General features: G+C 41.6%; 3 protein-coding genes across 3 annotated transcripts; 1 reads left to right on the top strand and 2 right to left on the bottom strand.

The window, feature by feature from the left end:
* The first annotated feature begins 18,407 nt into the window (after nucleotides 1–18,407).
* On the top strand, nucleotides 18,408–25,866 carry LOC106600521 (zinc finger protein 239-like). Its single transcript, XM_045713469.1, has 3 exons — nucleotides 18,408–18,500; nucleotides 24,649–25,032; nucleotides 25,201–25,866. Exons 1-3 carry the CDS (start codon nucleotides 18,408–18,410, stop codon nucleotides 25,825–25,827), a joined length of 1,104 nt encoding a protein of 367 aa, XP_045569425.1. The 3' UTR covers nucleotides 25,828–25,866.
* A 22,185-nt stretch (nucleotides 25,867–48,051) lies between these two features.
* Nucleotides 48,052–112,555, bottom strand: LOC106591754 (oocyte zinc finger protein XlCOF26-like). The gene is made up of 2 exons (XM_045713468.1): nucleotides 112,525–112,555; nucleotides 48,052–49,558 (listed from the first exon to the last, which is right to left on the bottom strand). The coding sequence occupies exons 1-2, from the start codon at nucleotides 112,553–112,555 to the stop codon at nucleotides 48,507–48,509; spliced, it is 1,083 nt and encodes a 360-aa protein (XP_045569424.1). The 3' UTR covers nucleotides 48,052–48,506.
* Nucleotides 112,556–113,231: 676 nt separating this feature from the next.
* On the bottom strand, nucleotides 113,232–139,753 carry LOC123738615 (zinc finger protein 180-like; the record flags this gene model as incomplete). The annotated part of the gene is made up of 2 exons (XM_045713467.1): nucleotides 139,722–139,753; nucleotides 113,232–114,054 (listed from the first exon to the last, which is right to left on the bottom strand). Coding segments are annotated over exons 1-2 (855 nt in total), but the record flags the coding sequence as incomplete, so codon positions are not given.
* Nucleotides 139,754–144,179: the final 4,426 nt, after the last annotated feature.

The raw sequence follows: 144,179 nt of genomic DNA, 5'->3' as shown, positions 1-144,179 counted from the left end.
GGTAACTTATTAGATACTTTGTAGTCATGTTGGGCGAGTTGGAACCGGTGTATTTTCTGATTCAAACGTGCCAAATAAATTGACATTTTGGGGATATAAAGAAGGAATTTATCAAACAAAAGGACCATTTGTGATGTTTCTGGTACATTTTGGAGTGGCAACAGAAGAAGATCTTCAAAGGTAAGGCATGAATTATATCGTTATTTCTGAGTGTTGTGTCACACCTGGCTGGTTGAAATATGATTTTCATGTGTTTGTATGCGGGGTGCTGTCCTCAGATAATCGCATGGTCTGTTTTCACCGTAAAGCCTTTTTGAAATCGGACACTGGCTTGGTTAACATGAAGTTAAGCTTTATTTTGATGTAGTATACATGTATGTTTTGTGAATTTGAATTATGAGTTTTTCTGTTTTTGAATTTGGCACGCTGCAGTTTCACTGGATGTTGTCAAATCAATCCCGTCACCGGGATCTGAGCGGATCACTAAGAAGTTATCAGATGTCAATTGTTGTAGAACTTCATGGGTATGCTCTGGGCATCACCTTTTACCTCAAATATACAGTGGATTTCTGATGTTTTGGGTTAACCATCTGTCTGACTTTGTTGTTCACACAGGAGAGAGACAGGAATATCGTGGATCCTCTGGGGAGCCTCAACAACATCATGATGCTGACGAGGCAAAGAAGAGTCTCTCCATATCAGAACTCCTCAAGAAACACCAGCAGAGACCCACAGGGAAGAAATCTAACTGCTGCTCTGACTGTGGGATACGTTGCAAATATTCATCAGACCTTAAAATACACCAGAGAATACACACAGGAGAGAAATCTTATAGCTGTGATCAATGTGGGAAGAGTTTTACTACATCTAGCCAGCTGATATTACACCAGAGAACACACACAGGAGATAAATCTTATAGCTGTGATCAGTGTGGGAAGAGTTTTACTCCGCTACAAACCCTGAAATCACACCAGAGAATACACACGGGAGAGAAACCTTATAGCTGTAATCAATGTGGGAAGAGTTTTACTCAGCGAAACGGCCTGATAGTACACCAGAGAACACACACAGGAGAGAAACCTTGTAGCTGTAATCAATGTGGGAAAAGTTTTACTCACCTAACCAACCTGATAGTACATCAGCGGACACACACAGGAGAGAAACCTTATAGCTGTGATCAGTGTGGGAAGAGTTTTGGTACGTTTAGCAAGCTGATTTTACACCAGAGAACACACACAGGAGAGAAATCTTATAGCTGTGATCAGTGTGGGAAGAGTTTTACTTGGCTAAACAGCCTGGTATCACACCAGAGAACACACACAGGAGAGAAATCTTATAGCTGTGATCAATGTGGGAAGAGATACTCTGATTAAACATCAGAAAATACATGAACGAGTTTCATGATATCAATGAAATAATGTCACAATGTAGAATGTTTTTAATATTGTGGAAGTTTTTAACCTCTCTGGGACATGTGGGACGCTAGCTATACTATTATATCCCATTTTAAAGATAATCTTCTCATTAATCCAACCACATTGTCCGATTTCAAAAAGGATTTACGGCAAAAGCATAACATTAGACTATGTTAGGACAGCGCCTAAACAAGAAAAACCACACAGCCATTTTCCAAGCAAGGAGAGGCGTCACAAAAACCAGAAATACAGCTCAAATTAATCACTAACCTTTGACGATCTTCATCAGATGACACTCCCAGGACTCAATGTTACACAATACATGTATGTTTTGTTCGATAAAGTTCATATTTATATCCAAAAACCCCATTTTACATTGGCGTGTGATGTTCAGAAAATGTATTGCCTCCAAAACTCCCGGTGAATCAGCACATCAATTTACAAAAATACTCATCATAAACATTGATAAAATTTACAACAGTTATTGAAAGAATTATAGATACACTTCTCCTTAAAACCTGTTATGGACAGGAGTTCCGATAGCGGGACCCCTAGCCAACAGCCAATGGAAAAGCAGGGCGTGAAATTCAAAACAACAAAAATATCATAATTCAATTTTCTCAAACAATCAACTATTTTACACCATTTTAAAGGTAAGCTTCTCGTTAATCCAACCACATTGTCCGATTTCAAAAAGGCTTTACGGCGAAAGCAAAACATTAGATTATGTTAGGACATCAACTTGACAAGAAAACCACACAGCCATTTTCCAAGCAAGGAGAGGCATCACAAAAACCAGAAATACAGCTCAAATTAATCACTAACCTTTGACGATCTTCATCAGATGACACTACCAGGACTCAATGTTACACAATACATGTATGTTTTGTTCAATAAAGTTTATATCCAAAAACTCCATTTTACATTGGCGCGTGATGTTCAGAAAATGTATTGCCTCCCAAAACTTCCGGTGAATGAGCACATAAATTTACAGAAATACTCATCATAAACGTTGATAAACTTTACAACAGTTAATGAAAGAATTATAGATACACTTCTCCTTAGTGCAACCGCTGTGTCAGATTTCAAAATAGCTTTACGGCGAAGCACATATTTCAATATTCTGAGTACAGAGCTCAGCCATCAAAGCAAGCTATACAGTTACCCGCCAAGTTCTGGAGTCAACAAAACTCAGAAAAAGTATTATAAATCTTCACTTACCTTTGCTGATCTTCGTCAGAATGCACTCCCAGGACTCCCACTTCCACAAGAAATGTTATTTTTGTTCGATATTTATGTCCAAATACCTCCTTTTGTTCGCGCGTTCAAATCACTATCCAAAGGCAAAATGCGCGAGCGCAAAACCAGAGACGAAAAGTCAAAATGTTCCATTACCATTCGTAGACACACGTCAAACGATGTTTACAATCAACCTTAGGGTCTTTTTAACATAAATATTCGATAATATTCAAACCGGACAATAGCGTATTCATTACAGAGGAAAAAGAAGGAGCGGCAGGCCTGCGTGCCTGCGCAGTAAACAACTCCTTGGTCTCAGGCAGTCCGCTGATTGACTGGGCTCTTATTCTCTGCCCAGTAACAGTAGAAGCATGAAACAAGGTTCTAAAGACTGTTGACATCTAGTGGAAGCCTTAGGAAGTGCAATATGACCCCACAGACACTGTAGATTGAATAGGGATTAGAAAGAGAAACTACAACCCTCAGATTTCCCACTTCCTGGTTGGATTTTTTTCAGTTTTTTGCCTGCCATATGAGTTCTGTTATACTCACAGACATCATACAAACAGTTTCAGAAACTTCAGAGTGTTTTCTATCCAAATCTACTAATAATATGCAAATATTTGACTCTGGGCCCGAGTAGCAGGCAGTTTACTCTGGGCACGCTTTTCATCCGAACGTGAAAATACTGCCTCCTATCCAGAACAGGTTATGGGGGAAGGTGTTACAGGCTTTGGTTTTTCCATATGTGTTTTGAGGTTGGACTTTAGCACGTATAGCTCGTTAGCACGTATAGCTCGTTAGCACGTCTAGCTCGTTAGCATGTAGGACGCACTGATTGGTGTCACCTCGTTAGTCAGTATGTGTTACACCTCTGCTGGCTTGTCTATCTCGTTAGTGGGAAGGTGTTTCACCTGAGCTGATCCAGGTTCTATTTAAGAGTGTCTGGCCCAGTGCTCCAGTTGTCTTGATAGATGTGAAGAGTCAACACCTTTAGTTGCGCCACCTTTTTGGTTTGCTTCGCTTCCTGTCTTTAAGTTTGGTGTGGGTATTTCTTTTGTTTGCCTCTTCTTGAGCAGATTTAGTGGGTCTCATGGTGGGTGTCTTTTAGGTCCCAGTTGTTGTTACTAGTCAACTTTCAGTAGACACCCCCATAGTGTCTTTCAGAGCCCCTCCTAAAACCCCACCTGTTTAGTTGTGGTTGTTGTCAGTGACTCTTTGTTTGTTCCCCTCTTCTATTTTAGGGATATTTGCTGGGGAACTTAGCAACAAACAATGGATTAAAACAAGCTTATATTTTGGGTTGGATATTGCATCCAATTCTTAGTATTTTAATCAATGTCTTTTCATCAGAATGCTCATTAGTCTTTCAGTTATTATTCTGTTTGTTTTGTTGTGTACTAAATATTTGTTTATTTGTTTTTTTCCTGTGAAACCATTGTGTTGCATCCATGTCTGAAATGTGTTGTATAAGTAAAGCTTGATTTGATTTGAACATATTGTAAAACAAATGAACCCAATGACTGACCAATCAACAGTCTCTTGCTAAACCAATGAACAAATATGTGCAAAAGCAACACATATATTGGTCCATCTTAGTATAAATTCAGTATATCTTCCACTGCCAAAATAGTGCATGGTATGTACATTTAGTATCACTTTTCAACCAACACAGTGCATTTGTTGAAATCAACAATACGTCAAAGGATTCAACTACTGAAAACTGAAACAAACAAACGGATCAACCAGATCAATCCCACTTTTCCAGCCTGTTGAAGGCGTGGTGGAGTTGTAAACACCACCCCCGGCTCTACCAGGGGCTTGAGGTGGTCTCCCACAGCTCTGCTTATGTCATGTTCTGTGGCCTTGCTGTTCCATTTCTTGACTGCCCCTGCAACACAAAGAAACGCATTAAGTCATATTATATAAAACACTCAAAGTAATGGATATGGAGCATCTATGGCCTCAGTTACACCTGGCACTTAAATGTGACTTCTGTCATCTGATCACTCCAAGCTGCATTAGGTTCAGATCTACCAGGATGGGCCTTTAACATAGTCTGGACGCAGTCAGGCCACTGAATAAAAATTACCAACGTAAAGAGATGGGGTGAATGAGTGGGGAAAGTACATTTTACACATGACTTTCATAATAAATGAAATCAAATGTTATTTGTCACATACGGGTGTTGAGCAGATATTATTGCGGGTGTGGTGAAATGCTTGTGTTCCTAGCTCCAGCAGTCCAGTAATATCTAACAATTTCACAGCAAATACCTAATACACACAAATCTAAGTAATGGAATAAGAATATATAAATATATGGACGAGCAATGTCAGAGTGGCATAGACAGATACAGTAGATAGTATAGAATACAGTATATTCATATGAGATGAGTAATACATAGACTAAGATACAGTAGAGTAGGATAGAATACAGTATATACATATGAGATGAGTAATACATAGACAGATATAGTAGAAAAGGATAGAATACAGTATATACATATGAGATGAGTAATACATAGACAGATACTGTAGAATAGGATAGAATACAGTATATACATATGAGATGAGTAATGCAAAATATGTAAACATTATTAAAGTGACTAGTGTTCCATTTTTAAAGTGGCCAGTGATTCCAAGTCTATGTATATAGGGCAGCAACCTCTAATGTGCTGGTGATGGCTATTTAACAGTATTTAACAGTCTAATGGCCTTGAGATAGAAGCTGTTTTTCAGTCTCTCTGTCCCAGCTTTGATGTACCTGTACTGACCTTGCCTTCTGGATGATAACGGGGTGAACAGGCAGTGGCTCAGGTGGTTGTTGTCCTTGAGGATCTTTTTGGCCTTCCTGTGACTTTGGGTGCTGTAGGTCCTGGAGGGCAGGTAGTTTGCTCCCGGTGATGTCTTGGGCAGACTGCATCACTGGGTTGCAGTTGTGGGCGTTGCAGTTGCTGTACCAGGCGATGATACAGCCTGACAGGATGCTCTCAATTGTGCACCTGTAAAAGTTTGTGAGGGTTTTAGATGCCAAGACACATTTTTTCAGCCTCCTGAGGTTGAAGAGTCGCTGTTGCGCCTTCTACATCACCACGCTGTCTGTGTGGGTGTACCATTTCAATTTGTCGGTGATGTGTACGCCGAGGAACCTGAAGTTTTCCACCTTCTCCACTGCGGTCCCATCGATGTGGATGGGGGGGGGGTGCTCCCTCTGCAGTTTCCTTGAAGTCCACGATCATCTCCTTTGTTTTGTTGACGTTGGGCGAGAGGTTATTTTCCTGGCACCACACTCCCAGGGTCCTCACTTCCACCCTGTAGGCTGTCTCATCATTGCTGGTAATCAGGCCTACTACTGTTGTCGTCTGCAAACTTGATGATTGAGGCGTGCGTGGCCACGCAGTCATGGGTGAACAGGAAGTACAGGAGGGGGCTGAGCACCCATGCTTGTGGGTATCAGTGAAGTGGAGGTGTTTTCTCCTATCTTCACCACCTGGGGGCGGCTCGTCAGGAAGTCCAGGACCCAGTTACACGGGGCGGGGTTCAGACCCAGGGCCTCAAGCTTAATGAAGAGCTTGTAGGGTACTATGGTGTTGAATGCTGAGCTATAGTCAATGAACAGCATTCTTACATAGGTATTCCTCTTGCCCAGATGGGATAGGGCAGTGTGCAGTGTGATTGCGTTATCTGTGGATCTATTGAGGCGGTAAGCAAATTGAAGTGGGTCTAGAGTATCAGGTAAGGTAGAGGTGATGTGATCCTTGACTAGTCTCTCAAAGCACTTCATGATGACGGAAGTGAGTGCTACGGGGCGATAGTCATTTAGTTCAGTTACCTTTGCTTTCTGGGCTCCCGAGTGGCGCAAAGGTTTAAGGCACTGCATCTCAGTGCAAGATTCATCACTACAGTCCCTGGTTTGAATCCAGGCTGAATCACATCCGGCTATGATTGGGAGTCACTGCGTTGTCCGGGTTTGGCCTGGGTAGGCCATCATTGTAAATAAAGAATTTGTTCTTAACTGACTAGTGCCTAGTTAAATAAAATATATATATATATTGGGTACAGGAACAATGGTGGACATCTTGAAGCATGTGGGGACAGCAGACTGGGATAGGGAGAGATTGAATATGTCTGTAATATGTCTCATAGCAAAGGGTCGGAATACTTATGTAAATAAGGTATTTCTGTTTTGAATTTGTAATAAATTTCCGATAATTTCTAAAAACTTGCTTTTGCTTTGTCATTATGGGGTATTGTGATGTCATTATGGGGTATTGTGATGTCATTGTGGGGTATTGTGATGTCATTATGGGGTATTGTGATGTCATTATGGGGTATTGTGTGTAGACTGATGAGGAACATTTTCTATTAAATCCATTTTAGAATAAAGCGTAAAAAAAAATGGAAAAAGTAAAGGGTCTGAATACTTTCCGAATGCGCTATAAACTAAAGTTTAAAAAACTGAATTAAATCCATTTAAAATTAACTTTGTCTGAAAATAAAATCTGATCCTCAACTGCGTTTCCCTCCAGTCAGCAGACGGCGATGTGCGTCTTTCAGGCGATGCTGCCAGCGTGACGTATAATCTAGTGGACGGTTCTTCATAAACAGCTCGTCAACCACCTCGGTAGCTTGCTAGCCAACATAGCCGAAAGATTCAAGCTATTTATACACTTTCGGTCTATATTAGCTACTGTGTTTTAGACACACTTCTGTCGTATCTACTTGTTAACCTATTTAATTTAATATAACGTTATTTTTTATTAGTCAGCTATAGTAGCTGGCTGGTTATATTAGCACTAGCCTAGTCGCTAATGATAGCTAGCTAGCTAACATCCCCGAACATGAGCTCCCTAAAACTACTACCCTCCTGTTAAAGAAGTGGAGGTCTGCTGGACGGAGAAAGAAGCTCTGGGACTTAACATTGTCGTGAAAGAGGAGAAGGAAGAGGCGGATGTTACAGTAAAACAAGAAGTAGAGGGTGAGGCTGTTACAGTGAAAGAAGAAGAGAAAGACGTTTCAGTGAAAGAAGAGGAAGACACGTTCAGAGTGAAATAGGAGGAGGATGTAGTTTTTGGAGTGAAGAAGGAAGGGGAGATTACTGTCACATTGAAAGATGAAGAGGAGGAGATAGGAGATCTGAGTAACACCAGTAAGTACCGCCTTCAATTTGTTTTGAGTTGGCTCGTCAATACCTCTTCAACAGAGGGCCCTAGGATGATGACTGTTAAGAAAAAAATCAAATCACATTTATTTGTGGTTAGCAGGTGTTAATGCAAGTGTAGCGAAATGCTTGTGCTTCTAGTTCCGACCATGCAGTAATATCTAACAAGTAATATAACCTAACAATTTCACAACAACTACCATTCGAGACGTGTGGTCCACTTGTCAGTCCAATCTCCTTTGCATTAGCGTAGCCTCTTCTGTAGCTTGTCTACTATGTGTCTGTCTATCCCTGTTCTCTCCCCTCTGCACAGGCCATACAAACGCTCCACACCGCGTGGCCGCTGCCACTCTAACCTGGTGGTCCCAGCGCGCACGACCCACGTGGAGTTCCAGGTCTCCGGCAGCCTCTGGAACTGCCGGTCTGTGGCCAACAAGGCTGAGTTCATCTCAGCCTATGCTACCCTCCAGTCCCTAGACTTCCTGGCGCTGACGGAAACATGGATTACCACAGATAACACTGCTACTCCTACTGCTCTCTCCTCGTCTGACTACGTGTTCTCGCATACCCCTAGAGCATCGAGCCAGCGGGGTGGTGGCACTGGAATCCTCATCTCTCCCAAGTGGACATTCTCTCTTTCTCCCCTGACCCATCTGTCTATCTCCTCATTTGAATTCCATGCTGTCACAGTTACCAGCCCTTTCAAGCTTAACATCCTTATCATTTATCGCCCTCCAGGTTCCCTTGGAGAGTTCATCAATGAGCTTGACGCCTTGATAAGTTCCTTTCCTGAGGATGGCTCACCTCTCACAGTTCTGGGTGACTTTAACCTCCCCACGTCTACCTTTGACTCATTCCTCTCTGCCTCCTTCTTTCCACTCCTCTCCTCTTTTGACCTCACCCTCTCACCTTCCCCCCCTACTCACAAGGCAGGCAATACGCTTGACCTCATCTTTACTAGATGCTGTTCTTCCACTAATCTCATTGCAACTCCCCTCCAAGTCTCCGACCACTACCTTGTATCCTTTTCCCTCTCGCTCTCATCCAACACTTCTCACTCTGCCCCTACTCGGATGGTATTGCGCCGTCCCAACCTTCGCTCTCTCTCTCCCGCTACTCTCTCCTCTTCCATCCTATCATCTCTTCCCTCTGCTCAAACCTTCTCCAACCTATCTCCTGATTCTGCCTCCTCAACCCTCCTCTCCTCCCTTTCTGCATCCTTTGATTTCCTCTGTCCCCTATCCTCCAGGCCTGCTCGGTCCTCCCCTCCTGCTCCGTGGCTCGACGACTCACTGCGAGCTCACAGAACAGGGCTCCGGGCAGCCGAGCGGAAATGGAGGAAAACTCGCCTCCCCTGCGGACCTGGCATCCTTTCACTCCCTCCTCTCTACATTTTCCTCTTCTGTCTCTGCTGCTAAAGCCACTTTCTACCACTCTAAACTCCAAGCATCTGCCTCTAACCCTAGGAAGCTCTTTGCTACCTTCTCCTCCCTCCTGAATCCTCCTCCCCCTCCCCCCCTCCTCCCTCTCTGCGGATGACTTCATCAACCATTTTGAAAAGAAGGTTGACAACATCCGATCCTCGTTTGCTAAGTCAAACGACACCGCTGGTCCTGCTCACACTGCCCTACCCTGTGCTTTGACCTCTTTCTCCCCTCTCTCTCCAGATGAAATCTCGCGTCTTGTGACGGCCAGCCGCCCAACAACCTGCCCACTTGACCCTATCCCCTCCTCTCTTCTCCAGACCATTTCCGGAGACCTTCTCCCCTACCTCACCTCGCTCATCAACTCATCCTTGACCGCTGGCTACGTCCCTTCCGTCTTCAAGAGAGCGAGAGTTGCTCCCCTTCTGAAAAAACCTACACTCGATCCCTCCGATGTCAACAACTACAGACCAGTATCCCTTCTTTCCTTTCTCTCCAAAACTCTTGAACGTGCCGTCCTTGGCCAGCTCTCTTGCTATCTCTCTCAGAATGACCTTCTTGATCCTAATCAGTCAGGTTTCAAGACTGGGCATTCAACTGAGACTGCTCTTCTCTGTGTCACGGAGGCTCTCCGCACTGCTAAAGCTAACTCTCTCTCCTCTGCTCTCATCCTTCTAGACCTATCTGCTGCCTTTGATACCGTGAACCATCAGATCCTCCTCTCCACCCTCTCCGAGCTGGGCATCTCCGGCGCGGCCCACGCTTGGATTGCGTCCTACCTGACAGGTCGCTCCTACCAGGTGGCGTGGCGAGAATCTGTCTCCGCACCACGTGCTCTCACATATCAGTGTGGATGACGGATCACCACCTCAAGCTGAACCTCGGCAAGACGGAGCTGCTCTTCCTCCCGGGGAAGGACTGCCCGTTCCATGATCTCGCCATCACGGTTGACAACTCCCTTGTGTCCTCCTCCCAGAGTGCTAAGAGCCTCGGCGTGACCCTGGACAACACCCTGTCGTTCTCCACTAACATCAAGGCGGTGACCCGATCCTGTAGGTTCATGCTCTACAACATTCGCAGAGTACGACCCTGCCTCACACAGGAAGCGGCGCAGGTCCTAATCCAGGCACTTGTCATCTCCCGTCTGGATTACTGCAACTCGTTGTTGGCTGGGCTCCCTGCTTGTGCCATTAAACCCCTACAACTCATCCAGAACACCGCAGCCCGTCTGGTGTTCAACCTTCCCAAGTTCTCTCACGTCACCCCGCTCCTCCGCTCTCTCCACTGGCTTCCAGTCAAAGCTCGCATCCGCTACAAGACCATGGTGCTTGCCTACGGAGCTGTGAGGGGAACGGCACCTCCGTACCTTCAGGCTCTGATCAGGCCCTACACTCAAACAAGGGCACTGCGTTCATCCACCTCTGGCCTGCTCGCCTCCCTACCTCTGAGGAAGCACAGTTCCCGCTCAGCCCAGTCAAAACTGTTCGCTGCTCTGGCACCCCAATGGTGGAACAAGCTCCCTCACGACGCCAGGACAGCGGAGTCAATCACCACCTTCCGGAGACACCTGAAACCCCACCTCTTTAAGGAATACCTAGGATAGGATAAAGTAATCCTTCTAACCCCCCCCGCCCCCTTAAAAGATTTAGATGCACTATTGTAAAGTGGTTGTTCCACTGGATATTATAAGGTGAATGCACCAATTTGTAAGTCGCTCTGGATAAGAGCGTCTGCTAAATGACTTAAATGTAAATGTAAATGTTATACACACAAGTGTAAAGGAATGAATACAAATATGTACATACAAATATATATGTGAGTGATGGCTGAGCGGCATAGGCAAGATGCAGTAGATGGTATAGAGTACATTATATACATATGAGATGAGTAATGTAGGGTATGAAAACATATAAAGCAGCATTGTTTAAAGTGGCTAGTGATACATTTAATTACATCAAGATGGCAAGATGCAGTAGATGGTATAGTGTACAGTATATACATATGACATGAGTAATTTAGGGTAAGTAAACATTATAATATAAAGTGGCTAGTGATAAATTAATTACATACATTTTTCCATTATTAAAGTGGCTGGAGTTGAGTCAGTATGTTGGCAGCAGCCACTCAATGTTAGTGATGGCTGTTTAACAGTCTGATGGCCTTGAGATAGAAGCTGTTTTTCAGTCTCTCGGTCCCAGCTTTGATGCACCTGTACTGACCTCACCTTCTGGATGATAACGGGGTGAACAGGCAGTGGCTCGGGTGGTTATATTGTCCTTGATGATCTTTTTAGCCTTCCTGTGACATCGGGTGGTGTACATTTTACATTTTACATTTTTTTAGGTGTAGGTGTCCTGGAGGGCAGGTAGTTTGCACCCGGTGATGCGTTGTGCAGACCTCACTACCCTCTGGAGAGCCTTCCGGTTATGGGCGGAGCAGCTGCCGTACCAGGCGGTGATACAGCCCGACAGGATGCTCTCGATTGTGCATCTGTAAAAGTTTGAGTGTTTTTGGTGACAAGCCAAATTTCTTCAGCCTCCTGAGGTTGAAGAGGCGCTGCTGCACCTTCTTCACCACGCTGCCTGTGTGGGTGGACCATTTCAGTTTGTCCGTGATGTGTATGCCGAGGAACTTAAAACTCTCCACCCTCTCCACTACTGTCCCGTCAATGTAGATAGGGGGCTGCTCCCTCAGCTGTTTCCTGAAGTCCACGATCATCTCCTTAGTTTTGTTGACATTGAGTGTGAGGTTATTTTCCTGACACCACACTCCGAGGGCCCTCGCCTCCTCCCTGTAGGCCGTCTCGTCGTTGTTGGTAATCAAGCCTACCACTGTAGTGTCGTCTGCAAACTTGATGATTGAGTTGGAGGCGTGCATGGCCACGCAGTTGTGAGTGAACAGGGAGTACAGGAGAGGGCTGAGAACGCACCCTTGTGGGGACCCAGTGTTGAGGATCAACGGGGTGGAGATGTTGTTACTTGAGGTCGACCGATTATGATTTTTCAACACCGATACCGATTATTGGTGGGTCAAAAAAAATCCGCTGCCGATTAATTGGCCGATTTTATTTATTTATTATTTATTTGTAATAATGACAATTACAACAATACTGAATGAACACTTATTTTAACTTAATATAATACATAAATAAAATCAATTTAGGCTCAAATAAATAATGAAACATGTTCATTTTGGTTTAAATAATGCAAAAACAAAGTGTTGGAGAAGAAAGTAAAAGTGCAATATGTGCCATGTAAGAAAGCTAACGTTTAAGTTCCTTGCTCAGAACATGAGAAAGCTGGTGGTTCCTTTTAACATGAGTCTTCAATATTCCCAGGTAAGAAGTTTTAGGTTGTAGTTATTATAGGAATTATAGGACTATTTCTCTCTATACGATTTGTATTTCATATACCTTTGACTATTGGATGTTCTTATAGGCACTTTAGTATTGCCAGTGTAACAGTGTAGCTTCCGTCCCTCTCCTCGCTCCTTCCTGGGCTCGAACCAGGAACACACCGACAACAGCCAGCCTCGAAGCAGCCACCCTCGAAGCACCGACAACAGCCACCCTCGAAGCAATTTCACCTGGTTAATATTGCCTGCTAACCTGGATTTCTTTTAGCTAAATATGCAGGTTTAAAAATATATACTTCTGTGTATTTATTTTCAGAAAGGCATTGATGTTTATGGTTAGCAACGATTGTGCTTTTTTCCCGCAAATGCGCTTTTGTAAAACATCCCCCGTTTGGCGAAGTCGGCTCTCTTTGTTAGGAAGAAATAGTTTTCACAGTTCGCAACGAGCCAGGCTGCCCAACTGCTGCATATACCCCGACTCTGTTTGCAAGAGAAGTGACACATTTTCCCTAGTTAAAATAAATTCATGTTAGCAGGCAATATTAACTAAATATGCAGGTTTAAAAATATATACTTGTGTATTGATTTTAAGAAAGACATTGATGTTTATGCTTATGTTCACGTCGGAGCAAAGACGGTCCTTTTTCGCGAATGCGCACCACATCGATTATATGCAACGCAGGACAGGCTAGATAAACTAGTAATCATCAACCATGTGTAGTTAACTAGTTATTATGATTGATTGATTGTTTTTTATAAGATAAGTTTAATGCTAGCTAGCAACTTAACTTGGCTTCTTACTGCATTCGCGTAACAGGCAGGCTCCTCATGGAGTGCAACGTAAAGCAGGTGGTTAGAGCGTTGGACTAGTTAACGTAAGGTTGCATCCCCAAGCTGACAAGGTAAAAATCTGTCGTTCTGCCCCTGAACAAGGCAGTTAACCCACCGTTCCTAGGCCGTCATTGAAAATAAGAATGTGTTCTTAACTTCTTACATCTAGGCGTTCTGCTAGCGGAACCCCGTTCCGCCAGCGGAACCCCTTGCCAACAGCCAATGGGATCGCATGGCGCGAACTACAAAAACAACTAAAATACCACAATTCAATTTTCTCAAACAATCAACTATTTTACACCATTTTAAAGAGAAGACTCTCGTTAATCTAACCACATTGTCCGATTTCAAAAAGGCTTTACAGCAAAAGCAAAACATTAGATTATGTTAGGAGAGTACATAGACACAAATAATCACACAGCCATTTTCCAAGCAAGGGTATATGTCACAGAAACCGAAAACGCAGCTAAATTATGCACTAACCTTTGACGATCTTCATCAGATGACACTCCTAGGACATTATGTTATACAATACATGTATGTTTTGTTCGATAAAGTTCATATTTATATCCAAAAACAGCATTTTACATTGGCGCTTGATGTTCAGAAAATGTATTTCCCACCAAAAACTGCCGGTGAATTTACAAAAATACTCATCATAAACGTTGACAAAATACATAACAATTATTTTAAGAATTATAGATAGACTACTCCTTTATGCAACCGCTGTTTCAGATTTTAAAATAGCTTTACGGAGAAAGCACATTTTTCAATATTCTGAGTACATAGCTCGCCATCACGGCGAAACCCGCCAACTTCAATAGAATTATTGTATTACCTTTGCTGATCTTCATCAGAATGCACTCCCAGGACTGCTACTTCCACAAGAAATGTGGTTTTTGTTCGAAATAATCAATTTTTATGTCTAAATACCTCCGTTTTGTTCATGCGTTCAGGTCACTATCCAAAGGCTAACGCACGAGCGCAATTCGAGACACAAAAAGTCAAAATGTTCCATTACCATACTTAGAAGCATGTCAAACGCTCTTTAAAATCAATCTTTATGGCATTTTTAAGGTAGAAATGCGATAATATTCAAACCGGACAATAGCGTATTCATTCAAGGAGGAAAAAGAAGGAACAGCGTGCTCTCGTGACCGCGCATATCCAATCCCTTTGTCCACAGGCAGGCCACTCAGTAACTGAGCTCCTATAATCTGCCCAGTGACAGGAGAAGGCTCAATCCACTTTCTGAAGGCTTTAGACAGCCAATGGTAGCCTTAGAAATTGCAACATAACACCACAGATACTGTAGTTTCGAAAGGGACTAGAAAGAAAAACTACAATTCTCAGAGCCTCCACTTCCTGGTTGACTTTTTCTCAGGTTTTTGCCTGCCATATGAGTTCTGTTATATTCACAGACACCATTCAAACAGTTTTAGAAACTTCAGAGTGTTTTCTATCCAAATCTACTAATAATTTGCAAATATTTGACTCTGGGCCCGAGAAGTAGGCCGTTTAATTTGGGTATGTTTTTCATCTGGCCGTGAAAATACTGCCCCCTATAGCGAAGAGTTTGCCTAGTTAACTTGCCTAGTTGAATAAAGGTGTAAAAAGAAAATATTTAAAAAATATTTTTCAAAAACGGCAAATCGGTGGCCAAAAATACAGATTACCGATTGTTATGAAAACTTGAAATCGGCCCTAATTAATCGGCCATTCCGATTAATCAGTCGACCTCTAGTTGTTACCTACCCTCACCACCCAGTTGCACAGGGCGGGGTCGAGACCCAGGGTCTCGAGCTTAATGACGAGTTTGGAGGGTACTATTGTGTTAAATGCTGAGCTGTAATCGATGAACAGCATTCTTACATAGGTATTCCTCTTGTCCAGATGGGTTAGGGCAGTGTGCAGTGTGATGGTGATTGCGTCGACTGTGGACCTATTGGGTCGGTAAGCAAATTGGTGTGGGTCTAGGGTGTCAGGTAGGGTGGAGGTGATATGGTCCTTGACTAGTCTCTCAAAACACTTCATGATGACGGAAGTGAGTGCTACAGTAGTCATTTAGCTCAGTTACCTTAGCTTTCCTGGGAACAGGAACAATGGTGGCCCTCTTGAAGCATGTGGGGACAGCAGACTGGGAAAGGGAGAGATTGAATACGTCCATAAACACACCAGCCAGCTGGTCTGCGCATGCCCTGAGGAGTGGCCGGGAATTTCGTCTGGGCCTGCAGCCTTGCGAGGGTTAACACGTTTAAATGTTTTACTCACGTTGGCTACGGTGAAGGAGAGCCCGCAGGTTTTGGTTGCAAGCCGTGTCAGTGACACTGTATTGTCCTCAAAGTGAGCAAAAAAATTGTTTAGTCTGTCTGGGAGCAAGGCATCTTGATCCGCGACGGGGCTGGTTTTCCTTTTGTAGTCCATGATTGACTGTAGACCCTGCCACATACCTCTCGTGTCTGAGCCGTTGAATTGCTACTCCACTTTGTCTCTATATTGACGCTTAGCTTGTTTGATTGCCTTGCGGAGGGAATAGCTACACTGTTTGTATTCGGTCATTTTCCGGTCACCTTGCCCAGATTAGAAGCAGTGGTTCGCACTTTCAGTTTTGCGCGAATGCTGCCATCAATCCACGGTTTCTGGTTTGGGAATGTTTGATAGACGCTGTGGGTACGACATCGCCGATGCACTTCTTAATGAACTCGCACACCGAATCAGCGTATTCGTCATTGTTGTTGTTTCGCAGCAATGCGGAACATATCCCCAGTCCACGTGAACGAAGCAGTCTTGAAGCGTGGAATCCGATTGGTTGGACCAGCGTTGAACAGACCTGAGGGCGGAAGCTTCCTGTTTTAGTTTCTGTCTATAGGCTGGAAGCAACAAAATGGAGTCGTGGTAAGCTTTTCCGAAGGGAGGGCGGGGGAGGGCCTTATATGCGTCGCGGAAGTTAGAATAACAGTGGTCTAGGGTTTTACCTGCCCTGGTAGCACAGTCGATATGCTGATAGAATTTGGGGAGCCTTGTTTTCAGATTAGCCTTGTTAACCCGTTGGGGATAGGGGTCAGTATTTGCACGGCCGGATAAAAAAACGTACCCGATTTAATCTGGTTACTACTCCTGCCCAGTAACTAGAATATGCATATAATTGTTTGATTTGGATAGAAAACACCCTAAGGTTTCTAAAACTGTTTGAATGGTGTCTGTGAGTATAACAGAACTCATTTGGCAGGCCAAAACCTGAGAAGATTCCAAACAGGAAGCGCTCTCTCTGACTATTTCTTGGCCTTCTTGATCATCTCTAACCAAAACAGGGGATCTCTGGCATAACGTGACATTTTATAACGCTCCCATAGGCTCTCAGAAGGCGCCAGAACGATGAATGGTGACTTTGCAGGCCATGGCTGAAAAACAGTAGCGCATTTGGATAGTGGTCGATCTGAGAACAATGAGACTGAGGCGCGTGCACGAGCCGACGCCATGTTTTTATTTTTTGGTCTTTGAACGAAAACAGGGTTTCCCGGTCGGAATATTATCGCTTTTTTACGAGAAAAATCGCATAAAAATTGATTTTAAACAGCGTTTGACATGCTTCGAAGTACGGTAATGGAATACTTTGATTTTTTTTGTCACGAAACTCATCGGGCGCGTCACCCTTCTTTACCCTTCGGATAGTGTCTTGAACGCACGAACAAAACGCCGCTATTTGGATATAACTATGGATTATTTGGAACGAAACCAACATTTGTTATTGAAGTAGAAGTCCTGGGAGTGCATTCTGACGAAGAACAGCAAAGGTAATCCAATTTTTCTAATAGTAAATCTGAGTTTGGTGAGGGCTAAACTTGGTGGGTGTCAAAATAGCTAGCCTGTGATGGCCGGGCTATCTACTCAGAATATTGCAGAATGTGCTTTCACCGAAAAGCTATTTTAAAATCGGACATAGCGATTGCATAAAGGAGTTCTGTATCTATAATTCTTAAAATAATTGTTATATTTTTTGTGAACGTTTATCGTGAGTAATTTAGTAAATTCACCAGAAGTGTTCGGTGGGAATGCTAGTCACATGCTAGTCACATGCTAATGTAAAAAGCTGGTTTTTGATATAAATATGAACTTGATTGAACAAAACATGCATGTATTGTATAACATAATGTCCTAGGAGTGTCATCTGATGAAGATCATCAAAGGTTAGTGCTGCATTTAGCTGTGGTTTTGGGTTTTGTGACATTATATGCTAGCTTGAAAAATGGGTGTCTGATTATTTCTGGCTGGGTACTCTGCTGACATAATCTAATGTTTTGCTTTCGTTGTAAAGCCTTTATGAAATCGGACAGTGTGGTTAGATTAACGAGAGTCTTGTCTTTAAAATGGTGTAGTCATATGTTTGAGAAATTGATGTAATAGCATTTCTAAGGTATTTGAATATCGCGCCACGGGATTCCACTGGCTGTTGAGTAGGAGCGTCCCACCTAGCCCATAGAGGTTAAAATCCCCGGCTACAATAATTGCAGCCTCAGGATATGTGGTTTACAGTTTACATAGAGTCCAATGAAGTTCTTTCAGGGTCGTCGATGTGTCGGCTTGGGGGGGGGATATACATGGCTGTGATTATGATCGAAGAGAATTCTCTTGGTAGATAATGCGGTCGGCATTTGATTGTGAGGAATTCTAAATCAGGTCAACAAAAGGATTTGAGTTCCTGTGTGTTGTTATGATCACACCCCGTCTCATTAATCATAAGGAATACACCCCCGCACTTCTTCTTACCAGAGAGATGCTTGTTTCTATCATCAGGATGCGTGGAGAAACCAGGTGGCTGTACCGACTCAGATAGCGTGTTTCGAGTGAGCCATGTTTCCGTGAAGCAGAGAACGTTACAGTCTCGGATGTCTCTCTGGAATGCTACCCTTGCTCGGATTTCGTCTACCTTGTTATCAAGAGACTGGACATTGGCGAGTAGTATGCTCGGGAGCAGTGAGCGATGTGCCCGTCCTCGGAGTCTGACCAGAAGACCGCTCCGTCTGCCTCTTCTTCTACAACGTCGTTGTTTTGGTTCGCCGGCTGGGATCCTAGAGTCAGACGACGTAGAGAGCAAGCTACCCCTTGTTTTCTCCGTGCCGTTTCCAAAAAGTGACTTAACATATATATTTGAGAAGGGTCTATATGCTGACCGCAGACTGGGGGGCACGGCATGTAGTGATTTTAATGTAGTGATGTTTTACTACACACCATGCCCCCCAATAGTGCCATGTGAGAGTTGGGTTAGCTACACCAAAGATTATGGATATACTGACAAGATGTCTCTCTGCCCTAACAAGGGGAATCTGTCCACAAAGCGGCACTGTGTGTTGTCTCGCTCCCGCCTATCCTTTCTTTGGATTGGTGGATTCATGTTATTATTGTAATCTATTGTTTATATTCTATGAGAGTTGTTATCGTCAACCGCCTGTATTCAATGGAGAGAGATGCTAAGCTACTAGCTTGAATATGCATAGCGATCTGGAGACAACTCCTATAGTGTTTTTATCAAAGTTGTCGGCATGTCACGTGTCCAAATAACAACTTAATCATTACGAAACTTCTGTTGGATCAAGTAAACCTCACGTAGCAAATAAGCCATTCATTTTGTTGTTGACCAAATTCAACACTCTCCACATTGGGTTGATAATTTATCCACTTGTATACAACCTACTGTAGCCTACTGACATGACCTAGAGAGATACAACCTACTGTAACCTACTGGCATGACCTAGAGAGTTACAACCTACTGTAGCCTCCTTGCATGACCTAGAGAGTTACAACCTACTGTAGCCTCCTGGCATGACCTAGAGAGATACAACCTACTGTAGCCTACTGGCATGACCTAGAGAGTTACAACCTACTGTAGCCTCCTGGCATGACCTAGAGAGTTACAACCTACTGTAGCCTCCTGGCATGACCTAGAGAGATACAACCTACTGTAGCCTACTGGCATGACCTACAGCGATACAACCACTGGTATGCAAGCATTTCTAACCTTTTTTTCTCACTTCTATGGGGTATTAAGATGACATTATGAGGTATTGTCTGAAGATTGATAATTTAAAAAAAATGTAAACCATTTTAGAATAAGGCTGTAATGAAACAAAATGTGTAAAAAGGGAAGGGGTCTGAATGCATGTATGTTGTATGTCCCAGATAAAAAAAATAGTATTTTCTTTCTACCAATTGATTGGTTGAAATGTTATGACGTGTATATATTTACAACGAAAGCAAAACATTAGATTATGTCAGCAGAGTACCAAGCCAGAAATAATCAGACACCCATTTTTCAAGCCAGCATATAATGTCACCAAAACCCAGAAGATAGCTAAATGCAGCACTCACCTTTGATGATCTTCATCAGATGACAACCCTAGGACATTATGTTATACAATACATGCATGTTTTGTTCAATCAAGTTCATATTTATATCAAAAACCAGCTTTTTACATTAGCATGTGACGTTCAGAACTAGCATACCCCCCGCAAACTTCCGGGGAATTCGCTAACATTTTACTAAATTACTCACGATAAACGTTCACAAAAAGCATAACAATTATTTTAAGAATTATAGATACAGACCTCCTCTATGCACTCGATATGTCCGATTTTAAAATAGCTTTTGGTGAAAGCACATTTGGCAATATTCTAAGTACATAGCCCAGGCATCACGGGCTCGCTATTTAGACACCCGGCAAGTTTAGCACTCACCATAATCATATTTACTATTATAAAAGTTTGATTACCTTTTGTTGTCTTCGTCAGAATGCACACCCAGGACTGCTACTTCAATAACAAATGTTGGTTTGGTCCAAAATAATCCATCGTTATATCCGAATAGCGGCATTTTGTTCGTATGCGTTCCAGACACTATCCGAAATAGTAAAGAAGTGTCGCGCGCATGGCGCAATTCGTGACAATAAAATTCTAAGTATTCCATTACCGTACTTCGAAGCATGTCAACCGCTGTTTAAAATCAATTTTTACGACATTTTTCTCGTAGAAAAGCGATAATATTCCGACAGGGAATCTCCTTTTCGGCAAACAGAGGAAAAAAATCCCAAAGGCGGGGCGGTCGGGGTCACGCGCATAAGCCAGTGTCCCTTGATCGGCCACTTGAGAAAGGCGATAATGTGTTTCAGCCTGGGGCTGGAATGACGACATTCTGTTTTTTCCCGGGCTCTGAGCGCCTATGGACGACGTGGGAAGTGTCACGTTAGAGCAGAGATCCTTAGTAAATGATAGAGATGGAAAAGAAGTTCAAGAAATGGTCAGACAGGCCACTTCCTGTAAAGGAATCTCTCAGGTTTTGACCTGCCATTTGAGTTCTGTTATACTCACAGACACCATTCAAACAGTTTTAGAAAATTTAGGGTGTTTTCTATCCATATGTAATAAGTATATGCATATTCTAGTTACTGGGTAGGAGTGGTAACCAGATTAAATCGGGTATGTTTTTTATCCAGCCGTGTCAATACTGCCCCCTATCCTAAACAGGTTAATAAAATCAACTGTATGTGCAGAACTTGAATTGAACTGATACTTCAAGCGTTTGATTAAATAATTAACACACACAAATGACTTGAGGAAGCCAGAGATCAATATAACCAGAAGAAAATAACCAATTCCCGACCTGCTGCTGGCCTTCGTAAATTCTGACATTATGCAGCTGAAGTTTCTGGTAAAATTGGCAAACTTTTTCAATTTCCATTTAGAGTGCCAATTTATCTTGCCATTTCTACTGATCTGCATGCCAGTTATGAACGAGTTACAACACCTGTTTGGCCCCGCCACTTCCTGGGTCGGTGAAGAGCGGTATTAAATTTAAGGAATAAATCTGAGTCTCACGCTCATCACCTGTGGAAGGCGGGGCTTCCAGCGAGGCGTATCTAGTTTCCCTCCTTCAGGGAACAGTAATTATAGTCATAATGTGTGGATTTAATAGTATGTTGTGCCTAGTTTCCCTCCTCCAGGGAACAGTAGTTATAGTCATAACGTTAACCTCTCTAGGGTCGGCGGGACGAAATCGTCCCACCTACTCAACAGCCAGTTGAATCCCGTGGCGCGTTATTCAAATACCTTAGAAATGCTATTACTTCAATTTCTCAAACATATGACTATTTTACACCATTTTAAAGACAAGACTCTCGTTAATCTAACCACACTGTCCGATTTCAAAAAGGCTTTACAACGAAAGCAAAACATTAGATTATGTCAGCAGAGTACCCAGCCAGAAATAATCAGACACCCATTTTTCAAGCTAGCATATAATGTCACATAAACCCAAACCACAGCTAAATGCAGCACTAACCTTTGATCTTCATCAGATGACAACCCTAGGACATTATGTTATACAATACATGCATGTTTTGTTCAATCAAGTTCATATTTATATCAAAAACCAGCTTTTTACATTTGCATGTGACGTTAAGAACTAGCATACCCCCCGCAAACTTCCGGTGAATTTACTAAATTACTCACGATAAACGTTCACAAAAAACATAATTATTTTAAGAATTATAGATACAGAACTCCTCTATGCACTCGCTATGTCCGATTTTAAAATAGCTTTTCGGTGAAAGCACATTTTGCAATATTCTCAGTAGATAGCCCGGCATCACAGGGCTAGCTATTTAGACACCCACCAAGTTTAGCACTCACCAAAATCATATTTACTATAAGAAAAATGTTATTACCTTTGCTGTCTTCGTCAGAATGCACTCCCAGGACTTCTACTTCAATAACAAATATTGGTTTGGTTCAAAATAATCCATAGTTATGTTCAAATATCCTCTGTTTTGTTCGTGCGTTCAAGACACTATCCGAATGGTAAAGAAGGGTGACGCGCACTACGCATTTCGTGACAAAAAAATTCTAAATATTCCAATACCGTACTTCGAAGCATGTCAACCGCTGTTTAAAATCAATTTTTATGCCATTTTTCTCGTAAAAAAGCGATAATATTCCGACCTGGAATCTGTGTTTAGGTTCAAAGACGAAAGAAAATAAAAACTTGGGGTCGACTCGTGCACGCGCCTCAGCCCATTGTCCTCTGATAGAGCACTTGCCAAAAGCGCTAATGTGTTTTAGCCTGGGGCGCGAATTACATCATTCAGCTTTTTCCCACCTTCTGAGAGCCTATGGGAGCCGTAGGAAGTGTCACGTTACAGCAAAGATCCTCAGTCTTCAATAAACAGAGTCAAGAAGCTCAAGGAATGGTCAGAGAGGGCACTTCCTGTACAGAATCTTCTCAGGTTTTTGCCTGCCATATGAGTTCTGTTACACTCACAGACACCATTCAAACAGTTTTAGAAACTTTAGGGTGTTTTCTATCCAAAGCCAATAATTATATGCATATTCTAGTTTCTGGGCAGTAGTAATAACCAGATTAAATCGGGTACGTTTTTTTATCCAGCTGTGTAAATACTGCCCCCTACCCCCAACAGGTTAAGCTTGTCATATGATGAACTTCAACTTAAATACTGGATCTTGCTGTGGGACAGTTTTTTTGTATTCTGAAATGCACTCGAACTACGTAACATTTAGTGTCTCCTTTTGTTATGCGGGGAAAACAGTTTTCATGGGCACAGAAATCCTAAATCATTTCAGAGTTTGCTAAATCCAATGGTTCTGAGTCACCTTAAGTTAATTGACAACACCCAAATAAATACTATCATTAACGCGGTTCTTCAATAATTACACATAATTCTTAATACTGTAGCAATTTAGTTACAGTCACATGTTCAACTATCATCAGCTGATCCAGGAAATCATTTTCTGAATGACAGTCACATGACAAACATCACGACATGCAACAAAAACCAAAGTGCTTCTTCATTCATTACTCTGGTAAAGACAGTTATGCCGTGCTCCACGTTGGATCCAACATCCCTAACAAATTGATGTTTATAAAGTGTTATTGTCTGGTTGATTTCCAGTAGGGTCTCGTTAGTCTGTTTGGACACAGAGATACTTAGCTCATAATGTGTAGAGAACTGTTCCTTGATGGATAGGCTATTGTACAACACACAGAGCTATTTTCCTTTATTCAGGACATTTAGAATGGCAACACATTACAGAGTAGCCTAGTGGGATTATTGACAAAATTATCTGGTGATCAGGTTATGAAATGTCATGACAAAGACATTTTAGTTTCCATGTTTCACCCAAAAAATGAAATTATATATAATCCTAGGTCTATGTTGTTGTTAGGTGAAGTTATGGGTCCTACAGTAGGTCTATGTTATGGTTTGGTGAAGTTATGGGCCAATTTGTTAAACACTTAGTGTACAAACCCTCATTGTCAGGCTGATGGAAAAGCTAGCCAAGGAGCATTTTACTGGTTGAAGTGTTTTTTAAAGTATAAAGCAGTTGATTTGCGTCAATAACACAAACATATTAACCAGGACATTCAAGCGAGCCTTACAATTATAATCCAAAAGTAGTGTGAAATGCACTCATATGCAACCTGGAAATGGAGGCTATTTTTGCTGTCAGCCTATGAGAACTCCCCTGAGTTTTCCCCCACGGTGGTGAATTAGTGAATAGACACAGAGCTTAATGTGAGTTTCCTTGAGTAGCACTCCTGATCTTGCGCTGTAATATTCAAAATACATTGTGAAAAACTAAACATTTTGCCCACCATTTTTGCTCCAGGCAGATATACTACATCCATAACTAGTGGTTTCCTCATTACCAGATATACTACATCCATAAATAGTGGTTTCCTCATTACCAGATATACTACATCCATAACTAGTGGTTTCCTCATTAGTAGGGAGGTGTTTCTGCAACCAAATTGTGTGTGCTTTGCCCTCGTGCCGCAATTTTAGCAAACACAGAAAGGGGCCCATATTGGAGACCAAAAGTCGTCTTGCACACTGCTTAGGATTTCAACAACTTTAATAACTTATTTCTAGTTACCGCTAATGTGAAAACAAGACAAAATATGATTGTTACTAACTTGACTGTCTTAATGGTCAAATAATTGTTGTACAACTTCATGGGTATGATCTGGGCATCACCTTTTACATCAAATAAACTGTGAATTTCTGCTGTTGTGGGCCTTTAACCATCTGTCTGACATTGTTGTTCACACAGGAGAGAGACGGGACTATCTTGGATCCTCTGGGGAGCCTCAACAACATCATGAAAAGGCAGAGAGTCTCTTCAGATCAGAACACCTCAAGAAACACCAGCAGAGACCCACAGGGAAGAAATCTTACTGCAAATCTTCATCGGAACTTAAAATACACCAGCGAGTACACACAGGAGAGAAAGCTCACCACTGTTTTGATTGTGGGAAGAGTTACTCAAGATCAGATGCACTTAAAGTACACCTGAGAATTCACACGGGAGAGAAACCTTTTGGCTGTGATCAATGTGGGAAGAGTTTCACTCAACCAAACAGCCTGATAGTACACCAGCGCACACACACAGGAGAGAAACCTTATGGCTGTGATCAATGTGGGAAGAAATTTACTGTGTCAAACTCCTTGATAGTGCACCAGAGAATACACACAGGAGAGAAATCTTATAGCTGTAGCCAATGTGGGAAAAGTTTTTCTCAACCAAACAGCCTGAAAGTACACCAGCTGACACACACAGGAAAGAAACCTTGTGGCTGTGATCAATGTGGTAAGAAATTTACTGTGTATAACTCCTTGATAGTGCACCAGAGAATACACACCGGAAAGAATCTTCAGCATTGTTCAGATTGTGGGAAAAGCTTTTCAACATCATGGTCATTGAAGGTGCACCATAGAACACACACAGGAGAGAAACCTTATGGCTGTGATCAATGTGGGAAGAAATTTACTATGTCAAACTCCTTGATCGTGCACCAGAGAATACACACAGGAGAGAAATCTTATAGCTGTAGTCAATGTGGGAAGAGTTTTACTCAACCAGACAGCCTGATAGTACACCAGTGGACACACACAGGAGAGAAATCTTATGGCTGTGATAAATGTGGGAGGAAGTTTACTGTGTCAAGCTCCTTGATAGTGCACCAGAGAATACACACAGGAGAGAAACCTTTTAGCTGTTATCAATGTGGGAAGAGTTGTACTACATCTAGCCATCTAATTGTACACCAGAGAACACACACAGGAGAGAAACCTTATAGCTGTGATCAATGTGGGAAGAGTTTTGGTACATCTGGCTGTCTGAAGACACACCATCGAACACACACAGGAGAGAAAACTTATAGCTGTAGTAAATGTGGGAAGAGTTTTACTCACTTCAGCAGCCTGATAGTACACCAGCGGACACACACAGGAGAGAAATCTTTTAGCTGTAATCAATGTGGGAAGAGTTTTAGTACATCTGGCTATCTGACTATACACCAGAGAACACAAACAGGTGGACAAACTTTGTAGCTATGATCAATGTGACAAGAGATTCTCCTATAAAAGACATCTGATCAAACATCAGGAAATACATACATGAAGGAATTGTTTCATGATATCAATGAAATATCCCACCTAGCAAAATGTAATTGAAAATATGTTGAAAATAAGACCAATATACATTCGGTTGAAAGTTGAGATGTTTTTCTGGTCGTATTTTTTTTAAATGACTTGAAAACAACTTAATTTCAACGTACTTGCAGCCTATACACATGGACACAGTATAATAAATTGGTCTATAATCAATTTTATTAACAATCCTACATCACTCCAGCATTTTTTTTACAACATCCAAGTGTTAATTGTCTTTATTCCACTACTGAAGAAGCAGGTCTCAAATCACCTCATATTTCAAACATTCAGCCTGACAAAATATACATGTTTTATTATTCCATGCCTCACCATTAAGTTAATTATTGCCAATACATATTAACAAAGGGGTGTACATTTGGTTTTGATATTTCATGTTTACAATTCATGTAACATTTAGTAATCAATGATTTATGCAACCAACTGACAATTTTTGGGTACAATTAAATTGACATTGTCGCCCTGCTTTTAGAAAATCAGAGTTCATTCTCAGATGTGCCAACCCAAATGTACTAGAGCATGACATTGGGGACTGGGCCCCGATCCAACAACATGCCTCTCGAGTGAACCCTGAAAAGAGAGAGAAACTCCGCGGTGAGGTGGAAAGTTACTATGGATATTGCAGGAGTTTCCTCTTGAAATCAGACATGTCTGTGGTAAGGACAACTTGGTTTCTGATTGTCTCAAAGGTGGGCAGTCAAAAAGTTTTGCGTTTAGCCAGTGAGTTGCCATGGATCACAATTTATTTAGACTGCACTTTCTTCCGTATTGGAGATGAGTTTTGTTTGAGCTCGTTCCAAGGGGACGAGAGTTCTAGAAGCTAGTGAGTTTTATGAAGATATAAAAAAATATTGTTTTTAATTGTTGACAGCCAGTAGACACCATGTTTATATTGGTGAAGGTGAAGCATTGTAGTTGATTATAATGTGAAATGGAAGTTATTTTCTGTTGGTGGTAAGCATTCTCTTAAGGTGTTACAGTCTTTGGTTTTTCCATTTATGTTTTGAGGTTTGGATTTTAGCACGTATTGCTCGTTAGCACGTCTAGCTCGTTAGCACGTAGGGCGCACTGATTGGTGTCACCTCTTTAGTCAGTATGTGTTACACCTGTGCTGGCTTGTCCATCTCGTTAGTGGGAAGGTGTTTCACCTGAGCTGGTCCAGGTTCTATTTAAGAGTGTCTGGCCCAGTGCTCCAGTTATCTTGATACATGTGGAGAGTCAACACCTTTAGTTGCTCCACCTTTTTGGTTTGTGTCCTGTCTTTAAGTTTGGTGTGGGTTTTTCTTTTGTTTGCCTCTTCTTGGGCAGATTTAGTGGGTCTCATGGTGGGTGTCTTTTAGGTCCCAGTTGTTGTTACTAGTCAACTTTCAGTGGACACTGAGAGCAAAATTGCAAGATTATGTTATAATACTTTTATTGCATCAAATGGTTGTTTTATGCAACAGAATAGAGGGTTCTTAGAACTATTATGTCTGTGTTCTACTGAGGATGGGCCTCTGGGAGAAAACACTGACAGGAGATTTACAATGACTTTTGGGTGATAAAACCTAAAGAGACCGCATTCCAGAGCATGAGTTAATGTTTCTGTTCTATATGGTACCAGGGAGAGATGAACCCAGGGCCAGACCCTGGTCTCTACACAGAGTACTGTTTTTACAGCAGATACTGTAGGCTGAGAATTATAAGTATCTTTCACACAAATCTTAACCTTGTGACCCGTTCTATACATCTGTTTGTCATGTAGGTTAAAAGGGGTTTATCTTGGCTGTAAAAGACCTTTGTACTTTTGTGTCTGGGCTCTCAACGTATCATCTGGGGGTGATTCGTCGACCAGCCATCATTATCGTAGAGCACTCAATTGATTCACTCTATAGTTGTGCGTTGTATTGACCTGCTCCCTTATGTGAATAAAGATTTATTTTAAGAATAACTCTGACTTGTGTGATAAGTTTGTCTCATTTGATATTAAAGAAACTAACAACATTTGGCGATGGGAATATGAATCTTGACTTGGTGACCGCTCCTGTCGACCTGGGTAAATTGAGCACGAGGGATCCCTCAATCTTGGGAGACGACACTTCGGGAACAACGCAGATGGCCCCACCTTTGATCTGAGTGGATACCACATCTTGAACGTAGTTTTAAGAGGCTCTGAGGCTGAGTCAGCTATCTGTGTGAACTGGATGAAAACTAGTATCTGTGTTTACTAGTTAAGACAATTTATGATATAGTATAAGATACTAAGGTGCACCTGTAATTGTTTTAAACCTGTACCCCATTTTAGAAGTATTGAAATATGTAAATGTATGAGTTGCATTATCATAGGAACTAACCATGAGATGGAAATATTCCTGCAAGTTAAAATATTGTTGAAAAACAACTAATTGATTAGGTATGTTTGGGAAAAGCATTGTGTGACTGTGATATGAGAGTTGTGTGACTGAGTCTTAATCTGATGTTTGGATAGTAACACGGAGATCTATAGTTCCTCCTAGAGATCTGTAGTTCCTCACAGAGATCTGTAGTTCCTCACAGAGATCTGTAGTTCCTCACAGAGATCTGTAGTTCCTCACAGAGATCTGTAGTTCCTCACAGAGATCTATAGTTCCTCTCAGAGATCTGTAGTTCCTCACAGAGATCTATAGTTCCTCTCAGAGATCTGTAGTTCCTCACAGAGATCTATAGTTCCTCACAGAGATCTGGACTGCCAAAATAGCAGGATAATGTCCTCACCCCTCGCCTCTCTACATATGCTAGTCCTTATTCTCTTTTTGTCTATATCCATTCCATGGACTTGATTAATTTCTGAGAAGATAATTTGCACACATTTGTATGCTAATAGATTTCAGTTTGTATTAACTGCTATGTAGGTTAAATGTACACTTCAAATGCAGCTGTCCTACAACATATCTGTACCTTCTTCTTGATCCCAATTGCATTGTCCATGTTCTGTCCTATAAGAATTTCAAAGGAAGAGAAAATGTGTCAAATAACAGTCTTACAAGCATTAAACATATATATATATATATATTGAAAGATAAATGGCATCAACATACAATTGAATGTAAAATAGAAGAACATATTGGAGAAAGCACTAGCCAATACAGTACTGCCATACAGTAACAGTACTGCCATACAGGCCTAATATGACGTTTCAAGATATCTTTGTAGACAAATTGTTCAATATTTTATCAGGCTGACTTGAAAGATTATACACAACATTTTGCTGCGTGGCAATACTGTGTTGGGATTCTGAAGGGCATTTATACAAAAGAGGTAGTCTAGACACTGTATTAATACCATTATGCATTTGAATCCCTACAGCTACCATCTAAGATATTAATTTGCCTCCACAAGGGGGCGTACATGTAACGATTCCAAAATGGGATAGTATTGTACATGTAACGTTTCCAAAATGGGATAGTATTGTACATGTAACGTTTCCAAAATAGGATAGTATTGTACATGTAACGTTTCCAAAATGAGATAGTATTGTCCATGTAACGTTTCCAAAATGGGATAGTATTGTATCAAATCAAATCAAATGTATTTATATAGCCCTTCTTACATCAGCTGATATCTCAAAGTGCTGTACAGAAACCCAGCCTAAAACCCCAAACAGCAAGCAATGCAGTTGTAGAAGCACGGTGGCTAGAAAAAACTCCCTAGAAAGGCCAAAACCTAGGAAGAAACCTAGAGAGGAACCAGGCTATGAGGGGTGGCCAGTCCTCTTCTGGCTGTGCCGGGTGGAGATTATAACAGCACATGGCCTAGATGTTCAAATGTTCATAAATGACCAGCATGGTCAAATAATAATAATCATAGTAGTTGTCGAGGGTGCAACAAGTCAGTAACACAAGAGTAAGTGTCAGTTGGCTTTTTCATAGCCGATCTTTGAGAGTATCTCTACCGCTCCTGCTGTCTCTAGAGAGTTGAAAACAGCAGGTCTGGGACAGGTAGCACGTCCGGTGAATAGGTCAGGGTTCCAGCAGGTCTGGGACAGCAGGTCTGGGACAGGTAGCACGTCCGGTGAACAGGTCAGGGTTCCATAGCTGCAGGCAGAACAGTTGGAACTGGAGCAGCCGCACGGCCAGGTGAACTGGGGACAGCAAGGAGTCATCAAGCCAGGTAGTCCTGAGGCATGGTCCTAGGGCTCAGGTCCTCCGAGAGAGAGAAAGAAAGAAAGAGAAAGAGAGAATTAGAGAGAGCATATTTAAATTCACACAGGACACCAGAAAAGACAAGAGAAATACTCCAGATGTGACAGACTGATCCTAGCCCCCCGACACATAAACTACTGCAGCATAAATACTGGAGGCTGAGACAGGAGGGGTCAGGAGACACTGTGGCCCCATCCGATGAAACCCCCGGACAGGGCCAAACAGGTAGGATATAACCCCATCCACTTTGCCAAAGCACAGCCTCCACACCACTGGAGGGATATCACCAACCACCAACATACCATCCCGGGACAAGGCCGAGTATAGCCCACAAAGATCTCCGCCACGGCACAGCCCAAGAGGGGGTGCCAACCCAGACAGGAAGACCACGTCAGTGACTCAACCCACTCAAGTGACGCACCCCTCCCAGAGACGGCATGGAAGAACACCAGTAAGCCAGTGACTCAGCCCCCGTAATAGAGGTAGAGGCAGAGAATCCCAGTGGATAGTATTGTACATGTAATGTTTCCAAAAATGGGATAGTATTGTACATGTAACGTTTCCAAAATGGGATAGTACTGTACATGTAACATTTCCAAAATGGGATAGTATTGTACATGTAACGTTTCCAAAATGGGATAGTATTGTACATGTAACGTTATGCCCCCTTGTGCGTTAATAGTATTGCATGCTGTAGCAGGCTATATAAAGAGGAAGACCTCCATTGACGATCAGTTCGTTGTAACATCTCGTCTGGACAGGTCACCGTCCTTAGTTAGTTAGTTAACGAAGCTAACGTTAGCTAGTTCATTATCACGAAAGTGAGAACTGCTCTAGATTGGAAACTTACATTAATGAGAGTGTAAAGCCATATTGGCTTTATGGAAACGATATACAATATATGGGAAAGAATATAGTTGAGGAAATAATCCAAACCTAGTTGTGCCTAGTTAGGACATAACGTTAGCTAGTTAGCTAACGGTACTGTACTATAGCTCATACAACGCCGACGGTCAAACCCGGCTTTCTAATGTTTACGTTAATTAACTATAGTAACGTTATGGAAGATATTCACAGAAAACCATCATTGTCTTCGTTATTCATCATTAGTATGTTATATTATATAAATTATTTCGATACATATTCAGAGCCAAACATAAACCCAACTTAACCTTTTTAACTGTTGTCGCATCCAATCTTGTCACCATCATTTTCAGTTGTAATTGCGAAGTTCCCGGAAGAAGTCCAGCAACAACGGAGGTTCCTCGATGAACCCACCTTCTAACAAGTTCTTTGAAGAACCTTTTGGGGCTGTTTTTCATTGACCAAGAACCCTACGGTTCTTAGGGGATCTGAGAACAACTCCAGTTGAACCCTTCATTTTTAGAGTGTAGTCGGCTCTATTTACTCTCAAATTCAAACATGATGATTAGCATCAACGATCAAGTCAGCTGCTCCAATACAGTATGAGGTGAGACGGTGAACTGACGTTGAACTGGTCAGTCAGCTGCTGCTGCTCCAATACAGTATGAGGTGAGACGGTGAACTGATGTTGAACTGGGCAGTCAGCTGCTGCTGCTCCAATACAGTATGAGGTGAGACGGTGAACTGATGTTGAACTGGGCAGTCAGCTGCTGCTGCTCCAATACAGTATGAGGTGAGACGGTGAACTGATGTTGAACTGGGCAGTCAGCTGCTACTGCTCCAATACAGTATGAGGTGAGACGGTGAACTGATGTTGAACTGGGCAGTCAGTCATTCATTCTGTACTATGAGTCTATCAAATAAAATAAAATGTTATCTTACTGTGAAATGCTTATTTACAAGCCCCTAACCAACAATGCAGTTTAAAAAAAGTACAAATAAGAATAAGAAATAAAAGGAACAAGTAATTAAAGAGCAGAAGTTAAATAACAATAGCTAGACTATATACAGGGGGTACCGGTACAGTGTCAATGTGCGGGGGCACTGGTTAGTCGAGGTAATTGAGGTAATATGTACATGTAGGTAGAGTTATTAAAGTGACTATGCATAGATGATAACAGAGAGCGGGGGGGGCTTCCTCTGACACTGCCTGGTATAGAGGTCCTGGATGGCAGGAAGCTTGGCCCAAGTGATGTACTGGGCTGTACGCACTACCCTCTGTAGTGCCTTGCGGTCGGAGGCAGAGCAGTTGCCATACCAGGCAGGGATGCAACCAGTCAGGATGCTCTCGATGGTGAAGCTGTAGAACCTTTTGAGGATCTGAGGACCCATGCTAAATCTTTTCAGTCTCCTGAGGGGGAATAGGTTTTGTCATGCCCTCTTCACGACTGTCTTGGTGTGCTTGGACCATGAAAGTTTGTTGGTGATGTGGACACTAAGGACCTTGAAGCTCTCAACCTGCTCCACTACAGCCCCATCGATGAGAATGGGGGCGTGCTCGGTCTTCCTTTTCCTGAAGTCCACAATCATCTCCTTTGTCTTGATCACTTTGAGGGAGAGGTTGTTTTCCTGGCACGACACGGCCAGGTCTCTGACCTCCTCCCTATAGGCTGTCTCCTCGTTGTTGGTGATCAGGCTTACCACTGTTGTGGCATCGGCAAACTTAATGATGGTGTTGGAGTCGTGCCTGGCCGTGCAGTCATGAGTGGTGTGTCATAATGATAAAGTTAATTCAAAGGAATTAGTGAAACTGTAAAAAAAAATATATGACATTAAATATATTACTCTATTGTTATCATATAGAAACATCATGGAATATTGTACATCATATTAAATATATTACTCTATTGTTATCATATAGAAACATCATGGAATATTGTACATCATATTAAATATATTACTGTATTGTTATCATATAGAAACATCATGGAATATTGTACATTATATGAGCATCAACATACATTATTGTTTCATTCAATTTCACATAATGAGGATATTTAATATTTATTTAACATTTAATATTTTCAAGAAGTCATAACCCATCACCTGCTATGTAAAAGAGACAGAAGAATGCACAATGGTCAATGCTATCTGGGATCCTTGGGACATCCCTACCCTAAACCCTGACCTTAACTCCTACCTTAACCATTTTAAATGTCAACTTCAATGGGCTAGGGACGTCTCAAGGATGTATCTCTACCTGAAAATGTATGATCTAAGTGATTGATAGTTGGTATTCAGCAGTCATAAAGCCTTATTTACTTTAATGAACTACTAAAATAGTGTTTTTGTCAGACAGCATAGACAACAGCTCTACACTTTATTGACTGACTGATCCATTCATCCTTCCATCCGTCCTCAGCCTTCCTCTCCTCTGAAGACCCAGTGGGGGTGGAGCTCAGTCAGAGAGCTGTTGAGGGATTGGTTAGGAAGAACACTTCTACAGCCAGAGAGGTGAGAGGTCACACATGGTTTAGATGGTAAATATTTATGTCCCCTTAGCGGTTCATCACGTCAGCAAAAGGGAATATCTTCCATCATCTATGTTTATTTACATTAGTGCAAATTGTCCACTGATATTGGTGTAATTTCTCAACCGTTTTGGCTGTATAAAAGTTCATTTCCCCTCAGGCACACACATTTGTTCTTTGATATTATGAAGGTCATTTGTGAAGAATGTATACTGCTCAAAAAAATAAAGGGACCATCCGCCACCTCATCAGGAGCATGCCCAGGCGTTGTAGGGAGGTCATACAGGCACGTGGAGGCCACACACACTACTGAGCCTCATTTTGACCTTTTTTAAGGACATTACATCAAAGTTGGATCAGCCTGTAGTGTGGTTTTCCGCTTTATTTTTGAGTGTGACTCCAAGTCCAGACCTCCATGGGTTGATAAATTGGATTTCCATTGATTATTTTTGTGTGATTTTGTTGTCAGCACATTCAACTATGTAAAGAAAAAAGTATTTAATAAGATTATTTCATTCATTCAGATCTAGGATGTGTTATTTTAGTGTTCCCTTTATTTTTTTGAGCAGTGTACTTTTCCTCACTCATTCACCCCATCTCTTTACATTGCTTATGGATATTCGGTGGCCTGATTGCATCCCGACTATACCAAAGGCCCATCCTGGTAGACCTGAACCTAATGCAGCTTGGAGTGATCAGATGACAGAAGTCACATTTAGGTGCCAGGTGTAATTGAGGCCATAGATGCTCCATATACATTACCTTGAGTGTTTTATATAATATGACTAAATGTGTTTCTGTGTTGCAGGGGCAGTCAAGAAATGGAACGGCAAGGCCACAGAACATGACATAATCAGAGCTGTGGGAGACCACCTCAAGCCCCTGGTAGAGCCGGGGGTGGTGTTTACCACTCCACCATGCCTTCAGCAGACTGGAAACGTGGGATTGATCCATTTGTTTGTTTCAGTAGTTGAATCCTTTGATATATTGTTGATTTCAACATTTTTAATTTTCAACAAATGAACTGGGTTGGTTGAAAAGTGATACTAAACTTACATACCATGCACTATTTTGACATAGTGGAAGATATACTGTTTTTCATACTTAGATGGACCAAGATATGTTTTGCGTTTGCATCTATTTGTTCATTGGTTTGACAAGAGTCTTGGTCAGTCATTGGGTTCATTTGTTTTACAATATGTTGAAATCAAATCAAGCTTTATTTATACAGCACATTTCAGACATGGATGCAACACAATGGCTTCACAGGAAAAAACAAATAAACAATGAAAATAAACAAATATTTACCACAACAAACATAAGAGGATAAAAAACAGATTAACAACTGAAAGACTAATGTGCATCCTAAGGAAATTCCATTGATTAAAATATGAACAATTGGATGCAACATCCAACCCAAAATAAGCTTGTTTTACTACATTGTTTGTTGTTACATTCCCCAGCAAGAAAACCAGAAATGTCACATAAACAGAAGAGGAACTAACAAAGAGTCACTGACAACAACCACAAAAAAACAAGTGGGGTTTTAGGAGGGTCTCTGAAAGACACTATGGGGGTGTCCACTGAAAGTTAATTAGTAACAACAACTGGGACCTAAAAGACACCCACCATGAGACCCACTAAATCTGCCCAAGAAGAGGCAAACAAAAGAAAAACCCACACCAAACTTAAAGACAGGAAGCAAACCAAAAAGGTGGAGCAACTAAAGGTGTTGACTCTCCACATGTTGACTCTCCACATGAACCTGGACCAGCTCAGGTGAAACACCTTCCCACTAACGAGACGGACAAGCCAGCACAGGTGTAACACATACTGACTAACGAGGTGACACCAATCAGTGCATCTCTTAAATAATTATGAATAGATCCACAAAAACAACACTTGTTACAGAATATTTTACGTGCTAACGAGCTATACGTGCTAACGAGCTATACGTGCAGAAGTCCAGGCTCAAAACATAAATGCAAAAACCAAAGCCCGTAACACCTTCCCCCTTAAGACAACAAATAAACTCAGCAAAAAAATAAACATCCTCTCACTGTCAACTGTGTGTATTTTCAGCAAACTTAACATGTGTATGAACATAACAAGATTCAACAACTGAGAGACAAACTGAACAAGTTCCACAGACATGTGATTAACAGAAATTGAATAATGTGTCCCTGAACAAAGGAGGGGTCAAAATCAAGTCACAGTCAGTATCTGGTGTGGCCACCAGCTGCATTAAGTACTGCAGTGCATATCCTCTTAATGGACTTCACCAGATTTGCCAGTTCTTGCTGTGAGATGTTACTGTTACTGATGTAAGCTGTTAGTGTCTTAAGGACCGTTCCACAGGTGCAAGTTCATTAATTGTTTATGGTTCATTGAACAGTGTTTAAACCCTTTACAATGAAGATCTCAAATCAATTGAACAAACATGTAGGGTTCCACATTGTGACATAATTAAAATACTCCTACAACAATGTTAAAAACATGCCATATTGTGACATTACATTAATATCATGAATCAACCTTCATCTATGTATTTTCTGATGTTTAATCAGATATCTTTTATCTGAGAATCTCTTGTCACATTGATTACAGCTATGAGATTTCTCTTCTTGTGTGTTCTCTGGTGTGATACCATGCTGTTTAGCCAATTAAAACTCTTCCCACATTGACTACAGCTATAAGGCTTCTCTCCTGTGTGTGTTCTCTGGTGTGTCATCAGACAGCCAGATGTAACAAAACTCTTCCCACATTGAGTACAGCTATATGGTTTCTCTCCTGTGTGTGATCTCTGGTGTACCACAAGGCTGCTTGACTGATTAAAACTCTTCCCACATTGATTACAGCTATATGATTTCTCTCCTGTGTGTGTTCTCTGGTGTTTAGATTGCTAGATGTAAAAAAACACTTCCCACATTGATTACAGCTATAAGGTCGCTCTCCTGTGTGCATTCTCTGGTGCACCTTCAAGGTGTGTGATGTTGAAAAGCTTTTCCCACAAACTGAACAATGGTGAAGCTTCTCTCCCGTGTGTGTTCTCTGGTGCACTATCAAGGAGCTTGACACAGTAAAACTCTTCCCACATTGATCACAGCCATAAGATTTCTCTCCTGTGTGTGTTCTCTGGTGTGATTTCAGGGTTTTTAGCTGAGATAAACTCTTCAAACATTGATCACAGCCAAAAGATTTCTCTCCTGTGTGAATTCTATGATGTATTTTAAGGTCTATTGTAGAGTTGAATCTTCTCCCACAGTCAGAGCACCAGTGAGATTTCCCTCCAGTGTGAATTCTCAGGTGTACTTTTAGTGAATTTGATCTTGAGAAACATTTCCCACAGTCAGAGCAGCAGTAAGGTTTCTCTCCTGTGGGTCTCTCAAAGATGGCGGACAGAAATACTAGGAGAGAGGGGTACCCCTACACAGAACTGAACTGGATCAAAGATGGAGGACAGAAATACTAGGAGAGAGGGGTACCCCTACACAGAACTGAACTGGATCAAAGATAGCAGATAGAAATACTAGGATGGAAGCAAATGTAAGGGATGATAACGTCATAATGAATCATGCAAAAACATGTACAGTTGACAGGAATGTTAGTTAATGTAGAGACAAACGATTATGCTTTTTTTAATCGTAAAGTTCATTTACGAAAATTGCAATTTAGCCAGCTAGCTGACTAGCTAACATTAACCAGCTAGCTGGGCTAGCTTTATGGTTGTTGTGACATGAGTATGAAATTGTACTTCTGGTTGTTTTAGGGAATCCAGAAACAACCAGCAAACCAGGCTGTCGTTTTGTGAAACAGTGGATGTATAGAATCTAGCTAGCTGAAGAATTTACTGCAAATTAAATGTACAATTGTGTAAGCTTGCCTTGCTGATATTTGCCATGCAGATAGATTAAATAACCTAGCTAGCTATGTTCTTGCTTATTGTGCAGTGGATGATTAAAATAATAACAATTTTAAAAACAGTACATTAAGACTAAGTCGTATATACATGTAGTTATTACCATGCATGAGATTCCCACATTGTAGCCTGTACATTTAATATATTCACTGATCGTGTACTCTACCTTGCCAAATAAAGGTGCAGTTTAGGTATGAATGTATTTGACATTATTTTTCAGTCATATCCAATACCAGGAGTATCAAATTCCAGTCTTTGAATGACACTGTGTCTGCATGTATGTATTACAATTATACACTTCAACAGTGTTTACCAATCTTGGTCCTGGGACATCAATGGTTACACATTGTAACTAATAGACTAGAAACAGGATTTAACTAGTTAATTCATATATACAGAAATATAATGTTAAAAAACAGAACAGTACACTTCCTATGCATCATGTAAATACTCTAACACTGGTTCATCTCAACATCTAATGTCCTTCATCTGCAATGATCTGATAAACACAGGATAGGTGGAGTATTTCATCACATTACACTTCATTTCAACCAGTAGAGAATGTGAAACGCTTTATTGAAAAGCTCATTATCCAAGTGTTATAAATACAAGTTCAATCTGTACTTCAATGCATATCTGTTGTGCATTATAAAAACAGAGGAAGAAAGAGGAGGTGGTGAGAGAGGTGTAAAAGAAGTAAGAACATAGGAGCAGGGAAGGCATCCTCTCTCACATCAAAACATACCTGCAGACGAGAGACAGATGGAGAGAGAGAACATGTTTAAGCCTTGTGTTTTTAGTTTTTATTCTGACATTGTTAGTCATCAATCAGGAGGTGAAATGCAAAACTGACCTTGGATCAATAACTCTGGGACTACTGCATCTCTATCTGTATTTCAATGTAAAACATCTCTTTAATAATACTTCCTGTTGACCTGACCAAGTGACCTCTCACCTCTGATTATGCTGTGCCCTCTATGTAGCCAGTTCAGATGCAGGAGGGGTTCACCGACACAGCTGATATAACCTAGAGGATTTAGGGAGAAGGGGAGAGAGGGATGAAGTGAAGGAGAGAGACTGTTATTGAGAAAATAAGGTAGTTAAAGCGAAAGTGTTCAACAGGAATCTGTGTGTGGCCTCACCTGGTGTCCACACCACACTAAGTGGCTGCAGAGTACTTTATGCTGAAAAACATGGACGGACACATGGGGACAAACAATATAACGTAGTTATAGAAATAATGAAGTGTCTTACTATTCTCCATGGTTCTCTTGCCTATTCTTTGAAGGTGGAAGGAGCCACAGTTATACACCTGAACCTGCACAACACAATCCATCAATGAGATTGATTCATGAGTGTGTAGGTGTGGGTTATAGGGTGTCTAATTGTTCTACATTTTTTCAATATGGGTGATTTAAAATAGCCTGTTTTGTTTTTGTACAGACATCACACCCTTACCTAAACAGCACCCTCACCTGAGAAGTAGAAATCAAAGGGAGAAAAACTGTGAATTGAATAACTGCAGTTGACATAGCTCAGTAAATGGAAGAATACTCTTATTGCAATGTGAATGGCTCTTAAAAGAGCCTTTGGTTGTGCATAGTGTAGTCTATGGTGTTGCCAGGTAACAGCACCCTCTTAGAAGAAGTAGGAGGTGAAGATCTCCTGCAGACGGATTGCCTCTCTTGCTGCGTTGTTGGACCCCATCCTTGAAACATCCTGCAGAGCAGCACACTCCTCCTCTGGCACACGGCGGCGAGCTGCAGATCCCCTCCTGGTCCTCGTGTCCATCCTCATTAAGTTACACAGGACACAGGTAGCCTTCACACACCTGAATTCCTCCAGGAGGCAGTCCCAGATGACCCTGGTCACCCAACCCTGCAGTGCCCTACACGGTAACTGTAGGCAATCGTTTTGAAGGAATCTCCAGTTACAAGGTATCTGTAGGAATATGGAAGACAATGTAATTATTAGACTGTTACATCACCAGGTCATTGTGGATTACTAAAGTATAATATCCCTGATAACAAATCATGACAACATTGGATTGATAAATGCATGGGCACACATATGTACATGTGTAGCATGTGACAATAACAGGATCATATCAAGGATGGCATCACAAATGAATACATAAATACCACTTGAAGCTTGATGATGAGTTTGTATCAGCTGTGCAGTGCTAAGGAAAAAACAAAAATGTGCCCCTCTTTGAGTCCCCAGGACTGAGAACCACTGCTCTTCATTGGGACCTCTTCATATGTAGACTGGCTTTCATAGCGCTCTTTATCTGAGGACAGAAAACCTCACAAAAAACAGACTTCATTATAGTCAAATTACACCACACTGAATATTATGTTACTATTATCTCCATCCTCACTTCTAGGGACAGGAACAACACAAAAGTAACTGCCCTATCCAGAATAGCCTCCTCTCTCACTGACAGTTGGGGCTGCTAACCTTTCACCCTCCTCCATGGCTGTTAGCTAGCAAGCTACCTAGAAATGCATTTGGAGTTTGTTTTTTACAGTGATAAATACATCAAGATAGATAGCTAATATGAAGTTAGGTAGCTGCTGATATTTAATTCACTTAGCTAGCTATCTATACAGAATGTGAAGTTGGTTAGATAGCTATCTCATTTAGCAGCTCATTTGAGTTAGCCTTCAATGTAGCTAGTTAGCTAATAATACATCGTTTTTTTTAAATTTTCAAAATCTATTTACTTACTTACTTACTTGAATAGGTTCTCCCAGTGTCAAGGGGTGGCTCAAGGAAGCAGGAGAGGCAGAGTCAAGTGCAGGAGACAGAAAATCCAATCAGAATATCATCGATGTACACCACTACACCCTGACCGAGCAGGTCCCGGAGAATCTCGTACACAAAGGATTGGAAGACTGCGGGAGCATTCCTTAACCCATACGGCATGACGAGGTACTCATAATGGCCAGATGTGGTACTAAATGCAGTTTTCCCACTCGTCCCCTCCTCGGATACGCACCAAATTATACGCACTCCTGAGATCCAATTTCGTGAAGAAGCGCGCCCCGTGAAATGACTCCACCGCCGTGGCGATGAGAGGTAGTGGGTAACTGAAACCCACTGTGATAGAATATAGACCTCTATAGTCAATGCACGGGCGCACACCTCCCTCCTTCTTCTTCACAAAAAAGAAGCTCGAGGAGACGGGTGAGTTGGATGGCCGAATGTATCCCTGCCTCAAAGACTCAGTGACATATGTTTCCATAGACACTGTCTCCTCCTGAGACAGGGGATACACGTGACTACGGGGAAGTGCAGCGCCCACCTGGAGGTTTATCGCACAGTCTCGTCGTCGATGAGGTGGTAATTGGGTCGCCTTCACTTTACTGAAGGCGATAGCCAAATCGGCATACTCTGAGTGAATGTGCACGGTAGAGACTTGGTCTGGACTCTCCACCGTAGTCGCACCGACGGAAACTCCTATGCATCTGCCCGAGCACTCCTTTAACCACCCCTTAAGAGCCCTCTGTCTCCACAAAATCTGAGGGTTGTGAGTGGCTAGCCAGGGGATTCCTAGAACCACTGGAAACGCCGGGGAATCAATGAGGAAGAGACTGATACTCTCCTCATGACCCCCCCGCATTAAAATGACCAGTGGCACAGTGACCTCCCTGACCCTAGTGGTCGACTGTCTAAGGCGTGCACGGGGAAGGGCTGGTCCAACTGGACCAGGGGAATCCCTAACTTAGCAGCGACCCCACGGTCCATAATAACTCCCTGCCGCGCCTGAATCGACTAGCGCCTTAACCTGGGAGTGAGGAGAAAAACAAGGAAAGGACACTAACGCATACATGTGACTGACAGGCGGCTCTGGGTGAGGCTGGTGCAGACTCAGCTGAGATGTCAAAGGAGTGCTCTGCCTGCCTTCTGGACTCCCGGGTGAGCTTCTCCAGCACCGGTCCACAGTGTGCCCTCTGCGACCACAGGAGGTGCAGGAGCGGGCGGCCAGCAGATTGTCCAGTCGGATGGACAGGTCAATCAGCTGGTCCAGGGTGATGGTTGTGTCCCGACAGGCTAACTCCCTGCGGATGTCCTCCCTCAGACTACACCAGTAGTGATCTATAAGGGCCCTCTCATTCCACCCCGCTCCCGTGGCCAGGGTCCGGAACTCTAGAGCAAAGTCCTGCGCGCTCCTCGTCTCCTGTCTCAGGTGAAATAGCCGCTCACCTGCCGCTTTGCCCTCCGGGGGGATGATTGAACACTGCCCGGAAACGGCGGGTGAACTCCGGGTAGTTGTCCCTGGCTGAGTCCGAACTGTCCCACACGGCGTTGGCCCATACCAGGGCTCTACCCGTGAGAAACGAGACGAGGACACTGACACTCTCCTCCCCTGAGGGAGGGGGACGAACGGTCGCCAGGTATAACTCCAACTGGAGGAGGAAGCCCTTACACCCAGCGGCCGTCCCATTGTACTCCCTGGGGGGGGGGGGGGAGTTTCACCCCACTGGTACTGGGTGCTGGTTGGGGCGCAGGCTGTTGAACTGCCGCGTTAGTGGGGCCGAGAGCGCTTCGGTCCCAACTCTCCATGCGCGCCAACACCTGGTCTATGGCGGTGCCCAGACAGTGGAGCAGGGTGGAGTGTTGGGCAACTCTTTCCTCCATGGGCAGGGCTGGCGCTGAAGCTCCTGCTGACTCCATGTGATGGGTGCGTAATTCTGTCAAGGGGTGGCTCAAGGAAGCAGGAGAGGCAGAGTCAAGCACAGGAGACAGAAAATCCGTGAACACACTTTTAATAAGTATTCACAAAGTCCAAACACGCTAGGGCAGGGCGCAATAAAAACACACGCTCCAAAACCCCCAGCTGAATACTAAGCGGGGACGTAGCCCACAAAACCTCTGCGGTAAACAAAACACAAGCAGAGGTAAAACACTCGCTCCTCTAACTACCACAGTCCTAACATAGAACAATTACGCACAAAACACAACCCTACCTAGCTAGACTAAATACCCCCCCTCCCCACTAATAACTAAAACAAACAGGTGCGTGCCTAACCTAGACCTAACCAACAGAAAGTGAAACAGAGGATCGATGGCAGCTAGTAGGCCGGCGACGACGACCACCGAGCGTCGCCCGGGCGAGGAGGGGCGCCACCATTCGTCAAAGTCATGACACCCAGCCATGTGGACAACTGGAAACAGGGCAGCAAAGTTTGTCACCAGAGCGTTTTAGAGGATATTACTATTGAACTATGTACCCATTTAATAACCAGACCTTCATACAAACTTGCTCTGCTGAATTCTTGACGGAGTCACAATGGGCGGCCTAAGCGGCATCTAGTCCATCTGCTGACTGGACGCAGTTCAGTAAAATGTACATTTTATTTTCAGACAACAAGTTAAAGTGTAGGAAGCATGAGTTTTTACTCACCAGTGTAACAATACAGTGTGGTTAAAGACGTAGTAACTGAGTTGTAGCCATGATCTGGTTACCTATGAGTACAAACAGTTGTTTTTGTTTTAAATTTACAAAATTAAAATTACATTTTAAATGTTTTCTTCACTCAAGTATGACAATTGGGTACTTTTTCCACCACTGTATTTTTCTAACGATCCCTTGCGTCATGCAGCCGTTCCTCTGGTTAACCCCACTGTCTGAAACGCTCATCCAGGCAGTAGGCTTGTTTGTCATAGTCACTCTGTGTACTACAAATCTTGTGTATGCGACTTTATTGGCTGATGGGGAGGATCTCTTTTAGGGGTGTAGGGTGGAAGCTGACTCCCCGTAAGAGAGAATTCCTGTCAGTCGGCTTCCTGTATAGGTCTGTGCTTAAGCCACCCTTCCCCTCTTAATCAAAATGTCCAGATAACTTGCTTCATGTGCATCAAAGGTGAGGGTGAATTTCAGATGTTTACTGCTTGTATTGATGAAGGAGTGGAATCGATGATGTTCCTCTGCTGTCCTCTGGAATAGAAGGAACACGTCATCAATGAAGACTTTTCAGAGCCTGATGAGGTGCTAGAATGAATTGTTAGGGCTGACAATCACATTCTTCTCTAACAACCCCACGTACAGATTGGCATAATTAGATGCTATTTTTTAAACTGTAATGACCATAATGCACTGCGTGTCTACTTGTCTTGTCTGTTTCTTTTACACCTGCTATGTAAAAGAGACAGAATAATGCACAATGGTCAATGCTACTTGGGACCCTAAATCATATTCAGCAGTCATAAAGCCTTATTTACTTTAATGAACTACTAAAATTGTGATTTTTGTCAGAGAGCAGCTCTACGCTTTATGGACTGACTGATCCATTTATCCTTCCATCCCTCCTCAGCCTTCCTCTCGTCTGAAGACCCAGTGAGGGTGGAACTCAGTCAGAGAGCTGTTGAGGGACTGGTTAGGAAGAACACTTCTACAGCGAGAGAGGTGAGAGGTCACACATGGTGTAGATGGTAAATATTTATGTCTAGAAAAAAGAAACGCACACCTTTAAAGGCGAGGTGCTGGCTAGCGGAGTAGAACACTAGAAAATAAAGGAAAGCCGCACACTCTAAGAGCTCAGATGCAAAAATTTAATAACCAACGTTTCGACAGCAAAGCTGTCTTCATCAGGGTATCATCAAACACTGCGAGATGAGTCATTTATATAGTGTCAAGAGACACACAGGTGTTTGTAATCATGGCCAAGTATGGCCTAATATCATTGGTTAACTCAAATATTTAAAAAAAATGGCATACAAAGAACATACAAAAAGACAAACAAATGGATAGCATACGATCATAGCATTTGTAGTCTAAAATGTATCTAACAAACAATTACAATGGCAAAATCACAATAATCACAAGAATGGCTTCAGATCAAAGTCTACGTTGAGACCGAAGGAGCAAATGTCTTTTTTTTTTGGAAGCAAACCATCCGATTTCGTCTCTGCGTTATATTGGCATAGAACATGTCACCCTCCCGAGGAGAGGGGGTGACCTTGATAATTTATTGTTGAAACGAGAGGCTGCCTGGATCTTTAACTTAAAGACCCTTGCTCCCTTCGGTCTCAACATAGACTTTGATCTGAAGCCATTCTTGTGATTATTGTGATTTTGCCATTGTAATTGTTTGTTAGATACATTTTAGACTACAAATACTATGATCGTATGCTATCCATTTGTTTGTCTTTTTGTATGTTCTTTGTATGCCATTTTTTTTTAAATATTTGAGTTAACCAATGATATTAGGCCATACTTGGCCATGATTACAAACACCTGTGTGTCTCTTGACACTATATAAATGACTCATCTCGCAGTGTTTGATGATACCCTGATGAAGACAGCTTCGCTGTCGAAACGTTGGTTATTAAATTTTTGAATCTGAGCTCTTAGAGTGTGCGGCTTTCCTTTATTTTCAAATATTTATGTCCCCTTAGTGGTTCATCACGTCAGCAAAAGGGAATATGTTCCATCATCTATGTTTATTTACATTAGTGCAAATTGTCCACTGATATTGGTGTAATTTCTCACCCCTTTTGGCTGTATGAAAGTTAATTTCCCCTCAGACACACACATTTGTTCTTTGTTATTATGAAGGTCATTTGTGTCAAATGTATTTTCCCCCACATCTCTTTACATTGCTTATGCATATTCGGTGGCCTGACTCAAATTCCGAAGACAATGCCCATCCTGGCAGATATAAACCTAATGCAGCACATTGTGACTTTTGTGCATCCAGACCTAATGCAGCTTGGAGTGATCAGATGACAGAAGTCACATTTAGGTGCCAGGTGTAACTGAGGCCATACATGCTTCACATCCATTACTTTTAGTGTTTTAAATAATATAACTAAATGTGTTTAAGTGTTGCAGGGGCAGTCAAGAAATGGAACAGCAAGGCCACAGAACATGACATAAGCAGAGCTGTGGGAGACCAGGTAGAGACGGGGGTGGTGTTTACCACTCCACCACACCTTCAACAGGCTTGAAAAGTGGGATTGATCTGTTTGATCCATTTGTTTGTTTCAGTAGTTGAATCCTTTGACATGGGATTGATACTGATTTTCACACTAAGAGGGACCAAGAGTCTTTCGATTGGTCGGCCATTGGGTTCATATATATATCTACCTCACTATCTTTAAGCATCAGCTGTCAGAGCAGCTTACCGATCATTGCACCTGTACACAGCCCATCTGTAAATAGCCACACCCAACTACCTCATCCCCGTATTGTTATTTATTTTTGCTCCTTTGCATCCCAGTATCTCTACTTGCACATTCATCTTTTGCACATCTATCACTCCAGTGTTTAATTGCTAAATTGTAATTATTTAACCACTATGGCCTTACCTCCTTACTCCATTTGCACACACTGTATATAGATTTCTGTTGTGTTATTGACTGTACTTTTGCTTATCCCATGTGTTGTTTGTGTCGCACTGCTTTATCTTTACCTTGGCCAGATAAATTATAACTTGTTCTCAACTGGCCTACCTGGTTAAATAAGAAAAACATTTTGTTGTTGAAATCAAATCAAGCTTTATTTATACAGCACATTTCAGACATGAATGCAACACAATGGCTTCACAGGAAAAAAACAAATAAAAGACAATGAAAATAAACATATATTTAGTACACAATAAAGAGAAGACTAACAACTGAAAGACTAAAGAGCACCCTAAGGAAATTCCATTGATTAAAATATTAAATCGGATGCAATATCCAACCCAAAATATAACCTTGATTTTTAGGAGGGGCTCTGAAAGACACTGGGGGTGTCCACTGAAAGTTGACTAGTAACAACAACAAAGACACCCACCATGAGACCCTCTAAATCTGCCCAAGAAGAGACAAACAAAAGAAATACCCACACCAAATTTAAAGACAGGAAGTAAACCAAAAAGGTGGAGCAACTAAAGGTGTTGACTCTCCACATCTATCAAGACAACAGGAGCACTGGGCCAGACACTCTTAAATAGAACCTGGACCAGCTCAGGTGAAACACCTTCCCACTAACGAGATGGACAAGCCAGCACAGGTGTAACACATACTGACTAACGAGGTGACACCAATCAGTGCGTCCTACGTGCTAACGAGCTAGACGTGCTAACGAGCTATATGTGCTAAAATCCAAACCTCAAAACATAAATGGAAAAACCAAAGACTGTAACACAACAAATATATCCTATATTTTTGTTGGACGAGTTTGCTCACCACCAACAGAAAACAACTTCCATTTCACATTATAATCAACTACAATGCTTCACCTTCTACAATATAAACATGGTTTAATGGCTGTCAACAAGAAAAAACAAGAAAAAACATTTCTAAATATATATATATTTTCTACAATCTTATTTTTTGAAGAACTCACTAGCTTCTAGAACTCTCGTCCCCTTGGAACGAGCCCAAACAAAACTAATCTCCAATACGGAAAATCGTGCAGTCAAAATAAATTGCGATCCATGGCAACGCACTGGCTAAAACCAAAACACAAATCTTTTTGACTGCCCACCCTTGAGACAATCAGCAACCAAGTTGTCCTTACCACAGACATGTCTGATTTCAAGAGGAAACTCCTGCAATATCCGTAGTAACTTTCCACCTCACTGTGGAGCTTCTCTCTCTTTTCAGGGTTCACTAGATAGGCATGTTGTTGGATCGGGCCCAGTCCCCAATGTCATGCTCTAGTACATTTGGGTTGGAACATCTGAGAATGAACCCTGATATTCTAAAAGCAGGGCAACAATGTCAATATAATTGTACCCAACAATTGTCAGTTGGTTACATCAATAATTATCATTACTAAATGTTACATGAAATGTAAATATGAAATATTTGGTTGCATAGTCTTATTTTCAACGTCTTTTCAATTACATTTTGCTAGGTGGGATAGCCCCAATGTCAAAACACAGTTTTAACATGTCCAAATCAATAACCAATATGCAGATGTGATATATTGATATATATGTGATATATTGATATATATGTGATATATTGATATATATGTGATATATTGAAAACCTAAACATAAAATGTGCTAAGTACACAAACATCTGCCACAATAATCATATTATTGTATTTTTTTAAACAAGCAGCTTATAAACTGCACAAGCACCAGAAACGCTGTTGCTTTGATAAGTAGCAATAAATCACTGATATCGATTAGGGGGGAAATCAGGTTGTACGTGATGTTGAAACTAACAACAAAAAAAAACACATGGAAATGGGAGATATATTTTACCTCACTGATTAGAGGACAACCTGCAGAAGACAGTCAGCTACATTTTGGAGTGATGCATTTAAATGAAGGGGTTGCTGAACAAAGGAACACTTATTTGTCATAACTCATCGATATCATGTTGAAATCATTTGTGCGAGAGGCGGGAGAGAGGAGAGAGATGAGGTTGCACATCCTGTTAAAACTAACAGCTAACAAACCACACGGAATCTGGGAATAATGTGTACATCCCTGCTTAGAGGACAATTTGTAGAAAACAGCTAGCTACATTTTGAAGTGTTGCATTGTGATTCCAGTGCGTCACCAACGTGGTAAGTATAACACAACTCTTTTTTTGTTAGTCACTTTTTGTAAAATCACATAAATAGTAACTCTTCCAATTCAGAGCCTGGATTTTCCCCCTGAGGCTAATATCCATATCATGTTGAAATCAATAGAACAGGGGACAAACGTTTAGGGTTCTACATTGTGACATCATTAAAATACTCCTTCTACAATGTTAAAACATTCTACATTGTGACATTAATTCATTGATATCATGAAAAAACTCCTTCATGTATCAGATTCCTACGAGTGTTCTCTTGTGTACAGTCAGCTGCACAGATCGACCAAAACTCTTCCCACATTGATCACAGCTATAAGATTTCTCTCCTGTGTGTGTTCTCTTGTGTAAAACTCATCCCACATTGAGTACAGCTATAGGGTTTCTCTCCTGTGTGTATTATCTGGTGTCGAGTCAGAATGTTACATGTAATGACTGATTAAAACTCTTCCCACATTGATCACAGCTATACGGTTTCTCTCCTGTGTGTATTCTATTGTGCACTGTCAGACCACTAGATTGACCAAAACTCATCCCACATTGAGCACAGCAAGGATTATCTCGTGTGTGTTCTCTGGTGTATAGTCAGATAGCTAGCTCTAGTAAAACTCTTCCCACATTGATCACAGCTAGGAGATTTCTCTCCTGTGTGTGTTCTCTGGTGTGATACTAGGCTGTTTAGCCAAGCAAATCTTGTCCCACATTGACTACAACTATATTGTTTCTCTCCTGTGTGTGTTCTCTGGTGTATAGTGAGATAGCTAGAAGTAGAAAAACTCTTCCCACATTGAGTACAGCTAAAAGGTTTCTCTCCTGTGTGTGTTCTCTGATGTGATATCAGGCTTCTTGACTGGGTAAAACTCTTCCCACATTGGGTACAGCTATATGGTTTCTCTCCTGTGTGTGTTCTCTGGTGTCTCTTCAGACCACTAGAACGAACAAAACTCTTCCCACATTGAGTACAGCTAAAAGGTTTCTCTCCTGTGTGTGTTCTCTGATGTGATATCAGGCTAGCTGACAGGGTAAAACTCCTTCCACATTGATTACAGCTAAAAGGTTTCTCTCCTGTGTGTGTTCTCTGATGTGATATCAGGCTTCTTGACTGGGTAAAACGCTTCCCACATTGGGTACAGCTATACGGTTTCTCTCCTGTGTGTGTTCTATGGTGTGCCTTCAGACGGCTAGAACGAACAAAACCCTTCCCACATTGAGTACAGCTATATGGTTTCTCTTGTTTCTCTCCTGTGTGTGTTCTCTGATGTGATATCAGGCTTCTTAACTGGGTAAAACTCTTCCCACATGGGGTACAGCTATACGGTTTCTCTCCTGTGTGTGTTCTCTGGTGTCTCTTCAGACCGCTAGAACAAACAAAACTCTTCCCACATTGAGTACAGCCAAAAGGTTTCTCTTCAGTGTGAATTCTTTGATGTATTTTAAGTTTTACTGAGGAGTTTAATATTTTCCCACAATCAGAGCAGCAGTGAGATTTCTTCCCTGTCGGTCTCTGCAGGTGTTTCTTGAGGAGTTCTGATCTGGAGAAACTATTCTCTGCCTCGTCAGCATCATGATATTGTTGAAGCTCCCCAGAGGATCCACGATAGTCCCGTCTCTCTCCTGTGTGAACAACAAAGTCATACAGATGGTTAAATGTCCACAACAGCAGAAATCCACTGTTTATTTGAGGTAAAAAGGGGTGACCAAATCAAATCAAATTTATTTGTCACATACACATGGTCAGCAGATGTTAACCTGTTGTGGTATAAGGGGCAGTATTTTCACAGCCGGATGAAAAATTTTTCCCGATTTAAACTGGTTACTACTCTTGGCCAAAAACGAGAATATGCATATTATTAGTAGATTTGAATAGAAAACACTCTGAAGTTTCTAAAGCTGTTTGAATGGTGTCTGTGAGTATAACAGAACTCATATGGCAGGCAAAAACCTGAGAAAATTCCAAGCAGGAAGTGGCCTGTCTGAGAACTGTAGTTCTACTTTTGAATCCCTAGAGAAACTACAAATACTTATGAGTTATGTTGCACTTCCTAAGGCTTCCATTGGCTCTCTAAAGCCTTCAGAAAGCGGATTGAGGCGTCTCATGTCTCTGGGCAGAGTATAGTAGGTCAGATTGTCAGTGGACTGCCTGGTGACTAAGAGATTGGATATGCGCGTTCACGTGAGAACGCTGTTTTTTATTTTCCTCTTTGAATGAATACACTATTGTCCGGTTGGAATATTATCGCTACTTTACGAGAAAAATACCATAAAAATGGCTTCTAAGTACGGTAATGGAACATTTTGAATTTTTTTGTCTCGAAATGCGCTCCCGCGTTACCCTTTGGATAGTGATCTGAACGCACAAACAAAACGGAGGTTTTTGGACATAACTATGGATTATTTGGAACAAAAACAACATTTCTTGTGGAAGTAGTAGTCCTGGGAGTGCATTCTGACAAAGATCAGCAAAGGTAATACAATTTTTCTAATACTAATTCTGAGTTTAGTGTGCCCGAAGTTGCCGGGTGTCTGAATAGCTAGCCGTGATGGCTGAGCTATGTACTCAGAATATTGCAAAATGTGCTTTCCCCGAAAAGCTATTTTAAAATCTGACATAGCGATTGCATAAAGAAGTTGTGTATCTATAATTCTTAAAATAATTGTTATGTATTTTGTCAACGTTTATGAAGAGTATTTTTGTAAATTCACCGGAAGTTTGTGGTGGAAAATACATTTTCTGAACATCACGCGCCAATGTAAAAAGCTGTTTTTGGATATAAATATTAACTTGATTGAAGAAAACATACATGTATTGTATAACATAATGTCCTAGGAGTGTCATCTGATGAAGACCGTCAAAGGTTAGTGCATCATTTAGCTGTGTTTACGGTTTCTGTTACATATATGCTTGGAAAATGGCTGTGTGATTATTTGTGTCTATGTACTCTCCTAGCCTAATCTAATATGTGGTTAGATTAACGAGAGTCTTATCTTTAAAATGGAGTAAAATAGTTTATTGTTTGAGAAAATTGAATTGTGGTATTTTAGTAGTTTTGGGATTTCGCGCAATGCAATCCCATTGGCTGTTGGCTAGGTGTCCCGCTGGCGGAAAGGGGTTCCGCTAGCGGAACGTCTAGATGTAACAGGTTAATGCGAGTGCAGCGAAATGCTTGTGCTTCTACTTCCAACCATGCAGTAATATCTAACAAGCAATATAACCTAACAATTTCACAACAACTACCTTATACACACAATTGTAAAGGAATTAATACAAATATGTACATAAAAATATATGAATGAGTGATGCCCGAAACGGTATAGGCAAGATGCAGCAGATGGTATAGAGTACAGTATATACATATGAGATGAGTAATGTAGGGTATGAAAACATTATATAAAGTGGCATTGTTTAAAGTGGCTAATGATACATTTAATTACATCAAGATGGCAAGAAGCAGTAGATGGTATAGCGTACAGTATATACATATGAGATGAGTAATGTAGGGTATGTAAGCAATAGATGAAGTGGCTAGTGATAAATTCATTACATCAATTTTTCCATTATTAAAGTGGCTGGAGTTGAGTCAGTATGTTGGCAGCAGCCACTCAATGTTAGTGATGGCTGTTAAACAATCTGATGGCCTTGAGATAGAAGCTGTTTTTCAGTCTCTTGGTCACCGCTTTGATGCACCTGTACTGACCTCGCCTTCTGGATGATAGCAGGGTGAACAGGCAATGGCTCGGGTGGTTGTTGTCCTTGATGATCTTTTTGGCCTTCCTGTGACATCGGGTGGTGTAGGTGTCCTGGAGGGCAGGTAGTTTGCACCCGGTGATGTGTTGTGCAGACCTCACTACCCTCTGGAGAGCCTTCCGGTTATGGGCGGAGCAGCTGCCGTACCAGGCGGTGATACAGCCCGACAGGATGCTCTCGATTGTGCATCTGTAAAAGTTTGTGAGTGTTTTTAGTGACACGCCAAAATTCTTCAGCCTCCTGAGGTTGAAGAGGCACTGCTGTGCCTTCTTCACCACGCTGTCTGTGTGGGTGGACCATTTCAGTTTGTCCGTGATGTTTACTCCGAGGAACTTAAAAAAACTTTCCACCCCCTCCACTACTGTCCCGTCAATGTAGATAGGGGGCTGCTCCCTCAAGTCCACGATTATCTCCTTTGTTTGTTGACATTGAGTGTGAGGTTATTTTCCTGACACCACACTCCGAGGGCCCTCACCTCCTCCCTGTAGGCCGTCTCGTCGTTGTTGGTAATCAAGCCTACCACTGTAGTGTCGTCTGCAAACTTCATGATTGAGTTGGATGCGTGCATGGCCACTCAGTCGTGGGTGAACAGGGAGTGGAGTACAGGAGAGGGCTGAGAACGCACCCTTGTGGGAACCCAGTGTTGAGGATCAGCGGGGTGGAGACGTTGTTACCTACCCTCACCACCTGGGGGCGGCCCGTCAGGAAGTCCAGGACCCAGTTGCACAGGGCGGGGTCGAGACCCAGGGTCTCGCGCTTAACTTCTTACATCTAGATGTTCTGCTAGCGGAACGCCGCTCCAATATCCAATGATAGGGCGTGGCGCGAATTACAAACTCCTCAAAAATCCCAAAACTTCCAATTTTTCAAACATATGACTATTTTACACCATTTTAAAGACAAGACTCTCCTTTATCTAACCACATTGTCCGATTTCAAAAAGGCTTTACAACAAAAGCAAAACATTAGATTATGTCAGGAGAGTACCCTGCCAGAAATAATCACACACCCATTTTTCAAGCTAGCATATAATGTCACAAAAACCAAAACCACAGCTAAATGCAGCACTAACCTTTGATGATCTTCATCAGATGACACTCCTAGGACATTATGTTATACAATACATGCATGTTTTGTTCAATCAAGTTCATATTTATATCAAAAACCAGCTTTTTACATTTGCATGTGACGTTAAGAACTAGCATACCCCCCGCAAACTTCCGGTGAATTTACTAAATTACTCACGATAAACGTTCACAAAAAACATAATTATTTTAGGAATTATAGATACAGAACTCCTTTATGCAATCGCGGTGTCCGATTTTAAAATAGCTTTTCGGTGAAAGCACATTTTGCAATATTCTGAGTAGATAGCCCGGCCACCATGGCTAGCTATTTTGACACCCACCAAGTTTGGCACTCACCAAACTCAGATTTACTATAAGAAAAATTGGATTACCTTTGCTGTTTTTCGTCAGAATGCACTCCCAGGACTTCTACTTCAACACCCAATGTTGTTTTGGTTCCAAATAATCCATAGTTATATCCAAATAGCTGCGTTCTGTTCTTGCGTTCAAGACACTATCCGAAGGGTGACGCGCCGGCGCATATCGTGACGAAAAATTTCAAAATATTCCATTACCGTACTTCGAAGCATGTCAAACGCTGTATAAAATCAATTTTTATGGGATTTTTCTCGTAAAATAGCGATAATATTCCGCCCGGGAGACGTATCCATTCAAAGACTGAAAGAAGTAAAATGGAGTCGTCACATGCACGCGCGTGCCCGTGTCATTGTTCTCAGCCTGACCACTTTCCAAATCCCCTACTGTTTTTCGCACAGGGACTGCAGAGTCATCATTCCCCGTTCTGGTGCCTTCTGAGAGCCTATGGGAGTCTTAGAAAAGATCACGTTACAACAGAGATCCTCTATTTTCCATAAAGAGGCTATAGAAGGCCAAGAAATGGTCAGAGAGGGCACTTCCTGTATGGAATCTTCTCAGGTTTTGGCCTGCCATATGAGTTCTGTTATACTCACAGACACCATTCAAACAGTTTTAGAAACTTTAGGGTGTTTTCTATCCAAATAAAAATAATTATATGCATATTCTAGTTTCTGGGCAGGAGTAATAACCAGATTAAATCGGGTAGGTTTTTATCCGGCCGTGAAAATACTGCCCCCTATCCTAAACAGGTTAATGACGAGTTTGGAGGGTACTATGGTGTTTAATGCTGAGCTGTAATTAATGAACAGCATTCTTACATAGGTATTCCTCTTGTCCAGATGGGTTAGGGCAGTGTGCAGTGTGATGGCGATTGCATCGTCTGTGGACCTATTGGGGTGGTAAGCAAATTGGAGTGGGTCTAGGGTGTCAGGTAGGGTGGAGGTGATATGGTCCTTGACTAGTCTCTCAAAGCAGTTCATGATGACGGAAGTGAGTGCTACAGGGCGGTAGTCATTTAGCTCAGTTAGCTTTCTTGGGAACAGGAACAATGGTGGCCCTCTTGAAGCATGTGGGAACAGCAGACTGAGATAGGGATTGATTGAATATGTCCGTAAAAACACCAGCCAGTTGGTCTGCGCATACTCTGAGGACACGGCCGGGGACAGCCTTGCGAGGGTTAACACATTTAAATGTTTTACTCACCTGGGCTACAGTGAAGGAGAGCCCGCAGGTTTTGGTAGCGGGCCGTGTCAGTGACACTGTATTGTCCTCAAAGCGAGCAAAAAAATGGTTTAGTCTGTCTGGGAGCAAGGCATAATGGTCCGCGACGGGGCTGTTTTTTCTTTTGTAGTCCGTGATTGACTGTAGACCCTGCCACATACCACTCGTGTCTGAGCCGTTGAATTGCGACTCCACTTTGTCTCTATACTGACGCTTAGCTAGTTTGATTGCCTTGCGGAGGGAATAGCTACACTGTTTGTATTCGGTCATGTTTCCGGTCACCTTGCCCTGATTAAAAGCAGTGGTTCGCACTTTCTGTTTTGCGCGAATGCTGCCATCAATCCACGGTTTCTGGTTGGGGAATGTTTTGATAGACGCTGTGGGTACGACATCACCGATGCACTTGCTAATAAACTCGCTCACCGAATCAGCGTATTCGTCAATGTTGTTGTTCGCCGCAATGCGGAACATATCCCAGTCCACGTGATCGAAGCAATCTTGAAGCGTGGAATCCGATGGGTCGGACCAGCGTTGAACAGACCTGAGTGCAGGTGCTTCCTGTTTTAGTTTTTGTCTATAGGCTGGGAGCAACAAAATGGAGTCGTGGTCAGCTTTTCCGAAGGGAGGGCAGGGAGGGCCTTCTATGCATCGCGGAAGTTAGAATAACAGTGGTCTAGGGTTTTGCCCTCCCTGGTAGCACAGTCGATATGCTGATAGAATTTGGGGAGCCTTATTTTCAGATTAGCCTTGTTAAAATCCCCAGCTACAATGAATGCAACCTCAGGATATGTGGTTTCCAGTTTACATAGAGTCGAATGAAGTTCTTTGAGGGCCGTCGATGTGTCTGCTTGGGGGGAATATACACAACTGTGAGTATGATCAAAGAGAATTCTCTTGGTAGATAATGCGCTCGGCATTTGATTGTGAGGAATTCTAAGTCAGGTGAACAAAAGGACTTGAGTTCCTGTATGTTGTTATGATCACACCACATCTCGTTAATCATAAGGCATACACCCCCACCCTTCTTCTTACCAGAGAGATGCTTGTTTCTGTCGGCGCGATGCGTGAAGAAACCAGGTGGCTGTACCGACTCAGATAACGTGTCTCGAGTGAGCCACGTTTCCGTGAAACAAAGAACGTTACAGTCTCAGATGTCTCTCTGGAATGCTACCCTTGCTCGGATTTCGTCTACCTTGTTGTCAAGAGACTGGACATTGGCGAGTAGTATGCTCGGGAGCGGGGCGCGATGTGCCCGTCTACGGAGCCTGACCAGAAGACGGCTCCGTCTGCCCCTTCTGCCGCGTAGTTGTTTTGGATTGCCAGCTGGGATCCGATCCATTGTCCTGGGTGGTGGTCCAAACAGAGGATGCGCTTCGGGAAAGTCGTATTCCTGGTCGTAATGTTGGTGAGTTGACGTTGCTCCTATATCCAATAGTTCCTCCCGACTGTATGTAATAAAACCTAAGATTTCCTGGGGTAACAATGTAAGAAATAACACATAAAAAACAAAATACTGCATAGTTTCCTAGGAACGCGAAGCAAGGCGGCCATCTCTGTCGGCGCTGGAAGAGAGAGTACCCATGAAGTTATACAACAATTGACATCTGTTAAATGATTTGGCAAGACTATCTTAAGACAGTCATGTTGTTGAAACTCTAAGCAGTGTGCCAGACGCCTTTTGGCCTCCAATATAGGCCCCTTTCTGTGATTGCTAAAATTGCAGCGATGCACACGCAATTTGGTTGTAGAAACTCCTCCATTCTAATGAGGAAACCGATAGTTATGGATGTAGTATATCTGGTAATGAGGAAACCACTAGTTATGGATGTAGTATATCTGGTAATGAGGAAACAGCTAGTTATGGATGTAGTATATCTGGTAATGAGGAAACAGCTAGTTATGGATGTAGTATATCTGGTAATGAGGAAACCGCTAGTTATGGATGTAGTATATCTGGTAATGAGGAAACCACTAGTTATGGATGTAGTATATCTGGTAATGAGGAAACCACTAGTAATGGATGTAGTATATCTGGTAATAGGAAACCACTAGTTATGGATGTAGTGTATCTGGTAATGAGGAAACCACTAGTTATGGATGTAGTATATCTGGTAATGAGGAAACCACTAGTAATAGATGTAGTATATCTGGTAATAGGAAACCACTAGTTATGGATGTAGTGTATCTGGTAATGCGGAAACCACTAGTTATGGATGTAGTATATCTGGTAATGAGGAAACCGATAGTTATGGATGTAGTATATCTGCCTGGAGCAAAAATGGTGAGCAAAGATTATTGTTTTTCACAATGTATTCTGAATATTACAGCGCAAGATCAGGAGTGCTACTCAAGGAAACTCACATTAAGCTCTGTGTCTATTCACTAACTCACCACCGTGGGGGAAAACTCATAGGCTGACAGCAAAAATAGCCTCCATTTACTGGTTGCATATGAGTGCATTTCACACTACTTGTGGATTATAATTGTAAGGCTCGTTTGAATGTCCTGATTAATATGTTTGTGTTATTGTCGCAAATCATCTGCTTTACACTTAAAAAACACTTCAACCAGTAAAATGCTCTTTGGCTAGCTTTGTCATCAGCCTGACAATGAGGGTTTGTCCACTAAGTGTTTAACAAATTGGCCCATAACTTCACCTAACAATAACATAGACCTACTGTAGGAACCATAACTTCACCTAACAACAACATAGACCTAGGACTATAAATCATTTAATATTTCAGGTGAAACATGGAAATTAAAATATCTTTGTCATGACATTTCATAACCTGATCACCAGATAATTTTGTGAATAATCCCACTAGGCTACTCTGTAATGTGTTTTCATTGTAAATGTCCTAAATAAAGGAAAATAGTTACGTGGTTTGTACAATAGCCTATCCATCAAGGAACAGATCTCTACACATTATGAGCTAAGTATCTCTGTGTCCAAACAGACTAACGAGACCCTACTGTAAATCAAGCAGACAATAACACATTATAAACATAAATTTGTTAGCGATGTTGGATCCAACGTGGAGCACGGCATAACTGTCTTTACCAGAGTAATGAATGAAGAAGCACTTTGGTTGTTGTTGCATGTTGTGATGTTTGTCATGTGACTGTCATTCAGAAAATGATTTCCTGGATCAGCTGATGATAGTTGAACATGTGACTGTAACTAAACAGCTACAGTATTAAGTATTATGTGTAATTATTGAAGAACTGCGTTAATGACAGTATCGATTTGGGTGTTGTCAATAAAGTTAAGGTGACTCGGGTAGAACCATTGGATTTAGCAAACTCTGAAATGATTTAGGATTTCTGTGCCCATGAAAACTGTTTTCCCAGCGTAACATAAGGAGACACTAAATGTTACGTAGTTAGAGAGCATTTCAGAGATCTGAATACAAAAAAAACTGTCCTAATAGGACAATAACCTAAACCACAAGGCCAAATCTACACTGGAGGAACTTACCAAGATGACATTGAATGTTCCTGAGTGGCCTCGTTACAGTTTCGACTTAAATCGTCTTGGAAGTCTATGGCAAGACCAGAAAATGGCTTTCTAGCAATGATCAACAACCAACTTGGCAGAACAGGAAGGATTTTAAAAAGAATAATGAATATTCACATGAAGATCAGTCGCCTATTGGATGACATCACGATTTCCCACCAAGCCATGAATGCCTTACTATGACATCACTCACTCCTTCTAGTTTGCAGTTGTCAAACAAAACACTCTTTTTTTCAAAACGAATATATTTCCCTTTAGTGTGTTTATACTTCACTGTACTTATATACTTCTTTTCAACAGGAAAGGTTTAAAAAAAAAATCACTGGAGGACGTCATGAACAATTCCGACAGTACAAAAACATATTCAAGTGTAGAATGTCATTTTAAAAATCACACATTAGTTCAACAACTTCCGAGTTTGTGTCCCTGTTTTATTAGATAGTACTCACTGTATTTACTGGTGTTAATCAGATCAATGTCCCTGTTTTATAAGATAGTACTCACTGTATTTACTGGTGTTAATTAGTTCTCCAGTCTTCTCTTCTTCATCCTCCTCTAATGTGACAGTAATCTCCCCCTCTTCATCCTTTATTCCAAAAACGTCTTCATCTTCTTTCACTTCATCCTCCACTCCAAAAACTGCATCTTCCTCCTTTTCTTTCACAGTAACATCCTCTTCCTCTTTCACTCTGAAGGCGTCTTTCTCTGTAACGTCTTTCTCTTCTTCTTCTTTCACTGTAACAGCTTCACCCTCTACTTGTTTTTGTATTGTAACAGCCTCCTCTTCCTCCTCCTCTTTCACCAGAGCTTCTTTCTCCGTCCAGCAGACCTCCTCTTCTTTAACAGGAGGAGAGTAGCTTAGTGAACTCATGGTCGGGGATAATAGCTAGCTAGCATTAGCGACTAGACTAGTGCTAACTTAACCAGCCAGCTAGCTGACTTACAACGTAAATATTAAATTAAATGGGGGTAGCTAGTTGTTTCAACCTAGGTATATTTAAATCCTAGTGGCAATTAAACCACGAAATCGTATAAAGAAGTTGAATGTTCCGACTTTGTTGGCTAGCGAGCTACCGAGGTGGCTGCAGTTGTTGAAGAAGCGTTCCGTCCACTAGATTATACGTCACACTAGAAACATCGGCTGAAAGACACATATCGCCATCTGCTGTCTGGAGGGATGAAACGCTGTTGAGGAGGGAAAACTTTTTTTATTCTTCATGTAATTATAATATTATAAAGCAGTTTAGGGAAACGTTTTTTCTCTCTCCATTAAATATGAATATTATATCAACACTTACAAAGAGCAACAAGTGTTGTTTGATTAGTTCAGATTTTTTATGAGAATTTAAAACAAACTTAACCTCTACTTCACATCTGTATTTCTGATTCAGTCAAATAACTAGATATCAAAATAAGCACCTAGTTATTGATACCCTTGATAAAGATGAGCAAAAATTAATGTATAAAATAAATAAATAAACTTTACCCACTACCAGGATATTTTAGCCCAAAACCTGGTTACCTCTGCTAGGAGGCTGAAACGTGGCCATAAGTGGATCTTCCAGCAAGACACATCAACATCCACAAAGAAATGGTTAACGGGGAACAAAATCAACATTTTTCTATGGCCATCTCAGTCTTTGGACTTGAACTCCATTAAAAATCTGTGGTTTGAATTGAACAGGGCAGTCCATAAGCGCAGACGAAATCAATCAAGGACCTGGGGAGATTTTGTTTGGAGGAATGGTGTAAGATCCCACCCAATGTGTTCTCTAATCCCATAAAACATTTCAGCGCCGTTATCCTCCCAAGGGGAGGGTGCTGGAGTATTGAAAACATGGGTGGCAATAATTCAGACCCCTACCTTTTGAGAATTACATGTTAAACTAAATCTCTTTTTCTGATCAATTGTATTAGTATAAAATAATAAAATTTCCCTTTTTTATGTTGGTGTACCAATACACCATGTAGATGTATATAATGAACTGACTAGGTCTATACTGCTCCTACATGGTGTAACAATGCATCATGTAGATGTATATAATGAACAGACTAGGTCTATACTGCTCCTACATGGTGTAACAATAAATCATGTAGATGTATATAATGAACAGACTAGGTCTATACTGCTCCTACATGGTGTAACAATACATCATGTAGATGTATATAATGAACAGACTAGGTCTATACTGCTCCTACATGGTGTAACAATACATCATGTATATGTATATAATGAACAGACTAGGTATTTTCTGCTCCTAACTGGTGTAACAATACATCATGTGGGGCTTTACCGCAATGCCGTTAGTGTGACGTATAATTTAGTGGACGGAACGCTTCTTTCAACAGCAGCAACAGTTAGTCAGCCACCTCAGTAGCTTGCTAGACAAAATAGCCGAACCAATAAAGCTCTTTAGACGCCTTCGTGTATATTAGCCACTGTGTTTTAAACCCACTTCTGTCGTCTAGTTAGTTATCCGATTTATTATCATATTTACGGTGTTGTTGTTATAATTCAGCTAACGGGCTGGTTAAGTTCCCGTGAAAGAGGAGGCTGTTACAGTGAAAGAAGAAGAGAAAGACGTTTCAATTAAAGAAGAGGAAGACGCGTTCAGAGTGAAAGAGGAGGAGAGGGAGATGTCTGTCACATTGGAAGAAGAGGATGAAACGGAATATCTCGGCGCGGTTTCCCTAAGGCATGTTAAGGCATCAAATGGTTCTAAGGATGAACAGGCCCTGATTAACACTAGTAAGTACTGTCTTAAAAACAGAGGCACAAACTCTGCAGTTGTTGACACCACACATCAGCTCAAAGGGAAAATCTGCAATATCTACATCCATATTTAGACTTTTAAATTATTTATTTATTTATAGCCATTTATTATTGAAGAATATAACACATGCCCAATGAGCTTTGTTCAACTGTTGTACCCCATCAGAACCCCAAATAAGCTTTTTTTACTCCAATGTTAAGAAACAATGTAAATGTAAATCAACACTGTATAGCCTCGTGGTTAAAACTATAATGTTGATATCATGGATGGTCAGTCCTTGCATCCATAGGTCTGTCTATGAATTTGAAAGTAGTTAATTTCTCGAGCCCCATCCATCATCTTATTCCCAAAACAGTGGTGGAATTACAGCTTTGTTATTGTTTGTACTGCAGATTGGTTGATTGATTGTGTGGCTTTTTTAAAGGGACAACCTAGGATTTAAACAGCAACAAAATGTCAGCCCTGAGACTTGGTTTGGTAAACAGCTGAGGGATGGGGGCTGGAGAAATGTTACCACTCTCACATTCATAGAGGAAGGTATTGTAGCAACCGTAACCCAAAACCTAGTTCAGACATCTTGGCATAACAGTTAAGGTGTTGGCTTGACAGTCACTGGACCCAGGTTTGAGTCCAGCTCAGGGCTACCCCCTAAATTTACTACACTATGAATACAAGGACTGGCCATCCATAAGGTCAAAATGATGGTTTTAACCATATGTCGGGGCTATACAGTGCTTGTTTACAAACAGTGGCGTTTTATGAGCTTATGTTTTGGTTTCTGGTGGGGTAGTACGGTTTAATCATTTGAGGCATGTATAAGTTATATTCTTCAAGAATCAATGGTTATATAGTAAATGGGTCTTTCTATAACTGCCAGTGTAGATTTCCTGTGAGGGTAAAATTGTTAGAGCTGTTGATAAGTCATTAGCTGTGTTAGAATACTCATACTAATCGTTCTATTTGTGATGTTAATTGAGTATATAGTATGCTTATTGGTCATAGTATGACGTAGTTAGTATGCCAAAAGTTCCCGGATGTCGTACTAAATTCGCCAAAATATGACGTAAACACGCAGTACGTTAGGGCCCATAATGCAATTCTTCAGGAAATGGGCGCGGCTTCACATCGTTTTCAGATTTGAAGATAATGGCGGAAAATATTCAGCCGAAGTCCAATGAGAGCCGATACAAAATCATTGTTTTAACTAATTATGGCAAATGTTGAGGAATGTAATAAAGTAATGACTTTTCAAATAAGTTACCTTACACGTTATTTTGGCTGACAATTTGTTAGCATATTATTACAGCAGTATGTACCGGCATGTTAACTAGCTACCTGACGTTAGTTGGCTACTTATACATCAAACTTGCCAGTATATTAACTATATTCTGTCTAACTAACTACCCAACGTTTATTGACTTGATTATTCCCATCATTCTTAGCTTAGCTAAATGGTATAGTCGTTTGGCTTTCTCAATGGACATTCGGGTGCTTTAATAAATTTGCTCTGGCTATCTACTCTGATTTCAGAGCACTCGTCTGAGTACCAGAGAGCCGAATAATGAATTTACTAGCGCTCAACACCCGTTGAATATGTCCAGGTGTCAGTAAACTTAGGCAAAAAAAAAGGTAATTAAATGTTTTCCAACAGCAAAGTTACAGTGACTCTGGATAACATGAAAACTGCCTAACCAGGTCTGCTAGGGCGAGGAAAATGGTCAGAGTCTCATTTGTGTCTGGAAGTATCTAGCAAGCTAAGGTCAGAACGGTCAAATCAACCCAACTCCTCGGCCGGAGCGGCCAGTGGCTCCGAGAGCGAAACGGTCTCAATTTATAAAAGGACAATCTGACAACGGTCTGAATTTATGAAGCACTCTGGTATTCAAGATTTAATTTAAAAACACACCCGAAATCGGAAAATGTCTAACTTGTAATGTGTTATGCTAACTAGCTAGCTAGCAAGAGGTTGCATAGCAACAGCATAAACTTCCGGTAGACAGGAAAAGAGCGCTCAACTGAAAAGATACGGTTCGGTTACAGTTTACAGTTTACTACAATTAACTAATAGTATGTAGTATATACTCATTAAGTATGTAGTTGGCTCAGTTGGTAGAGCATGGTGTTTGCAACGCCAGGGTTGTGGGTTCGATTCCCACGGGGGACCAGTAGGGAGAATTTTTTTTATGAAATGTATGCATTCACTACTGTAAGTCGCTCTGGATAAGAGCGTCTGCTAAATGACTAAAATGTCAAATGTATACTACAATTAACTAATAGTATGTAGTATATACTCATTAAGTATGTAGTTACAGTATACTACAATTAAACTCTCTTGGGCTGGTGTTTTGTTTTGTACACTTTGTACAAAATAATAAAACGCAGAACTACAGGATGTTTCTTAACATAACTCTTTATTAACTAGCTACAACTACATGTTAGCCTATCTCCAACCACGATCAACTGCCCATGACCTAACCGTCTGGGTGGTCTTAACCAATCACCGCACAGTATGATACGGCGGTAAAATGCATCCAATTATAATTCAGTATGTATTCACATATGAATATTACATCCCCCTTCTTTTAAACAAAATACAAATGTTTTACATATTCTAAGCTTTTCTTTTGGATACATGCTCTGTAGTTTGAACTCAAGGTAAGTAACCATTTATATTGCATAATACACCAACTGAATCAACATAGACTCTGAAACAATGATCCAACTTTTCAAACAAGGGATTCTCAGCAACTCAGCTTTCACTGTAGAAATGACATCTTAACATTTGAAACAAATACAATACCAAAGCATGTCAAGTGAACTTTCAATAACAAGTTTACAGTCTGGAACGCTTTTAGGGCAGCGATCCGCCTACACCCTTTGACATTTCACAGGTCGAGGACAGCTCTGGGCTTGACCTCTCTTCCTGACCTTGTGCGATATGATGTTGAGCATGCTTCTGTGTCAGTCAACAGCTCTTGTGGTGTTGCAGGTAAGTGTGGTGTATGTTGTGCTGTGTGTGTGTTTAGTCCATCACGTTCTCTTTCAGGGGAACAGTTCATCTCATCAGTGTGTTGTTCTTTTGTGTTCAGTAAGTGACGACGATTGCGGCGGTACACTGCTCCTTCTGCTGTGCGGACGTGATATGAACGTTCAGTGTCAGCTGGCTGGATGACGACTGCTGGTTTCCAGAGGCCATGCTCCTGGATTCTAACTGACTCTCCGTCGATCAGTGGTGGCAGTGGTCTAGCTGACCTGTCGTAGTATCGCTTTTGTTGTTGTTGTCTCTGTGCACGTTTTTCATGCATTTCCTTGTAGCTGACAACCTCAGGTTGCAGCTGCTGGTTGGTGCTGGGAAGGGTTGAGCGAAGTCTGCGGCTCATCAACAGCTGGGCTGGTGATTTGAAGTTGTCAACTGGAGTGTTGCGGTATTCAAGGAGACTGAGGTAGGGGTCTCTCTTGTCTGCTTTTGCTTTGTCCATGAGTGATTTAGCAATCTGCACAGATTTTTCAGCAAGGCCATTACTTTGAGGGTAATGTGGGCTTGTGGTGACATGTGTGAACTCCCATGCTTTTGTGAAGGATTCAAACTCATTTGATTTGTAACAGGGCCCATTGTCAGATATTAAAGTCTCTACAATGCCATGCCTGGCGAAGGCTGCTTTCAGCTTGTGTATCACAGCTGCAGATGTGGTGCTGTGAAGCTTGTCGAGTTCGAAGTATCTGCTGTAGTAGTCCACTGTTACGATGTAGTCCTCGTTGTTCCAGGTGAACAGATCGGTTGCCACAACCTGCCAGGGTCGGTCTGGGATACAGTGAGGTAACATTGGCTCTTTGGTGTTTGAGGGGCGTCTTTCAAGACAGATGGTGCATCTACCAACAATGTCCTCTATTTGTTTGCACATTCCAGGCCAAAACAAAATGTCCCGTGCTCTCTGTTTGCACTTTTCCATGCCCATGTGTCCAGCATGGATCTTTGTCAAAATCTCTTCTCTGAGACTGGTAGGAATAATGATTTTCTCTCCTTTGAAAATGATTCCGTTGATCTGTGATAGTTCATCACGATGGTTCCAGAATTCTGAGACTCTCTGAGGGCATTTTCTTCTCTCCTCAGGCCATCCATCCTGTATGACTTTCCTCAGCTGTGTGAGTTGTGAGTCCTTTTCTGTTTCTGCTTGGATCTCCTTCAGTTTCGTGTCACTAACTGGTAAGTTGCTGTACACAGTGTGCACTTGCATGTCCATGCCCTCACTGAGGCTGCTGTCCTTGTAGGTAAGAAACTTCCTGGAGAGTGTGTCTGCGACAGGGATGTCTTTGCCTGGACGGTGAGTGATTGTGAAGTCGTATTTTTGTATTTGAAGGATCATTCTCTGTAGCCTTGGCGGGGCTGCAGCTAGTGGTTTCCTCATGATTGACTCAAGGGGCTTGTGGTCGGATTCCACAATGACTTGTCGTCCATATACGTACTGATGGAAACGTTTACATCCGAACAGAATGGCATAGAGCTCCTTTTCGATTTGAGCGTAGTTGATTTCACAGTCTGTGAGAGATTTGGAAGCGTAGCCGATGGGCTTTCCTTCTTGCAGTAGCACTGCACCTAGTCCATACTTCGACGCGTCCACTTGGAGTCTGAGCTCTTTGTTGGGGTCGTAGTAGGCAAGGATTGGTCCTGGTTCTCTCGTGATCAAGTCTTTCACATTCTGGAAAGCAATGTCGTGTTGCTTGTCCCAAAGAAACTCACTGGACTGCTTTAGCAGTTGACGCAGGGGTGCATTAGCATTGGAGAGGCTGGGTGCGAACTTGGCTAAGTAGTTGACCATGCCAAGCACTGTTTCCAGCTCTGCACGGTTCTTTGGTGGCTCCATTTCTTTTATGGCTGAGATCTTCTGTGGATCTGGCTTGATTCCATTCGCTGTGAGAAGATGTCCGAAGTAGCTGACCTCTGTAGCGCTGACTGTGCTCTTCTCGGGGTTGAGCCGGACTCCTCTCTCGCGGGACCTTTGCAGCATCGCGCGGAGGTTTCGGTCGTGCTCCTCTTTGGTTCGACCATAAACAAGGATGTCGTCCACAATTGCCACAACTCCGTCGAGGCCTTCATATACTTCGTCAATCTTTCGCTGAAACTCGTCTTGGGCTGAGATAATCCCAAAAGGCAGGCGACGGAACCTGTAGCGTCCAAACGGTGTGTTGAATGTTGTAAGCTTAGATGACTCTTCTGTGAGCTTGATAGCCCAGTAGCCTGATCTAGCGTCCATGACACTGAAGTAGTGTGCTCCCGCTAGCTTGTGCGTGATACCATCTAGCGTCGGTAAAGGGTAATGGGGCCGTTTGATAGCCTTGTTCAAGTCTCTTGGGTCGAGGCATACTCGGAGCTTGCCTGTGCGTGGTTTCTCCACCACCACTAACGCGTTTACCCAGTCAGTCGGTTCTGTAACCTTGGTGACTATGTCAGATTGCTCCATGCTCTCCAACTCTTTCTTCAGACAGGCACGGAGAGCAAGGGGAATCTTTCTCGGTGGGTAGACCACAGGGGTTGCGTCTGGGTCAAGGTGAATGGTACATTCTCCTGGGAATAATCCTATTCCTGTAAAGACATCAGCAAACTCCTCCAGTACATTTTCTGTCTCTACTGGTGCTGTTACTGATAAAACTAGCTTGATGAGGTCCATGTCTAAACATGCTTTAAGACCTAGCACTGCAGGTGCTCTAGTGTCAACAACGTAAAAGTCCAACATCATGTCACTTTCCTTGTATTTGCATTTGAAAGTGCATGTGCCTTTTACTGGGAGCTGTTCACCACCATAACCATTCAGTCTGCGCATGGTGGGCTGTAGCTCGCACTCAGATGTCAAGCTGCGGTACTTATTCAGAGGAATAATGTTTACTTGTGCACCAGTGTCTAGTTTGAACTTTAGCTTTGTGCCTTGTGTTCCTATCTCAATGTCAGCAAAGGCTTGCTCTGTCTCTGATATGTGACTTTTCTGTGTCACTGAATCAATAAACAGTTCATCATCATTTGACTCTTTGATTGACATTTCATCTTCACTCACTGTGTGTACTGTTTTTCCACGGTAAGCTCTGCACACTTTTGCAAAGTGATTCCATTTACCACATTTAGTACACTGTTTGCCTTTAGCTGGGCAATTTCCTTGTTCGCCATGCACTTTGTATCCACAATATCCACATGTTTTGGGGCGTTTTGAGTCTGTGTCGCTCTGTTTTGGAGTTATGTCTCTCTCCGTTCTGAAACGCTCTCTCTGGGCACCGGAGGTGTGCTTTGATGTCTGCCTGACTGCGTGCACTGCTTGTTCACGTGATGCGCTCGTGCTGCGGCGCGAAATGGTTTTCATCTGAGCCTGTGCTAGCTCGTGAGATCTGGCTATGTCGATAGCTTTGTCCAGCGTTAGCTCAGACCCAACATTCAAAAGTTTCTCTCTCACTCGCGGTGAGTGTATTCCAAATACAATACGGTCCCTGACCATCTCATCCTTGTTTGCATAATCACAGTCTTTCACAAGCAGACGCAGCTCAGTCACAAACTGTTCAAAAGACTCGCTAGCTCCCTGTACTTTCTCATGGAATTTGTACCTATCGAAAATTGTATTAGTCTTCGGCACAACATATGCTTCAAAACGATCGTAGTATGTTTTCAGTACCTTTGATTCAGCCTCGGTAAGTGTCCATGTGTTGTAAATATCTCTCCCTTTTTCACCGATCCAGAGGAGCAGGTAGCTACATTTTTCCTCTTCTCCTCTTTCCTTCAGGGGACCCGTGAACATTAGCTCCACATGCTGTTTGTACTTACGCCATGCATCGGGTAAGTTTGTAGACTCCCAGTCCATTCGAGGTGAAGGAACTCCAGAAAAATCCATCTTTTAAGACCATTTACTCTGACACCATGTTTTGTTTTGTACACTTTGTACAAAATAATAAAACGCAGAACTACAGGATGTTTCTTAACATAACTCTTTATTAACTAGCTACAACTACATGTTAGCCTATCTCCAACCACGATCAACTGCCCATGACCTAACCGTCTGGGTGGTCTTAACCAATCACCGCACAGTATGATACGGCGGTAAAATGCATCCAATTATAATTCAGTATGTATTCACATATGAATATTACAGCTGGTAGGACGCTACCATCCCACTCGCCAACAGCCAGTGAAATAGCAGGGCGCCAAGTTCAAAACAACAAAAATCTCATAATTCTAATTTCTCAAACATACAACTGTTTTACACCATTTTAAAGATAAACTTCTCGTTAATCCAACCACATTGTCCGATTTCAAAAAAGCTTTACGGCGAAAGCATAGCATTAGATTATGTTAGGACAGCACCTAGACAAGAAAAACCACACAGCCATTTTCCAACCAAGGAGAGGCGTCACAAAAAAACAGAAATACAGCAAAAATGAATCACTAACCTTTGATGATCTTCATCAGATGGCACTCATAGGACTTCATGTATCACATAATACATGTATGTTTTGCTCAATAAAGTTCATATTTATATTAAAAAAAATTTTTTACATTGGCGTGTAATGTTCAGAAATGTTTTGCCTCCCAAAACTTCCAGTGAATGAGCACGTCAATTTACAGAAATACTCATCATAAACGTTGACAAAATATACAACTGTTATTCAAAGAATTATAGATACACTTCTCCTTAATGCAACCGCTGTGTCAGATTTCAAAAAAACTTTACAGCGAAAGCACACTTTGCAATAATCTGAGTACGGCGCTCAGTCAGGATACCCGCCATTTTGTGGAGTCAACAAAACTCAGAAAAAGCATTATAAATATTCACTTACCTTTGATGATCTTCAACGGAATGCACTCCCAGGAATCCCAGTTCCACAATAAATGTTCAACTGTTTCGATAAAGTCCATATATATGGCCAAATACCTCCTTTTTGTTCGCGCGTTGGTCGAGTAATCCAAATGCACTGTGCTCACGCAGTAAGTTCAGACGAAAAGTCAAAAAAGTTTTAATACAGTTCGTAGAAACATGTCAAACGATGTATAGAATCAATCTTTAGGATGTTTTTATCATAAATCTTCCATAATATTCCAACCGGGCAAGTCCTCTGTCTTCAAAAAAGAAAAGGAACACAGCTAACTCTCACGGGTGCGCGCACCACTGAGCTCATGTCATTTTCTCAGTCATCTACTTCCAAGACCTCTTATTCTCTCCCCATTCACAGTAGAAGCATGGAACAACATTCTAAAGACTGTTGACGTCTAGTGGCAGCCTTAGGAAGTGCAAAATGACCCCAAAGACACTGTATACTGGATAGGCAATCACTTGAAAAACTACAAACCTCAGATTTCCACACTTCCTGGTTGGATTTTTCTCAGGTTTTTGCCTGCCATATGAGTTCTGTTAAACTCACAGACATCATTCAAACAGTTTTAGAAACTTCAGAGTGATTTCTATCCAAATATACTAATAATATGCATATTCTACATTCTGGGCCTGAGTAGCAGGCAGTTTATTATGGGCACGCTTTTCATCCGGCCGTCAAAATACAGCCCCCTATCCCAAAGAAGTTAACAATCCTCCAAACGAGCTTCAATGCCATACAACACTCCACCCGTGGCCTCCAGCTGCTCTTAAACGCTAGTAGAACTAAATGTATGCTCTTCAACCGATCGCTGCCCGCACCCACCCGTCCAGCATCACTACTCTGGACGTTTCTGACTTAGAATATGTGGACAACTATAAATATCTAGGTGTCTGGCTAGACTGTAAACTCTCCTTCCAGACTAATATTAAGCATTTCCAATCCAAAATTAGATCTAGAATCGGCTTCCTATTTCGCAACAAAGCCTCTTTCACTCACGCTGCCAAACATACCCTCGTAAAACTGACTATCCTACCGATCCTTGACTTCGGCGATGTCATTTCCAAAATAGCCTCCAACACTCTACTCAGCAAACTGGATGCAGTCTATCACAGTGCCATCCGTTTTGTCACCAAAGCCCCATAAACCACCCACCACTGCGACCTGTATGCTCTCGTCGGCTGGCCATCGCTACATATTCGTCGCCAAACCCACTGGCTCCAGGTCATCTATAAGTCTTTGCTATGTAAAGCTCCGCCTTCACTCAGCTCACTGGTCACCATAGCAACAGCCACCCATAGCACGCGCTCCAGGAGCTATATCTCCTGGTCATCCCCAAAGCCAACACCTACTTTGGACGCATTTCCTTCCAGTTCTCTGCTGCCAATCACTGGAACGAATTGCAAAAATTTCTGAAGTTGGAGACTTATATCTCCCTCACTAACTTTAAGCATCAGCTATCTGAGCAGCTTACCGATCGCTGCAGCTGTACATAGTCCATCTGTAAATAGCCAATCCAACTGCCTACCTCATCCCCATGTTATTTATCTACTTTTTTTGCTCTTTTGCACACCAGTATTTCTACTTTACATTTTACATTTTAGTGATATAGCAGACGCTCTTATCCAGAGCAGCTTACAGTAGTGAATGCATACGTACTGTCCCCCCCGTACTGGTCCCCCGTGGGAATCGAACCCACAACCCTGGCGTTGCAAAGACCATGCTCTACCAACTGAGCCACACTTGCACATCATCATCTGCACATCTATCACTCCAGTGTTAATTTGTTAAATTGTAATTACTTCGCTACTATGGCCTATTTATTGCCTTACCTCCGTACTCCATTTGCACACACTGTATATAGATATTTCTATTGTGTTATTGACTGTACGTTTGTTTTTCCCACGTGTAACTCTGTTGTTTTTTTGTCGCACTGCTTTGCTTTATCTTGGCCAGGTCGCAGTTGTAAATGAGAACTTGTTCTCGACTGGCCTACCTGGTTAAATAAAGGTGAAATAAAAAATAAAATCTTAACTTTATTGACAACAACCAAATGGATACTGTCATTAACGCGGTTCTTCAATAATTACACATAATTCATAATACTGTAGCAAACATTATATTAAACAGGACATTCAAATGAGCCTTACAATTATAATCCAAAGTGGTGTGAAATGCACTCATAAGCAACCTGGAAATGGAGGTTACTCCCCTGAGTTTTCCCCCATTCACATTCAGAATACATTGTGAAAAACTAAAATCTTTGCTCACCATTTTTGCTCCAGGCAGATATAGTACATCCATAACTATCGGTTTCCTCATTAGCAGGGAGGAGTTCCTGCAATCAAATTGCCCTCGTGCCGCAATTTTAGCAAACACAGAAAGGGGCCTATATTGCAGACCAAAAGTCGTCTGGCACACTGCTTAGAGTTTCAACAACATGAATAATGTATTTCTAGGCTACAATCATCGATGTCACTACTAATGTGAAAACAAGACAAAATATGACTATTCTTGCTCATTGTAAGACAATTGTCAAATAATTTTAACATTCATTACAAACGTCAATTGTTGTATAACATCATGGCTACGCTGTTGGCATCACCTTTTACAGTGGATTACCGCTGTTGTGGGCCTTTAACCATCTGTCTGACTTTGTTGTTCACACAGGAGAGGTAAGGGACTACCGTGGATCCTCTGGGGAGCGTCAACAACCTCATGATGCTGACAAGGCAGAGAAGAGTCTCTCCAGATCAGAACACCTCAAGAAAAACCTGCAGAGATCCACAGGGAAGAGAAGTCACTGCTGCTCTGACTGTGGGAAAAGATTCACCTCATCAGGCATTAAAATTCATCAGAGAACACACACAGGAGAGAAATCTTATAGCTGTGATCAATGTGGGAAGAGTTTTACTACATCTAGCATTCTGACTCTACACCAGAGAATACACACAGTAGAGAAACCTTAGAGATGTGGTCATTGTGGGAAGAGTTTTGGTCGATCTTGCCATCTGACTCTACACCAGAGAATACACACAGTAGAGAAATCTTATAGCTGTGATCAATGTGGGAAGAGTTTTGGTCAATCTGGAGAGCTGACAGTGCACCAGAGAATACACACAGGAGAGAAACTATGTAGCTGTGATCAATGTGGGAAGAGTTTTCCTCGGCCAGACAGCCTGGATATACACAAACGGACACACACAGGAGAGAAACCATGTAGCTGTAGTCACTGTGGAAAGAATTTTACTACATTAAGCCAGCTGACTTTGCAACAGAGAAGACACACAGGAGAGAAATCTTATAGCTGTACTCAATGTGGGAAGAGTTTTACTTTGCTTAACAGCCTGGTGTCACACCAGAGAACACACACAGGAGAGAAATCTCTTAGCTGTAATCAATGTTGGGAGAGAGACACGTGTAAAAGATGTCTGACTAAATATCAGAAAATACATGGAGTTGTTTCATGATTTCAATTAAATAATGTCACAATGTAAAATGTTATAACATTGTAGTAGGAGTATTTTAATGATGTCACAATGTAGAACCCTAAACGTTTGCCCCCTGTTCTATTGATTTCAACATGATATGGATATTAGCCTCAGGGGGAAAATCCAGGCTATGAATTGAGAGAGTTACTATTTATGAGATTTAACAAAAAGTGACTAACAAGAAAAAGTTGTGTTCCACTTACCACGTTGGTGACGCACTTGAATCAAAATGCAACACTTCAAAATGTAGCTAGCTGTTTCCGACAAATTGTCCTCTAACCAGGGATGTACACATTATTCCCAGATTCCGTGTGGTTTTTGAGCTGTTAGTTTTAACAGGACGTGCAACCTTCATCTCCCTCCTCTCGCAGAATTGATTTCAACATGATATCAATGAGTGATGACAAATGTGTTGCGTTCCTTTGTTTAATTAATGACCCCTAAATTTAAATGCATAATTCCAAAATGTAGCTGACTGTCTTCTGCAGGTTGTCCTCTAACCAGTGAGGTAAAATATATCTCCCATTTCCATGTGTTTTTTCAATTTGTGTTAGTTTCAACATCACGTACAACCTGATTTTCCCCCCCTGATCGATATCAGTGATTTATAGCTACTTGTCAAAACAACAGCGTTTTTGGTGCTTGTGCAGTTTATAAGGTGCTTGTTTAAATAAATACAAGTAATATGATTATTGTGGGAGATGTTTGTGTATATTGTGTATATAGGGAAGGAATAGATGGGAAGGTGTTTTACCTGAGCTGGTCCAGGTTCTATTTAAGAGTGTCTGGCCCAGTGCTCCAGTTGTCTTGATAGATGTGGAGAGTCAACACCTTTTAGTTGCTCCACTTCCCGTCTTTAAGTTTGATGTGGGTTTTTCTTTTGTTTGCCTCTTCTTGGGCAGATTTAGTGGGTCTCATGGTGGGTGTCTTTTAGGTCTGTCACGAGCGGATAGAACAGTTTTAAGGGTGAGTCAAGCGCAGGAGACTGAGGTCCGTTGGAACAAACTTGATTTCATAAACCCAAGGGCAAAATCCATATACGGCTGGGAGCACAACAGTCAAAAAGACTAAAAGAAGCTCCGCTCAAAAAAGGCAGACGGGGTGCAGCCCGGCAACCCTAATGCCTATACAATAAGTCGTAAACCAAACAATATAACACCACATGTAACAAAGATCAATCCCGCACGAATCCTAACTAAACACAGACAGACTAAATACCCCCCCACTAATGACAAACACGAAACAGGTGCAATCAAAAAACAGACATAACTAACAGACACAAATCGGTGGCAGCTAGTAGGCCGGCGACTACGACCGCCGAGCACCGCCCGACCGAGGAGAGGCGCCACCTTCTGTGGACGTTGTGACAGTACCCCTCCCCTGACGCGCGGGTCCCGCAGCGCGCTGACTCCGGCCTCGGGGACGACCCTGAGGGCGAGGCGCCGGGCGATCCGGGCGGAGGCTGTGGAAATTCCGCAACATGGCTGGATCCAGAATGTCCCTCGCCGGGACCCAGCACCTCTCCTCCGGACCGTACCCCTCCCAGTCCACGAGGTACTGCAGGCCCCCCACCCGACGTCGGGAGTCCAAGATGGCCCGGACTGTACACGCCGGGGCCCCTCCGATGTCCAGGGGGGTGGGGGGGCCTCCCACACCTCAGCGTCCTGCAGCGGACCAGCTACCACCGGCCTGAAGAGAGACACATGAAACGAGGGGTTAATACGGTAATATGTAGGAAGTTGTAACCTATAACACACCTCGTTTATTCTTCTCAGGACTTTAAATGGCCCCACAAATCGCGGACCCAGCTTCCGGCAGGGCAGGCGGAGGGGCAGGCGGAGGGTCGAGAGCCAGACTCTATCCCCTGGGTTAAACACAGGGGCCTCACTGCGGTGGTGGTCAGCGCTCTCCTTGTGTCGTTCTCCAGCCCTCTTTATACACTCCTGGACAGCATTCCAGGTCTCCCTAGAGCGCTGGACCCATTCCTCCACCGCAGGAGCCTCTGTCTGGCTCTGTTGCCATGGCACCAGGACCGGCTGATAACCCAACACGACCTGGAAGGGTGACAGGTTAGTAGAGGAGTGGCGCTGAGAGTTCTGGGCCATTTCGGCTCAGGGCACAAACTGCGCCTACTCCCCTGGCCGGTCCTGGCAATACGACCGCAGAAACCTGCCTACATCCTGGTTAATGCGCTCTACCTGCCCATTACTCTCGGGGTGGAAACCCAAGGTCAGGCTGACCGAGACCCCCAGCCTCTCCATAAACAACCTCCATACCCTGGACGTAAACTGGGGACCCCGATCAGATATGATGTCCTCGGGCACCCCGTAGTGCTGGAAGACGTGGGTGAATAGGGCCTCCATGGTCTGTAGGGCCGTAGGAAGACCGGGCAACGGAAGCAGACGGCAGGACTTCGAGAACCGATCCACAACAACCAGGATCGTCGTATTCCCCTGAGATGGCGGGAGATCATTAAGGAAATCCATCGAGAGGTGAGACCAAGGCCGCTGTGGAACTGGGAGGGGCTGTAATTTCCCTCGAGGCAGGTGCCTAGGAGCCTTCCACTGGGCGCACACCGAACAGGAAGAGACATAGTGTCTTACATCCTCAACCAAGGTGGGCCACCAGTACTTCCCCTTCAGGCCTCGCACTGTCCGTTCCACCCCAGGGTGACCCGAGGAGGGTAGACTGTGGGCCCATCGGATCAAGCGATTGCGAACACCCAGCGGAACGAACTTCAGACCCGGGGGACATTGAGGTGGAGTGGGTTCTGACCGACTCGCCCGCTCGATGTCAGCATCCACCTCCCATACCACCGGTGCCACCAGACAGGAAGCAGGGAGTATGGGAGTGGGATTGATGGTCCGCTCCTCGGTGTCGTAGAGACGCGACAGTGCGTCGGCCTTCCGGTTCCGAGAACCCGGAATGTACGAAAGGGTAAACTGAAACCTCATAAAGAACATGGCCCACCTGGCTTGACGAGGATTAAGTCTCCTCGCTGCCCGGATGTACTCCAGGTTACGGTGGTCGGTCCAGATGAGAAAAGGGTGACGTGCCCCCTCAAGCCAATGTCTCCACACTGTCAAAGCCTTGACCACGGCTAACATCTCCCTGTCCCCCACATCATAGTTGCGCTCCGCCGGGCTCAGCTTCTTAGAAAAGAATGCGCAGGGGCGGAGCTTCGGAGGAACGCACGAACGCTGCGAAAGAACAGCTCCTACCCCAGCCTCGGACGCGTCCACCTCCACTATGAATGGCAAAGAGGGATCCGGATGCGCCAGCACCGGAGCGTCAGTAAACAGAACCTTCAGACGACGGAAGGCTCTGTCCGCCTATGCCGACCACCGCAATCGCACCGGACCCCCCTTCATCAGTGAGGTAATGGGAGCTGCCACCTGACCAAAACCCCGGATAAACCTCCGGTAATAATTGGCGAACCCCAAGAACCGCTGCACCTCCTTCACCATGGTAGGGGTCGGCCAATTACGCACAGCCGTAACGCAGTCATCTTCCATCACCACCCCTGTGGTGGAAATGCGATATCCCAGAAAAGAGACGGCTTCTTTGGAGAACTCACATTTCTCAGCCTTGACGTATAGGTTATGCTCCAGCAGCCGCCCAAGCACTTTACGCACCAGAGCTACATGCGCGGCGCGTGTGGCGGAGTAGATCAAGATGTCATCGATGTACACCACCACACCCTGTCCGAGCATGTCTCTGAGAACCTCGTCCACAAAGGATTGGAAGACGGCGGGAGCATTTTTTAACCCATACGGCATGACGAGGTACTCATAATGGCCAGATGTGGTACTAAATGCGGTTTTCCACTCGTCTCCATCTCGGATACGCACCAGGTCATACGCACTCCTGAGATCTAGTTTGGTGAAGAAGCGCGCCCCGTGAAATGACTCCACGGCCGTAGCAATGAGAGGTAGTGGGTAACTGAACCCCACTGTGATAGAATTTAGACCTCTATAGTCAATGCACGGGCGCAGGCCTCCCCCTTCTTCTTCACAAAAAAGAAACTCGAGGAGACGGGTGATTTAGATGGCCGAATGTATCCCTGTCTCAAGGACTCAGTGACGTATGTCTCCATAGCCACTGTCTCCTCCTGCGACAGAGGATACACGTGACTTTTAGGAAGGGCCAGCCTGGAGGTTTATCACACAATCCCCCTGTCGATGGGGTGGTAATTGAGTTTTACTGAAGGCGATAGCCAAATCGGCATATTCAGAGGGAATGTGTACAGTAGAGACTTGGTCTGGACTCTCCACCGTGGTTGCACCGATGGAAACTCCTATACACCTACCTGAGCACTCCCTCGGCCACCCCTTAAGAGCCCTCTGCCCCCATGAAATCTGAGGATTGTGAGAGGCTAGCCAGGGAAGTCCCAGCACCACTGGAAATGCCGGGGAATCAATAAGGAACAGGCTGATACGTTCCTCATGACCCCCCTGCGTCACCATGACCAGTGGCACTGTTACCTCCCTCACTTGGCCAGACCCTAGTGGTCGACTATCTAAAGCGTGCACGGAGAAGGGTTGGTCCAGTTTAACCAGGGGAATCCCTAACTTATTAGCAACCCCACGGTCCATAAAACTCCCAGCTGTGCCTGAATCGACTAGTGCCTTATACTGGGAGTGAGGGGAAAACTCAGGGAAAAAAACAGAGACGTACATGTGGTCGACAGGGGGCTCTGGGTGTGTCTGGTGCTGACTCACCTGGGGGGTCGAAGTGGTGCTCTGCCTGCCATCTGAATTCCCGGGAGAATCTCTCCAGCACCGGTCCGCAGTGTGTCCTCTACGGCCACAGTGGGTACAGGAGAGGCCCCCCCCTCCGGTCCTCCTAGCAGCAGTCCCTCCTAGCTCCATGGGCGTTGGAGCAGGAGGGATGGGAGGTGGAATGAATAGGCCCCGATCGGAACGTCCCCGGGCAGCCAGCAGGTTGTCCAGCCTGATGGACAAATCAATCAACTGGTCCAGGGTGGTGGTATGGTCCCGGTAAGCCAGCTCCCGGCGGACGTCCTCATGTAAACTACACCTGTAGTGGTCAATCAGGGCCCGCTCGTTCCACCCCGATCCGGCGGCTAGAGTCCGGAACTCCAGGGCAAAGTCCTGAGCGCTCCTCGTCTCCTGCCTCAGATGGAATAATCGCTCGCTCGCCCGCCGCCTTGCCCTCCGGGGGATGATCGAATACTGCCCGGAAGCGGCGAGCGAACTCTGGGTAGTTGTCCTTAGCTGAGTCTGGGCCCTCCCAGACAGCGTTGGCCCATTCCAGAGCTCTACCCGTGAGGCACGAGATGAGGACGCTCACCCTCTCTTCATCGGAGGGAGAGGGCCGGACGGTCGCCAGGTATAGGTCCAACTGGAGCAAAAAAACCCTTGCACCCAGCGGCCGTCACATCGAACTCCTGGGAGCCATGATCCGGATCCCGCCTGTACTGGGTTCGGTGGGTGTCGGTAGGGGCGCAGGGTGATGACTTGGTCCTGGTGGGGGTGAAGGAGCGACTCGCTCCCAGCTCTCCAAACGGGCCAGCACCTGGTCCATGGCCGTGCCCAGTCGGTGGAGGAGGCTGGCATGTTGGGAGACTTGTTCCTCCATTGATGGTGTTTCTGTCCCTGCTGACTCCATAACGTGGTGCGGGATTCTGTCACGAGCGGATAGAACAGTTTTAAGGGTGAGTCAAGCGCAGGAGACTGAGGTCCGTTGGAACAAACTTGATTTAATAAATCCAAGGGCAAAATCCATATACGGCTGAAAGCACAACAGTCAAAAAGACTAAAAGAAGCTCCGCTCAAAAAAGGCAGACGGGGCGCAGCCCGGCAACCCTAATGCCTATACAATAAGTCGTAAACCAAACAATATAACACCACACGTAACAAAGAACAATCCCGCACGAATCCTAACTAAACACAGACAGACTAAATACCCCCCCCACTAATGACAAACACGAAACAGGTGCAATCAAAAAACAGACATAACTAACAGACACTGAAACACAGATCGGTGGCAGCTAGTAGGCCAGCGACGACGACCGCCGAGCACCGCCCGACCGAGGAGAGGCGCCACCTTCTGTGGACGTTATGACAAGGTCCCAGTTGTTGTTACTAGTCAACTTTCAATGGAGAGCCCCTCTTTAAAAAAACAAGCATTTATTTTGGGTTGGTTATTGCATCCAATTAATATTTTAATCAATGGCATTTCCTTATGGTGCCAATTAGTCATTCAGTTGTTAATCTTCTGTTTGTTGTGGTTTTTTTCTTCCTGTGAAGCCATTGTGTTGCATCCATGTCTGAAATGTGCTGTATAAATAAAGCTTGATTTGATTTCAACAAATTAACCCAATAACTGACCAATCAACAGACTCCTGGTCCATCTTAGTATGAAAACAGTATCAATCCCACTTTTCCAGCCTGCTGAAGGCGTGGTGGAGTGGTAAACACCACCGCCGGCTCTACCAGGGGCTTGAGGTGGTCTCCCACAGCTCTGCTTATGTCATGTTCTGTGGCCTTGCTGTTCCATTTCTTGACTGCCCCTGCAACACAGAAAGAAACACATTTAGTCATATTACATAAAACACTCAAAGTAATGGATATGGAGCATCTACGGCCTCAGTTACACCTGGCACCTAAATGTGACTTCTGTCATCTGATCACTCCAAGCTGCATTAGGTTCAGATCTACCAGGATGGGCCTTTAACATAGTCTGGACGCAGTCAGGCCACTGAATATGCATAAGCAATGTAAAGAGATGTGAGGAAAAGTACATTCTTCACAAATGACCTTCATAATATCAAAGAACAAATGTGTGTGCCTGAGGGGAAATTAACTATCATACAGCCAAAAGGGGTGAGAAATTACACCAATATCAGTGGACAATTTGCACTAATGTAAATAAACATGGATGATGTAACATATTCCCTTTTGCTGACGTGATGAACCACTAAGGGGACATAAATATTTACCATCTAAACCATGTGTGACCTCTCACCTCTCTGGCTGTAGAAGTGTTCTTCCTAACCAGTCCCTCAACAGCTCTCTGACTGAGCTCCACCCTCACTGGGTCTTCAGAGGAGAGGAAGGCTGAGGAGGGATGGAAGGATGAATGGATCAGTCAGTCAATAAAGTGTAGAGCTGCTGTCTATGCTGTCTGACAAAATCACTATTTTAGTAGTTCATTAAAGTAAATAAGGCTTTATGACTGCTGAATACCAACTATCAATCACTTAGATCATGTATTTTCAGGTAGATATACATCCTTGGAACGTCCCTAGCCTGTTGAAGTTGACATTTAAAATGGTTAAGGTAAGGGGTAAGGTTATGGTTTAGGATAGGGATGTCCCAAGGATCCCAGATAGCATTGACCATTGTGCATTCTTCTGTCTCTTTTACATAGCAGGTGATGGGTTCTGACTTCTGAACTTGAAAATATTAAATATCCTTATTATGTGAAATTGAATGAAACAATAATGTATGTTGATGCTAATATGATGTACAATGTTCCATGATGTTTCTATATGATAACAATAGAGTAATATATTTAATATGATGTACAATATTCCATGATGTTTCTATATGATAACAATAGAGTAATATATTTAATATGTCATATATTTTTTTAACAGTTTCACTAATTCCTTTGAATTAACTTTATCATTATGACACACCACTCATGACTGCACGGCCAGGCACGACTCCAACACCATCATTAAGTTTGTCGATGCCACAACAGTGGTAGGCCTGATCACCAACAACAACGAGACAGCCTATAGGGAGGAGGTCAGAGACCTGGCCGTGTCGTGCCAGGAAAACAACATCTCCCTCAAAGTGATCAAGACAAAGGAGATGATTGTGGACTTCAGGAAAAGGAAGACCGAGCACACCCCCATTCTCATCGACGGGGCTGTAGTGGAGCAGGTTGAGAGCTTCAAGGTCCTTAGTGTCCACATCACCAACAAACTTTCATGGTCCAAGCACACCAAGACAGTCGTGAAGAGGGCATGACAAAACCTATTCCCCCTCAGGAGACTGAAAAGATTTAGCATGGGTCCTCAGATCCTCAATAGGTTCTACAGCTTCACCATCGAGAGCATCCTGACTGGTTGCATCCCTGCCTGGTATGGCAACTGCTCTGCCTCCGACCGCAAGGCACTACAGAGGGTAGTGCGTACAGCCCAGTACATCACTTGGGCCAAGCTTCCTGCCATCCAGGACCTCTATACCAGGCGGTGTCAGAGGAAGCCCCCCCCGCTCTCTGTTATCATCTATGCATAGTCACTTTAATAACTCTACCTACATGTACATATTACCTCAATTACCTCGACTAACCAGTGCCCCTGCACATTGACTCTGTACCGGTACCCCCTGTATATAGTCTAGCTATTGTTATTTAACTTCTGCTCTTTAATTACTTGTTCCTTTTATTTCTTATTCTTATTTGTACTTTTTAAAACTGCATTGTTGGTTAGGGGCTTGTAAGTAAGCATTTCACTGTAAGGTCTACACCTGTTGTATTCGGCGCAGTTGACTAATAAAATTTGATTTGATAGACTCATAGTACAGAATGATTGATTGACTGCCCAGATCAACATCAGTTCACCGTCTCACCTCATACTGTATTGGAGCAGCAGCTGACTTGATCGTAATCAGCATGTTTGAATCACAGAGTAAATAGAGCCGACTACACTCTAAAAATGAAGGGTTCAACTGGAGTTGTTCTCAGATCCCCTAAGAACCGTAGGGTTCTTGGTCAATGAAAAACATCCCCAAAAAGTTATTCTTCAAAGAATTTGTTAGAAGGTGGGGTTCACTCTAACTTTATGGAAAAAGGTTTATTCAATAAATTTAGCAACTCCTCTCGTATTGGGAAGAACCCCCCCTCCCGAATATTCAGGACAGGGCAGTTTTTTTTAAAATGTGGTGGTTAATTTCTTTAATATCAATTGAGGAGACAAACTTATCACACAAGTCAGAGTTATTCTTAAACTAAATCTTTATTCACTTATAAGGTCAATACAACATACACATATAAAGTGAATCAATTGAGTGCCCTACGATAATGATGGCTGGTGGACCTACGGGACAAAAGTACAAAGGTATTTTATAGCCCTTTCAACCTACATGACGAACAATAGATGTATACAACGGGTCACAAGGTTAAGATTTGTATGAAAGATACTTATAATTCTCAGCAGACAGTATCTGATGTAAAAACAGTACTCTTTGTGTAGAGACCAGGGTCTGGCCCTGGGGTCATCTCTCCCTGGTACCATATAGAACAGAAACATTAACTCATGCTCTGGAATGCAGTCTCTTTAGGTTTTATCACCCAAAAGACGTTGTAAATCTCCTGTCAGTGTTATCTCCCAGAGGCCCATCCTCAGTAGAACACACAGACACAATAGTTCTAAGAACCCTCTATTCTGTTGCATAAACAACCATTTGATGCAATAAAAGTATTATAACATAATCTTCCAGTTTTGCTCTCACAGTGTCCACTGAAAGTTGACTAGTAACAACAACTGGGACCTAAAAGACACCCACCATGAGACCCACTAAATCTGCCCAAGAAGAGGCAAACAAAAGAAAAACCCACACCAAACTTAAAGACAGGACACAAACCAAAAAGGTGGAGCAACTAAAGGTGTTGACTCTCCACATGTATCAAGACAACTGGAGCACTGGGCCAGACACTCTTAAATAGAACCTGGACCAGCTCAGGTGAAACACCTTCCCACTAACGAGATGGACAAGCCAGCACAGGTGTAACACATACTGACTAACGAGGTGACACCAATCAGTGCGTCCTACGTGCTAACGAGCTACACGTGCTAACGAGCTACACGTGCTAACGAGCTACACGTGCTAACGAGCTACACGTGCTAACGAGCTACACGTGCTAACGAGCTACACGTGCTAAAATCCAAACCTCAAAACATAAATGGAAAAACCAAAGCCTGTAAAACCTATCAGAACTAAAGAGAATGCTTACTACCACCAGAAAACAACTTCCATTTCACATTATAATCAACTACAATGCTTCACCTTCACCAATATAAACATGGTGTCTACTGTCTGTCAACAATTTTTATTTTATTTTAATATTTGTCAATTAATTACAATATTAATTGGATGCAATATCCAACCCAAAATGGAAGCTTGTTTTTTGTTATGTTCCCCAGCAAGAAAACCAAAAAATGTCACTCAAACAGAAGAGGGAAACAAATTCCATAACAAAAAGTTCCTAAAACTCACTAGCTTCTACAACTCTCGTCCCCTTGGAACGAGCCCAAACAAAACTAATCTCCAATACGGAAAAACGTGTAGTCAAAATAAATTGTGATCCATGGCAATGCACTGGCTAAACGCAAAACACAAAACTTTGACTGCCCACCCTTGAGACAATCAGCAACCAAGTTGTCCTTAAAACGGACATGTCTAATTTCAAGAGGAAACTCCTGCAATATCCATATTAACTTTCCACCTCACTGCGGAGCTTCTCTCTCTTCTCAGGGTTCACTAGATAGGCATGTTGTTGGATCGGGCCCCAGTCCCCAATGTCATGCTCTAGTACATTTGGGTTGGCACATGTGAGAATTAACCCTGATATTCTAAAAGCAGGGCAACAATGTCAATATAATTGTACCCAAAAATTGTCAGTTGGCTGCATGAATCACAATAAATCACTGATATATCAATTAGGGGGGAAATCAGGTTGTTTGTGCGGTTGAAAATAACACAACTTCAAAAAAAAAACATGGAAATGGGAGATATAATTTAACTCACTGATTAGAAGACAACCTGTGGTGCATTTAAATTGGCATTCTACATTGTGACATTAATTCACTGATATCATGAAACAACTCCTTCATGTATTTTCTGATGTTTAATCAGAGATCTTTTACTAGAGTATCTCTTGTCACATTGATCACAACTATGAGGTTTCTCTCCTGTGTGTACTCGCAGGTGAACACTCAGGACGTTTGGCTGAGAAAAACTCTTCCCACATTGATTACAGCTATAAGGTTTCTCTCCCGTGTGTGTTCTCTGGTGCGATTTTAACTGTCCTGAAAAAACAAAACTCTTTCCACAGTCAGAGCAGCTATAAGGTTTCTCTCCTGTATGTATTCTCTCATGTTTTTTAAGGTCTGTTGACTGACTGCATCTCTTCCCACATTGATCACAGCTATAAGGTTTCTCTCCTGTGTGTGTTCTCTGGTGTGATTTTAAATGTCCTGAAGAAACAAAACTCTTCCCACAGTCAGAGCAGCGGTGAGTTTTCTTCCTTGTGGGTCTCTGCTGGTGTTTCTTGAGGTGTTTTGATCTGGAGAGACTTTTCTTTGCCTCATCAGCATCATGAGCTTGTTGAGGCTCCCCAGAGGATCCACGATAGTCACGTCTCTCTCCTGTGTGAACAACAAAGTCAGACAGATGGTTAAAGGCCCACAACAGCAGAAATCCACTATAAAAGGTGATGCCAACAGCATAGCCATGATGTTGTACGACAATTGACGTCTGTAATGAATGTTACAATTATATTACGACAGTCAAGTGAGCAACAATATTTTGTCTTGTTTTCACATCATTAGTAACATCGATGATTGTAGGCTAGAAATACGTTTTTACAGTTACTGAACCCCTAAGCAGTGTGCCGGGCAACTTTTGGTCACCAATATAGGCCCCTTTCTGTGTTTGCTAAAATTGCCGCACAAGGGCGATGCACACACAATTTAGTTGCAGAAACTCCTCCATGCTAATGAGGAAATCACTAGTTATGGATGTAGTATACAGTGGCTTGCAAAAGTATTCACCCCCTTGGCATTTTTCCAACTTTGTTGCCTTACAATTTTTGGGGGGTTTGTATCATTTGATTTACAGATCATGCCTACCACTTTGAAGATGCAAAATATTTTTTATTGTGAAACAAACAATAAGACAAAAAACCAGAAAACTTGAGCGTGCATAACTATTCACCCCCCCAAAGTCAATACTTTGTAGAGCCACCTTTTGCAGCAATTACAGCTGCAAGTCTCTTGGGGTATGTCTCTATAAGCTTGGCACATCTAGCCACTGGGATTTTTGCCCATTCAAAACTGCTCCAGCTCCTTCAAGTTTGATGGGTTCAGCTGGTGTACATTAATCTTTAAGTCATAACACAGATTCTCAATTAGATTGAGGTCTGGGCTTTGACTAGGCCATTCCAAGACATTTAAATGTTTCTCCTTAAACCACACGAGTGTTGCTTTAGCAGTATGCTTAGGGTCATTGTCCTGCTGGAAGGTGAACCTTCGTCCCAGTCTCAAATCTCTGGAAGACTGAAACAGGTTTCCCTCAAGAATTTCCCTGTATTTAGCGCCACCCATCATACCTTCAATTCTGACCAGTTTCCCAGTCCCTGCAGATGAAAAACATCCCTACAGCATGATGCTGCCACCACCATGCTTCACTGTGGGGATGGTGCTCTCGGGGTGATGAGAGGTGTTGGGTTTGCGCCAGACATAGCATTTTCCTTGATGGACAAAAAGCTAAATTTTAGTTTCATCTGACCAGAGTACCTTCTTCCATGTGTTTGGGTAGTCTTCCATGTGCCTTTTGGCGAACACCAAACGTGTTTGCTTATTTTTTTCTTTAACCTATTTGGGATAGGGGGCAGTATTTTCACGGCCGGATAAAAAACGTACCCGATTTAATCTGGTTACTACTCCTGCCCAGAAACTAGAATATGCATATAATTTGTAGATTTGGATAGAAAACACTCTAAAGTTTCTAAAACTGTTTGAATGGTGTCTGTGAGTATAACAGAACTCATATGGCAGGCCAAAACTTGAGAATATTCCATACAGGAAGTGCCCTGTCTGACAATTTATTGTCCTTCTGTAGCATCTCTATCGAAAATACAGCATCTGTGCTGTAACGTGACATTTTCTAAGGCTTCCATTGGCTCTCAGAAGGCGCCAGAAAGTGTAATGGGGTGTCTGCAGTCTCTGGGCGAAGAACAGCAGGAGTATTTGTTAGTGGTCAGGCTGGGAACAGTGACACTGGAGATGCACGTCCACGAGACTACTCCATTTTTTTCTTTCAGCCTTTGAATGAATACAACGTTGCCCGGTTGGAATATTATCGCTATTTTACGAGAAAAATAGCAGAAATATAGATTTTAAACAGCGTTTGACATGCTTCGAAGTACGGTAATGGAATATTTTGACATTTTTTGTCACGAAATGCGCTCGCACGTCACCCTTCGGATAGTGACCTCAACGCACGAACAAAACGGAGCTATTTGAATATAACTATGGATTATTTGGAACCAAAACAACATTTGTTGTTGAAGTAGAAGTCCTGCGAGTGCATTCTGACGAAGAACAGCAAAGGTAATCCAATTTTTCTTATAGTAAATCGGAGTTTATTGAGGGCCAGACTTGGTGGGTGTCAAATTAGCTAGCCGTGATGGCTGGGCTATCTACTAAGAATATTGCAAAATGTGCTTTCGCCGAAAAGCTATTTTAAAATCGGACACCGCGATTGCATAAAGGAGTTCTGTATCTATAATTCTTAAAATAATTTTTGTATTTTGTGAACGTTTATCGTGAGTCATTTAGTAAATTCACCGGAAGTTTCGGTGGGTATGCTAGTTCTGAACATCACATGCTAATGTAAAAAGCTGGTTTTTGATATAAATATGAACTTGATTGAACAAAACATGCATGTCCTAGGAGTGTCATCTGATGAAGATCATCAAAGGTTAGTGCTGCATTTAGCTGTGGTTTTGGTTTTTGTGACATATATGCTTGCTTTGAAAATGGCTGTGTGATTCATTTTGGCAGGGTACTCTCCTGACATAATCTAATGTTTTGCTTTCACTGTAAAGCCTTTTTGAAATCGGACAATGTGGTTAGATTAACGAGAGACTTGTCTTTAAAATGGTGTAAAATAGTCATATGTTTGAGAAATTGAAGTTATAGCATTTTTGAGGTATTTGTATTTCGCGCCACGCTCTACCATTGGATATTGGTGAGGCATTCCGCTAGCGGAACGTCTGTCCCTAAAAGGTTTTTTTTGGCCACTCTTCCATAAAGCTAGAGCTCCTTGGTCTTCATAGTGCCGCTTGCTTGGTGGTGCCCCTTGCTTAGTGGTGTTGCAGACTCTGGGCCCTTTCAGAACAGGTGTACATATACACTGAGATCATGTGACAGATCATGTGACACTTACATTGCACACAGGTGAACTTTATTTAACTAATTATGTGACTTCTGAAGATAATTGGTTACACCAGATCTTATTTAGGGGCTTCATAGCAAAGGGGGTGAATACATATGCACGCACCACTTTTAGTTTTTTTATTGTTTTGAATTTTATTAAACAAGTTTGTTTTTCATTTCACTTCACCAATTTGGACTATTTTGTGTATGTCCATTACATGAAATCCAAATAAAAATCAATTTAAATTACAGGTTGTAATGCAACAAAATAGGAAAAATTCCAAAGGGGTGAATACTTTCGCAAGGCACTGTATCTGGTTGCAGAAACACCTCCATGCTAATGAGGAAACCACTAGTTATGGATGTAGTATATCTGGTAATGAGGAAACCACTAGTTATGGACGTAGTATATCTGGTAATGAGGAAACCACTAGTTATGGATGTAGTATATCTGGTAATGAGGAAACCACTAGTTATGGATGTAGTATATCTGGTAATGAGGAAACCACTAGTTATGGACGTAGTATATCTGGTAATGAGGAAACCACTAGTTATGGATGTAGTATATCTGGTAATGAGGAAACCACTAGTTATGGATGTAGTATATCTGGTAATGAGGAAACCACTAGTTATGGATGTAGTATATCTGGTAATGAGGAAACCACTAGTTATAGATGTAGTATATCTGGTAATGAGGAAACCACTAGTTATGGATGTAGTATATCTGGTAATGAGGAAACCACTAGTTATGGATGTCGTATATCTGGTAATGAGGAAACCACTAGTTATGGATGTAGTATATCTGGTAATGAGGAAACCACTAGTTATGGATGTAGTATATCTGGTAATGAGGAAACCACTAGTTATGGATGTAGTATTATCTGGTAATGAGGAAACCACTAGTTATGGATGTAGTATATCTGGTAATGAGGAAACCACTAGTTATGGATGTAGTATATCTGCTAATGAGGAAACCACTAGTTATGGATGTAGTATATCTGCTAATGAGGAAACCACTAGTTATGGATGTAGTATATCTGGTAATGAGGAAACCACTAGTTATGGATGTAGTATTATCTGGTAATGAGGAAACCACTAGTTATGGATGTAGTATATCTGTTAAAGAGGAAACCACTAGTTATGGATGTAGTATATCTGGTCATGAGGAAACCACTAGTTATGGATGTAGTATATCTGCTAATGAGGAAACCACTAGTTATGGATGTAATATATCTGCTAATGAGGAAACCACTAGTTATGGATGTAGTATATCTGCTAATGAGGAAACCACTAGTTATGGATGTAGTATATCTGGTAATGAGAAAACCACTAGTTATGGATGTAGTATATCTGCTAATGAGGAAACCACTAGTTATGGATGTAGTATATCTGCTAATGAGGAAACCACTAGTTATGGATGTAGTATATCTGGTAATGAGGAAACCACTAGTTATGGATGTAGTATATCTGCTAATGAGGAAACCACTAGTTATGGATGTAGTATATCTGCTAATGAGGAAACCACTAGTTATGGATGTAGTATATCTGGTAATGAGGAAACCACTAGTTATGGATGTAGTATATCTGCTAATGGGGAAACCACTAGTTATGGATGTAGTATATCTGGTAATGAGGAAACCACTAGTTATGGATGTAGTATATCTGGTAATGAGGAAACCACTAGTTATGGATGTAGTATATCTGCTAATGAGGAAACCACTAGTTATGGATGTAGTATATCTGGTAATGAGGAAACTACTAGTTATGGATGTAGTATATCTGGTAATGAGGAAACCGCTAGTTATGGATGTAGTATATCTGGTAATGAGGCTAATGAGGAAACCACTAGTTATGGATGTAGTGTATCTGGTAATGAGGAAACCACTAGTTATGGATGTAGTATATCTGGTAATGAGGAAACCACTAGTTATGGATGTAGTATATCTGGTAATGAGGAAACCACTAGTTATGGATGTAGTATATCTGGTAATGAGGAAACCACTAGTTATGGATGTAGTATATCTGGTAATGAGGAAACCACTAGTTATGGATGTAGTATATCTGGTAATGAGGAAACCACTAGTTATGGATGTAGTATATCTGCTAATGAAGAAACCACTAGTTATGGATGTAGTATATCTGGTAATGAGGAAACCACTAGTTATGGATGTAGTATTATCTGGTACTGAGGAAACCACTAGTTATGGATGTAGTATATCTGGTAATGAGGAAACCACTAGTTATGGATGTAGTATATCTGCTAATGAGGAAACCACTAGTTATGGATGTAGTATATCTGGTAATGAGGAAACCACTAGTTATGGATGTAGTATATCTGCTAATGAAGAAACCACTAGTTATGGATGTAGTATATCTGGTAATGAGGAAACCACTAGTTATGGATGTAGTATATCTGGTCATGAGGAAACCACTAGTTATGGATGTAGTATATCTGCTAATGAGGAAACCACTAGTTATGGATGTAGTATATCTGCTAATGAGGAAACCACTAGTTATGGATGTAGTATATCTGGTAATGAGAAAACCACTAGTTATGGATGTAGTATATCTGCTAATGAGGAAACCACTAGTTATGGATGTAGTATATCTGCTAATGAGGAAACCACTAGTTATGGATGTAGTATATCTGGTAATGAGGAAACCACTAGTTATGGATGTAGTATATCTGGTAATGAGGAAACCACTAGTTATGGATGTAGTATATCTGGTAATGAGGAAACCGCTAGTTATGGATGTAGTATATCTGGTAATGAGGCTAATGAGGAAACCACTAGTTATGGATGTAGTGTATCTGGTAATGAGGAAACCACTAGTTATTGATGTAGTATATCTGGTAATGAGGAAACCACTAGTTATGGATGTAGTATATCTGCTAATGAGGAAACCACTAGTTATGGATGTAGTATATCTGGTAATGAGGAAACCACTAGTTATGGATGTAGTATATCTGGTAATGAGGAAACCGCTAGTTATGGATGTAGTATATCTGGTAATGAGGCTAATGAGGAAACCACTAGTTATGGATGTAGTGTATCTGGTAATGAGGAAACCACTAGTTATGGATGTAGTATATCTGGTAATGAGGAAACCACTAGTTATGGATGTAGTATATCTGGTAATGAGGAAACCACTAGTTATGGATGTAGTATATCTGGTAATGAGGAAACCGCTAGTTATGGATGTAGTATATCTGGTAATGAGGCTAATGAGGAAACCACTAGTTATGGATGTAGTGTATCTGGTAATGAGGAAACCACTAGTTATGGATGTAGTATATCTGGTAATGAGGAAACCACTAGTTATGGATGTAGTATATCTGCTAATGAGGAAACCACTAGTTATGGATGTAGTATATCTGGTAATGAGGAAACCACTAGTTATGGATGTAGTATATCTGGTAATGAGGAAACCGCTAGTTATGGATGTAGTATATCTGGTAATGAGGCTAATGAGGAAACCACTAGTTATGGATGTAGTGTATCTGGTAATGAGGAAACCACTAGTTATGGATGTAGTATATCTGGTAATGAGGAAACCACTAGTTATGGATGTAGTATATCTGGTTATGAGGAAACCACTAGTTATGGACGTAGTATATCTGGTAATGAGGAAACCACTAGTTATGGATGTAGTATATCTGGTAATGAGGAAACCACTAGTTATGGATGTAGTATATCTGGTAATGAGGAAACCACTGAAACGCTATTAGCGCGCACCACCGCTAACTAACTAGCCATTTCACATCGGTTACACTACTCAAGGAAACATGAAGCTCTGTTGTCTATTCACTAATTCCCCACAGTGGGGAAACTTACAGGCTGCCAGCAAAAATAGCCGCCATTTCCAGGTTGCTTATGAGTACATTTCACATTACTTTTGGATTCTAATTGAAAGGCTCCTTTGAATGTCCTGCTTAATATAATATGTGTTGTCGCAAATCAACTGCTTTATACTTAAAAAAACAAAAAACACTTTAACCAGTAAAATGCACTTTGGATATCTTTGCTACCAGTCTGTCAATGAGCGTTTGCAAACTAAGTGTACCCAAATTGGCCCATAACTTCATCTAACAAAGTATACTTACTGTAGGACCCATAACTTCACCTAACAACAACATAGACCTACTGTAGGTCCCATAACTTCACCTAACAATAACATAGACCTACTGTAGGACCCATAACTTCACCTAACAACAACATAGACCTAGGACTATAAATAATTCAATATTTCAGGTGAAACATGGAAACTAAAATGTCTTTGTCATGACATTTCATAACCTGATCACCAGATAATTTTGTGAATAATCTAGGCTACTCTGTAATGTGTTGTCATTCTAAATGTCCTGAATAAAAGAAAATAGCTCTGTGTGTTGTACAATAGCCTATCCATCAAGGAACAGTTCTTTACACATTATGAGATAAGTATCTCTGTTTCCAAACAGACTAACGAGACCCTACTATAAATCAAGCAGACAATAACACATTATAAACATCAATTTGTTTGGGATGTTGGATCCAACATGGAGCACGGCATAACTGTCTTTACCAGAGTAATGAACGAATAAGCACTTTGGTTGTTGTTGCATGTCGTGATGTTTGTCATGTGACTGGCATGCAGAAAATGATTTTGTGGATCAGCTGATGATAGTTGAACATGTGACTGTAACTAAACAGCTACAGTATTAAGTATTATGTGTAATTATTGAAGAACCACATTAATGACAGTATCCATTTGGGTGTTTCAATAAAGTTAAGGTGACTCTCGGTTAGAACCTCTGGATTTAGCAAACTGAAATGATTTAGGATTTCTGTGCCAATGAAAACTGTTAACCCAGTGTAACATAAGGAGACACTAAATGTTACGTAGGTAGAGAGCATTTCAGAGATCTGAATGCAAAAAACTGTACTAACATGACAATAACCTAAACCACAAGGACAAATCTACACTGGAGGAGCTTACCAAGATGACAATGAATGTTCCTGAGTGACCTAGTTACAGTTTGGACTTAAATCGTCTTGAAAGTCTATGGCAAGACTTGAAAATGGCTTGTGTCCCTGTTTTATAAGATAGTACTCACTGTATTTACTGGTGTTAATCAGATCAATGTCCCTGTTTTATAAGATAGTACTCACTGTATTTACTAGTGTTAATCAGTTCTCCAGTCTTCTCTTCTTCATCCTCCTCTAATGTGACAGTAATCTCCCCCTCTTCATCCTCCACTCCAAAAACTGCATCTTCCTCCCCTTCTTTCACAGTAACATCCTCTTCCTCTTTCACTCTGAAGGCGTCTTTCTCCGTAACGTCTTTCTCTTCTTCTTTCACTGTAACAGCCTCACCCTCTACTTGTTTTTGTATTGTAACAGCCTCCTCTTCTTCCTCCTCTTTCACCAGAGCTTCTTTCTCCATCCAACAGACCTCCTCTTCTTTAGCAGGAGGAGAGTAGCTTAGTGAACTCATGGTAGGGGATAATGGCTAGTTAGCATTAGCGACTAGACTAGTGCTAACTTAACCAGCCAGCTAGTTGACTTACAACGTAAATATTAAATTAAATGGGGTAGCTAGTTGTTTCCACATAAGTATGTTTAAATCAGAGTGGCAATTAAACCACGAAATTGTCTAAAGATCTTGAATGGTGCGACTTTGTCGGCTAGCGAGCTACGGAGGTGGCTGCAGTTGTTGAAGAAGCGTTCCGTCCACTAGATTATACGTCACACAAGAAACATCGGCTGAAAGACTCATATCGCCATCTGCTGTCTGGAGGGAGGAAACGCAGTTGAGGAGGGAAAACTTTTTTTATTCTTCATTGAATTATAATATTATAAAGCAGTTTAGCGAAACGTTTTTTCTCTCTCCATTAAATAATAATATTATTATTAACACGTACAAAGAGCAACAAGTGTTGTTTGATTAGTTCAGATTTGTTTATGAGAATTTAAAACAAACTCTACATCGACTCCACATCTGTATTTCTGATTCAGTCAAGTAACTAGATATCAAAATAAGCACCTAGTTATTGATACCCTTGATAAAGATGAGCAAAAATTACTGTATAAAATAAATAAATAAACTTTACCCACTACCAGGATATTTTAGCCCATAACCTGGTTACCTCTCTGCTAGGAGGCTGAAACTTGTCCATAAGTGGATCTTCCAGCAAGACACATCAACGAAGAAATTGTAAATTGGGCACAAATCAACATGGGTAGCAATAATTCAGACCCCTACCTTTTGAGAATTACGTGTTAAACTAAATCTCTTTCTCTGTGTTTTGTGTTACTATAAAAAAATATAATTTTCCTTCATTTTGTTGGTGTAACAATACATCATGTAGATGTATATAATTAACAGACTAGGTCTATACTGCTCCAACATGGTGTAACAATACATCATGTAGATGTATATAATGAACAGACTAGGTCTATACTGCTCCTACATGCTGTAACAATACATCATGTAGATGTATATAATGAACAGACTAGGTCTATACTGCTCCTACATTTTTATGTATTATTATTTTAGATTTATTTTACCTTTATTTAACCAGGTGGCCAGTTGAGAACAAGTTGTCATTTACAACTGCGACCTGGCCAAGATAAAGCAAAGCAGTGCGACAAAAACAACAACACAGAGTTACACATAAACAAAGAACAACACAGAGTTCCACATGGAATAAACAAACCTTCAGTCAATAACACAATAGAAGATCGAGTTTCTTTTTTTGTTTAGGAATATCGTGAATCACGCTATCATTCCACTATTAATGCAGATATTATGGACATTTTATTAAAAATATATAAATAAATTATAATTGTAGCTCCTTTAATTTAGACCCAAAATGTATTTGCTATAATGTGGGCCATTGCCCGGCTATTAAAAGGGACAGGCGACTATTTGAGACTCAGCCTTTAAATGAACTTTTATGGAATGTTAACTTTGATTGTCTTCAATGAAAATTATAGACCTTTCAAACATGGAATGCAACGTTGTATGGAACATTATTGTCAATTGTCGTGATGTCTACAGTGCCAAAGAGATTGATAGGTGGGAGTGTTGGGAGTGTCGAGTGTGTTGATATAACGGTAATAATGTCAAAATTCCACGTTTAACAACCATCAGAAGTGGTTAAAAAAATGTTATGACCGAGTGGTGCAGCGGTCTAAGGTACTGCATCGCAGTGCTAGACGCGTCACTACAGACCCGGCTTCGATCCCGGACTGTGCCACAACCTGCTGTGATCGGGAGTCCCATAGGGCGGCACACAATTGGCCAAGTGTCGCCTGGGTTAGGGGAGGGCTTGGCCAGGGGGGCTTTACTGCTCTAGCGACTCCTTGTGGCGCCTGCAGGCTGACCTCGGTCGTCAGGTGAACAGTGTTTCTTCCGACACATTGGTGCAGCTGGCTTCCGGGTTAAGCGGGCAGGTGTTAAGAAGCGCGGTTTGGCGGGTCATGTTTCAGAGGACGCATGACTCCACCTCCTGAGCCGTTGGGGAGTTTCAGCGATGAAACAATATTATTATTTATTTAATTTTTTTTTGCTTTATTTATACAGGTTTTTCTCATTGAGATCATTGGCAAAAATCTGATATCAACTTTGGAGGGGACAATTACATGAAATTTTCTCAAGAGCAATTCCTGAGGGGGACACCAAAAGTAGTGCTGTAACACATATCCTACATTGTAATATGGTAAATGTATATTGAGGAACCAAAGAAATAAGGTGTTTGCCGTACTCCTAACTACCGGTACCCAAAACTACACAACTAATCACAACAGCAATACCATTGCCTTTAACAAATCTTAGTTCAGTCACCAGTTTAAGTTGAGAGTGGGGGTATTCATGGCATTTTCCAATTATGTTCCTATTTTACAAGTCAAAGAAATTGAGAACCTTTCATAATGTTGCCAAACAAAGACTCAACAAAGTTACCTGAGACTCCCTGTCTCTGCCAGTCTGTCCCTGCATATCTGTCCCCAACTCTGCTGTCTGTGTGCCATCTGTTGCCTGCTCTGCCTAATGACATCATTGTGAAACATTTCCATTAGAATTTCATTTCTTTCTTATGAACATTTTATCAACTAGTCTTTGAGATATTAGGCTACTAGGGTTCTTACTATGCGTTTTGGTGTATTGAAAAATACTCTGATGTCCGTCTTTTATTTTTCTGCCATTTTTCTACCTGGCTGGCTGGCTACACACACACACAGTGTGTAGGTTATTTACAGTAAGAGATGGGCTTCTATCATCTTCAATCATTCTATTTGGGCTTCGATCTAAAAGGTAGCTAGCAAATGTGAAACGGATTAAAATGACAAGAGTTGACAGCTGTATGAGTTCACCATTTACACAACATATGCTGCAACCTTTTGTAATTTTAATAGTTTGTTTCATATTGGCTGGCTTCCAACAATAGCTGAATTTGCAAAGCTAGCGAGCACCAATTCAGTTTCAGTGGTGTTTGCTATAATCTTTGCTACCCGGGTTAAATAAAGGTGAAATAAAATAAATAAATAAAAGTTCACTTGCGACAATTTAGCTTTTGCAACGAGACCATTAAATATATTTAAGACAATGGTAGAAGAGAGTGTAGTTCTGTTCAGGTTGGATTTCAGTTTATCGCTAACCTTATCACAGGGACTTTGAAGCACTAACTTACATCATCTGCATGCTGATTCCATCTTTCACGACGCCACATAAATGGAATAGGTACTAGCTAGCTTAATAGTTAATATTTGCGCGCTAGCTCTGCATATTCAGCTAGTGTGTGTGCGCGATTGACTGGATTAACCTCACGTCAGTTACGTGCATTGAGTGCCTTTCAGACAGTAGATACAACCTCTCTGTTACCTAGCAAGCTAAGGAACTGGCAGTGGATCAAACCATTGTGAGGCAAAGGGTGGGGGGGTTGCAATCTTTTGAAACTTAAAAATGTACTATTAAGTGTCTATAATCAGCACAATTGCTTTCATTGCGTATTATTAATATTATTTAAATTACATAGTTATGTTTCAGTGATATATTGGGGGGGACAAATCATATTTTTCCGAGAATGGGGGGGGTCGTGTCCCCCCGTCCCCCCCCGGGATTTCCGCCCCTGATTGAGATAACATCTCTTTTCCAAGAGAGACCTGGTCAAATAGCAGCAGGGGGAACAAGGTTTCAGACAAAACAACTTAGATACACTAATACAACATTAAACAAAACTATAAACACACATATATTACAACAAAAACATTTTACGTTAAAAACACGAACGTCTTGACTAAAAACAGCTGGCCTAAAAACAATTACACTCTTCTATGATATATACATCGATGACGTGTTTAAACTCCACCAACGAAACTAGATCATCAAATTTTAAAATGTTCAGGAGAGAATTCCAGGACCACGGAGCTGAGTAACTAAAACTATTTCTACCATGACCTGTTCTAATTTTTGGTACTGTTAGAAGCAAATGAGAATGGGACCGTAATTTATATTTAGTTACTGACCTGATTAAAAAGAACAGAGATAAAACGGCATTTTACCCAATATGGCCTTATAAATCAGTGTATACCAATGTTTAAGCCTATGCAAGGTCAATGACGACCAGCCAACAGCGCTGTAGAGATCACAATATCGATGTTCGGGCGGTGTTCGGTGGTCGACGTCACCGGCCTTCTAGCCTTCACTGATCCATTTTTCATTTTCCATTGGTTTTGTCTTGTCATCCTTCACACCTGGTTCCAATCCCATCAATTACATGTTGTGTATTTAACCCTCTGTTTCCCCTCATGTCCTTGTCGGAGATTGTAGGTGATGTGCATGGTTTATGTTGCTGTGCGGCCGGTTTTGTACCCACTTTTGCTACTTTGTACTTTTAGATTTTTGGAATTTTATTAAACCACTGTTTTTACCAAGTTCGTTCTCCTGCTCCTGACTTCCCTGCCACCAACACGCACCCATTACAGAATCTCCGACCGGCTATGGAGTCAGCAGGAGAAGGTACCCCGGCCGTGTAGGTGAAGGAGCGTGTCCAGGAGCGTGTCCAGGAGCATGCGGTTATGCTTCACCATCTGTAAGTCGCTCTGGATAAGAGCGTCTGCTAAATTACTTAAATGTAAATCTGGGCGCCGCCATGGATCGCGTTGTCCAGACAATGGACCGCTGGGAGCACAACCGGGCTCTCTCCTGAACGCCCCTTTCCCGCCTGAGCCCAGTGGGATCCGTCTCTCCTTGCCACTGCAGTACGACGGGAGTGCTGCCAACTGCCAGGGGTTCCTCCTTAACCTCTATCTGGCAACGGTCCACCCAGCTCCATCGGACCATGAGAGGCTGTCCGCCCTCGTCTCGTGCCTCACCGGGAAAGCCCTGGGGTGGGCCAACGCCGTGTCTATGTATTACTCATCTCATATGTATATACTGTATTCTATCCTACTGTATCTGTCTATGCCGCTCTGACATCACTCGTCCATATATTTATATATTCTTTTTCCATTACTTAGATTTGTATGTATTAGGTATTTGTTGTGAAGTTGTTAGATATTACTGCACTGTTGGAGCTAGGAACAAAAGCATTTCGCTACACATGTATGTGACAAGTAACTTTTGATTTATTATGAAGGTCATTTGTGTAAAATGTACTTTTCCCCACTCACATTCAGCCCATCTCTTTACATTGCTGATGCGTATTCAGTGGCCTGACTGCGTCCAGAACCTAATGCAGCTAAGAGTGATCGGAAGACAAAAGTTGCATTTAGGTGCCAGGTGTAACTGAGGCCATAGATGCTCCATATGCATTACGTTGAGTGTTTTATATAATATAACTGTGTTGCAGGGACAGTCAAGAAATGGAACGGCAAGGCCACAGAACATGACATAAGCAGAGCCGGGGGTGGTGTTTGCCACTCCACCATGCCTTCAGCAGGCTGGAGAAGTGAGTTTTTCATACTAAGAGGGACCAAGAAATGTGTTGCTTTTACACATTTGTTCACTGATTTGGCAGGAGTCTTGATTGGTCAGTCATTTGTATTACAATATGTTCAAAGCAAATCAAGCTTTAATTATACAGTATATTTCAGACATGATGCAACGCAATGTCTTCACAGGAAAAAACAAATACTTAGTACACAAACATAAGAGGATAAAAATCTAATGAGCATTTTAAGGAAATGCCATTGATTAAAATATTAATTGGATGCAATATCCAACCCAAAATATCAGCTTGTTTTACTACACTGTTTGTTGTTACGTTCCCCAGCAAGAAAAATCTCAAATGTGACTTAAATAGAAGAGGGAACTAACAAAGAGTCACTGACAACCACAACTAAACAGGTGGGATTTTAGGAGGGGTTCTGAAAGACACTATGGGGGTGTCCACTGAAAGTTGACTAGTAACAACAACTGGGACCTAAAAGACACCCACCATGAGACCCACTAAATCTGCCCAAGAAGAGGAAAACAAAAGAAAAACCCACACCAAACTTAAAGACAGGAAGCAAACCAAAAAGGTGGAGCAACTAAAGGTGTTGACTCTCCACATGTATCAAGACAACTGGAGCACTGGGCCAGACACTCTTAAATAGAACCTGGACCAGCTCAGGTGAAACACCTTCCCACTAATGAGATGGACAAGCCAGCACAGGTGTAACACATACTAACTAACGAGGTGACACCAATCAGTGCACCGAAGACACATTTCAGTTGAACGCATTCAGTTGTACAACTGACTAGGAATCCCCCTTTCCTATGTGCTAACGTCCAACCTCAAAACATAAATACAAAACCAAAGCCTGTAACACCTTCCCCCTTAAGACAACAAATATATCCTATGTTTTTGTTGGACAAGTTTCCTTACCAACAACAGAAAACAACTTCCATTTCACATAATCATCTACAAAGCTTCACCTTCTACAATATAAACATAGTGTCTACTGGCTGTCAACAATTAAAAACAAGAAAAAAACATTAATAAATAATAATATACAATAGTATTCTTTTTTTCTCCTTTTTCTTGCTATAGAATCCTAAAACTCACTAGCTTCTAGAACTCTCGTCTTCCTAAAACTCACTAGCTTCTAGAACTCTCGTCCCCTTGGAACGAGCACAAACAAAACTCGTCTCCAATACAGAAAAACGTGCAGTTAAAATAAATTGTGATCCATGGTAACGCACTGGCTAAACGCAAAACACAAATCTTTTTCACTGCCCACCCTTGAGACAATCAGCAACCAAGTTGTCCTTACCACAGACAAGTCTGATTTCAAGAGGAAACTCCTGCAATATCCGTAGTAACTTTCCACCTCACTGCGGAGCTTCTCTCTCTTCTCAGGGTTCACTAGATAGGTATGTTGTTGGATCGGGCCCAGTCCCCAATGTCATGCTCTAGTACATTTGGATTGGCACATCTGAGAATGAACCCTGATATTCTAAAAGCAGGGCAACAATGTCAATATAATTGTACCAAAAATGGCCAGTTGGTTTCATAAATAATTATGATTACTAAACGTTACATGAAATGTAAATATGAAATATTTGGTTGCATAGCCTTATTTTCAAAGGCTTTCAAATGACATTTTGCTAGGTGGGATAGCCCAATGTCAAAACACAGTTTTAACAAGTCCAAATCAATAACCAATATGCAGAAACAGTTTGGGATAAATTGAAAACCTTAACATAAAATGGGCTATATACACAAACATCTGCCACAATAATCATATTACCTGTATTTTTTAAACAAGCAGCTTATAAACTGCAAAAGCACCAAAAACGCTGTAGTTTTGACAAGTAGCAATAAATCACTGATATCGATTAGGGGGGAAATCAGGTTGTACGGGATGTTGAAACTAACACAACTAAAAAACACATGGAAATGGGAGATATATTTTACCTCACTGGTTAGAGGACAACCTGCAGAAGACAGTCACCTACATTTTGGAGTGATGCATTTAAATGTAGGGGTTGCTAAACAAAGTAACGCAACACTTATTTGTCATAACTCATCAATATCATGTGGAATTTTTTATTTTACCAGGTAAATTGACTGAGAACACATTCTCATTTACAGCAACGACCTGGGGAATAGTTACAGTGGAGAGGAGAGGGATGAATGAGCCAATTGTAAGCTGGGGATGATTAGGTGGCCATGATGGTATGAGTGCCAGATTGGGAATTTAGCCAGGACACTGGGGTTAACACCCCCTACTCTTACGATAAGTGCAATGGGATCTTTAATGACCTCAGAGAGTCAGGACACCCGTTTAACATCCCATCCGAAAGACGGCATCCTACACAGGGCAGTGTCCCCAATCACTACCCTGGGGCATTGGAATATTGTTTATTATGGATCCCCATTAGTTCCTGCCAAGGTAGCAGCTATTCTTCCTGGGGTTTATTATGGATCCTCATTAGTTCCTGTCAAGGTAGCAGCTACTCTTCCTGGGGTTTATTATGGATCCCCATTAGTTCCTGTCAAGGCAGCAGCTACTCTTCCTGGGGTTTATTATGGATCCCCATTAGTTCCTGCTGAGTAAGGTCAGGGAGCGTGCCAGCCTGCCTGAACCGCCCCTTTCAAGCAAAAGGTATAAATGATTGATTATGAATTAACAGGTATAAATGATGGGATATGAATTAATTAACAGGTATAAATGATGGGATATCAATTAACAGGTATAAATGATGGGTTATGAACTAACAGGTATAAATGATGGGTTACAAATTAACAGGTATTGTCACGTCCTGACCAGTAAAAGGGGTTGTTTGTTATTGTAGTTGGGTCAGGGCGTGGCAGGGGGTGTTTGTTTAGAGTGTTTCGGGGTTTGTTTTGTAATGATCTATGTTAGTATATTTCTATGTTTAGTCTAGTATGTCTCTGGACAGTGCCCCGTCCAGAGCTTCCGGCGACTGTTTCCCGTCCAGTGCGGAGCCTGCAGAGACGGCCCACAGTCCGGAGCCAGCAGAGACGGCCCAGAGTCCGGAGCCAGCAGAGACGGCCCACAGTCCGGAGCCAGCAGAGACGGCCCACAGTCCGGAGCCAGCAGAGACGGCCCAGAGTCCGGAGCCAGCAGAGACGGCCCACAGTCCGGAGCCAGCAGAGACGGCCCACAGTCCGGAGCCAGCAGAGACGACCCACAGTCCGGAACCGGCGCAGCCAGAGTCGCCCTCCAGTCCGGAATCGGCGCAGCCAGAGTCGCCCTCCAGTCCGGAATCGGCGCAGCCAGAGTCACCCTACAGTCTGAGGTCTCCAGCGACGCGCTTTAGCCCTGAGTCTTCAGCGGGGGTGGACAGGTTAGGTTGGAGACTAAGGCCGGGGCCTGAGCCACCTCCATAGTTGGAGGATTGGGGAGGGAGGGTGTAGCACGGGAGCCATCGGTGACGGTAGCCACCCTCCCTTCCCTCCCTGTAGGTTGGGATTCTTTTTGTTTTGGGGTTTATTTTTTTTTATTTTTTTGTTTAGGTGCATCCGGGGTCTGCACCTTTGGGGGGGGGGTTACTGTCACGTCCTGACCAGTAAAAGGGGTTGTTTGTTATTGTAGTTTGGTCAGGGTGTGGCAGGGGGTATTTGTTTACAGTGTTTCGGGGTTTGTTGGGTAATGATCTATGTTAGTATATTTCTATGTTTAGTTAATTGGGTTGACCTTCAATTGGAAGGAACTGCTCCTCGTTGCTTCTAATTGAAGGTCCTAATTAGTAGGGGTGTTTTTTCATGGGATTTGGGGGTAGTTGTTTCCAGTCCTGAAACAGGACTGTTTCTCGTCGATGTTTGTTGTTTTGTTAAGTGTTCACGGTTTCCTTCATTAAAGAAGATGAGTATTCACATTCCTGCTACGTTTTGGTCCAATCCTTACGACGGACGTGACAGGTATAAATGATGGGTTATGAATTAACAGGTATAAATGATGGGATATGAATTAACAGGTATAAATGATGGGTTATGAATTAACAGGTATAAATGATGGGTTATGAATTAACAGGTATAAGTGATGGGTTATGAATTAACAGGTATAAATGATGGGTTATGAATTAACAGGTATAAATGATGGGTTATGAATTAACAGGTATAAATGATGGGTTATGAATTAACAGGTATAAATTATGGGTTATGAATTAACAGGTATAAATGATGGGTTATGAATTAACAGGTATAAGTGATGGGTTATGAATTAACAGGTATAAGTGATGGGTTATGAATTAACAGGTATAAGTGATGGGTTATGAATTAACACATCCCCTGCGAGCCCAGGCATTTCAATACATTCAGGATTTCTTACGGTCCATGTGCAATGTATATGGTTATCTCTGTCTCTCTCTCCATCTCTTCTTTAACAAGCAGCCATGTTATTGTCATTCCGTTAGGGACCTGTTTTCAGCATTTTAAGTCTCCAGTCAATAACCGGTGCACTGGAATTATCCCTCTACACCCTTTACACATGTACTGCACTGGAATTATCCCTCAACACCCTTTACACATGTACTGCACTGGAATTATCCCTCTACACATGTACTGCACTGGAATTATCCCTCTACACATGTACTGCACTGGAATTATCCCTCTACACATGTACTGCACTGGAATGATCCCTCTACACATGTACTGTACAGGAATTATCCCTCTACACATGTACTGCACTGGAATTATCCCTCTACACATGTACTGTACTGGAATTATCCGTCTACACATGTACTGCACTGGAATTATCCCTTTACACATGTACTGTACTGGAATTATCACATTGGCTGGCAGAAACGTACTGTTTTTTTATTGGGCCATCAAAGCTGTCTCAGTGAGAGACTAGTTGATTATGGACTAACAGTCTAACAGCTTGAAGGACACAACTCATGTTATTCTGGTTAAACAGTGGGAGACTAGTTGATGAAGGAGTGGGGATTTTTTTTACAATTAGGAAATAATATTTCATGTTTTACTCGTACCTCAGCCAGCATTGTGAATGGTTAGGAAATAACACGTCATGTTTTACTCGTACCTCAGCCAGCATTGTGAATGGTTAGGAAATAATATGTCATGTTTTACTCGTACCTCAGCCAGCATTGTGAATGGTTAGGAAATAACATGTCATGTTTTACTCGTACCTCAGTCAGCATTGTGAATGGTTAGGAAATAATATGTCATGTTTTACTCATACCTCAGCCAGCATTGTGAATGGTTAGGAAGTAATATGTCATGTTTTACTCGTACCTCAGCCAGCATTGTGAATGGTGTCTGAGGCGGTGACATACTAGACCATGGCAGTAAATCTAATACTTAGGTGTTTTTAGTCATGCATGAAAGGTCTGTGTTGGTTCTGTGGTTATAAGTTAATGACCTTGGAATACATTTCTGGCCATGCTGGCAGGGTCTGAATCAAACCCAATGTCCACCTGGTACACTGGCAGGGTCTGAATCAAACCCAATGTCCACCTGGTACACTGACTGGGTCTGACACCATTCTGTAAACATCTGGCCCTTCTTTGGACACTGTGTTAACTAATCTCCAAACGAGCTTCAATGCCATACAACACTCCTTCCGTGGCCTCCAACTGCTCTTAAATGCTAGTAAAACTAAATGCAGGCTTTTCAACCGTTCGCTGCTCAACCGCCCGCCCAACAAGCATCACTACTCTGGACTGTTCTGACCTAGAATACGTGGACAACTACAAATACCTAGGTGTCTAGCTAGACTGTAAACTCTCCTTCCAGACTCCTATCAAACATCTCCAAAATCAAATCTAGAATCGGCTTTCTATTTCGCAACAATGCCTCCACTCACGCCGCCAAACTTACCCTAGTAAAACTGACTATCCTACCGATCCTCGACTTCGGCGATGTCATCTCCAAAATAGCTTCCAATACTCTACTTAGCAAATTGGATGTAGTCTATCACAGTGCCATCCGTTTTGTTACCAAAAGCCCCTTATACCACCCACCATTGTGACCTGTATGCTCTAGTTGGCTGGCCCTGGCTACATATTTGTCGCCAGTCCCACTGGCTCCAGGTCATCTATAAGTCTATGCTTGGTAAAGCTCCGCCTTCTCAGCTCACTGGTCACTATAACAACACCCACCTGTAGCACGCGCTCCAGCAGGTATATCTCACTGGTCATCCACAAAGCCGTAAATGTAAAGCCAAGACCTCCTTTGGCCGCCTTTCCATCCAGTTCTCTGCTGCCAGTGACTGGAACGAATTGCAAAACTCGCTGAAGCTGGAGACTTACATTTCCCTCACTAACTTTAAACATCAGCTATCTGAGCAGCTAACCGATCGTTGCAGCTGTACATAGTCCATCTGTGAATTGCCCACCCAATCTACCTACCTCATCCCCATATTGTTTTATTTACTTTGCTGCTCTTTTGCACACCAGTATCACTACTTACACACCTTCATCTGCACATCTATCACTCCAGTGTTAAATTGTAATTACTTCGCTACTATGGCCTATTTATTGCCTTGCCTCCTTACTCCATTTGCACACACTGTATATAGATTTTTCTATTGTGTTATTGACTGTACGTTTGTTTATCCCACGTGTAACTCTGTTGTTTTTGTCGCACTGCTTTGCTTTATCTTGGCCAGGTCACAGTTATAAATGAGAACTTGTTCTCAACTGGCCTACCTGGTTAAATAAAGGTGAAAAAAAATGTAATTAAAAATATATTTCAAAAATAATAACTTTATTCACAACACCCAAATGGATACTGTCATTAACGCGGTTCTTCAATAATTACACAATTCTAAATACTGTAGCAAACATTATATTAAACAGGACATTCAAACGAGCCTTACAATTATAATCCAAAGTAGTGTGAAATGCACTCATAAGCAACCAGTAAATGGAGGTTACTCCCCTGAGTTTTCCCCCATTCACATTCAGAATACATTGTGAAAAACTAAAGTCTTTGCTCACTATTTTCGCTCCTGGCTAAAACTACATCCATAACTATCGGTTTCCTCATTAGCACGGAGGAGTTTCTGCAATCAAATTGCATGTGCATCGCCTTCGTGCCGCAATTTTATTAAACACAGAAAGGGGCCTATATTGGAGACCAAAAGTCGTCTGCCACACTGCTTAGAGTTTCAACAACATGAATAACTTATTTCTAGCCTACGATCATCGATGTCACTACTAATGTGAAAACAAGACAAAATATGTCTGTTCTTGCTCATTTTAAGACAAATGTCAAGTAATCATTACATTCATTACAGACGTCAATTGTTGTACAACATCGTGGCTGCGCTGTTGGCATCACTTTTACAGTGGATTACCGCTGTTGTGGGCCATTAATCATCTGTCTGACTTTGTTCACACAGGAGAGAGACGTGACTATCGTGGATCCTCTGGGGAGCCTCAACAACCTCATGATGCTGACGAGGCAGAGAAGAGTTTCTCCAGATCAGAACACCTCAAGAAACACCTGCAGAGATCCACAGGGAAGATATCTCACTGCTGCTCTGACTGTAGGAAGAGATTCACCTCCTCATCAGGCATTACAATTCATCAGAGAATCCACACAGGAGAGAAACCTTATATCTGTGATCAATGTGGGAAGAGTTTTGGTCAATCTGGTAGTACACCAGAGAACACACACAGGAGAGAAATCTCATAGCTGTGACCAGAGATAATTTGATAAAAGATCTCTGATCAAATATCAGAAAATACATGAAGGAGTTGTTTCATGATATCAATTAATTAATGTCACAATGTAGAATGTTTTAACATTGTATGAGTATTTTAATGATGTTACAATGTACAATTAACGTTTGTCCCCAGTTCTATTGATTTCAACATGATATGGATATTAGCCTCAGGGGGAAAATCCAGGCTCTGAATTGAAAGAGTTACTATTTATGTGATTTAACAAAAAGTGACTAACAAAAAAAGCGTTGTGTTACACTTACCACAAAATGTAGCTAGCTGTTTACCACGTTGTTGACCCACTGGAATCACAATGCAACACTTCAAAATGTAGCTAGCTGTTTTCGACAAATTGTCCTCTAACCAGTGATGTACACATTATTCCCAGATTCCGTGTGGTTTTTGAGCTGTTAGTTTTAACAGGACGTGCAACCTCATCTTCCTCCTCTCGGCACAATTGATTTCAACATGATAGCGATGAGTTATGACAAATAAGTGTTGCGTTCCTTTGTTTAGTGACCCCTAAATTTAAATGCATCACTCCAAAATGTAGCTGACTGTCTTCTGCAGGTTGTCCTCTAACCAGTGAGGTAAAATATATCTCCCATTTCCATGTTTGTTTAGTTTCAACAGCACGTACAACCTGATTTCCCCCCCTAATTGATATCAGTGATTTATTGCTACTTGTCAAAACAACAGCGTTTTTGGTGCTTGTGCAGTTTATAAGGTGCTTGTTTAAGTAATATGATTATTGTGGCAGATGTTTTCAATATCTCACAAACTGTTTCTGCATATTGGTTATTGATTTGGACACGTTCAAACTGTGTTTTGAAATTGGGCTATCCCACCGAGCATAATGTCATTGAAAATAAGACTATGCAACCAAATATTTCATATTTACATTTCATGTAACATTTAGTAATGATAATTATTCAGGCAACCAACTGACAATTTATGGGTACAATTATATTGACATTGTTGCCCTGCTTTTAGAATATCAGGGTTCATTCTCACATGTGCCAACCCAAATGTACTAGAGCATGACATTGGGGACTGGGCCCCGATCCAACAACATGCCTATCTAGTGAACCCCTGCAGTGAGGTGGAAAGTTACTACGGATATTGCAGGAGTTTCCTCTTGAAATCAGACATGTCCGTGGTAAGGACAACTTGGTTGTCTCAAGGGTGGGCAGTCAAAAAGTTTGTGTTTTGCGTTTAGCCAGTGAGTTGCCATGGATCACAATTTATTTTGGCTGCACGTTTATCCGTATTGGAGATGAGTTTTGTTTGGGCTCGTTCCAAGGGGACGAGAGTTCTAGAAGCTAATGAGTTTTAGGAAGACGAGAGTTCTAGTGGGGAAAAAACATTTTTTCTTATTTTTAATTGTTGACAGCCAGTAGACACCATGTTTATATTAGTGAAGGTGAAGCATTGTAATTGATTATAATGTGAAATGGAAGTTGTTTTCTGTTGATGGTGAGCAAACTTTTAAGGTGTTAGTCTTTGGTTTTTCCATTTTATGTTTTGAGGTTGGACTTTAGCACGTCTAGCTCGTTAGCAGGTATAGCTCGTTATTCTTCCGTTTTTTTTATTCTCTTATGATTGTGTACAAAATATTTATATTTATTTTCTTTGTTTTTTCCTGTGAAGCCCTTGTGTTGCATCCATGTCTGACATGTGCTGTATAAATAAAGCTTGATTTGAAGAAATTAACCCAATGACCAATCAACAGACTTTTGGTCCCTGCTAGTATGGAAAAACAATATCAATCTCACTTTTCCAGCCTGCTGAAGGCGTGGTGGAGTGGTAAACACCACCCCCGGCTCTACCAGGGGCTTGAGGTGGTCTCCATAGCTCTGCTTATGTCATGTTCTGTGGCCTTGCTGTTCCATTTCTTGACTGCCCCTGTAACACAGAAACACATTTAGTCATATTATATAAAACACTCCAAGTAATGGATATGGAGCATCTATGGCCTCAGTTACACCTGGCACCTAAATGTGGCTTCTGTCATCTGATCGCATTAGGTTTAGATCTACCAGGATGGGCCTTTGACATAGTCTGGAGACAGTCAGGCCACTGAATATGCATAAGCAATATCAAAAGATGAGTGGGGAAAAGTACATTTTACACAAGTGACCTTCATAATAAATCCAATCAAATGTTATTTGTCACATACATGTGTTTAGCGGGGGTAGCGAAATGCTGGTGTTCCTAGCTCCAACAGTGCAATAATATCTAACTAAATGCTTGTGTTCCTAGCTCCAACAGTGCAGTAATATCTAACTAAATGCTTGTGTTCCTAGCTCCAACAGTGCAGTAATATCTAACTAAATGCTTGTGTTCCTAGCTCCAACAGTGCAGTAATATGTAACTAAATGCTTGTGTTCCTAGCTCCAACAGTGCAGTAATATCTAACTAAATGCTGGTGTTCCTAGCTCCAACAGTGCAGTAATATCTAACTAAATGCTGGTGTTCCTAGCTCCAACAGTCCAGTAATATCTAACTAATTGCTTGTGTTCCTAGCTCCAACAGTGCAGTAATATCTAACTAAATGCTGGTGTTCCTAGCTCCAACAGTGCAGTAATATCTAACTAAATGCTGGTGTTCCTAGCTCCAACAGTCCAGTAATATCTAACTAAATGCTGGTGTTCCTAGCTCCAACAGTGCAGTAATATCTAACTAAATGCTGGTGTTCCTAGCTCCAACAGTGCAGTAATATCTAACTAAATGCTGGTGTTACATCCCTGCCTGGTATGGCAACTGCTCTGCCTTCGACCGCAAGGCAATACAGAGGGTAGTGCATACAGCCCAGTACATCACTGGGGCCAAGCTTCCTGCCATCCAGGACCTCTATACCAGGCGGTGTCAGAGGAAGCCCCCCCCCACTCTCTGTTATCATCTATGCATAGTCACTTTAATAACTCTACCTACATGTACATATTCACCGTCTCACCTCATACTGTATTGGAGCAGCAGCGGCTGACTGCCCAGTTCAACATCAGTTCACCGTCTCACCTCATACTGTATTGGAGCAGCAGCAGCTGACTGCCCGGTTCAACATCAGTTCACCGTCTCACCTCATACTGTATTGGAGCAGCAGTAGCTGACTGCCCGGTTCAACATCAGTTCACCGTCTCACCTCATACTGTATTGGAGCAGCAGCAGCTGACTGCCAAGTTCAACATCAGTTCACCGTCTCACCTCATACTGTATTGGAGCAGCAGCAGCTGACTGCCCAGTTCAACATCAGTTCACCGTCTCACCTCATACTGTATTGGAGCAGCAGCAGCTGACTGCCCGGTTCAACATCTGTTCACCGTCTCACCTCATACTGTATTGGAGCAGCAGCTTGAGATTCCATCTTAATTCTCTAACTTTATAGAAAAAGGTTTATTCAATAAATCTAGCAACTCCTCTCATACTGGGAAGAAAAAAAAAATTCAGGCCTTAAGGGCAGTTTTATTTCAAATGTAGAACCTGGATGGAGAAAATCCAATAAGCGTTTTATAGTTTCATCCGTAGGGTAACTTACCCTAAAGTGGACACACTCACATCAGTTTCTGAGACAACTGCCCAGACTTTGTAGACTGTTTAATAATGCTTAAACCTCATCTTTATCAAATGATCCATTAAAGATACCAACTCAAAACATACGTTCGTCTACATATGGGTTGTTTAAATTGTATCTAATTATATTCCCAGTATTACTTAATCAAATTTCTACTAATCATTATACACACATACAATTCATCATATTTTCATATATTCACAGAATCCACATAAAATGTAAGAAATTCTCAGGTAGTCACGACAACCATTCCATTTGATTTTTCAAGGACTCTCCACAGCTACGAAGCAGCTCTCCATAAATACTCCCAGCAGAACAAAAAATAAACTTTTGTTTCCCAGACAATGACCACACACCCTTGACTGCAGTTCACAATGTCCACAGCCTTTAAATGTTCTTCTATTTTTCTGTCTTATTGGATCATGTTGTCAGGCATGGTTTGTCTGACAGATGTTATTTTTATGTAAAATATTCTGTAACAAGTGTTGTTTTTGTGCTCAATGGTGGATCTATGGTGGATCTATTCATAATTATTTAAGAGTGGTCTCTCTAACCTCCCAGAGACCACGGCAAAATCAAGCCTCCCAGGAACTATAGACCTTCCGCTGCTTTCTAAAATATTATCCCGCTTATTATCCACATTTCAATCATCTGATTAAGCATATTTCTATATGTTACTATCCAGACGACAGATTAAGACTCATTTCCAGTCACAACTCTCATAACACAGTCACACAATACTATTCTCAAACATAACTAATTAATTAGTTGATTTTCAACAATATTTTAACCTGCAGGAATATTTTCACATTTCTGTGTCATGGTTAGTTCCTAGAATAATGTAACTCATACATTTACATCTTTCAATACTTATAAAATGGGGTCCAGGTTTATAACAATTACAGGTTTAAAACAATTACAGGTGCACCTTACTATCTTATAAATGGTCTTCACTAGTAAACACAGATTATAGTTTTCATCCAGTTCCCACAGATAGCAGCCTCAGAGCCTCCCTGTTTACACCTCCACATAGGAATACACACTCAGAGCCTACTGACTGGGCCCTGTTTACACCTCCAAGGTGCCCCCCTCACACAGGAATACACACTCTGAGCCTACGAGGGTTTTATAAAAACTACACTTTGCGTGTTTCGCTCACCTCTTTTTTAAAAAAAAACTAGGTTTGAGATGTGGTATTCACTCGGCTCGCTGCCTCTCAGGTCAAAGGTGGGTCCATCTGCTCCGTTCCCAAAGTGTGGTCTCCCTGAGATCCCAAGTTAGAGGGATCCCTCGTGCACTATTTACCCAGGTCGTCAGGAGCAGTAGCCAAGTGTAGATTAACATCCCCAAATGTGGTTAATTTCTTTCATATCAAATGTAGAGACAAACTTATCACACAAGTCAGAGTTATTCTGAAACTAAATCTTTATTCACTTAATAATAAGGGAGCAGATCAATACAACACACACATATAAAGTGAATCAATTGAGTGCTCTACGATAATGATGGCTGGTCGACGAATCAACCCCAGATGATTTGTTGAGAGCCACGAGACAAAAGTACAAAGGTCTTTTACAGCCAAGATACATCCCTTTCAATCTACATGACAAACAACAGATGTATAGAATGGGTCACAAGATTAATGATTTGTATGAAAGATAATTATAATTCACAGCAGACAGTATCTGCTGTAAAAACAGTACTCTTTGTGTAGAGACCAGGGTCTGGCCCTGGGGTCATCTCTCCCTGGTACCATATAGAACAGAAACATTAACTCATGCTCTGGAATGCGGTCTCTTTAGGTTTTATCACCCAAAAGACATTGTAAATCTCCTGTCAGTGTTTTCTCCCAGAGGCCCATCCTCAGTAGAACACACAGGCACAATAGTTCTTAGAACCCTCTATTCTGTTGCATAAAACAACCATTTGATGCAATAAAAGTATTATAACATAATCTTGCAATTTTGCTCTCAGTGTCTACTGAAAGTTGACTAGTAACAACAACTGGGACATAAAAGACACCCACCATGAGACCCACTAAATCTGCCCAAGAAGAGGCAAACAAAAGAAAAACCCACACCAAACTTAAAGACAGGAAGCAAACCAAAAAGGTGGAGCAACTAAAGGTGCTGACTCTCCACATCTATCAAGACAACTGGAGCACAGGGCCAGACACTCTTAAATAGAACCTGGACCAGCTCAGGTGAAACACCTTCCCACTAACAAGATGGACAAGCCAGCACAGGTGTAACACATACTGACTAAAGAGGTGACACCAATCAGTCCACCCTACGTGCTAACGAGCTATATGTGCTAATGAGCTAGATGTGCTAACGAGCTATACGTTGCCTTCTTTGGGTACAGCAAGCACAGTTGACCCCCCTCCCTCTGCACCATCCCCTGACCTCTATACTTCTGACACCAGGCTCTGTGAGAGCGGTCGTAAATTCCTATGAGGAAATTCTCTCCTCATGGCCACAGTATAGAGAACAAAGGATTCTTCCACCTCACAGAATTGGAGAACCGAACGACATTTATGTTCTGGAGAAGGTATAAAAGATTGGTGAAGAATCCAGCTACGAACTGGTCCGTTTGGTACAATTTTGTGAAACTCATGAGAGACAATACGGCCATATTACCATAATAATGTTTATATACTAGCCTCAGCTATGAGACTTACATCTAAATGGTTGTATAAAATTAATAAATAAGGATAAAGCTATTTGGAATATGTTGGGATGCTTGTAAGATGTTAATGTGAGAGAATTGTATTTTCTGTTTAAAGTTTTACAAAGTCATCGGCACGCCCCCATGAACAGACGAGACCTGGCATCATGAGACAGCTTTTTCTGTCATTCCGAATAAAACCCCCACCCAGGGTTTCTATCACCAGACCAGGCCTCCACTCCATTACGAGTTGGCTAATAGGTTTGACCATGCATCCCTCTACTGAACTTTAACCATACCACGTGGTTAAACTATTAGACTATCGATACAGAATAATAACAAGTCTTTGATATTAATTACTAGTCTGCAGCTAGGAATTCAGTATCATTGAACGCGAAGACCGATGAAACATCCATTCTATAACAATATTAATGAATGTCACTTTGAAATATCCATTCTAACCGAGAGAGAGAGAGAGAACGCGAGGACAAAACTCTCCAACAGAACAGAACTTTTCAACAAAGATCCCGACGACACACTGAGCGTAAATATATATATTTATTGCAATTGTTCCCGAATGAGTGAGCGTTCATGTGCAAAGGATTAGCATTTCAATTGTTAATTTTTATCAACTCTGTAGTGCCTTCTCAGCTGACCCACACTCCCCTTTTGTCTAACAAGCCGCCATGCCGGTTTAGCCCACTAGGGCACATTCTCCTATCATTTCCTTGTAACCATATCTGTCTGTTTTGCATTTCTGTTGAATTATTTAGATTAGTAAATAAATGACAATTGCTGTATGGATGACTCATAGTGAAGACTGGGTTTGTGCAGATAACCAACAATTTACGACGTTTGGAATGAGATTGACGTGAGGTAAATAATAAGTCATTAAATCAGAAGACTCATAGATGAGATATTATGATATCTGAAAGTTATATTAGGAAAATTATAACTTTGTAATCTGAATATTTTCCTTGGTGCCCCAACCTTCTAGTTAATTACAGTTACACGATTAATCAGTTTAATCCGTAATAATAATTAGAGAGTTATTTGATAAACATGTCTTCAAGTTAATGATGCCAAAGACACAACAACGTGCTAACGAGCTATACGTGCTAACGAGCTATACGTGCTAACGAGCTATACGTGCTAAAGTCCAACCTCAAAACATAAATGGAAAAACCAAAGCCTGTAACACCTACCCCATTAAGACAACAAATATATCCTATATTTTTGTTGGACAAGTTTGCTCACCACCAACAGAAAGCAACTTCCATTTCACATTATAATCAACTACAATGCTTCACCTTCACCAATACAAACATGGTGTCTACTGGCTGTCAACAATTAAAACAAGAAAAAAACCTGTATTTCTAAATAATAATATACAATTGTATAATCTTTTTCAATTTTTTCTTTCTATAGAATAAAACTCACTAGCTTCTAGAACTTTCATCTTCCTAAAACTTACTAGCTTCTAGAACTAGCTCCTTAATATCCATAGTAACTTTCCACCTCACCGCAGAGCTTCTCTCTCTTTTCAGGGTTCACTAGATAGGCATGTTGTTGGATCGGGGCCCAGTCCGTCCCCAATGTCATGCTCTATTACATTTGGGTTGGCACATCTGAGAATTAATCCTGATATTCTAAATTGTCAGTTGGATGCATAAATAATTATGTATACTAAATGTTACATGAATTGTAAATATTAAATATCAAAACCAAATGTACACTCCTTTGTTAATATGTGTTGGCAATAATTAACTTAATGGTGAGGCATGCTTCTTCAGTAGTGGAATAAAGACAATTAGCATTTTAATGTTGTAAAGAAATACTGAAGTGATGAGGGATTGTTAATAAAATTGATTATAGACTAATATATTATACTGCATCCATGTGTATAGGCAGCAAGTACGTTGAAATTAAGTTGTTTTCAAGTCATTGAAAAAAACAACCCGAAAATACATATTTTTAACTTTCAACTAAAACCGAACGTATATTGGACTTCGGGCATAGTCTTCTTCTCAACGTATTTTCAATTACATTTTGCTAGGTGGGATATTTCATTGATATCATGAAACAACTCCTTCATGTATGTATTTTCTGATGGTTGATCAGAGATCTTTTATCGGAGAATCTCTTGTCACATTGACCACAGCTATAAAGTTTCTCCCCTGTGTGTGTTCTCTGGTGTATAGTCAGATAGCCAGATGTACTAAAACTCTTCCCACATTGATTACAGGTAAACAATTTCTCCCCTGTGTGTGTTCTCTGGTGTATTGTCAGATAGCCAGATGTACTAAAACTCTTCCCACATTGATTACAGCTAAAAGGTTTCTCTCCTGTGTGTGTTCTCTGGTGCACTGTCAAATGGCCAGATTGACCAAAACTCTTCCCACATTGACCACAGCTATAACGTTTCTCTCCTGTGTGTGTTCTCTGGTGCACTGTCAAATGGACAGATTGACCAAAACTCTTCCCACATTGTCCACAGCTATAACGTTTCTCTCCTGTGTGTGTTCTCTGGTGCACTGTCAAATGGACAGATTGACCAAAACTCTTCCCACATTGATTACAGCTATAAGGCTTCTCTCCTGTGTGTGTTCTCTGGTGTACAATTAGATGGCTAGATGTATTACAACTCTTCCCACATTGATCACAGATAAAATATTTATCTACTGTGTGTGTTCTCTGGTGTGTAATTAGATGGCTAGATGTAGTACAACTCTTCCCACATTGATTACAGCTATAAGGTTTCTCTCCTGTGTGTATTCTCTGGTGCACTGTCAAGGAGTTTGACACAGTAAATTTCTTCCCACATTGATCACAGCCAAAAGGTTTCTCTCCAGTGTGAATTCTCAGGTGTACTTTCAGTGCATCTGATCTTGAGTAACTCTTCCCACAATCAAAACAGTGGTGAGCTTTCTCTCCTGTGTGTACTCGCTGGTGTATTTTAAGTTCCGATGAAGATTTGCAGTAAGATTTCTTCCCTGTGGGTCTCTGCTGGTGTTTCTTGAGGTGTTCTGATCTGAAGAGACTCTTCTCTGCCTCGTCAGGTTCATGATGTTGTTTAGACTCCCCAGAGGATCCAAGATAGTCACGTCTCTCTCCTGTGTGAACAACAAAGTCAGACAGATGGTTAAAGGCTCACAACAGCAGACACCCATTGTTTATTTGAGGTAAAACGGGATGCCCAGAGCTTACCCATGAAGTTGTACAACAATTGACGTCTGTTAAATTATTTGACAATTAAGACAGTAAAGTTAGCAACAAGTAATGTTGTCTTGTTTTCACATTAGTGGTAGCTAGAAATAAGTTAATAAAGTTGTTGAAATCCCAAGCAGTGTGCCAGACGACTTTTGGTCTCCAATATAGGCCCCTTTCTGTGTTCAATAAAATCGGGGCATGAGGGCAAAGCACACACAATTTGATTGCAGAAACACCTCCCTACTAATGAGGAAACCACTAGTTATGGATGTAGTATATCTGGTAATGAGGAAACCGCTAGTTAAAATGTAGTATATCTGGTAATGAGGAAACCACTAGTTATGGATGTAGTATATCTGCCTGGAGCAAAAATGGTGAGCGAAGATTTTAGTTTTCCACAACTTATTCTGAATATTACAGCGCACTATCATCGCAAGATCAGGAGTGCTACTCAAGGAAACTCACATTAAGTTCTGTGTCGCTATTTACTAATTCACCACCGTGGTGGAAAACTCAGGGGAGTTCTCATAGGCTGACAGCAAAAATAGCCTCCATTTATATGTTGCTTATGAGTGTATTTCACATTACTTTTGGATTATAATTGTAAGGCTCGTTTGAATGTCCTGATTAATATGTTTGTGTTATTGTCGCAAATCAACTGATTTATACTTTAAAAAACACTTCAACCAGTAAAATGCTCTATGGCTAGCTTTCCCATCAGCCTGACAATGAGGGTTTGTACACTAAGTGTTTAACAAATTGGCCCATAACTTCACCAAACAATAACATAGACCTACTGTAGAACCCATAACTTCACCTAACAACAACATAGACCTACTGTAGGACCCATAACTTCACCTAACAATAACATAGACCTACTGTAGGACCCATAACTTCACCTAACAATAACATAGACCTAGGACTATAAATCATTTAATATTTCAGGTGAAACATGGAAACTATAATGTCTTTGTCATGACATTTCATAACCTGATCACCAGATAATTTTGTGAATAATCCCACTAGGCTACTCTGTAATGTGTTGTCATTCTAAATGTCCTGAATAAAGGAAAATAGCTCTGTGTGTTGTACAATAGCCTATCCATCAAAGAACAGTTCTCTACACATTATGAGCTAAGTATCTCTGTGTCCAAACAGACTAACGAGACCCTACTGGAAATAAATCAGACAATAACACATTATAAATATCAATTTGTTAGGGATGTTGGATCCAACATGGAGCATGGCATAACTGTCTTTACCAGAGTAATGAATGAAGAAGCACTTTGGTTGTTGTTGCGTGTCGTGATGTTTGTCATGTGACTGTCATTCAGAAAATGATTTCCTGGATCAGCTGATGATAGTTGAACATGTGACTGTAACTAAACAGCTTAAGTATTATGTGTAATTATTGAAGAACCACATTAATGACAGTATCCATTTGGTTGTTGTCAATAAAGTTAAGGTGACTCTCGGTTAGAACCACTGGATTTAGCAAACCCCTACAGATACTAAATGAAACAGCCTATGGCAGACCACCCAGACCTGACCTCTTCAAGACGTGTCAGTTTTGTCAATTTATTCATTGTCTTTTGTTTGAAACACTCCCGTCAATGTTGAGTAAGGACCCACACCTGATTACACATATAGAATTAGGACTAGTCTGCCTGGCCAAATGTGCCCATTTGGGGATGTCTAATATTACTTCTGATTTTCTTAATGCACCACCACTAATGAGCTGTGGAGCTTCTCAAAGTAATTTTTCTTCACCTCAAACAGCAAGTAAACAAAGTCTAATCAAAATCAATTGCGAATGACAATAGTTCCTCAAAGTAATTTCTTAAAATATTTCCAGCTCTCACCCTTTCGATAACCACTCGGCATAAAAGGGAAAAATGTAATGCTCTGATCCAGTGGAAATGTCATAAAATACCTGATTACTTCTAATCCCTTGAACAAATAGCCTACAGCTGTGTCTGTCCCAAACTAACTGACCGGGAAACTCTGAGGGCCCAGAATATGTTATACTATGTTGCAAGCTTGCTATCACACGACCAAGTTGATAGTTGATACAATGTTTCAGGTTTGTTGTAGACAGGCCATGTGCAGCAAATGTGATTTCTAGGAAATGTATTTTTATCAGGATATTTTCTACCTGCAGGCTGCAATGTTTTTATTTGTTGGCTTTATGTAGGCTATTTTTACATGGTTGGCAATGGCAATAAAAGTTACTTTTAGATTTGTATAATTTTAATTTAGAGAGAATGTTGATGAATCACAGACAATGACTTTGAGATACTATTATAAATTAAATGAAACTGTTCCACAAAAATGTGCATGTGAACAATAACAATAACATACACCTACTGTAGGACCCATAACTTCACCTAACAATAACATACACCTACTGTAGGACCCATAACTTCACCTAACAACAACATAGACCTACTGTAGGATCCATAACTTCACCTAACAACAACATAGACCTACTGTAGGACCCATAACAACTCCTAACAACAACATAGACCTACAGTAGGACCCATAACTTCACCTAATAACATAGACCTACTGTAGGACCCATAACTTCACCTAATAACATAGACCTACTGTAGGACCCATAACTTCACCTAACAATAACATAGACCTACTGTAGGACCCATAACTTCACCTAACAACAACATAGACCTAGTACTATAAATCATTTAATATTTCAGGTAAAACAAGGAAACTAAAATGTCTTTGTCATGACATTTCATAACCTGACCACCAGATAATTTTGTGAATAATCCCACTAGGCTACTCTGTAATGTGTTGTCATTCTAAATGTCCTGAATAAAGGAAAATATCTCTGTGTGTTGTACAATAGCCTATCCATCAAGGAACAGTTCTCTACACATTATGAGCTAAGTATCTCTGAGTCCAAACAGACTAATGAGACCCTACTGGAAATCAAGTAGACAATAACACATTATAAACATACATTTGTTAGGGATGTTGGATCCAACGTGGAGCACGGCATAACTGTCTTTACCAGACTAATGAATGAAGAAGCACTTTGGTTGTTGCATGTCGTGATGTTTGTCATGTGACTGTCATTCAGAAAATGATTTCCTGGATCAGCTGATGATAGTTGAACATGTGACTGTAACTAAACAGCTACAGCATTAAGAATTATGTGTCATTATTGAAGAACCACGTTAATGACAGTATCCATTTGGGTGTCGTCAATAAAGTTAAGGTGACTCAGATCCATTGGATTTAGCAAACTCTGAAATGATTTAGGATTTCTGTGCCCATGAAAACTGTTTTCCCAGCGTAACATAAGGAGACACTAAATGTTACGTAGTTAGAGAGCATTTCAGAGATCTGAATACAAAAAAAACTGTCCGCCAGCAAGATCCAGTATTTAAGTTCAAGTTCATCACATGACAAGCGTAACGTTATGACTATAACTACTGTTCCCTGAAGGAGGTAAACTAGGTACAACATACAATTTATTTTTAAATCAGGATATCTTCTACCTACAGAACGCAATGTTTTTATTTGTTGGCTTTATGTAGGCTATTTTTACATAGTTGGCAATGGCAATAAAAGTTACTGATAGACTTGTATAATGTTCATTTAGATTTAGATACAATGTAGATTAATCACAGACAATGATTTTTCGATAATATTATAAATTAAATGAAACTGTTCCAGTAAAATGTGAATATGAAAATTAATAGAAACGCAGATCGGTAGAAATGGTAAGATACCGCTGGTGTGGTCTATTACCGAAAACTTCAGGAGCATAAAGGCAGCGGAGGAGGGGGGGGTTTCGGGAAGAGTTCTCTTTCTTCTGGTTAGGTTATCTTGACGACTGGCTCCATCTAGTAACTGGTGTATCTGTAATTATTTAATCAAACAGCGTGCTTAAAGCATCAGACAAGTTCTGTACATATAGTTGATTTTATTAAAACACATGGGGCGATTGGTAGAAAGAACAGATGACTCTTGGTTGACCAATAATTATTTTAGTTGGGGACAGCACTAGAACATGATTTAAGGGATCCCGAGTGGCGCAGCGGTCTAAGACACTGCATCTCAGTGCTTGAGGCATCACTAGACACCCTGGTTCAAATCTAGGCTGTATCACAACCAGCCTTGATTGGGAGTTCCATAGGGCGGCGCACAATTGGCCCAGCGTCGTCCGGGGTAGGCCGTCATTGTAAATAAGAATTTGTTCTTAACTGAGTTGCCTAGTTATATAAAGGTATCAATTTCAAACATATTAAAATAGTTTTTTACGATAAACCAGTTTTTTTACAAATCCATCAAGGCACCAACTTTGAGAAGGGTTTAAAACAAAGATTTCAAACCAATTCATGAATGAAATGTAATCTCGGTAAGATGTCTGAACTTCTTAACGAGGTCGCTAGGTTTTGGGTTACGGTTGATACAATAGCTTTCTCTATGAATTTGAGTGGTTACATTTCTCCTTCCCCCATCCCTCAGCTGTTTACAAAACCAAGTATCTGGGCAGCCATTTTGTTTCTGTTTAAAAAAGACACACAACAATCAACCAATCTGCAGTTGAAACAATAACAAAGCAGTAATTGGATGCAAGGACTGACCATCCATGATATCAACATTATAGTTTTAACAATGTTTTGAGGCTATACAGTGTTGATTTACATTGTTTCTAAACATTGGAGTAAAAAAAGCTTATTTGGGGTTGTGATGGAGTACAACAGTTGAACTAAACTCATGAGGCATGTGTTATATTCTTCAAGAATATGAATCAATAGCTATAAATAAATAATTTAAAAGTCCAAAAATGGATGTAGTAATTGCAGATTTCCCCTTTAACACCAAACATCAGTTCAACAACTGCAAAGTTTGTGCCTCTGTTTTTAAGACAGTACTTACTAGTGTTAATTAGGGAACGGTTTCTCAAAACCATCTTATGGCTAAGTTCACCGTTAGAACCATTGGATGCCTTAAGATGCGTTTGGGAAACCGGGCCCAGATATCCAGTTTCCTCCTCTTCTTCCACCTCCTTTTTGGATGTGACAGTCATCTCCCCCTCCTCCTCTTTCACTCCAAAAACTGCATCCTCCTCTTTTTCTGCCTCTTCTTTTACTGTAACATCCTCCTCCTCTTTCACTCTGAACGCGTCTTCCTCTTCTTTCACTGAAACGTCTTTCTCTTCTTCTTTCACTGTAACAGCCTCACCCTTTACTTGTTTTTGTATTGAAACAGCCTCCTCTTCTTCCTCCTCTTTCACGACAGCTTCTTTCTTCGTCCAGCAGACCTCTTCTACTTTAGCAGGAGGAGAGTAGTTTAGTGAACTCATGTTCGGGGATGTTAGCTAGCTAGGCTAATGCTAACTTAACCAGCCCGCTTGCTGACTAATAACAACAACACCATCTATATTACATTAAATCGGATAACATAATAGACAACGGAAGTGGGTTGAAAACACAGTGGCTAATATACACGAAAGCGTCTAAAGAGCTTTATTGGTTCGGCTATTTTGTCTAGCAAGCTACCTAGGTGGCTGATTAACTGTTGCTGCTGTTGAAAGAAGCGTTCCGTCCACTACATTATACGTCACACCAACAGCATTGCCTTAAATTCCCACACCGCCATCTGCTGACTGGAGTGGGTAACGCAGTTGAGTAAAATGTATATTTAATTTTCAGACAACAAGTTAAAGGGTAGGAACCAGTGTAACAACACAGTGTGGTTAAAGACTTAGTAACCTAGTTGTATTGAAGATCTATAAGCACAAACAGTTATGTTTTTGAATGATCACATATGTATTAATTTATTTCGGGATTCTGGGTAATCCACAGCAGATTTATGGGGAGTTGCTGTGGTTGAGTTGAAAATGGAATGGTCCCGGGATAGAAATGTATAAAGTTGACATTACATCATAAAATCCACCTTTTACATTGTACATTAGTAGTTTCTGTTTCTGTTGTTGGTTTGGTGTCAAATAAACCAGTCTTTATATGTTATTTGCTGAATCTCAGTTTTCCATGTGGGTTTTATGCTAAAGTTCCCTCTTTCAAGTTGGAAACTAACTGGAAAATTCATTAGGTAGCTAACTGAACTGGCATCTTCTTTAGGAGTGCTATTTATATCCTGTTAACTATTGATCATTCATCCACACTGTATCTTCTTTAGGAGTGCTATTTATATCCTGTCGACTACTGATCATTCATCCACACTGCATCTTCTTTAGGAGTGCTATTTATATCCTGTCTACTACTGATCATTCATCCACACTGCATCTTCTTTAGGAGTGCTATTTATATCCTGTCGACTACTGATCATTCATCCAGACTGTGTCTCATCAATGCAGGTAATTTATGACAAATGTATAAAGTATATGTTTTATAAACTCATGAACACAAGCCAGTTTATTAGCCCGGTTTTGTCAGTTTAGGTGGATAATACTTCTTCCAGCTACAATAGTCATTTACAACATTAACAATGTCGACACTGTTTTCTGATCAATTTGATGTTATTTTAATGGACTTTTTTTTCTTATTTTCTTTCAAAAACAAGGACATTTCTAAGTGACCCCAAACTTTTGAACGTTAGTGTACATCTACATGATGTATTGTTACACTATGTAGGAGCAGTATAGACTTAGTCTGTTCATTATATACATCTACATGATGTATTGTTACACCATGTAGGAGCAGTATGGAGGTACAGTGGGGGACAAAATTCTTGACACCCTTGATAAAGATGAGCAAAACGACTCTATAAAATAAATAATTAAAATACTGAGCTATATTGTGTCAAAAATAAAGGGAAATTATATTATTTTACACTAATACAATTGCTCAGAGAAAGAGATTTAGTTTAACATGTAATTCTCAAAAGGTAGGGGTCTGAATTATTGCCACCATGTTTTCAATACTCCAGCACCCTCCCCTTGGGAGACTAACGACACTGAAATGTTTTATGAGATTAGAGAACACATTGGGTGGGATCTTAAACCATTCCTCCAAGCAGAATCTCTCCATGTCCTTGATTTATTTTGTCTGCGCTTCTGGACTGCCCTGTTCAATTCAAACCACAGGTTTTCAATGGAGTTCAAGTCCGAAGACTGAGATGGCCATTGAAAATGTTGATTTTGTGCAAAATTAACAATTTCTTCGTGGATGTTGATGTGCCTTGCTGGAGATCCACTTATGGCCAAGTTTCAGCCTCCTAGCAGAGAGGGAAACAGGTTATGGACTAAAATATCCTGGTAGTGGGTAAAGTTTATTTATTTATTTTATACATACATTATTGTTCATCTTTATCAAGGGTATCAATAACTAGGTGCTTATTTTGATATCTAGTTATTTGACTGAGTCAGACATACAGATGTGGAGTAGATGTAGAGTTTGTTTTAAATTGTCATAAAAAAATCTGAACTAATCAACAACACTTGTTGCTCTTTGTACGTGTTGATATAATATTCTTATTTAATGGAGAGAAAAAAACGTTTCCCTAAACCGCTTTATAATATTATAATTCCATGAAGAAGAAAAAAAGTTTTCACTCCTCAACTGCGTTTCCTCCCTCCAGACAGCAGATGGCGATATGTGTCTTTCATGCAATGTTTCTAGTGTGACGTATAATCTAGTGGACGGAACGCTTCTTCAACAACTGCAGCCACCTCGGTAGCTCGCTAGCCGACAAAGTCGGAACATTCAAGTTCTTTAGACAATTTCGTGGTTTAATTGCCACTCTGATTTAAACATACTTATGTGGAAACAACTAGCTACCCCATTTAATGTAATATTTACGTTGTAAGTCAACTAGCTGGCTGGTTAAGTTAGCACTAGTCTAGTCGCTAATGCTAACTAGCTATTATTCCCGACCATGAGTTCACTAAGCTACTCTCCTCCTGCTAAAGAAGAGGAGGTCTGCTGGACGGAGAAAGAAACTCTCGTGAAAGAGGAGGAGGCTGTTACAATACAAAAACAAGTAGAGGGTGAGGATGTTACAGTGAAAGATGAAGAGAAAGACGTTACAGAGAAAGACGCCTTCAGAGTGAAAGAGGAGTAGGATGCAGTTTTTGGAGTGGAGGATGAAGTGAAAGAAGATGAAGACGTTTTTGGAATGAAGGATGAAGAGGGGGAGATTACTGTCACATTAGAGGAGGACGAAGAAGAGAAGACTGGTGATCTGATTAACACCAGTAAATACAGTGAGTACTATCTTATAAAACAGGGACATTGATCTGATTAACACCAGTAAATACAGTGAGTACTTTCTATAAAACGAGGACATTGATCTTTTTTTTTCACCTTTATTTAACCAGGTAGGCAAGTTGAGAACAAGTTCTCATTTACAATTGCGACCTGGCCAAGATAAAGCAAAGCAGTTCGACAACATACAACAACACAGAGTTACACATGGAGTAAAACAAACATACAGTCAATAATACAGTAGAAAAATAAGTCTATATACAATGGGAGCAGATGAGGTGAGATAAGGGAGGTAAAGGAAAAAGGCCGTGGTTCAAAGTAAAAACAATATAGCGAGTAAAACACTGGAATGGTAGATTTGAAGTAGAAGAAAGTGCAAAGTAGAAATATAAATAATGGGGTGCAAAGGAGCAAAATAAATACAGTAGGGGAAGAGGTAGTTGTTTGAGCTAAATTATAGATGGACTATGTACAGGTGCAGTGATCTGTGAGCTGCTCTGACAGCTGGTGCTTAACCTGTTAGGGCTAGGGGGCAGTATTGACACGGCCGGATAAAAAACGTACCCGATTTAATCTGGTTACTACTCATGCCCAGTAACTAGAATATGCATATAATTATTGGCTTTGGAACTGTTTGAATGGTGTCTGTGAGTATAACAGAACTCATATGGCAGACAAAAACCTGAGAAGATTCCTTACAGGAAGTGCCCTCTCTGACCAGTTCTTGTTCTTCTTGGCTCTGTTTATTGAAAACTGAGGATCTTTGCTGTAACGTGACACTTCCTACGGCTCCCATAGGCTCTCAGAACCCGGGAAAAAGCTGAATGATATCGATGCAGCCCCTGGCTGAAAAACATTAGCGCGTTTGGATAGTGGCCGGTCAGAGTACTATGAGACTCAGGCTCGTGCACGAGGGGATCCCATGCTTTTATTTTCTCTCTCTTTGAACGTAAACACGCTTTCCCGGTCGGAATATTATCGCTTTTTTACGAGAAAAATGGCCTAAAAATTGATTTTAAACAGCGGTTGACATGCTTCGAAGTACTGTAATGGAATATTTAGAATTTTTTGGTCACGAAATGCGTCGTGCACATGACCCTTATTTACACTTCGAATAGTGTCTTGAACGCATGAACAAAACGCCGCTATTTGGATATAACTATGGATTATTTTGAACCAAACCAACATTTGTTATTGAAGTAGAAGTCCTGGGAGTGCATTCTGACGAAGAACAGCAAAGTTAATAACATTTTTCTTATAGTAAATCTGACTTTGGTGAGTGCTAAACTTGCTGGGTGTCTAAATAGCTAGCCCTGTGATGCCGGGCTATCTACTCAGAATATTGCAAAATGTGCTTTCACCGAAAAGCTATTTTAAAATTGGACATAGTGAGTGCATAGAGGAGTTCTGTATCTATAATTCTTAAAATAATTGTTATGTTTTTTGTGAACGTTTATCGTGAGTAATTTAGTAAATTCACCGGAAGTTTGCGGGGGGTATGCTAGTTCTGAACGTCACATGCTAATGTAAAAAGCTGGTTTTTGATATAAATATGAACTTGATTGAACAAAACATGCATGTATTGTATAACATAATGTCCTAGGTTTGTCATCTGATGAAGATCATCAAAGGTTAGTGCTGCATTTAGCTGTGGTTTGGGTTTATGTGACATTATATGCTAGCTTGAAAAATGGGCGTCCGATTATTTCTGGCTGGGTACTCTGCTGACATAATCTAATGTTTTGCTTTCGTTGTAAAGCCTTTTTGAAATCGGACAGTGTGGTTAGATTAACGAGAGTCTTGTCTTTAAAATTGTGTAAAATAGTAATATGTTTGAGAAATTGAAGTAATAGCATTTCTAAGGTATTTGAATAACGCGCCACAGGATTCCACTGGCAGTTACGTAGGTGGGACGATTTCGTCACACTGGCCCTAAAGAAGTTAAAGCTAGTGAGGGAGATAAGTGTTTCCAGTTTCAGAAATTTTTGTCGTTCGTTCCAGTCATTGGCAGCAGAGAACTGGAAGGAGAGGCGGCCGAAGGGGGAATTGGCTTTGGGGGTGACCAGAGATATACCTGCTGGAGTGCGTGCTACAGATGGGTGCTTCTATGGTGACAAGCGAGCTGAGATAAGGGGAAACTTTACCTAGCAGGGTCTTGTAGATGACCTGGAGCCAGTGGGTTTGGCGACGAGTATGAAGCGAGGGCCAGCCAACGAAAGCGTACAGGTCGCAGTGGTGGGTAGTATATGGGGCTTTGGTGACAAAACGGATGGCACTGTGATAGACTGCATCCAATTTATTGAGTAGGGTATTAGAGGCTATTTTGGAAATGACAACGCCGAAGTCGAGGATCGGTAGGATGGTCAGTTTTATGAGGGTATGTTTGGCAGCATGAGTGAAAGATGCTTTTTTGCGAAATAGGAAGCCAATTCTAGATTTAACTTTGGATTGGAGATGTTTGATGTGAGTCTGGAAGGAGAGTTTACAGTCTAACAAGACATCTAGGTATTTGTAGTTGTCCACATATTCTAAGTCAGAAGCATCCAGAGTAATGATGCTGGACGGGCGGGCAGGTGCAGGCAGCGATCGGTTGAAGAGCATGCATTTAGTTTTACTTGTATTTAAGAGCAGTTGGTGGCCACGGAAGGAGAGTTGTATGGCATTGAAGCTCGTCTGGAGGGTTGTTAACACAGTGTCCAAAGAAGGGCCAGAAGTATACAGAATGGTGTCGTCTGCGTAGAGGTGGATCAGAGACTCACCAGCAGTAAGAGCGACATCATTGATGTATACAGAGAAGAGAGTCGGCCCAAGAATTGAACCCTGTGGCACCCCCATAGAGACTGCCAGAGGCCCGGACAACAGGCCCTCTGATTTGACACACTGAACTCTATCAGAGAAGTAGTTGGTGAACCAGGCAAGGCAATCATTTGAGAAACCAAGGCTATTGAGTCTGCCGATGAGGATGTGGTGATTGACAGAGTCGAAAGCCTTGACCAGGTCAATGAATACGGCTGCACAGTATTGTTTCTTATCGATGGCGGTTAAGATATCGTTTAGGACCTTGAGCGTGGCTGAGGTGCACTTGCTGTTTGAGGTGAAGAAACATTTGCTTTGAGAAGCTCCACAACTCATTAGTGGTGGTGCATTAAGACAATCAGAAATACTATCAGACATCCCCAAATGGGCACATTTATAGGCCTACATTTGCACACAGGCCAATTAGACTAGTCCTACTTCTATATGCGTAATTAGGTGTGCGTCCTTACTCAACATTGACAGGAGTGTTTCAAACAAAAGACAATGAATAAATTTACAAAACTGACACATCTTGCGGGGTCAGGTCTGGGTGGTCTGCCAGGGGCCGTTTCATTTAGTATCCGTTTGGGTCGGCATGGGGAATGATTGTATTTTCCCATAGTATGTTGTACCGAAGTTGACCGACGGAAAGGGAGTGTAACTTTATGACTTGTTGGATTCGGGCTAAACTTTGAACATTGAGATATTAAGGACATGAGAGATCAGACACAGAATATATAACGGAGTGAGATCTGTAGGAAGACAGAGTGGCTGTGGAATGTGCTGGGTGGACGGGAGGAGATAACAGGATTGCTATAGGGGAAGCGGATGGACATCTGTGGATTAGGCGAAGGAGGGGTTGAGGTCAGGAGGTCAGGTCAGATCCCCTGAAGGGAGTAATACGGGTTTAGTATCCTGTTACCCTCTTCCTGTCGAACCAGAAGATGTAAGGAGAAGGAGGCGTGTTCAAAGTGGGGTATATATACTTGTGATGGTGAGAACATGTTTTGTCTGAATTACAGTTGTAACGACCGTTTGGGAAGAATTAAACTTGGTTAAGCTTCTCTAGTGTCTGTGAGTTATTTACTCTGAAAAATTAGAACCTAACACTATAATTAGTGTTCCCTAAAGGAGGGAAACGAGGTACAACACCTGTTTGGCCCCACCCCTTCCTGGGTCGGTGAAGAGTGGTATTAAATTTAAGGAATAAACCCGAGCCTCACGCTCATCACCTGTGGAAGGCGGGGCTTCCAGCGAGGGCTGAATGAAAATGCACTCGACCTACGTATCGTTTAGTGGATCCTTATGTTATGCTGGGAAAACAGTTTGTGGGCACAGAAATACTAAATCATTTCAGAGTTTGCTATATCCAATGTTTTTTAACTGAGTCATCTTCTAATCCAAGATGGCGTAACAGTATGACGTGATTGTTGTTGTAAATGTAGTTTTTTTCGTCTTTTTTTGTATATATTGCAAAATATTTCAATCTCTTTTTCCATGTTTAAATTAAATGTACCTTCTGGCAATCTGCCTCACCCAATGTGATACGGATCTGCTATTTTTTAGACCTTATAGCTAGAACCTCCATCAGAAGCTAGCCATCAGGAGCTAACCAGCTAATTAGCTTCTAGCTATTTAGTCATTTTTAGCCACTGCTTTACCTTTTTAGCTCAGACACCAGCCGCTTTTTTCCTGGATAATACCTGCCAGTCTTCACAGCGCGATATCAACCCTGAGCATATCGGACTGTTTTTCTCCACTACATCACCGTATTCCTGCCATAAGCTCTGGACCATTACACTGGATAATCACAGCTAGCTAGCTGCTACCGAGTGGCCCAGCCTCGAAGCTAGCCTTGAGCCAGGCCCATCTCCCGGCCTGCTCAGTGGACCCTATGATCACTCGGCTACACAGCTGATGCCTCCCGGACTCTTCACTAAGACGACTAGAAGCCACTACATCACCGGATTCCTGCCGTAAGCTCTGGAACTTTGCACTGGAGTGGCTATAGTGGCTAACGCCCTTGTCCTAAAGCTAGCACCAGTTAGCCTTGAGCCAGGTGCATCTCCCGGCTAGCAAACAAAATTACTCCAGCTACAATACCTCTTTTGCCAATTGGCCTGGACCCTTTGTCAACATGGAGCCCCGCCAATCCATTACGACTGGTCTGCCGACGTAATTCCGTCCGATGTGCCCTCAACCGGCCTTTGCAGGACGTCGGTGATGCCCTTGTCCCGAAGCTAGCACCAGTTAGCCTCGAGCCAGGCACATCTCCCGGCTAGCGTAGTAACAACTACCTAACGGCTTCCCTGTTTCATATATTCCTGTTCACTGGACCTTATGATCACTTGGCTACATAGCTGATGCCTGCTGGATTGTTCATTAATCACGGGTCTCCATTTTGTTTATTTTGTTTATCTGTCGGCCCCAGCCTCGAACTCAGGCCCTGTGTGTAGTTAACTGACCCTCTCTGCCCATTCATCGCCATTTTACCTGTTATTGTCTTAGCTGATTAACTGTTGTTGTCTTACCCGTTGTTGTCTTAGCTAGCTATCCCAATCAACACCTGTGATTGCTTTATGCCTCGCTTTATGTCTCTCTCTCTCTCTTTATGTCTCTCTTTTATTTTACTGTGGAGCCCCTAGTCCCACTCAACATGGCTCAGAGAGCTCTTTTGTCTCACCTCCCACACATGCGGTGACCTCACCTAGCATAACTGGTGCCTCCAGAGATGCAACCTCTCTTATCGTCACTCAATGCCTAGGTTTACCTCCACTGTACCCACACTCTACTCCTCTGTTCCTCGGGTGATGTAGAGGTTAACCCAGGCCCTGTGTGATGTCCTAGCTGTGTCTGAATCCTGGCTTAGGAAGGCAACCAAAAATTCTGAAATTTCCATCCCCAACCACAACATTTTCAGTCAAGATAGAACTGTCAAAAAGAGAGGAGTTGCAATCTACTGCAGAGATGGCCTGCAAAGTTCTGTCATACTTCCCAGGTCCATGCCCAAACAGTTCGAGCTTCTAATTAAAAAAATGAATCTCTCCAGAAATAAGTTTCTCACTGTTGCTGCCTGTTATAGACCCCCTCAGCTCCCAGCTGTGCCCTTGACACCATATGTGAATTGATTGCCCCCTATCTATCTTCAGAGTTCGTTCTATTAGGTGACCTAACCTGGGATAGGCTTAACACCCCGGCCGTCCTACAATCCAAGCTAGATGCCCTCAATCTCACCCAAATTATCAAGGATTCCATCAGGTACAACCCTAAATCTGTAAAAATGGGCACCCTCATAGATATTATCCTGACCAACTTGCCCTCCAAATACACCTCTGCTGTTTTCAATCAGGATCTCAGCGATCGTTGTCTGCATCTGTTATGGGTCCGCGGTCAAACGACCACCCCTCATCACTGTCAAACGCTCCCTAAAACACTTCTGCAAGCAGGCCTTTTTAATCGACCTGGCCCGGGTATCCTGGAACGTTTTTGACCTCATCCCGTCAGTAGAGGATGCCTGGTTGTTCTTTAAATAAGCATGCCCCTTTCAAAAAATGTAGAACTAAGAACAGATATAGCCCTATGTTCACTCCAGACCGGACTGCCCTCGACCAGCACAAAAACATCCTGTGGCGTACTGCACTAGCATCAAATAGTCCCCACGATATGCAACTTTTCAGAGAAGTCAGGAACCAATACAGACAGTCAGTTAGGAAAGCAAAGGCTAGCTTTTTCTAACAGAAATTTGCATCCTGTAGCTCTAACTCCAAAAAGTTCTGGGACACTGTAAAGTCCATGGAGAATAAGAGCTCATCCCAGCTGCCCACTGCACTGAGGCTAGGAAACACTGTCACCACCGATAACTCCACGATAATCGAGAATTTCAATAAGCATTTCTCTACGGCTGGCCATGCTTTCCTCCTGGCTACCCCAACCACGGCCAACAGCTCCGCAGCTACTTGCCCAAGCCTCCCCAGCTTCTCCTTCACCCAAATCCAGATAGCTGATGTTCTGAAAGAGCTGCAAAACCTGGACCCGTACAAATCAGCAGGGCTAGACAATCTGGACCCTCTCTTTCTAAAATGATCTGCCGCCATTGTGGCAACCCCTATAACTAGTCTGTTAAACCTCTCTTTCGTATCGTCTGAGATTCCTAAAGATTGGAAAGCTGCTGCGGCCATCCCCCTCTTCAAAGAGGGTGACACTCTAGACCCAAACTGTTACAGACCTATATCCATCCTGCCCTGCCTTTCTAAAGTCTTCGAAAGCCAAGTTAACAAACAGATCACTGACCATTTCGAATCCCACCGTACCTTCTCCACTGTGCAATCCGGTTTCCGAGCTGGTCACGGGTGGACCTCAGCCACGCTCAAGGTACTAAACGATATCATAACCTCCATCGATAAAAGACAGTACTGTGCAGCCGTCTTCATCGACCTGGCCAAGGCTTTCGACTCTGTCAATCACCGTATTCTTATTGGCAGACTCATCAGCCGATAAGAACAACCGATCAATCAACAACCGATTGCTGCCTACACCCGCCCGACTAGCATCACTACTCTGGACGGTTCTGACTTAGAATATGTGGACAACTACAATACCTAGGTGTCTGGTTAGACTATAAACTCTCCTTCCAGACTAATATTAAGCATCTCCAATCCAAAATTAAATCTAGAACCGGCTTCCTATTTTGCAACAAAGCCTCCTTCACTCACGCTGCCAAACATACCCTCGTAAAACTGACTATCCTACCGATCCTTAACTTAGCCGATGTCATTTACAAAATAGCCTCCAACACTCTACTCAGCAAACTGGATGCAGTCTATCACAGTGCCATCCGTTTTGTCACTAAAGCCCCATATACCACCAACCACTGCGACCTGTATGCTCTTGTCATCTGGCCCTCGCTACATATTCGTCGCCAAACCCACTGGCTCCAGGTCATCTATAAGCCTTTGCTAGGTTAAGCTCCGCCTTCTCAGCTCACTGGTCACCATAGCAACACCCACCCATAGCACGCGCTCCAGGTGGTATATCTCACTAGTCATCCCCAAAGCTAACACCTCCTTTGGCCGCCTTTCCTTACAGTTGTCTGCTGCCAATGACTGGAACGAATTGCAAAAATCGCTGAAGTTGGAGACATATATCTCCCTCACTAACTTTAAGCATCAGCTATCTGAGCAGCTTACCGATCGCTGCAGCTGAACACAGCTCATCTGTAAATAGCCCATCCAACTACCTACCTCATCCCCATGTTTTTATTAACTTTTTTTGCTCTTTTGCACACCAGTATTTCTACTTGCACATCATCATCTGCTCATCTATCACTCCAGTGTTAATCTGCTAAATTGTGATTACTCTGCTACTATGGCATATTTATTGCCTTACCTCCGTACTCCATTTGCACACAATGTATGTAGATATTTCTATTGTGTTATTGACTGTACGTTTGTTTATCCCACGTGTAACTGTTGTTTTTGTCGCACTGCTTTGCTTTATCTTGGCCAGGTCACAGTTGTAAATGAGAACTTGTTCTCAACTGGCCTACCTGGTTAAATAAAGGTTAATATATATATATATATATATATATAGTAACTTTATTGACAACACCCAAATGGTTACTGTCATTAACGCGGTTCTTCAATAATTACACATAATTCTTAATACTGTAGCTGTTAGTCACATGTTAAACTATCATCAGCTGATCCAGGAAATCATTTTCTGAATGACAGTCAAATGACAAACATCACAACATGCAACAACAACCAAAGTGCTTCTTCATTCCTTACTCTGGTAAAGACAGTTATGCCGTGCTCCACGTTGGAGCCAACATTCCTACTTAGCTCATAATGTGTAGAGAACTGTTCCTTGATGGATAGGCTATTGTACAACACACAGAGATATTTTCCTATATTTGTTGTTAGGTGAAGTTATGGGCCAAATAAACAGTGTTCAAACAGTGTACAAACCCTCATTGTCACCTTGATGGAAAAGCTAGCCAAAGAGCATTTTTTCTGGTTGAAGTGTTTTTTTTAAGTACAAAGCGGTTGATTTGCGACTATAACACAAACATATATTAAGCAGGAGATTCAAATGAGCCTTACAATTATAATCCAAAGTAGTGTGAAATGTACTCATAAGCAACCTGGAAATGGAGGTTACTCCCCTGAGTTTTCCCCCATTCACATTCAGAATACATTGTGAAAAACTAAAATCTTTTCTCACCATTTTTGCTCCAGGCAGATATAGTACATCCATAAGTATCGGTTTCCTCATTAGTGGGGAGGAGTTTCTACAACCAAACTGCATGTGCATCGCCCTCATGCCGCAATTTTAGCAAACACAGAAAGGGGCCTATATTGGAGACCAAAAGTCGTCTGGCACACTGCTTAGAGTTTCAACAACATCAATAACTTATTTCTAGCCTACAATCATCGATGTTACTACTAATGTGAAAACAAGACAAAATATGACTATTCTTGCTCATTTTAAGACAAATGTCAAGTAATCATTACATTCATTACAGACGTCAATTGTTGTAGAACATCATGGCTACGCTGTTGGCATCACCTTTTACAGTGGATTTCCGCTGTTGTGGGCCTTTAACCATCTGTTTGACTTTGTTGTTCACACAGGAGAGAAACCTCACTATCCTGGATCCTCTAGGGAGCCTCAACAACCTCATGATGCTGACAGGGCAGAGAAGAGTCTCTCCATATCAGAACACCTCAAGAAACACCAGCGGAGAACCACAGGGAAGAGATCTCACCGCTGCTCTGACTGTGGGAAAAGATGCACCTCATCAGGCATTAAACTACACCGGAGAATTCACACAAGTGATAATTCTTACTGCTGCTCTGATTGTGGGAAAATGTTTAAATTTTCATCAGAACTTAAAATACACTTGAGAAATCACACAAGAGAGAAACCTTACTTCTGCTCTGACTGTGGGAAGAGTTTTCCTCTGTCAACCAGCCTGATATCACACCAGAGAACACACACAGGAGAGAAATCTTATAGCTGTGATCAATGTGGGAAGAGTTTTTATAAATCTAGTTATGTTATTATACACCAAAGAACACACACAGGAGAGAGAACTTACAGCTGTGATCAATGTGGGAAGAGTTTTGCTAGGGTAATCGCCCTGATAGGACACCAGAGAATACACACAAGAAAGAAATCATATAGCTGTGATGCATGTGGGAAGATTTTTACTAAGTCTAGGTGTCTTGTTGTACACCAGAGAACACACACAGGAGAGAAATCTTATAGCTGTAATCAATGTGGGAAGAGTTTTGTTTCATCTGGGGGCCTGACAGCACACCAGAAGACACACACAGGAGAGAAACCTTATAGCTGTGCTCAATGTGGAATGAGTTTTACTAAATCTAGCATGCGGACTAGACACAAAAGAACACACACAGGAGAGAAATCTTATAGCTGTAACCAATGTGGGAATAGTTTTACTTGGCTAAGCAGCCTGACTAGACACCAAAGAACACACACAGGAGAGAAATCTTATAGCTGTAATCAATGTGGGAAGAGTTTTGTTTCATCTGGGGGCCTGACAGCACACCAGAAGACACACACAGGAGAGAAACCTTATAGCTGTGCTCAATGTGGAATGAGTTTTACTAAATCTAGCATGCGGACTAGACACAAAAGAACACACACAGGAGAGAAATCTTATAGCTGTAACCAATGTGGGAATAGTTTTACTTGGCTAAGCAGCCTGACTAGACACCAAAGAACACACACAGGGGAGGAACTTTTTAGCTGTGATCAATGTGGGAAGAGATACTCTGATAAAAGATATCTGATCAAACATCAGAAAATACATGACGGAGTTGTTTCATGATATCAATTAATCAATGTCACAATGTAGAATGTTTAAACATTGTAGTAGGAGTATTTTAATTAAGTCACAATCTAGAACCCTAAACATTTTCCCCCGTTCTATTGATATTAGCCTCAGGGGGAAAATCCAGGCTCTGAATTGAAAGAGTACTATTTATGTGATTTAACAAAAAGTGACTAACACAAAAAGAGTTGTGTTACACTTACCATGTTGGTGACCCACTTGAATTAAAATGCAACACTTCAAAATGTAGCGAGCTGTTTTCTACAAATTTTGCTCTAACCAGGGTTGTACACACTATTCCCAGATTCCGTGTGGTTTTTGAGCTGTTAGTTTTAACAGGACATGCAACCTCATCTTCTTCCTCTCGCACAAATTATTTTAGCGATGAGTTATGACAAATAAGTGTTGTGTTCCTTTGTTTAGCGACCCCTACATTTAAATGCATCAGTCCAAAATGTAGCTGACTGTCTTCTGAAAGGTTGTCCTCTAATCAGTGAGTTAACAGATATCTCCCATTTCCATGTGTTTTTTTTAGTTGTGTTAGTTTCAACATCCCGTACAACCTGATTTCACCCCTAATCGATATCAGTGATTTATTGCTACTTGTCAAAACAACAGCGTTTCTCGTGCTTGTGCAGTTTATAAGGTGCTTGTTTTTAAAAAGTAATATGATTATTGTGGCAGATGTTTGTGTATGCAGTATGGCCCATTTTATGTTTAGGTTTTCAATATATCACAAACTGTTTCTGCATATTGGTTATTGATTTGTTCACATTAGGACTGTGTTTTGACATTGGGCTATCCCACCTAGCAACATGTAATTGAAAATACTTTGAAAAAAGGACTATGCAACCAAATATTTCATATTTACATTTCATGTAACATTTAGTAATGCTATTTATTTATGCAACCAACTGACAATTTTATTGACATTGTTGCCCTGCTTTTAGAATATCAGGGTTCATTCTCACATGTGCCAACCCAAATGTACTAGAGCATGACATTGGGGACTGGGGCCCGATCCAACAACATGCCTATCTAGTGAACCCTGAGAAGAGAGAGAAGCTCTGCAGTGAGGTGGAAAGTTACTATGGATATTGCAGGAGTTTCCTCTTGAAATCAGACATGTCTGTGGTAAGGACAACTTGGTTGCTGATTGTCTCAAGGGTGGGCAGTCAAAAAGATTTGTGTTTTGCGTTTGGCCAGTGCGTTACCATGGATCACAATTTATTTTGACACGTTTTTCCGTATTGGAGATTAGTTTTGTTTGGGCTCATTCCAAGGGGACGAGAGTTCTAGAAGCTAGTGAGTTTTAGGAAGACGAGAGTTCTAGAAGCTAGTGAGTTTTAGGATTCTATAGGAGAAAAAAAATAACACGATTGTATATTATTATTTAGAAATACGTGTTTTTTCTTGTTTTTAATTGTTGACAGCCAGTAGACACCATGTTTATATTGTAGAAGGTGAAACATTGTAGTTGATTATAATGTGAAATGGAAGTTGTTTTCTGTTGTTGGTAAGCAAACTTGTCCAACAAAAACATTGGATATATTTGTTGTCTTAAGGGGGAAGGTGTTTCAGGCTTTGGTTTTTCCATTTATGTTTTGAGGTTGGACTTTAGCACGTAGGAAAGGGGGATACCTAGTCAGTTGTACAACTGAAATGTGTCTTCGGTGCACTGATTGGTGTTAGCTCGTTAGCACGTCTAGCTCGTTAGCACGTAGGACACACTGATTGGTGTCACCTCGTTAGTCAGTATGTGTTACACCTGTGCTGACTTGGTCATCTCGTTAGTGGGAAGGTGTTTCACCTGAGCTGGTCCAGGTTCTATTTAAGAGTGTCTGGCTCAGTGCTCCAGTTGTCTTGATACATGTGGAGAGTCAACATCTTTAGTTGCTCCACCTTTTTGGTTTGCTTCCTGTCTTTAAGTTTCGTGTGGGTTTTTCTTTTGTTTTCCTCTTCTTGGGCAGATTTAGTGGGTCTCATGGTGGGTGTCTTTTAGGTCCCAGTTGTTGTTACTAGTCAACTTTCAGTAGACACCCCCATAGTGTCTATCAGAACCCCTCCTAAAACCCCACCTGTTTAGTTGTGGTTGTTGTCAGTGACTCTTTGTTAGTTCCTCTTCTGTTTGAGCAACATTTTAGATTTTTCTTGCTGGGAAACGTAACAACAAACAATGTAGTAAAACAAGCTGATATATTGTGTTGGATGTTGCATCCAATTGTTAATATTTTAATCAATGGCATTTCCTTAGTATGTTCATTAGTCTTTCAGTTGTTAATCTTGTTTTTTATCCTCCGTTTGTTGTGTACTAAATATTTGTTTTTTTCCCCCTGTGAAACCATTGCGTTGCATCCATGTCTGAAATGTGCTGTATAAATAAAGCTTGATTTAAACATATTGTAAAACAAATGAATCCAATGACTGACCAATCAAGACTATTTCCAAACCAATGAACAAATGTGTAAAAGCAACACATTTCTTGGTCCATCTTAATATGAAAAACAGTATCAATCCCACTTTTCCAGCCTGCTGAAGGTGTGGTGGAGTGGTAAACACCACCCCCGGCTCTACCAGGGGCTTGAGGTGGTCTCCCACAGCTCTGATTATGTCATGTTCTGTGGCCTTGCTGTTCCATTTCTTGACTGCCCCTGCAACACAGAAAGAAACACATTTAGTAATATTATATAAAAAACTCAGGGCCGGTTTCACAGACAAGGCTTAAGCTTAGTCCCAGACTAAAATGCTTGTTTGAGCCGTCTTAAGTCTGTGCAAGTCGCTTTGAGTTATCTTAAAATAGTCGTTGATTTAGCCTGTTCTGGACTAATCAAAGCCGATTGCAAGAGGGAGGATTAGAGCTACTCTAGGACTAAATTGAAGATTAAATTAATCTTTCAAAGAGGCAGGTTTAACTTCTGCTTAGTGCTGTTTGTGAGGGAGCCTGGACTATGTGGAATGTCTAAATGAAGACCAACATGCACTACAGAGGCCAGCCAGACCAGTACTTGTGGATAGGAGTAATCCATTACATTACTTTGAGACCGCTTTCGTATGTACAAAGAAAATGCATTGGAGATAATATCTCTGCTTGAGCCTCGACTTTCCTCTCTGTCTCAAAGAGGAAGGCCTTCACCCAATTCTCTCCAAGTTCTGATCACTGAGGGTTTTGGCATCTGGAATCTTTCATTGTGAAACTGGTGATTTGTGTGGTGCCAATGAAGCAACTGTGTGTTTAATAGTTCACAAAGTCTGCAGGAGGAGTCTTTACATCTAGTTTCCTGATGCTGCAGGCCAAGCCAACTATAAAGTCTGCAGGAGGAGTCTTTACATCTAGTTTCCTGATGCTGCTGGTCAAGCCAACTATAAAGTCTGCAGGAGGAGTCTTTACATCTAGTTTCCTGATGCTGCTGGCCAAGCCAACTATAAAGTGCAGTTCTCTGAATATGGGCAGTTCCCAGGAGTGATTGGCTGGTTAGATGGATGTCATGTTCCCATCAAGTGTCCATCAGCTCCTGATGCTGAGGAGTACCGTAACCATAACAACTGGTTTTACATCAACTCCTGATGCTGAGGAGTACCGTAACCATAACAACTGGTTGCCATCAACTCCTGATGCTGAGGAGTACCGTAACAATAACAACTGGTTTTCCATCAATGTTCAGGGTGGATGAACTCCTCATTTATAGTTGTCAAACATTGTTGCCTGTTGGAAAGGTGCAACTCAGGATGGAAGGATTTCCCTTAACACTTCATTGGTCTCAGTTTCAGAGGACAACATAGTGGACAACTACTTGGTGACAGTGGATATTAGGGTGAGAAACATGGTCTACTAATAGTTACTACATAGTAATATGGTCTACTAATAGTTACTACATAGTAACATGGTCTACTAATAGTTACTACATAGTAACATGGTCTACTGATAGTTACTACATAGTAACATGGTCTACTAATAGTTACTACATAGTAACATGGTCTACTAATAGTTACTACATAGTAACATGTCTACTAATAGTTACTACATAGTAATATGGTCTACTAATAGTTACTACATAGTAACATGGTCTACTAATAGTTACTACATAGTAACATGGTCTACTAATAGTTACTACATACTAACATGTCTACTAATAGTTACTACATAGAAATATGGTCTACTAATAGTTACTACATAGTAACATGGTCTACTAATAGTTACTACATAGTAACATGGTCTACTAATAGTTACTACATAGTAATATGGTCTACTAATAGTTACTACATAGTAACATGGTCTACTAAGAGTTACTACATAGTAACATGGTCTACTAAGAGTTACTACATAGTAATATGGTCTACTAATAGTTACTACATAGTAATATGGTCTACTAATAGTTACTACATATTAATATTGTCTACTAATAGTTACTACATAGTAATATGGTCTACTAATAGTTACTACATAGTAACATGGTCTACTAATAGTTACTACATAGTAATATGGTCAGAGGATATTAGGATGAGAAACAGATGTGCTCATGGCTGAGGTTAACTTCTTTGTTCTCTGTTGAAAGGTGGTGTTAGCATCTTCTCTCAGGGATGTTATAGCAGATGTGGAGGGTTCACACTCACTGTGTACTGGCTCTTTCAACCTGTTCACATTCCACCCTCACTGTGTACTGGCTCTTCCAACCTGTTCACATTACACCCTCACTGTGTACTGGCTCTTCTAACCTGTTCACATTATACCCTCACTGTGTACTGGCTCTTCCAACCTGTTCACATTACACCCTCACTGTGTACTGGCTCTTCCAACCTGTTCACATTACACCCTCACTGTGTACTGGCTCTTCCAACCTGTTCACATTCCACCCTCACTGTGTACTGGCTCTTCCAACCTGTTCACATTACACCCTCACTGTGTACTGGCTCTTCCAACCTGTTCACATTACACCCTCACTGTGTACTGGCTCTTCCAACCTGTTCACATTACACCCTCACTGTGTACTGGCTCTTCCAACCTGTTCACATTACACCCTCACTGTGTACTGGCTCTTCCAACCTGTTCTCATTCCACCCTCACTGTGTACTGGCTCTTCCAACCTGTTCACATTCCTTTCCTCTGGAAAAAGAACATGGTTAGACGCACAAATAAACTCATATGGTCCTTAGAATGAAGAAGAATAAAGATTGACACAGACAGTGGAATATATTTACCAAAGGAAGTAACCAATTTACTGTCTTTGGTACATGTACCATTTGTGCTCAGTTCTTCATCTGAACTGTCCAAATGCTCATCATCTGGTATACCATCCAGAGGTTGGTCATCATCCGGTATACCATCCAGAGGTTGGTCATCGTCCGGTATACCATCCAGAGGTTGGTCATCGTCCGGTATACCATCCAGAGGTTGGTCATCATCCGGTATATCATCCAGAGGTTGGTCATCATCTGGTATACCATCCAGAGGTTGGTCATCATCTGGTATACCATCCAGAGGTTGGTCATCATCTGGTATACCATCCAGAGGTTGGTCATCGTCCTGTATACCATCCAGAGGTTGGTCATCATCTGGTATACCATCCAGAGGTTGGTCATCGTCCGGTATACCATCCAAAGGATGGTCATCATCTGGTATACCATCCAGAGGTTGGTCATCATCTGGTATACCATCCAGAGGTTGCTGCTGCTCTATTATTCCAGACAGGAAGTCACTCAATTCATCAGTGTTGTGTTGTTTTGGTGGTCCACCACCAGTAGTAAATCTCTCTCTTCTGATCTCTGCTTTCTCTCTTTTTAAACCCAGTTTAAGGTTCTTCCACAGAGTCTGTAAAAGGCAGATATAATTTAATAATAGAAGTGATGTCACAAAAATATGAATATGAGAAATGTGAAATCCTGATAATAATGTAGATATCTCACCTCTAGTTGTTCTTTCTTCTTGTAATCCTGATAATAATGCAGATATCTCACCTGAAGATGTTGTTTCTTCTTGTAATCCTGATAATAATGCAGATATCTCACCTCTAGTTGTTGTTTCTTCTTGTAATCCTGATAATAATGCAGATATCTCACCTCTAGTTGTTGTTTCTTCTTGTAATCCTGATAATAATGCAGATATCTCACCTCTAGTTGTTGTTTCTTCTTGTAATCCTGATAATAATGCAGATATCTCACCTGAAGTTGTTGTTTCTTCTTGTAATCCTGATAATAATGCAGATATCTCACCTGAAGTTGTTGTTTCTTGTAATCCTGATAATAATGCAGATATCTCACCTGAAGTTGTTGTTTCTTGTTGTAATCCTGATAATAATGCAGATATCTCACCTCTAGTTGTTGTTTCTTCTTGTAATCCTGATAATAATGCAGATATCTCACCTCTAGTTGTTGTTTCTTCTTGTAATCCTGATAATAATGCAGATATCTCACCTCTAGTTGTTGTTTCTTCTTGTAATCCTGATAATAATGCAGATATCTCACCTGAAGTTGTTGTTTCTTCTTGTAATCCTGATAATAATGCAGATATCTCACCTGAAGTTGTTGTTTCTTGTAATCCTGATAATAATGCAGATATCTCACCTGAAGTTGTTGTTTCTTGTTGTAATCCTGATAATAATGCAGATATCTCACCTCCAGTTGTTGTACTCTTCTTGTGGTAACATTTCCATTGAATTCACTGCAAATTGCAGCCCAACCCTCTTGTTCTACTGCTCAGTAGCAGCAGTGTGGTTTTACCTTCAATAACTGGATGGTTTGACATTTGTTTTGGAGTGTTTTTTCATGCACACTAAAGTTTTTTTGAACAAATTATTTTTGCCTCTGCCATTGTTTCGTCTCAAGATTCACACCAGTATTGGTGTTTTCTATTCCGGATTTTAATGAGCACCACTAGACCAACAGCATGTGTTCATACTGAACCTAATCAGGATTAAACCAGGTGTTCATACTGAACCTAATCAGGATTAAACCAGGTGTTCATACTGAACCTAATCAGGATTAACCCAGGTGTTCATACTGAACCTAATCAGGATTAACCCAGGTGTTCATACTGAACCTAATCAGGATTAACCCAGGTGTTCATGCTGAACCTAATCAGGATTAACCCAGGTGTTCATACTGAACCTAATCAGGATTAATCCAGGTGTTCATACTGAGCCTAATCAGGATTAACCCAGGTGTTCATACTGAACCTAATCAGGATTAACCCAGGTGTTCATACTGAACCTAATCAGGATTAACCCAGGTGTTCATACTGAACCTAATCAGGATTAACCCAGGTGTTCATGCTGAACCTAATCAGGATTAAGCCAGGTGTTCATACTGAACCTAATCAGGATTAATCCAGGTGTTCATACTGAGCCTAGTCAGGATTAACCCAGGTGTTCATACTGAGCCTAATCAGGATTAACCCAGGTGTTCATACTGAACCTAATCAGGATTAACCCAGGTGTTCATACTGAATCTAATCAGGCTTAACCCAGGTGTTCATACTGAACCTAATCAGGCTTAACCTAGGTATTCTCATTTAGGCTTACTTACCTTACTCCAGTCTCCGACAAACTAAGCCAAATTTAAGCCACGTTCAGGAAAGCTACTTAAATGTCCTAGTTTAATTAGTCCTTCCTTAATCTAAGCCCTGCACGGTCTGAATGAAACCTAATGTCCAGTGGGATTGATCTGTTTGATCCAATTGTTTGTTTCAGTTTACAGTTGTTGAATCCTTTGACGTATTGTTGATTTCAAAACTTTTCAGTTTCAAACAATGCACTGGGTTGGTTGAAAAGTGATACTGTTTTGACATAGTGGAAGATACACTGAATTGATAATGTTTTTCATTCTAAGATGGACTAAAATATGTGCTCATTTGTTATGCAAGAGGGCGGCAGGTAGCCTAGTGGTTAGAGCTGACAAGGTAAAAATATGTTGTCCTGCCCCTGAACAAGGCAGTTAACCCACTGTTCCCTGGTAGGCCGTCATTGTAAATAAGAATCTGTTCTTAACTGACTTCCTAGTTAAATAAAGGTTAAATAAAATACAAATTAAAATGAAGTCTGTTGATTGTCAGTCATTGGGTTAATTTCTTTTGCAATATGTTCAAATCAAATCAAGCTTTATTTATACAGCACATTTCAGACATGGATGCAATGCAATGGCTTCACAGGAATAAAAAAAAAATATTTACTACACAACAAACATAAGAGAATAAAAAACAAAAGATGAACAACTGAAGGACTAATGAGCGTCCTACGTGCTAACGAGCTAGACGTGCTAAAGTCCAACCTCAAAACATAAATGGAAAAACCAAAGCCTGTAACACCTTCCCCTTTAAGACAACAAATATATCCTATATTTTTGTTGGAAAAGGTTACTCACCACCAACAGAAAACAACTTCCATTTCATATTAAAATCAACTAAAATGCTTCACCTCCACCAATATAAACATGGTGTCTACTGGCTGTCAACAATTAAAACAAGAAAAAAACGCACATTTCTAAATAATAATAATATACAATCGTATCTTTTATCCTTTTTTCTTTCTATAGAATCCTAAAACTCACTAGCTTCTAGAAGTCTCGTCTCCCTAAAACTCACTAGCTTCTAGAACTTTCGTCTTCCTAAAACTCACTAGCTTCTAGAACTCTCCTCCCCTTGGAACGAGCCCAAACAAAACTCATCTCCAATACGGAAGAACGTGCAGTCAAAATAAATTGTGATCCATGGAAACGCACTGGCTAAATGCAAATCTTTTTGACTGCCCATCCTTGAGAAAATCAGCAACCAAGTTGTCCTTACCACAGACATGTCTGATTTCAAGGGGAAACTCCTGCAATATCCGTAGTAACTTTCCACTTTACTGCTGAGCTTCTCTCTCTTTTCAGGGTTCACTAGATAGGCATGTTGTTGGATCGGGGCCCAGTCCCCAATGTCATGCTCTAGTACATTTGGGTTGGCACATCTGAGAATGAACCCTGATATTCTAAAAGCAGGGTAACAATGTCAATATAATTGTACCAAAAATTGTCAGTTGGTTACATAAATAATTATGATTACTACAGTGGGGGGAAAAGTATTTGATCCCCTGCTGATTTTGTACGTTTGCCCACTTACAAAGAAATGATCAGTCTATAATTTTAATAGTAGGTTTATTTGAACAGTGAGAGACAGAATAACAACAAAAAAATCCAGAAAAACGCATGTCAAAAATGTTATAAAATGATTTGCATTTTAATGAGGGAAATAAGTATTTGACCCCTCTGCAAAACATGACTTAGTACTTGGTGGCAAAACCCTTGTTGGCAATCACAGAGGTCAGACGTTTCTTGTAGTTGGCCACCAGGTTTGCACACATCTCAGGAGGGATTTTGTCCCACTCCTCTTTGCAGATCTTCTCCAAGTCATTAAGGTTTCGAGGCTGACGTTTGGCAACTCGAACCTTCAGCTCCCTCCACAGATTTTCTATGGGATTAAGGTCTGGAGACTGGCTAGGCCACTCCAGGACCTTAATGTGCTTCTTCTTGAGCCACTCCTTTGTTGCCTTGGCTGTGTGTTTTGGGTCATTGTCATGCTGGAATACCCATCCACAACCCATTTTCAATGCCCTGGCTGAGGGAAGGAGGTTCTCACCCAAGATTTGACGGTACATGGCCCCGTCCATTGTCCCTTTGATGTGGTGAAGTTGTTCTGTCCCCTTAGCAGAAAAACACCCCCAAAGCATAATGTTTCCACCTCCATGTTTGACGGTGAAGGTGGTGTTCTTGGGGTCATAGGCAGCATTCCTCCTCCTTCAAACAGGACGAGTTGAGTTGATGTCAAAGAGCTCCATTTTGGTCTCATCTGACCACAACACTTTCACCAGTTGTCCTCTGAGTCAGTCAGTTGTTCATTGGCAAACTGCAGACGGGCATGTACAGTGCCTTGCGAAAGTATTCGGCCCCCTTGAACTTTTCGATCTTTTGCCACATTTCAGGCTTCAAACAAAGATATAAAACTGTAATTTTTTGTGAAGAATCAACAACAAGTGGGACACAATTATGAAGTGGAACGAAATTTATTGGATATTTCAAACTTTTTTAACAAATAAAAAACGGAAAAATTGTCCGTGCAAAATTATTCAGCCCCTTTACTTTCAGTGCAGCAAACTCTCTCCAGAAGTTCAGTGAGGATCTCTGAATGATCCAATGTTGACCTAAATGACTAATGATGATAAATAGAATCCACCTGTGTGTAATCAAGTCTCCGTATAAATGCACCTGCTCTGTGATAGTCTCAGAGGTCCGTTTAAAGCGCAGAGAGCATCATGAAGAACAAGGAACACACCAGGCAGGTCCGAGATACTGTTGTGGAGAAGTTTAAAGTCGGATTTGGATACCAAATTTTTTCCCAAGCTTTAAACATCCCAAGGAGCACTGTGCAAGCGATAATATTGAAATGGAAGGAGTATCAGACCACTGCAAATCTACGAAGACCCGGCCATCCCTCTAAACTTTCAGCTCATACAAGGAGAAGACTGATCAGAGATACAGCCAAGAGGCCCATGATCACTCTGGATGAACTGCAGAGATCTACAGCTGAGGTGGGAGACTCTGTCCATAGGACAACAATCAGTCGTATACTGCACAAATCTGGCCTTTATGGAAGAGTGGCAAGAAGAAAGCCATTTCTTAAAGATATCCATAAAAAGTTTTGTTTAAAGTTTGCCACTAGCCACCTGGGAGACACACCAAACGTGGAAGAAGGTGCTCTGGTCAGATGAAACCAAAATCGAACTTTTTGGCAACAATGCAAAACGTTATGTTTGGCGTAAAAGCAACACAGCTCATCACCCTGAACACACCATCCCAACTGTCAAACATGGTGGTGGCAGCATCATGGTTTGGGCCTGCTTTTCTTCAGCAGGGGCAGGGAAGATGGTTAAAATTGATGGGAAGATGGATGGAGCCAAATACAGGACCATTCTGGAAGAAAACCTGATGGAGTCTGCAAAAGACCTGAGACTGGGACGGAGATTTGTCTTCCAACAAGACAATGATCCAAAACATAAAGCAAAATCTACAATGGAATGGTTTACAAATAAACATATCCAGGTG

The sequence above is a fragment of the Salmo salar genome, chromosome ssa02 (assembly GCF_905237065.1).
Source record: "Salmo salar chromosome ssa02, Ssal_v3.1, whole genome shotgun sequence".
NCBI classification, from domain to species: Eukaryota; Metazoa; Chordata; class Actinopteri; order Salmoniformes; family Salmonidae; genus Salmo; species Salmo salar.
Note: the sequence above shows the minus strand (reverse complement) of the source record. Positions and strands in the feature narration are given on the sequence as shown.

Excerpts from the sequence above, each read along its gene's own strand:
- LOC106600521 (XM_045713469.1), top strand. The coding sequence starts at position 18,408 with ATGTGCCCGTCCTCGGAGTCTGACCAGAAGACCGCTCCGTCTGCCTCT. Across the intron at positions 18,501-24,648 it reads TCGCCGGCTGGGATCCTAGA|AGACCCACAGGGAAGAAATC; the intron begins GTCAGACGACGT and ends AAACACCAGCAG. Across the intron at positions 25,033-25,200 it reads CTCAACCAAACAGCCTGAAA|GTGCACCATAGAACACACAC; the intron begins GTACACCAGCTG and ends TGGTCATTGAAG.
- LOC106591754 (XM_045713468.1), bottom strand. The coding sequence starts at position 112,555 with ATGGATATTAAGGAGCTAGTTCTAGAAGCTA. Across the intron at positions 49,559-112,524 it reads GGAGCTAGTTCTAGAAGCTA|GACGGGACTATCGTGGATCC; the intron begins GTAAGTTTTAGG and ends ACACAGGAGAGA.